Consider the following 144,179-nt stretch of genomic DNA (forward strand, 5'->3'; position numbering starts at 1 on the left):
TCTGGATGAACTTCGGATCATTCGGGAGGCACAGTCTGTGATAGACAAGAGTTACAGGGAAGTAGTTACTCCTAAGCGTGAAGAAAGCTGGGTAACTGTTAGAAAGGGGAAAAAGCAGTCAGTGCAGGGATCCCCTGTGGTCGTTCCCCTGAAAAACAAGTATATTGTTCTGGATTCTGTTGAGGGGGGTGACTTACCAAGAGCATGCAGTAGGGTGCAAGTCTCTGGCACAGAGTCTGTCCCACTTGAACAGAAGGGAAGGGGGATAGGAAGACAGTGTTAGTCATTGGAGACTCAACAGTTACAGGGACTGATAGAAGGTTTGTCGGGAACGAAAAAGACTCACGGTTGGTGTGTTGCCTCCCAGGTGCCAGGGTCCATGATGTCTCGGATCATGTCTTTGGGGTCCTGAAGGGAGAGGGTGACCAGCTCCAAGTCGTGGTCCATATAGGCACCAATGACATAGGTAGAAAGAGGGATAGGGATGTCAGGCAGGATTTCAGGGAGCTAGGGTGGAAGCTGAGAGCTAGAACAAACAGAGTGGTCATCTCTGGTTTGTTACCCGTGCCACGTGATAGCGAGACAAAGAACAGGGAGAGATATCAGCTGAACACATGGCTGCAGGGATGGTGCAGGAGGGAGGGCGTCAGGTACATGGGCAATTGGGGCTCATTCTGGGGAAGGTGGGACCTCTACAAACAGGACAGTCTCCACTTGAACCAGAGGGGTACTAATATCCTGGGTGGGAAATTTGCTAGTGCTATTCGGGTGGATTTAAAGTAGCTCGGAAGGGGGATGGGAAACTGAGGTGTAGTCCTAATACAGAGGAGGATGAGCATAGGGAGGACATGAATAGGACCTCACCTTCACAGGAGTGTGCTGGCAGACAGCAAGCTGGGTTGAAGTGTGTCTACTTTAACGCCAGGAGTATCCAGAATAAGGTAGGTGAGCTTGCAGCTTGGATAGGTACCTGGGGCTTTGATGTTGTGGCCATTTCAGAGACATGGATCGAGCAGGGTCAGGAATGGATGTTGCAGGTTCCAGGGTTTAGATCTTTCATTAAGGTCAGGGAAGGTGGTCAAAGAGGGGGAGGTGTGGCTTTGTTAGTCAAGGACAGTGTAACGGTGGCTGAAAGAACTTTTGATGAGGACTCGTCTACTGAGGTGGTATGGGCTGAGGTCAGAAACAGGAGAGGAGAGGTAACATTGCTGGGAGTTTTTTATAGGGCCCCACAAAGTTCCAGGGATGTGGAGGAGAGGATTGGCAAAACTATTCTGAGCAGGAGCGAAAGGAACAGGGTGGTCATTATGGGAGACTTTAACTTCCCTAACATTGAATGGAAATGCTATAACTCTAGTATGTCGGATGCATCAGTTTTTGTCCACTGTGTGCAGGAGGGTTTCCTGACTCAGAATGTCGAAGGGCCGACAAGAGGGGAGGCCACACTGGATCTGGTACTTGGTAATGAACCAGGCCAGGTGTTTGATTTAGTGGTAGGTGAGCACTTTGGAGAGAGTGACCATGATTCGGTTATGTTTAACTTAGCGATGGAAAGGGACAGGAACATGCCACAGGGCAAGATTTATAGATGGGGTAGGGGCAATTATAATGCGATTAGGCAAGACTTAGGAGGCATAGAATGGTGTAGCAAAATGCAGGGGATGGTTTAAGGAACAGATATTGCGTGTCCTTGATAGGTATGTCCCTGTCAGGCAGGGAGGAAGGGATAAGGTAAGGGAACCGCGGTTTACTAAAGAAATCGTATCTCTTGTTAAGCGGAAGAGGGAGGCTTATGTGACGATGAGACGAGATGGTTCAGGTGAGGCAATGGAGAGTTATAGATTAGCTAGGAAGGATTTAAAGAGAGAGTTAAGAAGGGCAAGGAGGGGACATGAACAGACATTAGCAGGTAGAATAAAGGAGAACCCTAAAGCTTTCAATAGGTCTGTGAGGAATAAGATGATGACTAGGGTAGGAATAGGGCCAGTCAAAGACAGAAGTGGGAAGTTGTGTGTGGACCCTGTGGAGATTGGAGAGGTGCTAAATGATTATTTCTCATCTGTTTTCACTGAGGAACAGCAGAATATTGTAGAGGAGATGATTGAGTTACGGGCTACTAGAATTGAAAGGATTAAGGTTAGTAAGGAGGAGGTGTTATCAATTCTAGAAGGTGTGAAAGTAGATAAATCCCCTGGGCCAGATGGGACCAAGCATGTGGATGAGGGAAGGGCAGTTGACGTGGTGTACATGGACTTCAGCAAAGCCTTTGATAAGGTTCCACATGATAGGCTATTGGAGAAAATACAGAGGGATGGGATTGAGGGAGATTAAGCAGTTTGGATTAGAAACTGGCTTTCCGTAAGAAGGCAACGAATGGTGGTTGATGGAAAATATTCAGCCTGGAGTCTGGTTACTAGTGGTGTGCCTCAAGGATCTCTTTTGGGACCACTGCTGTTTGTCATTCTTATAAATGACTTGGACGCAGGCATAGGTGGATGGGTTAGTAAGTTTGCAGGCAACACTAAAGTTGATGGAGTGGTGGACAGTGTGGAAGAATGCTGCATGTTGCAGGGAGACTTGGATAAACTGCAGAATTGGGCCAAAAGGTGGCAAATGGAGTTTAATACGGATAAATGTGAGGTGATTCCCTTTGGGAGGAATAATAGGAAGGCAGAATACCGGGTCAATGGAAAGATTCTTGGTAGTGTAGATGTGCAATGGGATCTTGGTGTCCATGTACATAGATCCCTGAAAGTTGCCACCCAGGTTGATAGTGCTGTTAAGAAGGCTTACGGTGTGTTAGGTTTTATTGCTAGAGGGATTGAGTTCTGGAGCCGTGATGTTATGCTGCAACTGTACAAAATGCCAGTGCGGCCTCACTTGGAATATTGTGTGCAGTTCTGGTCGCCCCATTACAGGAAGGATGTGGAAGCATTGGAAAAGGTACAGAGGAGATTTACCAGGATGTTGCCTGGTCTGGAGCGCAGGCCCTATGAAGCAAGGCTAAGGGACTTGGGTCTGTTCTCATTGGAGAGAAGGAGGCTAAGAGTGGATTTAATAGAGATGTACAAGATGATCAGATGATAAGATATGGTGGACAGTGAGAGGCTTTTTCCGAGGATGATGACTTCAGCGTGTACAAGGGGCCATAGCTACAAATTGAGGGGTGATAGATTTAAGACAGATGTCAGAGGCAGGTTCTTTACTCAGAGGGTGGTACGGGTGTGGAATGCCCTGCCTGCCAACGTAGTTAACTCAGCCACATTAGGGGGCATTTCAAACAGTCCTTGGATAAGCATATGATGATGATGATGATGAGATGGTGTAGGGGGAGGGGCTTAGATTAGTTCACAGTTTGGCGCAACATCGAGGGCTGAAGGGCCTGTTCTGCACTGTATTGTTCTAGGTTCTATTGACATTGAGCCCAGAAGGCTGTCGAGCTCCCAAGTGGAAAATGAGGCACTGTTCTTCCAGGTTGCCGTGAGCTTCACTGGAACTCTGCAGCAAACTTTAGATAGAGATATTGGCCAGGGAACACTGCATACTGAGGAGACAGCTGTTATATTTTTTTCTGAAGGTGCAGGGCAAGGTGTCGTGAGGCTATTGGGGGTGGGGTTTTGGGAGTGAAGGAAGAGTAGACCAGGGTCTCCTGAAGGGAACAGTACCTGCAGAAGGCTGACAAGGGAGGGGAATGTGTGCCTGGTGGTGGCAGCCCGCTCGAAGTGGCAGAAATGATGGCTAATGACCCTCTAGATGTGGATGGGATGGCACGTGAGGACAAAGAGAGCCCCATCACTGTTGTGTGTGTAAAGTGGAAAGGGGTGGGGTGTGTGTGACAGAGAGAGAGAGAGAGAGAGAGAGAGAGAGCACGAGAGCGCGCGCGCGAGAGAGAGATGAACTGGGGGAGATAGGTCAGACCTGGCTGAGGGCCCAGGCAACAGCAGTGCTGGAAATCCTCTGTTGAGCAAGGAAGGGGACATTTCAGAGGGTCCCTTGTCAAAGTTGGCATCATTGGAACAGATGAGATGGAAACGGAGGAACTGAGAGAATACAGAGCTGGAGGAACACAGCAGGCCAGGCAGCATAGGAGAAGGAAAGTTGGCATTTTAGGTTTGGACCCTTCTTCAGAAATGGGGAGTGGAGGAAGGGAGCTCATAAATAAATAGTGAAATGGTGGGGCTGGGGAAGGTAGGTGGGATGGTGATAGGTGAGTGCGGGTTAGGACTGGTGGGGATTGGTCACTGGGATGGATTAGGTGGACAGCAGGGAGAGAAGATGGACAGGTTGCGAGGTCAAGGTGGCAGGGATGAGAGGGTGGATTGAACAGATTTTAAAACTGGTAAAATCCATGCTTAGGCCACTGGGCTATAGGATCCTGAAGTGGAATATGAGGTGCTGCTACTCCAGTTTCCGGGTGGTGTCATTGTGACACTCGAGGTGGCCCAGGATGGACGTGTCACTCAGGGAGTGGGAAGGGGAATTGAAATGGTTTGCAAACGGAAGGTGTTGTCATTTGTCACGAACTGAGCGCAGGTGCTACACAAAATGGTCTCAAGACTTCGCTTGGTCTCACCAATGTAAGGTAGCCATATCTGGAGCATTAGATACAGTAGACCATGTTGAAAGATGTGCAGGTGAATCCCTGTCTAAGGTGGAAGGTTTGTTCGGTGCTTTGAATGGAGGTGAAAGGGGAGGTGCAGGGGCAGGTGGAGCACTTCCTGCGGTTGCAGGGAAAGGTGCTGCGGGTGGTGAGGCTTGTGGGGAGTGTGGAGTGGACGAGAGAATCAGAGAGAGCACAGACCCTATGGAAAGCAGATAGGGGTGGGGAGGGAAATATATTTTTGGTTGTGGGGTTGGATTGTAAGCGGTGGAGAATGATATGTTGGATACGGAGGTTGGTGGGGTGATGTGAGGACAAAGGGGGATTCTGTCTTTATTTTTGTTGGGGGAGGGGATTTGAGGGCAGAGATGCGGGAAACTGAAAATGCCTTCAACCGGATCTCTTCAATGACCGGAGGGGGCAAGTTGGGGTCATTGAAATAAGACGACATCTGGGATGTGTGGGAGTGGAATACCCAATCTTAGGAGCAAATTTTGTGGAGGAATTGGGAACAGGGGATCACATTCTTGCAGGAAGGTGGGAGAGAGGCGGTTTAGTCTAGGCTGCTGTGGGAGTCTGTGGGCTTGAAATAGATGTTGGTTTCAAGGCAGTCACCAGAGATGGTCCAGGTGAATGGAGGTTGGGGTGAAAGGTGTTAGTAAAGTTGGTAAAGAGGTGGTTTTATAGAGTACCTGCACTCTGTTCGCAACAAATGATAACACGTTCTGGTTGGGAACTATTTCAACTCCCCCCTCCAACTCCCTGGGTGACATGCCCATCCTCGGCCTCCTCCAGTGTCTCAATGACACCACCCGGAAACTGGAGGAGCAGCACCTCATACTTTGCCTCAAGTGCCTACAGCCCAATGGCCTGAACATGGGATTCACCAGTTTTAAAGTCTCCACTCCAGCTTCATCCAACGACCAACCCTCCTCTCATCCCGGCCTTCTTGACCTGACACAACCTGTCCATCTTCTCTCCCACCTATCCGTTCCTCCCACCTCACTGACGAATCCCCACCACTGCCTACCTGCACTCACCTATCACCATCCCACCTACTTTGCCCAGCCCCAACCCTCCCCTCTCCATTTCTGAGCTCCCTTCCCCCCTCCCCATTTCTGAAGGGACCTGACCCGTAATGTCAACTTTCCTAATCCGCTGATGCTGCCGGGCCTGCTGTGCTCCTCCAGCTCCACACTGTTATCTCTGACTCCATCATTGGCAGTTCTTACTATTTTGGAGAGAATGGAATAATGTCTTTGTAGGAAAGAGTTGTAAGGATGCACAGATTTATTCCAAATTAAACTAGTAAACAAATAAATAATTCAGTAAAATGTAGATTCAAAGGCAAGTATCGATATTTTTATAAAGTCATTTATTTAATAAATAACTCAAGTGTACAGAAATAGTGAAAACATTGTTAAAGTAAAAAGGCACTTTAAAAGAAGAATGTGATCTGAGTGAAGTAAGTCACAACGTAGGGAGAATTAATATAAACAGCCATATTTAGTATGAATCTGAGTTACCATTTGCTTGCACCTTATTAGTACTAATAGTCAACAGAACACGAGAATCTGAGTTTTTGCAAATACTGAGGACAACCTGTTTTGAAATGGAAGTGACGGTCATGTATGCTGATGAAAAAAGGAAACTATTGGTAGTTGTAAAGTACTTACATTAGGTAAGTCTGCACAATTACACATCAACAAAGGCTTGCATCTAATTTCAAAAATCTAACAATTTCATCTGTCATGATTCAGCAAAGCCATTTACAATTTTAAATAATAATGTCCATATTTGGCCAAATATATTTCTGCCACATGTCTAACATAATATAATGTTTCAAAACTAAACAGCATGGACTGCTACTGAAGGGCCCTTATTGAAAGGGTGCTCAACACATTGAAGAGAATGTGAGTGACTTGAGTCACAATAGACAATTGCACAGTTTGTATTGATTACTGAAAAAAGAGAGACGTATTTTGGCACGATAAATGAGGGTGATTCTTTTGTGGTTTTCAAATGTTTTGCCTAGTTTAAAATACTGTTGAGACAATTTACAAAGGAATTCTGGAAAGCCAAATTCCTGGGGCGAAATAAAACATTAAAAATCTAAAATAAAGCTGTTTTATTGATACAAACATATTCCATTCTAAAACCTGCCTTCCCATCCTCTTCAAATTAAAACTTCAAAAAAAAAGCAATCTTTCTTTACACATACTGTACACATTTCAAAATCTGCATAGAAAAACTTACGTCGGTTAGTAAATCACTGCAATGAGATCTAAAGCTATTTTTGTGGCTACAAAAGTAAATCCCAAACCCCATTATCCATAGCCTCAATAAAACAAGAAGGAACCCTCAGAAAAAAATGCACAAAGTCCATCATTTTCCCTCATATTTTGGGTTGACAATAGTCGTCACAGCACTCTTGTAGATTGGATTTTCACCCTGATGAGGAAGAAAAGTATGAAATTAATTGGATTTTGAAATGGAACAAAATTTAAAGAAAAGTGCTCCACTTTATTTACAAGTTTGACCTCATATCTTTAATATTCATAGGCTTTGATGAAAGCCATATTATATTATTAATTTCCCAATGAACCCTGAATGACATTTTCACCATCTTGCAGTTAATCACAGAGGCTTCTTCATCAATTACACATATAAACACACTGCACAATTATTTGGAATCAGTGAGGACTGCAGATGCTGGAAGCCAGAGTCAACAGATGTGACACTGGTAAAGTACAAGATAGACAGCATCCCAGGAAAAGGAAAGTCAATGTTTCGGACAGGCTCAATCCTGATGAGGGGTTTCGGCCTGGAATGTTGACATTTTCCTGCTCCTTGGATGCTGAAAGACCTGCTGCACTTTCCATGAAGGGGTCTAGGCCCGAAACGTCAGCTTTTGTGCTCCCAAGATGCTGCTTAGCCTGTGTTCATCCAGCTTCACACTTTGTTATTTGTTATTCAGCTTCACATCTACTGACTTATGCACAATTATCTTATTGGTACAAAATCTCTTCTAGTTTTGCAAATCCAAGACATGGAAATTTAAGTTAATGGAATGAAAATAGTTCAGGCAACCCTGACGTGATTCTTTTTCTCACAATTCGCTGTATTGTGCCTTGGAGCCTTTAAGTACATTTTAGCTACCTAAGAATCCATCAAATCTGAATGGGAGCAAGTCATCCTGGATCCCTAAAATAGATTAAGAGGGGAGACAGCTCCTTCTACATCTCCCCTTGTTTCACCTGGGATCTGGTGAGACCATCAGTAGTGAACTAGTTCCCTGCACTCATACTACTTCTAAAGATTCATTGTGAAGGGAACACAGTTGATTTTACCTTTAAAAAGTTGAAACAGTTAACCGAAATAGCAAGTCACCCCAAATCTAAAAGAATACCAATATAAAAGTAACTTATGATTGGTCTTTTAACAGCTTATACCACAGATGTGTAAGAGATTTGATTAGGAAAGACTGAAGTACAAATTTAAGGGATGCTGAGGGGCATGGTGGTATTGTCATTACACTAACAATCCAGAGTTGCAGATTAATATTCTGGGGAAATACGGTTGAATCTCACCATGGCAGACGGTGAAGTTTGAATTCAATAGAACCTGGAATTACAAGTTAGTCAAATGGCAACCATGTAACCACAGTCATAAAAGCTCAGCTGTTAATTAAAGTCCTTTCAGGAAGGAATTCTGCCATCCTTACCTGCCTTGCTGACCTGTGACACCAGACACACAACATTGGTGACTTGCAACTTCCTTCTGAAACAGCTCAGCAAGCCATTCAGATCAAGGGCATTTGGAGATGGACAACAAATTATGACTAGCCGGTGACACCTATATCCCATTAAGAATTAAAAAAAAGAAAACCAGCCATGTGGAAAGAACAAAGTTTTCTTCAAGAATCCACAGGGCATTATAACTCCTTCTTGTGCAGTGCTGAGAATTTACGTTGAAGGTCACAAATTTCACAGCATTGCAGGAAAGGGAATAGGCCTTTGTATCTGAAGCTTTCAAGTCCAGTGAATTACTGTCTGCACAAAGGCCATTTCCTAGATTTAACTGGTTTAGCTAAAGGACTGGAATTTAGTCATTTTGTTCTAGATCATCCTAAAAAATAAATTGCTCTTCATAATTTTGACTTGCATTATCTTTGCTTTTTCATGGAATGTGGGTACAATCAGCAAGGCCAAGACGTGTTTGTCCATCTTGCTGTTCCTGTCCAACAGGTACCTATAGCAGTTTGATACAAGTGAAATTTCTTACATAGAGGATAGGAGCAGGAAGAACCCATTCGGCCCTTTGAGCCTACTCCACCATGCATCACAATATCATGGCTGTTTGTCCAACTCTTAGCCTAATCCTGCTTTCTCCCCATAACCTTTGATCCTATTCGCCCCAAGTGCTATATCCAGTTGCCCCTTGAATACATTCAATTTTTTAGCATCAACTACTTCCCGTCATAATGAATTCTACAGGCTCACCACTCTTTGGATGAAGAAATGTCTCATCTCTGTCCGTAATGGTCTAGGCCAAATCCTCAGACTGTGACCCCTGGTTCTGGACACCCACCATCGGGAACATCTTCCCTATATCTCCCCTGTCTAGTCCTGTTAGAATTTTATAAGTCTCTGCGAGATCCCTTCTCACTTGTCTGAACACTCCCAAAAACAATCCCAAGCTAATCAACGTCTCCTCTTACGTCAGGCCCACCATCCCCAGAATCAGCCTGGGAAACCTTCATTGCACTCCCTCAGGAACAAAGGCATCCTTCCTCAGAAGAGAATACCAAAGCTGTACACAATATACTAGGCGTGGCCTCATCAAGGCCGTGTAACTGCAACACATCCCTGCTCCTGTACTCAAAACCTCTCGCAAAGAAGGCCAACACTGCCTGCTGCACCTGCATGCTAACCTTCAGCTGCTGGTGCACAAGGACACCCAGATCCTGCTACACACTCCTCTCCTGACTTGCTAGGACATTTCAGATGGCATCACCTGTAATGGGAAGGATGGCAGATTTCCTTCCCTAAATGACATTAATGAACTTGATAGATTCTTATGACAATCTATGGTGGCACCATGGCACTTTACAGAGGCTAAATTTCAACTTCGATTTTCAAAATTAACTGAATTTAAATTCTGACAGGTAGGATTTGAATCTGTCAAAGGATTAACCTTGTTCTCTAGATTAGTCATCCAATGACACTGCTGCTTCGCATGTATGTGAAGGAACATTTAAGACTTAGATGAGGAAAAATTATTTCCTCAAAGGGTCTGAGAATGTTTACAATTTCTTACACAAAAGCTTGAGGATTCTTCATTGTTGAATACGTTGAAGGCTTGGATAGACAGCTTTATTGGCTCAGTCAATTGAGGGAAAGGAGGAGAACAGGCAGAAAAAGTGGAGATGAAGCCCAGGTCAGCCATAATCATACTAACTGGCAAAACAGGCTCAGTGGGTCAAATGGTTTACTCCTGCTTCGATTTCTTGTGGTCTTGCAGAGTTATAGATAAAGAGTAACTCTTGGAAAGTAACAACATGCTGAGCAGCTTTTTCCTCAAATGTGACGGTATATTGCCTCAATCATAGTTCTATTCTGTGGAGGTGGGTTTAAAATTCAATGCTTTTATCCCAGGTATCGTGCAGTAAATTGCTCCTGGGCATTCTCTGTGAAAACTATTCTTATCTACACTGATGCCCAAACACTAAAAATCTGAATATCAATTAGCTTTGAAGCAAGCTAAGATAGCTTGGTGACAAGAAATCATCATTCCAATTATTTATTTCCTTTAAATATTTCAAATTTCCTACAATCTTAGATCTAGTCCTGTGTAATGAAACAAGTAAAATTAATGATCTCGTCGTTAGGGATCCTCGCGAAAAGAGTGATCATAGCATGATTGAATTTCAGATACAAATGGAGGATGAAATAGTATCACCTAAAACCAGGATTGATGCTTAAACAAGGGAGATTAAAATGAAATGAGGAAGGAGTTGGCTAAGGTAGACTGGGAACACAAGTTGTACGGTGGAACTGTTGAGGAACAGTGGAAGACTTCTAAAGAGACTTTTCATGGTATTCAAGAAAAAGTATATTCTGGTCAAAAACAAAATTGCCAAGAGTAGTGGGTAACAAAGATGGAGAACTTTAAAAAGCAACAAAGAACCACGAGACAAGCAATAAAGTAAGGAAAGATAGATTATGAATGCAAACTAGCACAGAATATAAGAATGGACAGGAAAAGTTTATATAAACGTATAAAATGGAAAACGGTGACTAAAGTGGACGTAGGTCCCTTGGAGGATGGGAAGGGGGAAAATTAACATTGGGTAATGCTGGAATGGCTGAGGCCTTGAATGACTATTTTGCATCAGTCTTCACACTGGAAGATGTGTCTAACTTGCCAAAGAATAATAAGGATACCATGAGAGGGGAGGACCTCAACTCAATTATTATCACTAAAAGGTGTAGTGCTAAGCAGACAAGAGGGTCTAAAAGGTAGATAAGCACCCTGGTCCAGATGGAATGCATCCCAGGGTACTAAAAATGGTAGAAGTTATAGTGGCGGCATTAGTGGTAATTTACCAAAATTTGCTGGACTCTGGGCTGGTCCCAGTGCGTTCGAAGGCAGAAAATGTCACACCACTGTTTAAAAAGGATGTTTGCAAAAGGCAGGTGGCTACAGGCCAGTTAGCTTAATGTCTGTAGTCAGCAAAATGCTTGAGGCTATCATTAAGGAAGAAATAACGAGACATCTGGATGGAAACGGTTCCATCAAGCGGATGCAGCATGAACAGAAAATACTGTTTGACAAACTCACTGGAGCTCTTTGAGGATATAACAGTGGATAGAGGGAAACAGGCAGATGTTTGTGTACTTGGATTTCCAGATGGCGTTCAATAAGGTACCGCATAAAATAAACTCACCCATAAGATAAGAATGCATGGAGTTGTGGGGAATGTATGAGCATGGATAGAGGACTGATTAACCAATAGAAGGCAGAGAGATGGGACAATGAGTGTTTCTCTGGTTGGAGGTCAGTGGTGAACTGTAATATATCTAACTTTGCCGATGACACTAAATTGAGTGCAAAGGCAAACGGTGCAGAGGATGTGGAGAGTCTGCAGAGAAATTTAGCTAGGTTAAGTGATTGGGCAAGAGTCTTGCAGATGGAATACCATGTTGTTAAATGTGAGGTCAACCTCTTTGAAAATATTATTATTATTTATTATTTAAATGGTGAAAGATTGCAGCATGCTGTTGTGCAGAGACGCTTAGGAGCGCTTGTACATGAATCGCTAAAAATTGGTTTCAGATGCAACAGGTGATCAGGAAGGCAAACAGAACATTGGCCTTCACTGCCAGAGGGATTGAATTTAAGGACAAGGAGGTTGTGCTGTATTGTACAAAGTGCTGGTCAGGCGCACTTCCAGTCTCCGTACTCAAGGAAGGATATATTGGCTTTGGAGGCGGTGCAAGGGAAGGTCATCAGGCTGATTCCGAAGAAAAGGGTGTTACCCTATGAGGAGAGGTTGAGCTGCCTGGGGCTGTATTCACTAGAATTTAGAAGAAAGAGGGGATCTTATAGAAACATATAAAATTATGAAAGGGATGGATGAGATAGAGGCAGGCAAGTTGCTTCCACTGGCGGGAGAGACTAGGACAAGGGGATTATAGCCTCAAGATTGGGGGGGGGGGGGGGGGGGGGGAAAGAGTAGATTTAGGACACAGATTAGCACGAACTGCTTTTCCCAGAGTGGTGTATCTATGGAGTTGTCTACAAGAAAGCAATAGAGGCAGCTTCATTAAATATATTTAAGACATGTTTGGATAGATTTTTGCATGGTAGGGGGATTAAGGGTTATGGGATAATGCAGCTGGGAGGAGCTGAGACCATGGATTGACCAGCAATGATTTTATTGACTGATTTACTGATTATAGTTTTGACTGCTTTTTTTGAAATATGAGTAAAAGAATATAGTGGTACTCTGGGGATATCAGACACAGCAATTCTACTTACACAGGTGATGTCTGCAGCACCACTAATTTAACTGGAATGAATATTCTGTTTCAGAATTGCTCAACTTTGAAATTAAAATTCTTTTGTTGGTGAAACACCATCCCCACACCCCTACCACCTCTCACCAATGACAGCATACAGGTTTTACTGTGGCTTCCAGCAGCAAGATTTGCTACACTAATTAAAAAATCATAGCAATTTAGCTATTATGTCCCAGTCATAAGCACTGAATATTGTTCACATGAGGCAAGTTAGATTCCACATAGATTTCTACAGATACAAGTTAGCATAATTTGTAGTAATTCCATTTTTAAAGGTAACATTTAAAACCACATACACAAACATCAACTGAAACTAAATTATATGCACACTTTGATTACTGCATACAATGGAATTCAATTTAAGTCACAACACAACACTAAGTTAGCTTCTATGTAAATTCTTATGCTTTTAAAGCACACTCAAGCCAGGAATAAAAAGCAGGACTGCCATATGTCAGTCTCAAAGCATCAAGAGATACAATGGTTAGTATTAAGCATTTTCTACCTAGTTTGCATCTTTAAACACAATTAATGTACAGAATTATTTCAAAGTATTTCATACAGCTATGATAAAAGAAGTGACTGCCAAGACAGAGGCGATATTGAAGGGGGAAGGGCTAAAGCACAGGCAGAGAGATAGGTTTTAAGAGGGAGTCAAAGGGAAAGGGGCAGTAGGCAGGTGTATGGACGGAAGGCTAAAGCCTTAGCCCAAGTTGATTGATGCATATCTGCTTGTTGTAGAGTGAAGGACTAAGAGAGTCAGAATAATAGTGCTCAAGTTTGGAAAGGGATGGGCCATAAGAGGATTTGAACAGGAGCAAGTAAATTTTGAATTTGAGACCTTAAGACTGTAATCCAATATATATTAGAGAGCACACGAGTAATGGATTAGGAAAGAATTGTTCAGGATTGGAGATGATCAGTAACTACACTTCACAAGTATTTAACTGCGTCAAGGCACTTTGTGATGCTCAGAAGGTCATGAAAGGTACCAAGTAAATGAAATCATTCTTTAATAGCTTTGAATCAATTAGAACTTTTAGAGGATGCAAGGCCATTCAGGACAGCAAAGGAACAGTTAAATGTAGAAACATACATGAAGATTTCAGAGGAAGCTAGAGTAAGGTTGAAGGCTGAAGTCGACAATGTGTGCAATGGGGTGGGGAGACCAGTCCAACTGAGCTTGACAGAGGAAAATTGCTGGAGGGGGATTAAATAATTAACCAAATCTGAATACTGCATAAGTTAAGGAAGATGAAACGGCAGTTATTAGAGATAGTAGGAACTGCAGATGCTGGAGAATCTGAGATAACAGGGTGTAGAGCTGGATGAACACAGCAGGCCAAGCAGCATTAGAGGAGCAGGATGGCTGACGTTTCAGGCTCTACGCCTTGTTAAATTAGTTATTAGATCTTTTCCACCTCCCCCTGCTCCATGGCCTATATCAGCAAAAAAAAACACAACTGAAATGGAAGGCAGCATCATCACCTTCAAATTGCAAAACATCATGGTTTCAATAAATTGGACCTAGTAACAATAAATTAATAACATCAGAATTACCTAACACCATTGTGTCAGCACCATCACTATGGGCACGTCGGCAATCCACGGTCTATCATTTTCTCAAGTCAACTAGGTATCAGTAACGAGAGGACTTTCTACCACCCACTGAATTAGCAAAATTTAAAGATAAGTAGGAGCACAGGCAAACGGAAGCTTTTTTTTTCTCTCAAGCTGTCTGTCTTTGAATACTATGTCAACACCAAGGTCCATACTATTGTAAAATCTGGTGAATAAGTTGCCTTTAAACAGAAGAATTAGGGAGGAGACCATGGATATTTATAGGCGAGAAGGCCTGACCTGAATCATAACTTTCCAGCTCCTCTGATGCTGCCTGACCTGCTGTGTTGTCTCCAGATGTTTATGGGGGTGAATTTAGACAATGGTACATCAAAGGAGATCTGAACAAATCATAAATAGGGGCATGTGCTAGTTGGGCTGAAAGACCAGTTTCTGTACTGCATTTGTACATATGGAAGTCAAAACATTTGAATGCATTTTGAATGAATTAAAAGATATCCGACTCATTTTTCAGATTTGTGAAGTCCAAGTCTCTTGTCTCTGTGACAGCCTGCTCCTCAGTTCACCAATGCTTAATTCAGCTGGCTACTTGGAAAGAAATAACCTAATGAGGGTACTCTGTTCAATTTGTAGTGCCATCCCTCCTCATTCTTGATCAGAGACATATCCAGAATGACCTACACTCTGAACTCTTCAGTATGGTCTTGAAGAAGCAATTAGGTAACGTTCAATTAATTATATTTTAATTTTAATGTTATACAGTCTAGACTATTCTAGAATCACACCCAACCCAGGTCTTCCATGTGCTTATTTGCTAAGAGAATCCTCTATTATTGAAGATGTCCTATGAGATTGGCCATTCCTACAGTTAACTTGGTTTCTGGGATAGGATGCCTTTCAAGCAAACTACAAAATAATCAGAAGGGTTAACATCACAGCATGGCTCAGGTACAGGCAGCTGGGATCAAGGGCTTCCCTGGGAGGTACACAAGGGGTACAGGAGTTTACTGAAGAAGGAAACCAGGACGGTGAAGAGGGGGCACGAGATAGATTTGGCTGAGAAGATTATGGTGAATCCAAAGAGATTCTTTAAGTATATTAAAGGAAAAAGAATAACTAGAGAGAGAATAGGACCGCTCAAGGACCAAAGTGCACACGTATGTGTGGAACTGCAGGAGAGGGCAGAGGTCCTCAATGAATATTTCTCTCATATTTATCATGGATAAATACAAGACAACTTGGGAAAGTTAGTGGTGATATCTTGGGGACAGTCCATATCACAGTACAGGAGGTATTGGAGGTATTAGAATGTATGAAGGTGGATAAACCTCCTGGTCCTGACCAGATATATCCAAAAGCTCTGCAGAGAAGAAATTGTGGGGTTCCTAGCTGATATATTTGCATCATCATTTGCCACAGGTGAAGTCCTGGAAGACTGGAAGGTAGTGAATGTTGTGCCCTTATTCAAAGATGGTTGAAAAGAAAAACCTGGGCAGTAGTATTGACCAGTAAGCCAAACATCTGTGGTAGTTAAGTTACTTAGGAAGATTCTGAGGGATAGGACATACATGCATTTGGAAAGAGAAGGTTTGATTAGGAGTAGTCAACACAGTTTCGTGCAGGGGAGATCATGCCTCACAAATCTATCAGAGTTCTTTGATGAAGTGACCACCAAGGCTGATGAGGACAGGGTGGTAGACCTAGTCTCTATGGATTGTGGCAAGGCCTTTGATAAGGTCCCACATGGTAAGTTGCTCTTGAAGGTCAGATTACATGGAATCCCGGGAGAGCTGGCAAATTGAATACACAATTGGCTGGATAGTACAAAGCAGAGAGTAACAATGGAAACAAAAACAAAGTTGCTGGAATAGCTCAGCAGGACCCCTAAGTGGTGTACCTTAGGGGGTCGGTGCTGGGCCCATTCCTGGTTGCAATCTATGTCAATGATTTGGATGAGAATGTATAAGGCATAGAACATAGAACATAGAACATTACAGCACAGTACAGGCCCTTCGGCCCTTGAGGTTGTGCCGACCCCATGATCAGTAAGTTTGCAAATGACACTAAAATAGGTAGTAGCATGGACAGTATGAAAGTTTATCAGAAATTGCAGCAGGAACTTGATCAGCTGGGGAACTGGGTGGAGAAATAGCAAATGGAGTGTGGCATAGGTAAGTGTGAGGTGTTGCATTTTGGAAAGTCAAATCAAGGTAGGAATTTCACGATGAATGGTTGGGCCTTGGAACAGAGGGATCTTGGGGTTCAGGTGCATAGTTCTCCAAAAGTGAAGTCACAGGCAGACAGGACAGTGAAGGCGGCTTTTGGTGCATTGGTCTTCAGTCAGGCTATTAAATATAGAAATTGGGAAGTTATGTTGCAGTTGTACAGGACGTTGGTGAGGCTGCACTTGGATTATTGTGTTCAGTTTTGGTCACCTTGCTACAGGAAGGATGTTATTAAACTGGAAAGAGTGCAGAAGAGATTTACAAGGATGTTGCCAGGACTCAAAAGACTGAGTTACAGGGAGAGGTTGGACAAGCTAGGACATTTTTTTTCCCCCCCCTTTAGAGCATAGGAGACCGAGGGGGATCTTATAGAAGGGCATAACCTTATGAGAGATGTGGATAGGGTGAATGCACTCTGTCTTTTTCCCCAGGGTTGGGGAACCAAGGACGAGAGAGTATCAGCTGAATGTAAGATGTGAAATAATACATGGGAACGTGAGGAGCAACTTTTTTTTAAAAAAAACAGAGGGTGGTACGCATATGGAATAAGCTGCCAGTGGAAGTGGTTGAGGCAGGTTCATTAACAGCATTTAAAAAGGCATTTGGACATATACATGGATAGGAAAGGTTTAGAAGGATATGGTCCAAGTAGAGGGACATGGGTTAGCCTAAATGGACATTTTGATTGGCATGGACCAGTTTGGGCTGAAGGGTCTGGCTGTGCGCTATGAATTTTTGTTTAAATTCCATTCAAGTGTTCACAGTTAGTAAAGGACACACTCCATTGCTCTTTGGCACAAAGATTTTTCATGAAATCTCAGCAAAATATAAATGCAGTAAGCAGGTTTTTTTCCGTTCTGATATTGAGCAACATTTGGCTGAAATTTCCTTGAATTATGTCTCTTTCCTGATTAATGTATTTGATTCTGGGTCCATGCATGGTACAATTTGATTTTTGTCAAATGCCTCCAATTGCACAGCACAGACTCAAAATATTAAATCCAGTAAGTTGCATTTTTTTTCTTAAAAAGATTTAAAGTTGTTTGCATGGGATGTCTTCAGTTACAATGACTTGTTAAAAATGATACAAGCAGAAAAGCAAAGAGGAGAAAAAAAAACATGCAGGAAGATAATACAAACAGATTTAGAAAGAAGCAACTTTACGCCCATAATTTGGATTCTTGAATATGTTTATAGGGCTCCTGTAAATAGGATTTTCTTGCTACAGAGAGAAGAAATATAAACATGAAGAATTAACAAAAAAAAAACAATTAGTACAAATCTGAACACATCTCTGAGCTAGTGACCATAACTGAAATTTTAATCTGATGAGACAGAGGTATAAACGTTAGATACTGATTTCAGCATTACCTTTATACTACTGGAGCTTGTTAGGTTGCGTTACATACAAACACTTACTTGATGTATCTAATGGTCAACTCTTGGCAACAATTGTGAATTATGCGGTTTAAAAGGAGATTTAAAATATTTAAGAACTTAATTCCGCAGATCTCAGTAAACATCCTTTTACAGAAGTGGAGTTACAATAGCCACTTTAATTTATGCAATTTCCTCTTGTTCTTACATTTATTTTACAAATATCTGCTAAAATATTTGATCATGTAGAGCAAAATAAGCTTAAAGTTGTCAATCGTACCAATAATATTAAAACATCAGGACTATGTTGGGAACATAAAGGGCAAATTCAGTCTTTGTGCTTCCAAGCAGGTTGTGATCCTGCAGCCTCTTGCTGATTTCAACAATTTGCACAATAGGAAGGGAACAAAAGGCAGGTTCACTTAAAAACCACTGCTTGAAAAAGCAGATTCATACGAATTATTTGACTGCTGTTCAGTTGGATAATCTATTCCATTACTGCATTTATTGGGATGTCCAATAATTTCAAATTATTCACAAAGACAAATTTGACAGCAAAATTTTTTAGTTCCAATTTTGTTGTGTTTAGCAGAGACAATTATTTGTGTGAAAGAGTTTCCAGTCTAATGGTGTTAAGTAGATGATCTCATATGCATACTTTACTGCACAGAATAGTGTAACATTCAGGATATATTTTTATTTGAGAAACAATGCTTCGAGAAATCACAAAGGTACTTGGGTTTTTCTTCAATGATGGTGGAGTTTTGGTGCAGATTAAACTACATAAATATATCCAGCAAGTGTTGCTGATGGGTTAGAATTTTAAATGCAGTCCACAAAGGTCTTTCTTCTCTTCATGGGGAAGATTCGAGATGAAGACTAAGGTAGACTAGTGCAAATAGGGTAAATTTCCTGGAATGATGATGATACTGTTTGGATTTAAAAACAGAAGCAGATGGATGGGGGTCAGTTCTGTTTCTTTTAGGAAAAAAGGACAAAGTTATTCTGGAACAGTGACCTAACTATATCAATTCTGAAGAAGCATGTGATTGCAGTTGACTGCCTGGGAAACCCATGTAGTGCTGACGGATAAAATATTTATACTGTTGGAGGAGTACAGACAGGCAGAGTAAACACATTAATGCAATTCATTTAGATTGACTTCAAAATGTAATAATCAAAGTTTTTGTTCAGAAGAACCCAGCATTCAGCTCAGAAAGCAGAATGGTTTCTTTCGCGTGACTCAAGTCAGTTCAGGGATTTTTAGTCTGTGAAGTTTCCTTGCCAGGAGGGTCTGGATAGAAATCAAGATATTAGAACTGTGAAAGTTTAGGCCACCAGAATTATAGGAAGTTCAAGCCAACATGCTCAAAAGGAATTGTAAAACTGTCTTAACAGTTCAAGGAAAATAGCAGAGGTAAGTGTAATATTTCATTGGGTCCGAGCCTGTTTAAATGGCAGGACTGAGTATAGCTTTGATAATTTTATTTGCGTACTAAGTCACATTCTGTTAAAAGAATATCAGCAGCCTCAAACGTTTCAATGACTAAGCACTGTGGTAAGCAACGACAAAATTAAACATGATCTATCAAACCAGGTTTCATTCTGGGATCGAACTTATCCAGTATTATTATCTGGGATCAATACAGCTTCTTTATGAAGAAACTCAGCCTTACAACTAGTTATGATGACCTACATTAAACAGATTTATGATAATTAAACCCAGTAAAATCTGTCTAAAAGCATACAAAACGCTGGAAAAGCTCAGCGGGTCTGGCGTTAACTCTGCTTCCCTTGTCAGATAGTGGCTGGAGTTTGATTGAACTCTTCCTCAGAACTGAAGATGAATTTTGAAGTCATATTTGACTAGAAATGTTAACTGTTTCACTCTCCAAAAATTACGCTAGAATGCTGAGATTTTCTCTTTATTTCAGATTTCCAGCATTGGCAGTATTGGGAGGCGATGGCCTAATGGTATTACCACTGGACTACTAACCCAGAGGCCCAGATAATGTTCTGGGGACCCGGTTCGAATTCTGCTGATGGGGGAATGTGAATTCAATAAATATCCATTGCTGATTGTTGGGAAAATCCCATCTGGTTCTCTAACGTCCTTTAGGGAAGGAAACTGCCATCCTTACCTGGTTTGGCCTACATGTAACTCCACACCAACAGCAATGTAGTTGATTCTTAACTGCCCTCTGGGCAATTGGGGATGGACAATAAATGTTGCCTGGATGGAGATGCACTCATCCCATAAACGAATGAAGAAAAAAAATTATTTTTATTCGAGAAGCTGTCTAACCTCAGATTTAGTATCCTGCTGAGCACAGAAACCAATTATATAAACTAATGACAAAGCATCAGAGGCTTTGAGTGATTACAGATGGAGGAAGGGACACTATTTGAAGGCCAGGTATGCAAACACAGACAATAATTATGAAAATAAAACAAAATATGCTGCAAGTCAGAACCACAAACAAAAATTGCTGGAAAGCCTCAGCAGATCTGGCAGTGCCTGTGAAGAGAAAGTCAACGTTTTAGGTCCAGTGATGTTTCTTCAATTTTGCTTTCACAGAATATTCAGGCCTTGACACTGACTACGATTGGGTCTCAAAGGCAAGCAGCTACTGCAGATGATCCACAGCCAAATGTATCACTTTTATTTGAAATCACAAGCTATTGGAGCCTCACTCCTCCTTCAGGTTTTTGTCAGTGCAGCTCCAAAGACTTGTTTTCAAATAAATCTGTTGGCCTATAAACTGTTGTCATGTGATTTCTGACCTTGTCCATCCCAGTCTGACACCAGCACTGGCACCGACACCTCTACATCACTTTACTATCATTCAAGGTGTGTGTTGCATTGCCACACTATAGTCTGGGAGCAATGCATACATGCACTGTACATGAGAAGCAGGCGTGCATCATACTGCTGTGCCTGCTTTGCCCCACCTGGGAGGGTGGGCCTATCACTCGAATCAAAGATTCTTCTACCTTGCTCCGAATAATTCCAAAAGGTTAATGAATCAAAGGGCAGTGCTCCTGGTTAGAAGGCAAAACCATATCAATGATCTAGGGTGGAAGACTATATGACCATGACTCACTAAATCCCAGCAGACTTCCTTCCATGCTCAGGGAAGGGTTGGGATAGGAAAGAGGCAATTGCTAGTTCCTATGCTGGCTGGATTTTTTGGATTTAGATAAATGGAAAAAGAAATGCACATTTGATGTTGCAAACAACGCTATCTGAATCTTTTCATTCTCTTATTTTGGCACTCAAGATAGTTAACGGTTTCAGTAGGTCAGAACAAAACTAACCAAAGTGAAAGAAGTCCACATATCAGATGTTTCCTGTATAGATTGGTGGGTTCAGCAACATTCATTTTGTGTGACTGTTTATTCATGCAGTATTCATTTTAGATAAGCATTTAACACTTCATAGCCTCATTTTAACAGCACAGTAAAATTACTTCGACACTTCTCAATCAGATTTGCTTTCACATGACATACTACATTACCAGTCTGATATTATTCACATTCTTAGCAACAGGATCTAAAAATCCAGAGACCAAAATTATACATTGTAAAAGTATTCATGTCCCCAGAAAGAATCTTTGCTTTTTTTAAAATTAAGCCCGTGACCAAATAGAGAATTTGTTCCAAATATGAATATACTTACTGTATCCCATTTGGCATTCATTTTCTCTTTTTCAAATTTTGCAAACTCCCTTCTGTCATGAATGATCATCAGTAACTTCCATATCAGCAACAGGGCAAGACCTATCAAGACAATACCAGCAACCACACCAGCTACAATTGGAATTATATCAGGTGCTTGTGGACACTCTAGAAGAAAACATAAAAATGTAGTAAGAACTTTTATTAGAACACTGAACTATTTTGCATAGCCAAATAGAAGCCACTGGCCATTTGCCTGAATCAGAGTAGAGCATGGAACCTTTCATAATACATGGAGATCAGTGCACAGTGAATAAAACCCAGCCAGTTATTGTCTGTTTTAACCCTAATTGCGACTTTGTCCAATTCCTGACATACTCCATATCCTGGGACGACACAGTCAAGCTGATAACATGGTTAATAACATTGGTAATGAGGAGATCTTAAAAGCACACTAAACTGGCTCAATACTTTTTTGGATTATTTGAATATTTGGAGTGTTGATGGAAAAAAAATCCCTGAATTTGCTAATGATTCTAGATTAGGGAGAATAGTGAATTGAAGATGATTCTAAGTGACTTCAGAGGGACACTGACAAGTTGGTCAAACGGCAGGCACAAAGATGAATTTCAATGCACAGAAAAGAGTGGTAATAGGTTTTGTAGAAAAATCATGGCAAGGCAATACAGGCCCAATAGCGTAGCTTTGAGTGTAATACAGGAGCAGTGGGACCTTGGGGTTCATAAGCATGATTCTCTGATGACAGCCAGGCAAGTTGAAACAGTTAAAGTGGCTTACAGGGTCCTTGTATTTATAACTGGAGGCACTGAGTATAAAAGCAAGGAAGTGATGCTACATAACTACAAATGACTGGGAACCTTATTTAAAGGAAAAACGTTAATGCCCCGGAGAAAGTGGAAAGGAGATTTATGAGAATGATACCATTGTCCTTCGAGCAGAGAAGCATAAGTTGTGACCCTATTGAGATGCTCAAAATTATGAACAAATTTGACAGCTTAAAGAAGAATATTCTGTTTCCACTGGTTGGTATGTCAGTGGCTAGGGGGTCGCAGTTTTAATTTTGTCAGCAAGAATTCTAGGAATGAGATGAGGAGGAACTTTGCTCAGAATTGTTAGGATTTGGAATGTGCTGCCTGGGAGAGTGACTGGTTCCATAGTAGTTTCAGATGAGAATTGAATATATATTTGACAGTGATGAATTTAGAATGCTATGGAGATAGGACTGGAGATTGGGACAGCTCGGCAGCTCTTTCAGGAGCCGGTTCCAACAAGTTAGTTGAAATGACCTCCTTCTGTACTATAAGATTCTATAATTCTACACACAAAATATCTTAAAAAGAGCCTCTAAGACAATACCCAACCTGTATTACAGTTCGTTTAATATTCCACATTGAAGCAAATCTTTTTACTAAAGTGAAAATTAATCAATAAAATGTACAAAATTTAGTTATCAACATGTGCATTTTATTCCAAATTTATACCTACATTCCCTTCATATTTCCCTCCAATATTATCCTTCAAGACACCATTACCTATTCATTAGAAGTCACAGCAATTGTGATTGAGAGAAAACACAGTTACATTTATTTGTTCATTGGCTGTGGGCATTGCTAGCTGCATCAGCATTTATTGCCCACTCCTAATTGCCTGGAGAACTTGGTGATGAACTTAATCTGTTGTAAACCTACAGGGACACTCAGTGATACTGAGCCAGCAACAAGTCAAACAATTCAATATACTTTCAAGTAAGGATGGTGTATGGCCTGGAAGGGAACTGACTGGTAGCAGTGCATGTGCTACCCTTGTCCTTCTAGGTGGTAGAGGTCACTGGTTTGGAAGATGCTTTGGAAGAAGCAGCCTCGGTAAATTACTGTAGTGCACCTTATGACAGTATATCGTACATCAGTGCCAAAGAGTGGGAATGCCAATGGTGTGACAATCAAGTGGGCTGATTTGTCCTGGATGATGCTGGACTCCTTGAATGTTGTTTGAACTGAATTCAGCCAGGGAAGTGGAAAGTATTCTACCAAGCCTCTGACCAGTGCCTTGTAGATGCAGACATGCTTTGGGGAGACACGTGATGAGTTACTCCCTGCGGAATTTCTAGCTTTTAACCAGCTTTTGTACTCTCTCTGTATTTATAATGTTGAACCAGTTAATGGTAATCATCCATTTTGCATCCCTGGCTGAACACTGGTGCAAAATAATATCAGCCTTTTTTTTTTTTTACACTGATATGTGGGTCACCAGCTCCTGTTAGGTGGTTATTTGTCCAGTACTATACGCATCTGAATGTGGCAGGTCTGATTTTAGATCAGAATTTAGATCTGATCTGCTCATTGTGGGATCATTTAGCCATGTCTATTTCATGATGCTCCTCTTGTTTGGCATGCTGACGTGTTCTGGCTTCATCAGGTTGATGCCTCATTTTAAAGGTACGACTGGCGCTGTTGGTGACATGCCCTCCTGCACTTACATCGAACTAGGGACAATATCCGGGTTTGAGGTCAATGGTAGAATGAGGGATAGGCTGGACGATTAGGTTACAGATTGTGGTTGAACATAATTGTGCTGTTATTGGTGTCTAACAATATCCCATGGATGCCGTTTTGACTTGCTAGATCAGTTTTAAGTCTGTCCCATTTAGCACAGTAACACCAACCTATATTGTGTTCTGATGCAAGTAATCCAACTAAAATGACTTCTGCACTTACAGATGTTAACTTATTTGTATTTCTAACTATATTTTTAGTTACGATGATTCATATAACACAAATTATTCTCCCTTCTCATCTGTTGTGATTAGTCTTACAAAGGGATTCAGACTTTCTTTTCTAATTCTGATAATCCAGAACACTTGCTTTGTTTCCACAAGTTGCCTGACTTGCAATGCATTCCCTGCTTTTATTTAAAATTGGTAGCTCTACACTTGAATCTAAGACTGAACAGTTCAGTATGCATTTAGAGCTGCTTAGAACACACAACTCTCACCTGGGGTTTCTGTAACATGAACTTCTGGAACATTCTGGTCATTAACAGAATAGGAAAAGTAGAACCAACAGTCATCTTCATCCTTCTCCTTACAATGAAGGATCGGTGAATCTTGGCTTGGTTGTGGCAAATCAGCCTGGTTTTTCACCGGTATCACATCAAACTCACATTGATCACATATATCTTTCTTGGGTCCTTTATTAAAAGCCTTACACTGAACACAATCCCTATAAAACACACAGCATTGAAAACATTAGTGTAGAAACCTTCCAACCATTGCACTTTAAGGATTAACTTATACACTGGATAACTTGGATCAGGTCATTTATGAAAGATTCACAAGATGATTGCCCTTCTTACTTTCCATAGTGATGTACGATTTGAATGTTAAAATATTTTCAAAACTACTAAGTAGCTTTCATTCCAAGCTCACTTCAGTATGAAAAAGACATATGAAAATAGCAATGAGATAAAATATGGATGAAAACTATTTTGCTTAGCTTGAGTTGTAAAGAAGGAATTTTTTGAGCTATGTTCTGGAGAGGTTAAACATTTGAAAATCTTAATTTTGGATCCAACAAAAAAAGTAGCTATTTTCCAGACTGGAATGTAATACCAAAATATTATATTATTATACCACCATATGTGTGATGGAATGCTCCTCACCTGCCTAAGTGAGTACCATTCCAACAATCCTCAAGATGCTTGACATCATCCAGAACAAAGCAGACTCTCTTGATTGCACCCCATCTGCAATCACATGCTCCAAGACCACCAATATTCCATGACAGCAGTGAATATCACCATCACTGCAAAAAATCACCAAACCCTTTACCTTTCACAAAATCACATTGTACAGAGTCAATGGTTTTCTAAATATCCTGCTACTCGCTTAAATTCTAACATCTATGATTTTGAGAAGGCTAAGTTAACTAGCCTATAGATTTTTTTTTGCTTTGCCCTCATTCTTTCTTGAACAGCAATGTTACGTATGCAGTGTCTAGTCTATTTGGACCCTTCGAGAAACTAGGGAGTTGTGGAATGTCATAACCAGTGCTTCATTGTGTCAGGAGCCTTTCCTTTGGAGACCCTCGGCTATGGGCTTTCAGATCCAAGGACTTGTTAGGTTTTAGCTGCATTAGATTTTCCAAATTTTTTTGTGATCTTCCTCCCTCCCTTTTGCACCATGCTTTTCTACTGGTCTTGGAATGCCTTTTGTCATCCCTTGGGAAGTCAGATGCAAAATGCTTGTTCAAAGTTTCTGCCATTTTCTGGTTTCCTGTTATGAATACTCAAACATATTCATCTCTTCCTTTTTGCGCCCTCAAAGCTATTATTATCTTTCTAAATTTTTTTTAACTAGCTTTCTCTAGATTGTCTTTTACCATTTAAAATTTAAATACTTAATCCTTTAAAGGGGCTTAAACACCATTTTCAAAACAAAAAATTAATTGCATTATATATCTTGCGATTACACTTACTTGTGTTCTGTACATACTCCAGGACAGGTTGGACACATTTCACACGCAGCTCCTTGGAATTTAGAATCAGTGCATTTGCAGCGACCACACTCACATGTGCCTCTCCCATTACACATCTGTCCATTCTTTGAAATGCACGTTGAATTATCCAGGGAGCAATCACAAGCATTGCCAGAATAGTTGGGGTTGCATTCACACACCCGGCACTTACAGACACCATTTCCTACAGATGACGACAATTTAGAAAGATTTACGTTCATCTCTAAACTTTTGCTTTGGACAACTCCTCTTCACTTTGTCCTTTTGAAATGTATGTTGAAACAGGACAATATTTCTTTCCACTGGTTAAGACAATCTAACATTTTGCAGACGTCTGCTAGTTCGTGAAAGAATGGAGTGTAAGAGCAAATGTTGTGAATTCTTCACATGAAAGTTATGGACATAAACCTGAATCCATTTTTTGTTTTTGCAATGCAACAAACTATTTAGTGTTGTAGAAAGAATTGCACAAGAGATTGTGCATGGAAATACAGCTGATTCCCAAGAGTGAATTCCAGTGAAAGTCAGGACTTGAGTCTTCATTGAGGACTTCAATCAGTAGCATTTGAAATGGGTTTCTTCAGCACTGTAGATGTTTCCAAAACTATGGATTAAATCTAGTTTTCAAGTACTTAAATTTAAAAACTAAACTGAATAGGTTTTGGTTTTATTTGGTTACGGGACGTAGGAGTTGCTGGCTAGACCAGCATTTACTGCCCATCCCTAAATGAAAAAGCAGCAGTGAGTTGCATTCTTGAATTGCTGCAGTGGGTTGACCATAGCACTGTTAGGATGGGAGTTCCAGGGTTTACAAAACATTAAGTTGTGCAGAGCTGTGTACGCTGTCAGTGCAGGGAGCGCACACACTGGGCAGGCAGTTAGTGTCTGTGGCCCTCTGCCAACTATGCTGCAATACCATTATGACATGATTTTATAATGGCTAATTTTTATTACTTAGATCAAAGGGACTTTAGATGCAGTGAGTAAAGTAGCTGGGGCAATGGCAGCAAAGGGCAGGGCATGCACATCAGTGACGAAGTTCCAGTTCAGTATGGGTGCAGATTGACAGCACTGGCAGCACAGATATCCTGTTCCACTATGTTGACTGGTAGTTTTAAAAATCTATTAAGTTTTTAATTTAATACAGACTGCAGAGATTATTTCTTGAGTCAAAAGAAAACTATTTGAAGTAATTAGAAGCTCAAGGGTGGTTATACTAGGTTATAAAGGCCTAAGATTAAGGAAGACCATAAGGCTGACAATTTCGTTCCAATATGGAGTTGGTTAAAGCACTGGTTCAGCACAGCAAGTGTCAAATTGAGAGATCAGGCAACAGCAAAGCACAATAGAATTGACTCATGCTCAATGAATTGGAAGTTAAAAATATTTCTGAATGAATGAGATAGTAATGATCAATTTTAGTTTCAAGTTAAAGATTGAATTCAAACAGGACACTTCAAAGCTTTGCAACTGCATTTCCCAAGTATCAATCCATTACTGAAGCATACTGTCAAGTTAAAGGCTAGTATAAGCTGCAAGAAACATGAAAAATAGTTACAAGCATATGAAAATATCAGTTTATTCTGCTGTATACTTGCCTCCACAAATCAATCCATTGGATCGGTCACAATTAAAGTTATCACATTCACAATATTTGCCGGAGATGATTTCATTAGGATTTTCTCTCTTTTTGCAGACACATTCCCCACAGATACAATCTCCATTGTCACTACAGATTAGAGATGCATTATCTTTTCTGCAGGAAGCGTCCATATCCTCACTATTTACTTCATCAGTGCTGCATTCACAAAATCGACCAATCCGTCCTTTGTTACATCTGAAAATGAACCAAATCAGTCACTATGAAACACAGTAGTCATTGATTTTCATTTTAAAAGGCAAGTAATGTTGCTGCCAGTATTTTTTCCCTTAACTGTTTTCTCCTCCACCGATGCTGCCAGACCTGCTGAGCTTTTCCAGCAACTTTGTTTTTGTCTCTGTTTGCATTGTGTTCTATCTAGAGGCGCTGGTAACAAATAGCGAGCTTTCCAAATTTAGACTAAAGTCTGAACTTCTGTTAAACTTTTCACAACACTTATACTAGTCGATCATTTAGCATGACTGCATAGGAAGGCAGAGTGTTGGATAATGCAACTCTAGCTCATCTGAATAATTTTCAGCTACTTCACTCATGAAGCAGCAGAGCTGGAATTAGGATATTTACACAAAGCCAGTAAGTTTTCTGGCCCTGCGAAGGCCAATAGCTGCTAGTAGGACGCAGGGGCAAAGGAGGCACAGATTGATGGGCCAAAGCACTTTTTCTGTTCCGTATGATTATGATTCTACGAAACAACTGTTTCAATAATTTTTCAATTAGGGCTGTGTGTGCAGGTCACCAAGAGTAAGGAGTGCTGATTTGCTAATTTTCTCAGGTCTTTATGTCCAGTCTTCTACAGTTTTACCACGTGCCAACATATAGCAAAGCTTTAACTACGGGGCACAGCATTAACTTTCTCTAACTGAATAGAACAGTCATCTTTAGCCGAGTAACAGTAATAGGCAATGAAGAATGACCATACCAGATGCCAATCAGAAATAACTACTTGCAGTTGGAACTCAAAATATAACACTGCATCAAAATAATTTCTACATTTCTGTACAGTCCAAATGATTGCCTTTTCACTGAAAGGTAGATTTTTTCTGGGTGGAATGGAATTAATAGCTTGAACTCTTGCTCTCTCTGACTTAAGATTTCAGATGTGATTCTTTACCTTTCTGAAGAGGAAACTCATCCAAAGTATTAATTAATTTCTTTCCCTCCAAATATTCATTAGCATTGCCATTTTTTGTCACTTCAAACTAATTGTGCTCAATTCTGCAGCAAGAATGCTCACTTTCAACAAAACTACTTAGAAGAAAAATCTGGCATGAACATTTTTCGCAATTATTTCCTTACTTTGTTAACAGCAAATGCTGCTGAAAAATCAAAACATCTTGATGACATCATTACAGTACTTAAATAACAAAAGTGACGATAGAAACATTAAAGGAGGCCATTTTACTGATTTTTTTAAAAATAAAGTACTATTATTCTAACAAATGATTAATTCCTGAACAAACTGATCACCTACCTGCATGCTCCACATTCAAATGTTCCATTACCCTGGTGGCAATCTGGGCTATTAGGAATTCCCTTCTCATGGCAATCACATTCACAAACAAATTCGAGATCAATTTCTACCTTCTCATTAAATCCCAGAGGTTTAATTTGAATAGTTGCTTTTTCACCATTATTTGGGCATTTCTTTGCTGTGATACTTATGTTGAAGCTCACCTAAAAAAAAAGGAATTAGATGTATATGTATATAAAGAAAATTCATTTTCATTCTTAGATACATGTACTTCAGGTATGATTGGGCACCAACTCTGGAAACAATGAGTTCTTGACTTCTTGCATGCTGCCATGGTGACATGAGGTGACATGACTTTTAGGGCAGCCAGGTGGTCAATAGCAAGAGCTGGAAGGGAGGGTGGAATGAACGTTCATGGCAGTACGATTCATGCATTTTCTAGTTTGGTCTTGCACAGTTTGAAGAACTGAGAAAGTTAAAAGTATATGGTCCAAAGACAAAATTAATAGTTTGCACTGAATCAAAACTAAACTGTACTTCTTTATTCATTTGAAAGTTCGTTCAGTATTTCCATCATGCAATTCTGCTGCACACGTGTTATATTAAAAACATATCCAATTACACACCAAACTAATCTGATCTGCTGAATGAATTAGAAGAAATGAAACTACATCACTACAAATACTGGCCTGAAATTTTAAAAGATTTTATATTTTTCCAATCAGTGTTTTTCATGAATTTTGTGAATTTCTATATTCTGTAAAGTGAAACTTTTTGTTCCACACTGTAGGGATTCTATAATTCAATGATAAACAATTATAGCAGTCGATATATTAAGTTGTAGCAGTTAGATGCAAAGAAGAATCAGATACCAAACAAAGCTCTCTTGGATAAACACTACTTCAGGAACACACAATCAGCTGGTTAGAAACTGATCAAATTCACTGAAAACAGATTATCGAGAACCAACAGGGAATACTTTACAACCAGACAAGAAGGGTTATATCACAATTTTCTAGACTGGATTTGCAACTAAACATACTTAATGGAAGACCTGACAACCAACAAATTCAGTGTGGGGGGGGGGGGGGGGGGGAGAAGAGAGGGGTGTTAAAAAAAACTGAACTTGGGTAGGTTGTACTCAAAGTTGGAAGGCCGCTATGTAATGCAGCAGTGGGTGGCCTAGGAATAATGAGGCAGAGACAAAACAAAAACTGAATGCTAGCTAAAAAGAAAATTCCATGGTCTTCTTTAGGAGTATTAATTGTAAAAGAACTGTATCTGATGAGCCATGAGACCAATTAGGAACCAAAATGGGGATCTGTTGGTGGAGACAAGGAATGGCTCAGGAATGAAACAAGTAGGGTGATTGCATCAGTGTTTGTTAAGAGAAAATTCTGAGGGTATGATAAACAAGGTTGCCACGATGCCTAATTAGGTTTTTTGAAAAAAACATGGAAGCCCTCTGAAGCCCAACAGTACCTAAGAGTAAATTGGTCATTCAGTCTGCATGGGACACATTCTAGACTACAGGTGGTGGAAGTTGTGAAAAAGTGCTGGCAACAACCTCCAAACTTTCCTTAGATACAGAGTAGTATCAAAAAACTAAGGATTGCAAATAGGAGACCCAAATTCAAAAATAGTGGGAGAAGGATGATCCTGGTAATTATAAGACAATTAACTGTGGTGGGGAAATTTGAAGCAACAACGATGAGCTGAAAATTAACTGCAAATGGCACAAAGAAGGAACTGAAACATATTTTAGGTCAAATTAGGTTTGGTTAACTGGATTACATTTTTTTTGACAGGGTAACAAATGGGGAATGAGGCAAGTGCAGTTGACATTGCATTAATGAGATTTCAAAAGGTGTCTGATAAAGTGCCTTTTCAGTTGTTTTCAGTGACGGGAGTCTGGGAGACTGCCCGAGTGTGCAGCCTGGCAAGGTAAGCTTTCACCCAATAAATTTGGGTGTTAACTAATACCTCAGACACTACATGCGTAGTGTCTCCCATACTTCCACCTCCTCTAACCTAATAATAATGACTAAGTAGGTAAGCTATTTGCATTTTCTCCCCTCATCTCTTATCTTTCAGGGTGGTCACCTAGACACCAAATCCTCTGGGAGCAGGTCGGAAGGCAAAGCCAGAGTCTGTTTGAGTATATGACGGAGTAAACTTACTGGTGCAGAAAACACTGCAAAACTAAAACAAACAAAATAATTTTTAATAACTAACTAAGTGGAGATGGCAGGCCAGGTGATGTGCTGTAGCTGTATGATGTGGCAGCTAGCTGATCCCATTGACAGCGGCAGTGACCACATCTGCAGCAAGTGTTGGCTGCTTGAGGAGCTCCAGCTCAAAGACCTGGATGCTGTGTTCCAAGAGCCAGTCACACCTGGTAGATTAACTAATGTTAATTCAATTGGCGGGTTGGGACAGCAATGTGTGACTGCCAGTGAGGCAGGTAGAGGGACCCTGCAGACAGGAACACAGGAGCTGTAGCCCTTGGCATTGTCCCACAGGTATGAGGCACTTGCTTCCTGCGTGGCTGAGGAACAGGGCTCCAGGAAGGATGAGTCAACTGACTATGGCACCATGGTCCAAGAGGCCATTCAAGAAGGAGGAGCAAAAAGACAGAATGTAGCTGTAGCGGATTCCATCATCAGGGGGATAGACAGTGTCCATTGCAAGATAGGGAATCCTGCATGGTGTGTTGCCTGCCTGGTGCCAAGGTGCGAGACATCTCTGACCAGCTTGAAAGGATACTAGAGAGGGAGGGGGAGGATCCAGTTGTTGAGGTCCATGTAGGAACCAACAACATAGGCAGGACTAGGAATAAAGACCTGTTTCGGGATTATGAAAAGCTGGGAACAAAATTTAAAAAAAAAAAACAGGTCTTCAAGGGTCATAATCTCTGGATTGCTGCCTGAGCCATGTACAAATTGGCATAGGGAGGCAAGGATCAGGGAAGTAAACACGTGGTTAAAAGAGTGGTGTGGGAAAGAGGGTTTCCTTTTCATGGGGCACTGGCGTTAGCTCTGGGACAGGGAGGGATCTATACCACTGGGATGAACGCCACCTGAGCAGGGCCGGGTACAGTGTTCTGGTGACAAGGTTAAATTGGGTGGTTAATAGGACTTTAAACTAGGAAACGGGGCGGGGTGGGGGGGCTAGTGAGCGTAGACGGAGAATAACAATTAATGTAAGACAAAGCAGCAGGTTAGCAGGTGGCGAGGAAGCTTCAATTCCACTGAAAATTAGGAAAAAAGTTAAGGGAAGGAGAACTCAAGAGCTGTTAGTAATGGAGGTGATAGAGCCCAAAAAGGTGGTGCAAAAACTGGCATAAGGGCACTTTATCTGAATGCTCGGAATATTCAAAACAAGCTGGATGAGTTGGCCACGCAAATCATGGCAAATGGGTACGATTTAGTGGCCATTAGAGAGACATGGTTACAGGATGGTCATGACTGGGAGTTAAATATCTAGGGGTATCAAACTGTTTGGAAGGACAGATAGGAAGGTAAGGGAGATGGTGTTGCTCTGATTTTTAAGGACGATATCAGGGCAGTAGTGAGAGAAGATATAGGTTCTACTCTATACAATGTTGAATCCATTTGAGTGGAAGTTAGGAATAGCAGGGAGAAGTCACTGATAGGTGTGGTCTGTAGGCCACCAAATAATGATACTGTGACGGGGTAGACAATAAACATGGAAATAGCTAATGCATCTAAAAATGATACAGCAATTATCACAGCAATTATCTACATATCGACTGGTCAAACCAGTTTGGTCATGGCAGCCTTGAGGAGGGGTTCATTGGATGCATCCGTGATAATTTCCTTGAACAATGTGTAATCGAACCTACGAGGGAGCAAGCTATCCTCGATCTAGTCCTGTGCAATGAAACAGGAATAATTAATGATCCCATAGTTAGGGATCCTCTCGGAAGGAGCAATCAGAGTATGGTCGAATTTAAAATACAGATGGAGGGTGAGAATGTTAAATCCAGTACCTATTGAGGTTGGTTGGCTCGCCAAGCTGGTTTGTTGATCTGGAGATGTTTTGTTACCATGCTTGGTAACATCCTCAGTGCAGCTTCTGATGAAGCGTTGGTGGCGTTCTCCCGCCTGGTTTTTAAACTCTGGGGTCCACTGCGATGGATTGCCTCACTTCCGGGTTTCCTCCATACTAGAATGTATATGGGGCCAAGTTCAATGTGTTTATTAATAGCATGCTTTGTGGAGTGCCATGCTTCCAGGAATTCTCATGGCAGGGAGTGGGTCTTTAGCTCAGGTGAGCACTTGTTGTGTTGATGTGGGCTTGTGTGCCACTCTGATGCCCATTGGTCGTAGAATCCTTGTGGTGAATTCTGAAGTGCTCCTGATGTAGGGTAGTGTGCTGACTGTGTTGGGGTGTGTAGAATCTTTCTGATGCTGTTCCTGTAGGCATCTCCTGACCCAGTTCTTTGGATATCTGTTATCCTTGAACACTTGGAAGAGGTATTCCTCCTCCTCTTGGCGTAGTTCCACATTGCTGCAGTGTGTTGTTGCCTTTTAAACTGTGTTTGCACGCAGTTTCGTGCGCGTGTGCTGGGATGGTTACTATTGAAGTTCAATGCCTGGTCTGCGTGTGGGGCTTTTTGGTATACTTTCGTTTGCAGTTCACCTTGTATCTTGCGCTCTACCATGACGTCCAGGAATGGGAGTTGTTTGTTCTTCTCCTCCTCTCTGGTGAATTTTATTGCTGTGAGGATGTTGGTTATGAGCTTGTGTCTCTTTTCTAATTTGGTCTGTTTATTGATGACAAAGATGTCGCTGACGTAGCGTATCCATAGTTTAGGTTGGAGTTTCAGAAGGGCAGTCCTTTCCAGTCTTCGCATCACTGCTTCTGCTAAGAGTCTGGAGATAGGCGATCCCATGGGTATCCCAGTGATTTGCTCGTATGTTTGGCTGTTGAAGGTGAAGTGGGTGGTCAGGCATAGGTCTAGTAGTTTAAACATGTTGTCCTTGGAGATGGTTTCACTGGGGTTGTGTTCTTGTTCAAGTAGTATTGTTATTGTTTCCCTCATGAGTGCTATGTCCATTGATGTGAACAAGGCGGTGGCATCAAACGATACCATGGTCTCTTCGTCCTCCATCTTCATGTCTTCGATGGAGTTGAGGAATTCTTGGGCTGAGTGGATGGAGTAGGGTGATTTGTTGACTGGGTGCTCGAGTCTTCTTTGTAGTTCTCTGGCTAATCTGTGCTATGGAGTGCCTGGTCGGAAGATTATGGGTCTGGGGAGACTTCCAGCTTGTGCACTTTAGACTTCCGGTTTCATTCTCAAGAAGCCTAGGCCCGAAACGTCAGCTTTTGTGCTCCTGAGATGCTGCTTGGCCTGCTGTGTTCATCCAGCTTCACACTTTGTTTTGTTGATCTGTTCTGTTTCAGTCTTTATAGCGTGTACAGGATTTTGTTGCCGAGTTGTGGTGTTGGGTCAGTTTGTACTGGTCAGCGAGCAGTGCTTGTGCTTGGAGATGTAGTCATTATCTCTGTCATGTGCCCTTTGTCTGCAGTATAGTGAGGTTCTTGTCTTTCTGTAACCTGTCCAGGGCTTGTCTTTCATGTGTGTTGAGAGTATTGAGTTCCCTCTTTCTGGTTAGTGTCGGGACTACTGTCTGTCTTGTAGTTTGTTGTGTTTTTTCATTGATATTGTTGGTCTTGAGAGTTTGCCTTCCGTTTTGATGATGTCCCTGTAGTTGTAGTTCTGTCCCCCGGTGAGAACAGTTTTTTCCGCGTCTGTCAGTTTCCTGTCAGAGAGGTTCCTTACCCATGTGTCAGTTCTGTTGTGGTCGTTTTTGTGGGCAAGTGTGGTTAGCTTGTCTTGCAGGGTCTGTCTTTTCTTGGCTCTTGTGGTCTGTCGGCTGATGTTCATGGCTCATTCCATGTCGGTTGTCCAGTCTCAATTGGTAGCTTCCTGGAATAAAGTTTTTTGGCACGTAATTTCTCTATTGTATTTGTGGAGCCGGTTGCGTGCATCATTTATTATTCCCTTACCATCTTGCGGCCATTTTGTTTTGCTGTTTTCCGGGCTTATGGCTCGTTGAGGGTGATTTGTACTTCTCACTGTGTGGTAATATCTGGTTACTGAGGCATCCACCTAGGAAGTAGAGTTGTTCGCAGGTTGCGCTCTCTCGTTTGGCATAGTTCTACGACTTCTACAACTGCTGGGCATCAGAATGGCACACAAGCCCACATCAATCCTACGACTAGTGCTCACCCGAACTAAAGAACCACTCCCCGCCATGAACAGGACCAATGTCATCTACAAGATCCCCTGCAGTGACTACGAGAAACACTACATCAGACAAACAGGAAGAAAACTAACAACAAGAGCACATGAACACCAACTGGCTACAAAAAGAAACAACCAATACTCACTCATCTCAATCCACATGGACAAAGAGAACCCTGACTTTGATTGGGACAACACCAAGATCCTGGGACAGGCTAGGCAGAGACAAGCACAAGAATTCCTGGAAGCATGGCAATCCACAAAGCATGCTATTAATAAACACATTGAACTCGACTCTGTATACATTCCACTATAGAGGAAATGTGGAAGTGAGGCAATCCATTGCAACTGACCCCAGAGTTTAAAAACCAGGTGGGAAAACATAACAACGCTTCATCAGATGCTGCACTGAGAAGGTTACCAAGCACGGTAACAAAACTTCTGTGGAACAACAAACCAGCGCGGCGAGTCAACCAACCTAAACACCTACAACCTGAGCTACAGATCTACTCCAAAATCTTAGAGATCCAGTATCTATGTCCTGTGCTTAGACAATGGAGACTACGATGGGATGAGGGAGGAGTTAGCTAAGGTGAAATGGGAGCAAAACCTTATGGTGGGTCAATTGAGGAACAATGGAGGACTTTCAAAAGGATTTTTCACAGTGCTCAGCAGAAGTATATTACAGTGACAACTAGAACTGTAGGAAAAGAGACAGCCAGCCATAGACATTTAAGGAAATAAAGGAAAGTACCAGATTGAAATAAAAAACACATATGCAAAAAAGCAAAGAGTAGTGGGAGACTAGTAGACTGGGAAATCTTTAAAGGCCAACAGAAAGCCACAAAAAAAGTTAAAGAAAAGCATGATAGATTATGAGAGTAAACTAGCTCAAAATATAAAAACAGGCAACAAAAGTTTCTATAATAATGTAAATCGTAAAAGAGTGGCGAAGGTAAACACTGGCCCTTTAGAGGATGAGAAGGCCAATTTAATAATGGCGAATGAGGAAATAGCCAAGACTTTAAATAGTTATTTTGTGTCGGTCTTCACAGCGAAAGACACAAATAACATGCCAAAAACTAATGGCAAGAAGGTTATAGCAGGTGAGGACCTAGAAACTATCATTATCACTAAGGAGGCAGTGCTGGGCAAGCTAATGGGGCTAAAGGTAGACAAGCCTCCTGGCCCTGATGAAATGCATCCCAGGGTACTAAAACAGGTGATGGGGGCAATAGCAAATGCACCAGCAATTATTTACCAAAATTCACTGGACTCTGGGTGGTTCCCGCAGATTGGAAAACAGCCAATGTGACGCCACTGTTTAAAAAAGGAAGTAGATAAAAAGCAGGTAACTTTAGGCCAGTTAGCTTAACTTCAGTAGTGGGGAAAATACTTGAATCTATCATTAAGGAAGAAATAGCACAACATCTGGATATAAATTGTTCCATTCGGAACACCCAGCATGGGTTCAGTAGGTCACGTTGAACTAATCTGGTGGAATTCTTTGAGGGTATTACTTGCATGTTGGACAATTGGGAACCTGTGGATGTGGTGCATCTGGATTTCCAGAAGGCATTTGATAAGGTGCCACACCAAAGGCTGCTACACAAGATAAAGTTGCACGGTGTTACAGGTAATGTACTGGCATGGACAGAGGATTGGCTGGCCAGTAGAAAATAAAGAGTAGGGGTAAATGGTGTTTTTCTGGTTAGTGGTCAGTGGCTAGTGGCTAGTGGCTAGTGATATGACTGCAATTACTTACAATTTACAGAGATGATTTGGAGTTGGGGACTAAGTGTGGTATATCAAAATTTTCAAATGACACAAAGGTGAGTGTTACAGCAAAGTGTGCACAAGACGTTGAAAATCTGCAGAGAGATATAGATAGTCTAAGTGAGTGGGCACAGGTCTGTCAGATGGAGTACAATGTTGATAAACGTGAGGTCATCCATTTCAGTAGGAATAACGCAAAATGGATGATGTTTTAAATGGTTAAAAATTGCAGCATGCTGCTGTGCAGAGCGACTTGGGTGTCCTTGTGCAGGAATCGCTAAAAGTAGGACTGCAGGTGCAGCAGGTAATTAAAAAGGCAAATGGAATTTTGTCTGCCATTACTACAGGGTTGGAGGTTAAATACAGGGAGGCCATGCTGCAGCTGTATAGGGCCCTGGTGAGGCCCCACCTGGAGTACTGTGTGCAGTTTTGGTCTCCTTACTTGAGAAGAGATATGCTAGCAATGGAGGGAGTGCAGAGGAGATTCATTCAGTTGATTCCAGAGTTGAGGGGGTTGGATTAATGAGGAGAGATTGAGTAGGCTGGGATTATATTCATTGAAATTCAGAAGAATGAGGGGAGATCTTATCTATTCCCTTCAAAAATCTTGTATGTTTCTATAAGGTGGAGGCAGGGAAGCTGTTTCCGCTACCAGGTGAAACTAGGACTAGAGGGCATTACCTCAAAATAAAAGGGAAGCAGATGTAGCACTGAGGTCAGGAGGAACTTTTTCACCCAAAGGGTTGTGAATCTGTAGAATTCCCTGCCCACTTAAGAGGTTGAAGCTACCTCACTGAATATTTTTAAGGCAAGGCTAGATAAATTTTTGAACAGTAAAGGAATTAAGGGTTATGGTGAGTGGGTGGGTAAGTGGAGCTCAGTCTCAAAAAGATCAGCCATGATCTTGTTAAATGGCGGGGCAGATGGCCTACTCCTATTCCTAGTTCTTATCACATATCATGCTTCAATGTTTGGGACAGGTCTTTTGAGATGAAAAGGGCCAGTAGCAGGAAGACATAAAACAGTCATTGTGAATCGCTATCTCACAGGACTTGGAGAGGGGTACACAACAGAGTTACCCAAGGCTCAGTGCCAGGATTCTTCAGTTTGTGATGATCATTAATGGTGTCTGGCATTGGCACAAAGAAACCCTTTATAATTTAATCACACTGTAACAGCAGTTCAGTAAAAACCTATAGATGCACAGCAAACTGCTCCAAAACAGCATAAAGGGAACAGGAACTTAGGGAAAAAAAACCTAAGTCCTGCCATTCAATACAATCATGACCAATCAGACACATCAATGCCTTTCAGTCATCTCGTCCACATAATTCCACATCCCATTATAATCAGAATTCTGTCAAGCTCTAACTTAAACATACTCAAAAAGCTAAAACTTCCACAGTCCTCTGTGGTAGAGAATTCCAAAGGCTCACAATCCACTGAGAAAAAAAAATTTCTCATCTGGGATCTAAGTTTCACCCTATTGTGAAATTGTGCCCTCTGATTCCAGACCCCCAATCAGGGGAAACACCTTACCTGTCTATCCCTTTGAGTATTTTGTAAGTTTAAGTGAGATCATCTGTCATCCTTTGAAACTATGACGAATACAGCAGGATCCTGTCTTCAAAAGGGCAGTCCTGCTGTGCCACGAACACGTTTGGAATGCCCAATGAAATATTAAACTACACAGATGCTAAGGAAAAGGACAAATGCAATTCCTCTCCTAGATTCAAATTGGAGGACAGAGGAAAGAAAAACACTAACTTGGGATAAAGTCAAATTTCCACAATACATGTCCGGATACTCTCAAAGATGTTTTCTGAGTAGTACGTCTTTACAGATATTAACTTTTTATAGTTCAGAGGAGGCGATGGCTGTTAATCAGAGACCCAGATAATATTCTGGGGTCCGGGTTCAAATCCCACCACGGCAGACGGTGAAATTTGAATTCAATAAATATCTGGAATTAAGAATCTAATGATGACCACAAATCCATTATCAATTGCCAGAAAGGCCTATCTGGTTCACTAATTGTCCTTTAGGGAAGGAAACTGCCATCCTTACCAGGTCTGTCCTACAGCAATGTGGTTGGCTCTTAACTGTCCTTTGTGCAATTCGGGATGGGTGATAAAAGCTGCCTAGCCAGCAATGGCGTCATTCCATGATGACATTAAAAAAAGTTACTAAAACAGACCTAACAGAACCTAGGTATATTTTGGGTGCCTATATTTAGACTTCGCGTACGAGGAAGACCCAAGTTTTATGATCAGAGTGTGTTCTGGATTGCAAGTTGGAGGGGTTGAGAGAACAGGAAAGCTTCTAAGTTTGAAGTCAACTTCAGTTTCAACCACAATATGCAAAATATGCAAAAAAAACTGATAGTTACCTTCCTTGTCCCAACAAGTGCATATTTCATCAGAATATCCATTGACCAAATACTACAGAAAATATTAAAGAGAAAGAATTGACTGGGTCTTACCTCATCACCAATTTGAATGCCTAAACACTTCCTGCCTTCTTCCCCTGTATTAACAGTATTATTTTTACAAAAGGCTGTATAATGTATTGACACTCCATCTGGCAATTTGCTGTTCTCCAGGATAACCTCTGATGACAAAGCCTATTAAAAAAGTACATTTTGCTTTGACATCAATGTATTTGTAAACATTGGAGTGGTAAAGTGAAACAAATTGTGATGCAAGGGTCAATTTAATAGTTAGCACTTACATGATAAGCATCAAGGATCAGCTTGATTACATTACTGGAGTTTGATGATAGAACCCCCACTTCAGATTTTGGAATGAGATCATGGAGTGCCTATTAAGAACAGAGCAACAATATTGTGAAATGGTAATACTGTCAAATTACAAAGTGTTTTTACTTAAAATAAAGCATTAATCCGTGGTCATTTCTGTCTTTCCCATGTGTTCAGATAAAAGGGAAACAGACCATGAAGCAGGAGTAGGCCATTTGGACCTTTGAGCCTGCTCTGCCCTTCAACATGACCATGGCTCGTCATTTAACCCGATACCCTTGTCCTGCTTTCTCCCCAAACATTTTGATCCCTTTCGTCCAATGTTTTGGCCTCAATAGTTGCCTGTGGCAGAGAATTCCAAAGGCCCACCACTCACTGGGTGAAAATATTTCTCCTCATCTGTTCGAAAAGGCTTAATCCTTATCCTTAGGCTGTGACCCATCATTCTGGACTCCCCAGACATCAAGAACATTCTTCCCGCATCCATCCTCCAGTCTTTTCAGAATTTTATACATAATGAGATCCGCCCTCATTCTGCTAAATTCTAGAGAACACAGTCCTAACCAAATCCAATTTCTCCCTGTAAACAAGTGCGGTCATAGAACTTACATAGAACATTTCAGCACAGTACAGGCCCTTCGGCCTTCGCTGTTGTGCCGACCTGTCATACCAATCTGAAGCCTATCTAACCTACACTATTTCATGTACGTCCATATGCTTATCCAATGACGACTTAAATGTACCTAAAGTTGGTGAACCTACTACTGTTGCAGGCAAAGCGTTCCATTCCCTTACTACTCTGAGTAAAGAAACTACCTCTGACATCTGTCCTATATCTTTCACCCCTCAATTTAAAGCTATGCCCCCTCGTGCTCGCCATCACCATCCTAAGAAAAAGGCTCTCCCTATCCACACTATCTAACCCACTGATTATTTTATATGTCTCAATCCCAGGAATCAGAGGAGAACCCTCTTTCAAATCCATTCCCCTAGCCAGAACATCCTTCCTCAGATAAAGGAGGCCAAAGTGCTCGGGGGCTGTGGTCGCCACAATTCCCTGTACAGGTGCAGTGACATTCCTGCTTCTACAGTCGAATTCTCTCACTATGAAGGCCAACATTCTATTTGTGTTTTTCATCACCTGCTGAAGCTGCAATGCTTTCTTTCACAAATTGGTGCACAAGAACACCCGCTTTCCTAATCTACCATTATTCAGATATTAACCTGCCTGCTTGGTTCTGTTACCAGAATGGACCACCTCACATTTATTCACATAATACTGTGTCTGGCATGTATTTGCTCATTTACTTATCAAAATCATACTGAAGCTTCTCTGCATCTTACTCACAGCATATCCATCCATACAGCTTTATGTCATCTGTACATTTGGGAGACATGACATGTAGGTGCCTCATCCAAATCATTAACATATTAACATATTGTGAATAACTGGGGTCAAAGCCGAGACCCCTGCAGTAACCCACTAATCATTGCCTGCCACCAGAAAAAGACCTGCTTATTCCTATCCTATGTTTCTCATCTCCAACCAGTTTTCAATCCATTTCAGTACATAATCCCCAATCCACTTGCTTTAAATTTGCCTACTAATCTGCCTTCTTCTTGGAAACCCTTGTTAATGTCGTGACACTTTCTACTGTCACCTTTAATCATAGCAGTTGAATACCTGGGCAGTAATAAAGAAGTTACACACTTTCAGTGAAGATGAACGTTGGGAAAAGATAGATACATTGGCCTGTGAGGAGGTACAGGCCAGACGAACTTAAACTGAATGAGTTCAACTGAATAAATTGGATTTCTTTGATCCTGAGTTTACAAGACTGGAGGTTTTTTAGAAATTCGTTCATGGGATATGGGCATCACTGGCAAGGTTACAGTTTGCCTGCTATCCCTTAATGCCTGAATTGAGGGGCTTGGGCAGAAGACAGCGAAGATTCAATCACATTCCTGTAGGTCTGGAATCAGAGGTAGGCCAGACCAGGTAAGGATGGCCAATTTCTTCCTTAAAAGGAAGAGGTACTTTGCAATCTCATCCTTAACAACAGAGATTGTAATATCAAGGTCAGACAGACTGGCTAATAGTTGCCTATCTTTTGCCTCCTTCCCTTTTTAAACAGGGAACTTTCATTTGCTGTTTTTCAGTTCTCTAGGACCCTCCCCACCTCGTCATCCCTGAAAAAAAATCACCATCAACACCTCCACAGTCTCCTCAGCTTTCTCCTTCAGAGCTCTGGGGTGTAATCCATCTGGTCTGGGTGATATCTGGGCCTTCAGATCTTTCAGCTTCCCCAGCACCTTCTCCTTTGTGATGGCCTCTACACCCACCACTGATCCTTGAAGTTCTGGTATGCTGCTAATGTCTTACATGGCAAGAACTGATGCAAAGTACCTGTTTAGCTCATCTGCCATTTCTTTGTGCTCCATTACTACTTCACCAGCCTCATTTTCCAGTGGTCTAATGTTCGCTTTTGCCTCTCTATTCGCTTTCAGATAGCTTAAAAAAAGCCTCTTGCAATTTTTTACTGTATTGCTAGTTTACTCATGTTTCATTTTCTCCCTCCATATTACTCTTTTAGTTACGCTCTGCTGGCCTTTAGAGGTTTTTCAACCCTTTGGCTTCCCATTAATCTTCACCACATTGTATACTTTCTCTTTAGCTTTTCTGCTGTGCCTGACTTCCCTTGGCAGCCGTGGTTAGCTTTCCCTCCACTTAGTGTATTCTTCCTTGAATTGCCACCTTCTGAATTACCCTCCAAGAACTCCTGTTGCTGTTGCTCCTCCATCTTCCTATTAAGGTTCCCTTCCAATCAACTCTAGGTAGCCTCCTTCCTCACATCTTTGCAGTAACCTCTACAACCTGACCTGGTCTGACTTGCATGTCACTCTAGATCTACAGAGAAGTTGTTGGAGATCTCTCAAATACCCTTAAAACACTCAATTCAATGCAATTGGAGATGACGAATTAAAGCTGACTTTGCCCATGATGCCCGTATCTCATGAAATAGCATAAAACCTTAGGCTAACGGAGTTTAATTACAGAAGCAGAATTAAATTGAATGACAGAATGTGTTTGAAGGGCAGATTGGTCTTCTGCTGTTGCCTTATTTTTATAAATTTAACTTAAGTGAAATTTCATCAAGAGCCGAAGGGCCTGTACTGCGCTGTCATGTTCTATGTTCACTTTTTAGAAGCACTTACCTTGTACACACCCTTGAATTCCTCTGTGACAGCAAAAATAGGCTGAATATTGTTGTCACCAAGTTTTTGCACCAAATGAGCAATGGATGGATAATCCTGTTGACAAAATTTCAGAATTACTGCTAAATTTAACTTCACAGAACATTTTACAGTAACTTGTAAAATATAAGGACAGGCTGCACTACTACTTATCAGCAAAATAACAGTCCCAGGATTTATATTGCCCAGGTTGAATGATAAACTTACAAAATGGTCACTCATGGTGTAGAGACCCTGTGTATCAAGATGGCAATTCCCATCATTTGGTAAAACAATGCCACCTAGTTTACCATCTCCAGCGAAGTGAAACCCTGCATCTGTAGAGAACACGAGCAATCGAGTGACATTGCGCCAGCCAATTTTTTCCTGTGAAAGACAGAATAATTAGGGGGCGTTCCAAATTGCTTCCCAATTGTGGTTAACTTTTGTCATGTTTTTACAATTGATTTACTTGGAAAAAAAACTAAACTAGGTTGTATCAAATGGCCCAATGAAAATAACAACTGCATGCAGAAGAAAAAGATGAATGTTTTTAAGGCTAGATAAATTTTTGAACAGTAGAAGAAATTAAGGGTTATGGTGAGCGGGTGGGTAAGTGGAGCTGAGTCTCAAATAGATCAGCCATGGTGATGATGGGTCAGGCTCGAGGGGCCAGATGGCCTACTCCTGCTCCTAGTTCTTACGTTTTACTGTGAAACACTGAAAAATCTCTAGTTTTTTTTAGTATAGTGAAGAGAATCAGGAGAAGATGTGCTGAAATATATAAAAGATTAAAATTAAACATAGATGATAGGTTAATCCTAGCTACTATTAAAGACAGCACTACTAGAAGATAGAAAATGCAGGGAGTCAGAATAAGTTCAGAACGGTGGAGTATAAACTTCAGAACAACAAGCAAAGGAACACAAAACATTAGGATTATTCAAAATAATATTTGGAAACAATTACTTTTGCTTACCCCACAGACAGCCACCTGCATTATAGCATCAAAACCTCCTTCTGGAGAGTCCAGGTTCCCAGAAATAGTCTGGTTGCTTACAAGTTCATTGAACTTTGATCCATCATTGGTCAATGATAGGACATTTTTGTAGCTAAATGGACTTGTACACACTTCACCACTTGAGCAAGGATTTTTCCTTTTGGCTGGGGTTGTGCTGATGTAAGGCATCACAGTTTTATCCACAAACGAACCAAATCCTAAATAAGAACAGGTTTTTCAGAAGATGAAGTACTGTCTGTTAAATATACAGCAACAGAAAAGGCAGTGAAAATAAAAGATTAGTTTTACCAATTCGGAAATCAGAAGTTATCTTTTGCATTTCAGTCTGCAATTCTGTTCCTAACTTCTTTACATTTTCTAAGTCATCCTTCATGGAAAAGGAGAGGTCCATAAGATAGTAGAGATCAATGGGATAGTCCTCTGCTCTCTTAAAGTACAGTGGAAAGGTTTGTGGCTCTCCTGGGAAAGAAATTCAAAAAAGGTTAAAATTGGGCATTTGAAATGCAAATTCATAAGCTAGATATTGTTTAGGAAGATTTCTTTCTATGGGTGCTGAAAGCAACAAGCTTTGATCCATGTGAATTGCAAACAACTAAATAACACAAATATGGCCTTCTTTGTTCTACGAAAATGGCTGACCAGTATAAATTTTGTTGCACACGATAATAGATCCATGATATTGACAACACTGCATTGACACTTCAAGTAACCTTAATCAACACAATACCAGATAGCTCTGAACCACATGTCAGAGACAAATCACCAAGACAAAATGATAACCTGAAAGCAGTCAAAGTTTAATCACAACATCCATTAGGGAAACAGAGCGAGTAGTGCAGTAAAGTGGGTGGTATACGAAGGAGGTTCAGATTGTGAACAGTGATGGAAAACTCATTAAGTTACACATAAAGTGGCTACTCACAAGTGTAACAATAATGGTGGCTTCAGCCTGGACATGAAACCAACATTTTATTACTCAGTTCCTCAAATAATGTATTAAGTACAACAAAAAAATTGCTTCATGTGGCACAGTCAGTCCTAATCTAAAAACTAAAGTTATATGCTCAGCTGAGTGATGTATTGAAGTGGTAATAAGGAAGTACCATCTTTTGAGGAGTGAAAATTAAATCAAGGCCTCACTGTTGAAGAAAATTGGGTGCATTTTTCACATCTCCTTCCTAAACTATTATCAGAGACCATTTACTTTTTTGCTACGTATGGGAGCTTACAATACACAAATAGACAAGTGCATTTAATTATAAAATAACATTAATCAACTAGCATACTTTGACATGAAGACCGTATAAAACAATAATAAATGAAATTTTCATTTCAAAGGTGGCAGATAAACTTTAACACTGATATGCTAAAAACGAGGAACATTTAATTAACAGAAGATAATGAATGTTGTATAATAACTTCCCTATCTTACTCCAAATAAATGATTAGCAAAGGAAAGAAAATTCTGAATTTTGAGAAATCAAAGGGTCCTCTAGCATCTGGATTCAAATTGGTTGAACATCTGAATACCCAAATATAGAGATTAGCAGATTTGGCTTGGCCTTGCAGAATATTTCCAAAACCATATTTTCTATCAACAGTGGAAAGATTAATCCAATAATCTGAGGGTACATTATAAACTAATACTCATATTAAAGGAGATTTATCACAGTAGTTGTGAACAGTAGCTTTTCAGCTCAGAGGACGATTTATAGTCACTGCTGGAACTCCACAGCTTTTTTTTGATATAGTTTAGTAACCAAATTTGGATATATAGGGACATTTAGAGAACTTGTGGACAGAATTTGAAAACAGGATAGCATTAACTTGCAAATGGATAAACTGTGATAAAAGCCAAACAACTAGATGAGCTTTAATGCAGAAAAGTGTGAGGAGATTCATTTTGACAGAAACAGCAAAGAGAGGTAATAGAAAACAAAACAGTACAATTCTAAAAGCAGCGCAGCAGTAGATGAACCTTGGAGGTATGTTCCCACTATTATAGAAGGCAGTAGAAAGCAGTTCATAAAGCCTAGGATACTATTTGCCTAATAAATAGGGACACGGAGTATCAAAGTAGTAGTTATGATAAAACACTAGCGAGTTTTGAGAAGATTTGTAGCTCAGGTTGAGGTTCTGGATGTGAGTTTGCTCGCTGAGCTGGAAGGTTAGTTTTCAGACGTTTCGTCACCATTCTAGGTAACATCATCAGTGAGCCTCTGACATAGCACAGAGGAACTGTGAACACAGAAGAAAATCACCTATACAGTGTATTCAAAAAGAATTGGTACCCAATGAACACAGTCCGCCGATTTCTCAGCAACAAACCCAAACAAACAGACAAAACGGGCCCAGAAACCATAACCACTCTCTCCTACATTAAAGACATTTCCGAAATGACTGCCAGACTACTCGGACCCCTTGGCATCAGGGTAGCCCACAAACCCACCAACACACTAAAACAGCAGCTAATGAACTTAAAAGACCCTATACAGACAACAAGCAAAACAAACGTCATCTACAAAATACCTTGCAAGAACTGTGACAAATGCTACATTGGACAAACAGGCGGAAAGCTAGCCACCAGGATACATGAACATCAACTAGCCACAAAACGACATGACCCACTATCACTAGTATCCTTACATACAGATGAGGAAGGACACCACTTTGATTGGGACAACACATTCATCCTAGGACAAGCCACACAGAGACACGCACGAGAATTCCTTGAAGCATGGCATTCCAACCAGAACGCCATCAACAAACACATTGATTTGGAGCCCATCTACCATCCTCTGAGAAAAAGAGCAGGAAATGACATCACCAACCCAAGAAAACCTAAACACAAATAGAAAGCGGGACATAACACCAACACTTCGTCGGAGGCTCACTGACGATGTTACCTAGAATGGTGACGAAACATCTGAAAACTAACCTTCCAGCTCAGTGAGCAAACTCACATCCAGATAAAACACTGGCTCAAACTCAACTCTGGTGGCATCTACTTTGGCCACCAACTTTAAGATGGATGCAAACTTACAGAATACTGATAGGCCTGGGTAGAGTGGGTGGGGAGAAGATGAGAGAGAGGGTGCAGAAAAAATTCAAAAAGGTTCCAGGGATGACGGACTTCAATTATTTGGAGAAGATGTAGCTCTTCTGAGATTGATAGGAGTGATCTAAATCATGAGGGATCTGGACAAAAAATTTAGGGAGAAACAGTTCTTGCAGGCAGTAAGATCAAGAACCAGAGATCACAGATTCAAAGTGATTGTCAACATAACCAACGACATGAGAAAAACATCCTTAATGCATTGAGTGATTAGGGCTTGGAATACATTCCTTGTGGTGGAGGCAGATTATTTCAGTTCCTTGCAAAGATTATCAGATTATATGAAATTAAACCATTTATTGGGGTTTAGAGTAAAAGACTATAAAACCATAAGATATGAGAAGAATTTGGATATTCAGCGCATCAAATCAACTCTCCCATTCGGCCACGGCTGTTATGCTTCACAAACCCACTTTCCTGCCTTTTCCCATAATCTCGATTCCTTACTGATCAAGAAATTAACTATCTTTGCCTTAAACATATTCAATAACTTGGCCTCCACAGCCTTCTGTGGTAATGAGTCCCATAGGTAAACCACACTCTGGCTGAAGAAATTCATCAACTTATTTCTGAAAAGTTGTTGCTTCATGCTGAGGCTGTGCCCTCGGGTCCTAGTCTCGCCTACTAGTGGAAACATCCTCTCCACACTCACTCTACCCAGGCCTATCAAGTATTCTGTAAGTTTCAATCAGATCCACCCTCATCCTTCTAAACTCCATTTACAGTAGGCCTAGAATCCTCAAGTGCTCTCGTATGACAAGTCCCTTACCTCTGGTATTACTCTTGTAAGCCTCCTCTGGACCCCCTCCAATGCCAACACATCCTTAGAACAGGGTCCAAAACTGCTCAAGATATTCCAAATGCAGTTAGGCCAGAACTAAATACAGCCTCAACAATACATCTTTACTCTTGTATTCCAGCTTTTTTGAAATGAATGCTAACATTACATTTGCCTTCCTAGCTGCCAAATGAACCAGCACATTAACTTTAAGAGAATCTTGAACTAGGACTCCCAACTTGCATTGTGATTCAGATTTCTGAAGCCTTTCCCCATTCAGAAAATAGCCAATGTATTACCAACAAGCATAACCTCACACTTTTGACCATTAGGCAAAGATGCAGATGGAACACACTGCTAGCTACAGTCTGATGTTTTTTATTCATACATGGGATATGAGCATCGTTAGCTGCACCAACATTAAATTGCCCCTATCCAGCTGTCCTTGTGAATGTGGTAGGGCGTTACCTTCCAGAATCAGTGCGGTCTATTTGATCAGTAAGCATCACACAAGCCGTTGGGTGAGAACACATCTCAAAGAGAAACTGTGCCTGTACCCATGCCTGTGTGCGTGTTTTTTGGGAATTTAGAGCACTAGGGGAATTCAATGCAAAGGGGAATGATGTAAACTTACAAGCCAAGGCAGGCAAGACCATGGACCAAGTGTCGTAAAATGAGTTTATAATATTTAAGTGGTTGTTTTTGACCAGCACTGAGTCAGTGGGCCAAATGACCTTTTTTTATGCTGCAGATCTCTACAACTCTATGATATAGGTAGACCCACAGAGTCATTAGGGAAAGAGTTTCAGAATGTTGATCAATGGTACTTAAGGAATGGTGATATATTCCCGGGTCAGGATGGAGTGTGGCTTGGGATGGAACTTGCAGGTGGTGGCGTTCCTAAGTAGCTGCTGCCCTTGTCCTTCTAAATGGTAGAGGTCATAGGTATGGATGGGACTGTCTAAGCAGCCTTGGTGAATTTCTGCAGTGTATCTTACAGACGGTACACTCTGCTGCTAAGAAGCATTGGCTTTGGAGGAGTCAATGTCTGTGCATGTGGTGCCAATCAAGTAAACTGTTTTGTACTGGATGGTGTCAATGACAGTGATAGCTCTTGAGATCAAGGCCACATGTGACTGAGTGTAACATCAAACAGCCCTAACAAAAAGGAAATCAATGGGAATCAGGGCCAAACACTCGTGGCTGAAGTCAAACTTGTAACATAGGAAGATGGCTGTAGCTGTTAGAGGTCAGTCATCTCAGCTCCAGGATATTGTTGTGGGAGCTCAAGGTTGTGCCCTAGAAACAACTCTCAAGTTGCTTCATCAATGGCCGTCACTTCCTCAAAGACGGAAGTTCACCAATGATTGTAAAATGTTCAGTGTCATTTACAACTTGGACAGTCAAGCAGTCTATGTTCAAATGCAAGATTTGGACAATATCTAGGCTTGAGCTAACAAATGGAAAGTAACACTTATGCCACACAAATGCCAGGCAATGACCATCACCAATAAAAGACAATCAACCAGCATTTCTTCACATTCAATGGCGTTAACCATCACAGAATCCCCAGTAACATTAGGGGGTACCTGTTGACCAGAAACTCAAAAATAGTCTAGCCATACGAACACAGTAGCTGAAAGTGCAGGTCAGAGGCTGGGAATACTTCAGCAAGTAATGCATCGCTACCATCCACAAGGCACAAGTCAGGAGTGTGATGGAATACTTCCCACTTGCATGGATGGCTGCAGCTCCAATAACATTCAAGCAGCTCAATTCCTTCCAGGTCAAAGCAGCTCACATGATTGGCATTATACACACAAGCATCCATTGCCTGCACCACTGACACTTAGTAGCAGCAGTGCATACTGACTACAACAGCCACCGCAGAAATTCGTCAAAGATCCTTGGACTGCACTTTCCAAACTCAAAGCCACTTCTATCTTGAAGATCAAGGGCAGTAAGTACATTGAAACACTGTCACCTGCAATTTCTCCTTCAAGGAACAGGCCACCCTGGACTTCAAATACAGTCAGGAATTATGCCTTCATCCCACAAGTGCATTAAAAGGGCTTCTTGAGGTTTAGTGGAGCTGCATTGCTCCAGGTGAGGGCGAGTCTTCTATTGCACCCCTGATTTGTGTCATGTTGTTGGTGGACAGGCTTTGCAGTCAGGTGAATTACCCGCTATGGGATTCCTAGCTTCTGATCTGCTCTTTTGGCCACAGTATTTACATGACTAGTCCAGTTCAGTTTCTAATCGATGGTAACCCCCAGAATGTCAAGAGTGGCGTAATGCAGTTGGATGGCAAAGAGTGATGGTTAGGTTTCTCTTGTTGCAGGTGGTCGTTGCCTAGCACTTGCCAAAAAGTAGAACTGGTTCACCTCATTGACTAGTCATTCATCAGAAGATACAAAAGTTTGAAAACATGTACTAACAAATTAAAGAACAGTTTCTCCCCCCTGCTTTTATCAGCCTTTTGAACAGACATTTTATATATTAGAGTTGATCTTTCTCTGCACGTTCTCTGTAGTGTTACGACCTGTTCTATTACCCTGATGAACTCATAAGGTATGATTTGTCAAATAGTACACTAAACAATACTTTTCACTGTACCTCTGCACACATGGCAATAATAAATCAAATCATAAAACTGGCCTGCACTCCCTATCAAACATGTCAGGCTATTTTGCACACAAAGTCCTGATCAAAATGTGGACAGTTTTCAGATAGTGTAACTTTTAGCAATTGGGATGTCTTTCAGTTAGCTGCATATTTATTCCACAAACATGCTATCAAGAAGAGAACGCAGCTTACATGTCCAGAATCCCACAACTGGGTGCACACACAATGCAGGGCTACCGACTATGCGTGACGATGATGGAATTTCTTAGGATATAAAATTGATTCTGAACATCCAATGAAATGGATCACCAATCCATTTTGGTCTGCATAATTTTTATTAGTCATATATTTGAAAGGTTCAGTGACTATAATATGCAGCAGTACATAAGCTAAACTCAGCTCATAGCAAGAAACAAAACCCAAACTATGGAAATACCTGATCGTAATTTCAGAGTTAGCTTCTGTGGTCTGATCTGTGTAATGTCTTTCAGCTCTACCTTTTCGCCACTTGTACGTCCAGTAAGTTCTTTATTTGCATCTACATGTTGTGAACCTTTGGGATTTTCAATATCTTCAACTTCACATCCTCTCTTTTTTAATGATTCTATGTCATCGCACCGTGCAGAGTTTGGTTCGCCCTGCTGCAAGAATCCCTACAAATAAAAAGGTCACTTTTAGTTTTCTGACCTCATTAAGCAGTAATTATTTCTTTACATTTGATGTCTTTTCATAATTTCAACATAGTGTGAGGTAAGGAGCTGGGAGATGTATATTTGAGCCACCGAAAGCAGATAATCCTTCATTTGGAACAGGCAGACTTTCAAGACTGTCCATTTTAAATATGAGCGATGACATACTTGTAATTCTTTTCTACTGGAACGCTAACCAATTTAGCATCTCATCATTCCTACCACACCCCCCCCCACAACTACTTAGTCTCTCAACATTTAGAAAATCTGCTCCAAATATAATAATATCTCTGAACAGGTTGATTTTAAAAAGTTATGGAGTCCAATCATTGTTGTAATTTCTTGGCAGTCAGATGTCTCAAAACAAAAAGATACAGACTTGTCCCCTTCCAGTGCGCGCTCTCGTTTTAAATTCCTTGTCTCATTGCTTTATTCTTCATCAGTTCATGGAACAACTTCATACATTACTCTCCATTTTCCATCAACTCCTGATCACTTTTCAGATCTTTCATTCGCTCTTTCTTGGATTTCTTTTGTAATTTCAAGATGCACTTTTCCCTTTTGTCCTCCAACACATGGTTGCAGTTTTAATTCCCAGCTCTATGCAACACCCAACTGTTGTTCTAACCCAGTTCCAATCCTGTTACTTTTATTAAAAATTCCTTTCTATACTTTTCTTTGAAAGAAATCAACAATACACATTCTTCCACAATCACTGGCAACTAGATAAGAATAAGGAAATATTCAAAGATAATTTCTTAATTTTTTTCATATCGAAGTATATATCAATTTTATGTATCAAAGAATGAGAAGTATGTAAAGTATTTGAGCTTTTGTTTTAAAAATTTTTTTATAGGTTAAATGCTTTCGTAAAATGTTAAAACTAAGAATGCCAGAATGTGCAGCTCTTAATCATTAATGTTGTCAAAAGGTTTTAGGCTGAATTCACTTTTGCCTGTGAACTTTTAACTTACAAACCATTAACACATTTATAGTCTATACGTATTGCATTACAGGAAAGTTACCTAAACTTGACAAGGATTACTTTTATCAATAGCAACATCTGTCTATTTCCTATTTCCATAATTGAAAACTTACATTTTTCGTGCACCATCCACAATTTCTACCAGCTTGTATACAGTCTCCACATGATTTGGCATTGGCTTTCAAACACTCACTGGGATCTGCATTTAAAAAGGCAAATTAAATTGCTGCAAACGCGTCTAGTCATTTATAATGATAGGTACTTGTTGTAGTCAGAAACATCTTGAATACCATGTTGGAAAAAGTCAACTATACCAACACATAGGCCGTAAGGAGAGATTAAAATCCTGGACCAGTTATTCAAAACAGAAAATAAGTGTAAAAATATTAATGGGATAGACAAAGAAGCCCCAGAATGTTTTTATTCGCCACAATTTCACCATTTAGCAGTTCTGTCAATAAGCAAAATGTATGTCACGGAGAGGAAATATCAGTTCAGTATCAAGTATATTTTATCATAAGATATAGGAACAGGGGTGGGCCAACTGGCCCATCAAGCCTGCTCTGCCATTCAACAAGAGCGTGGCTGATCTTTTTGTGTATTCAATTCCACTTACGCTCCTGCTAACCATAACCTATAATTCCTTTACTGCTCGAAAATCTATCTTTGCTTTAAAAACATTCAATGAGATAGCCTCAACTGCTTTACTGGGCAGGGAATCCCACCCTTTAGGTGAAGAATTTCCTCCTCAGCTCGGTACTAAATCTGCATTCCCCTATTTTGAAGCTAAGCCCCCTAGTTCTAGTTTCACCCGCCAGCAGAAACAACCTCCCTGCTTCTCTTATCGATTCTCTTCATAATTTTATGTGCTTCCATAATATCCCCCTTCAATTTGTTTCCAAAATATGCTAATGTTAATTGCATAAAATAATGCAAAGCTTAATTTCATTTAGTGTTTTAATGCGTGGCAAGGAACAGAATACAGTTACAGATTTATGCACTAGGACAGACAACTCTGTTGAAGGCAAAATGAAAATTTAGGCAACAGTGTCTGCACAGCACTACAGAGGTGCAAGTGCCCTGTTGCTATGATAAAGATAAAGAGTTTTAACATTCAGTTGAGAATCAAATAAAATTTCAAGACTGAATAATTTGCTTCAGTGAGATGCAACAGCCAACAATGGTGAAGGAAAGTGTTAAGTACAGAGTTTGAGGTGATGTTGAAGACAACAGTTTTAAACCTAAATGCTTAATCAATAACATTGTAGCTTATCAGGTATCAAAGTCGTTCAATGGCACAGACTCAACAGCACGGTTGGGAGAAGGTCAAGATACAACGGGGCATAGTCAGCATATATGTGAAAGGCAACCCATGATGTTGCAAAAAGGCAGCATTCTGATGAGGCACTGGCCACATATAGCTCTTTTGGCTGACTTGTAGTGTTGATGAACTGTAGAATAAAAAACATCTGAACTTTATTAACCCTGTTAAGATGAGGGAGTTAAATTGATAATCTTTTGGAATCACTTGTGTCATCAGAAACAATGATATTTAAAAAGGAATATTCAAGTTTGAATATCTGTTAAGTGCATAGTGATATACAGCCTTAGCCAACGTTACCTGATTGGGCAAGTCCGCCCCACATGCAACAGCAAATCAGTCCAATGTAAATGATATATTTCAAAGTCATCTGAAAGGAATAGTAGAAAAGCAATGAAAAATACAGAATCACAAAACTACCTATCCAATATCAGAACAAAGAACAGTACAGCACAGCAGATGAACAGGCCCTTCAGCTTACCATGTCTGCCCACCACTTGCTGTTACCATTCATGGCATAGATTATAAGAACAGGGAGGTCATGTTCGAGCTGCACAGAACTTTTGTTAATCTACAGCTGAAGAACTGGGTTCAGTTCTTGTCACCACATGTGGAGGATGTAATTACACTGGGTGAGGTTGGGGGTGCACTGGTGAGTCTCCAAGATGTTGCCTGCATGGAAGCAATTCAGCCATGGATAGAGGCTGGGTAAGCTCAGGTTATTTGCTTTGAGGCAGAGAAGGTTGAGGGAAAACATGCTCAAGGTGTATAAAATTATGAAGGACATGGGCAGGTAAATAGAAAGCAGCTGTTCCACTTAGTTGAAGAATCAATGACAACAGGGTGCAATTTCAAGTGAAAGGCAGGAGGTTTAGAAAAGGATTTGAGGAAAACTGTTTCCTCCCAGAGGGCAGTGAGCATCTGGAGGCACAACATAACATTGTAGCTTATCAGGTGTCAAAGAAGGATGAGCACTTGAAATATCCTAACATTCAGGGTCATGACACTCGTGCAGGGAAAGTGGGACTGGTGTAGGTATGGCAGTACAGACTCAGTGGGCCAAACGGACTCTTCTGTACTGTATGATTTTATGAAACAGGGCTGGTTTAAGAAGTACACTCCTACTTGGGCATTAAAACAAAAATAATTATGTGTTACGGATAAGATACAAATTTATAATAGCTTTTCAACCCATAGGCCATTGTACATGGGTTACATACAGAACTGCAAACTGCACATAAAGCTCTTTGTTCTGTTTCAGCGAATGTACTCAGATCATTTTATTGTGTCATGTATTTTTCTTAAAAAGTCTGCATCAGTTGGTCTTTGGTCTCAGTGGCTTATCTCCAAATAATTTATCATGCCTGCAGCTACCGAAATTGGCTTGATACTCTGAAACCTGCCTTCTTCTCAGAGGTGTGTTCCAAAGGGTCTTTTTGGATTGGACAAAAACCAGAAGTTGCTGGAAAAGCTCAGCAGGCCTGGCAGTATCTTAAGAAAAAGGCAGAGTTAACATTTTGGGTTTGGTGACCCTTTCCTCAGTCCCAATTCTGAAGAACGGTTACCGGACCCGAAACTTTAACTCTGCCTTTTTCTTCACAGATGCTGCCAGGCCTGCTGAGCTTTTCCAGCAACTTCTGGTTTTTGTTCTTGATTTACAGCTTCCACAGTTATTTCAGTTTTTTGGATTGGACATTGCTTTAATTGATGTTTGTATGAATGACTTTCAACTTTTCATTAAGACCTCACTTACTTCCTAGGATTCCCTGTCAATAATGCAAAACAGTCAATCATTTTCATGTAAAATACAGCTTGAACTTTCAACATTGAAGAATTAATTGATTACACTTCCACATATGTTTATTTAGCATTGTTTAGATTTTCATATGAAACAAGAATATAAGTGTTTAAATCTGATTCCTTTTTAAATACGGAGCGATACGATTCTACACAGTACAAATAGAAGTCTTTGGCCCATCGAGTCTGCACCAACTCTGCCAACAGCATCCCAGCCAAACCCACCACCCCTGCATTTACCATGGCTAATTCACCAAGCCTACACATCCCTGGACAAGTGGAGCAATTTAGAATGGCCAATATACTTTACCAATACATCTTTGGACCGTTCCAGGAATCCAGAGCATCCAGAGGAAACTCAGGCAGACTTGGAGTGAATGTGCAAATTCCATACAGACAGTTGCATGTAGCTGGAATCAAACCTGGTTCCTTCGTGCCGCAAGGCTGCAGTGCTAGTCAATGAGTCACCGTGCAACATATATCATTTTAAAACTTGCAACTACTGTCATTCAACTACTACATCTAGGTGGTTCCTGTTTGCCTAATGAGGACCCATCTGATTAGAACTAGCTACTAAAATCACTGACAGCAATGACTTTTAATATTTTTGCTTCCATGGCCTCTGACCTCTAAACTGTCATTATAAAAATTATACAGACCCGCCCAATAAGTCCTTTTCCCCTTTTAAAAAAAGTTATACTTAAACACAGATTTATTATTTTTGTTTTGCTTAATGTGACCAGGCAAGCTCCATTGTAAAAGCTCCAGTGCAGTAATCAAGGAGTGCTACATTGAAAGGAGGCTGGAACTGGTAGGTAGGAACAGATGACCAGTCTATGTCTTATACTAACAGGGTTGCGATGGTCTTAATAAAACCCTTCCTTAATATGCAACATTGGAGTATCTGACGTTATATAAATTAAGAAATACTCTTCTTTACAGACACAGTTTCAGTTGATTGGTGGCACTGGTTTCTTAGGGGCTGATTGTCCTTTATATATTCTTCTGCTTTATGCTCCAACTTGTAGGCAAATTAATTTGCTAATGGATCAAAGACAGAACCTATTTTCAATCTGGGGGCAGCCTATACTGCTTTCAATTAATAACTGTAAATTTGATGCAATTTTATTCTTTTCCACTACAGAAATAAACAATACCATCTCTGATGAGAAGCAAGTCCTGTATCCCAGTAATGCTGGTACCCAGAGTGAGAGGTGTAAAGAGGAAGCACACTTTTGTTGACTCTACAGCTACTGAAAGCTAATTTTCAATTAATTTGCTTCTGTTTCATATCAAATAAATTGAGGGAATCTGCTTTTTGTTGCTGTTGGTGATAACTTCAAAATTAGGTCAGTCCCAGTGTACACTACTCTCTGTAACAGTTTGTACTAGTTGTTTTTGCAGAATTCTGTGGAAACATCTCACAGACCAACAAACCATCTGACCACTGGTTGAGAAATCCTGATTTAGAGTGACAATGAGAGTGGCACCAGGTATTATCAGACAATTATGCAATTTTAGCAAGTTACAATGAAGATAACAGAACACCCATTCTAACAGCAAAGTGGTCAATTTTACCTCAATTACTAAATTCAAGATATTGAATTAAAGGGTCAATGTAATAAGTCAGATTGAATATAAGAACAATTTGTAACCAAACTGCAGTAGAAGTTACCGTTAAAGACATTTCAATAATTGAGGCAGCTTTGCTGAAAGCAGGTGTGCAGAGAACTTCTGAAGTAGTTCAAAACAGGGTAACCAATGCAATATCTCAAAACTAAATAACTGGGCAAAACTGTACACTAAAGATAAGCAGGTACTATAACGCAACAAAAATAAAAATCACATTCACATAGTGCCTAAATTGCCCTAAGGGATGAGATGATGGAGATAAAGTTATATTACCAGAAAGTTCCACTAAGTACTTTTAAGAAGGATCTTGAAGGGGAGTGGATGACAGAATGGCAAGAAAGGAAACTTGTGTAGTTGTATAACACCTTCCAGAATATCGTGTCATTAAATAATATTGAAGAAGTGTAGGTACTTGTTTTGCAGAGAACCAGAGCAGTCAATGTGCGCATAGTTAAGTCCCACAAACAACGCAATAAAAAACTGTTAATCCACTCTAATGAAAATGATGTAAGTTATTGGTTAGGAAAAAAGCGAGAGCTGCTCAAATGCCTCAGTTTAGTACCTCAACCAAAAGATGACAGCTCTGAAGCCTAGCACACAGACACTCATACTGCATTGAAATATCAACTTAGATTGTGCACTCGTCTCAGAGTTGTAACTTCTACGGCTACCTCTGACTCAGAAGCAGAATGTCATCACCAAAGCAAGGCTGACATTAGGGATGTTAGGTATGGAAACCAGAAAATGACAAACAGCAAACCGCTCAACTTTAATAATAGGAAAAGAGTGTACACAAGATGCTATAATCAATCAATATGGAGAGACTGGGGAAATACAACATAGACATTAGACACAGACAAAGTGAGATTATGGAGATATTTAATACAAGAAAAATAAATTTTAAATTGGCTATATTTGGGGCAATATGCAAGTGGAAGAAAACCTTGGCTGTTCACATTTATTAAATTTTGCACAATTACTCAACGTTCAGGATGCAATTTATCCTTTTATTTTCAAGTATTTTTGTTGAAAAGAACTTATAATGATAAATCAGATGAACTGAGGTTTTGTTTTATTCTTTTTAAAACTCAATTTATTCAGGGACCAAGGCGACGCTGGAAACATTACACTCATTTACCGGTGTAGGGCAAATAAAGTGGAATGGATCTAACTGCTGCTGCCCTTGTAGTGATTGTGCTTATTATAGTTTTGACAGGGAACTCCAGAACATGGCTCCAGTGACAATAATGACAAGGCAATATATGCTGGAGGCAGGACATTATAATTTGAAGATGTTAGCATTACTATGAATTTTCTGCTCTCAACTTTGTAGCGAAATTCACAGATGAGGGACGCTATTTAAATACATTTGGTGAGTTGTTACAGTTCAATGGCAGACTGCCAATCAAGCCAACTAAATATTTATGATCAGTTACACTTCTTTTAATGACAACATAATTCTGTAAGTGATTTTCTTTTAACTTTTTAAGCAGCACACAACTGCCGAATTTTCTTCTCAAAAACTTTTTCAACACTCTTCCAAACTTCACTTCAAATTAACTAGAAAAATAAACTGTACGGCTATCAGTTTTAAAAAAGCACACATTACTCATTACACACTGAACTCTATCCTCAATCCTCAAGCTCTTCAATAAAAACGTACTTTCATGAAGATCATTTCTTCATTTTATTCTAGAAAAGACTGTTGAGGTTGGTTGGCTCACCGAGCTGGTTTGTTGTTTTGCAGACGCTTTGTTACTGTGCTGGTAACATCCTCAGTGCAGCCTCCGATGAAGCGTCGGTGTTTTCCCGGCTGGTTTCTAAACTCTGGATTGCCTCGCTTCCGGGTTTCCTCCATAGTGGAATGTATATAAGGTAGAGTTCAATGTGTTTATTAACAGCATGTTTCGTGGAGTGCCATGCTTCCAGGAATTCTTGTGCTCGTCTCTGCCTAGTCTGTTCCAGGAACTTGGTGTTGTTCCAGTCGAAATCGTGGTTCTCCTTGTCTACGTGGATTGAGATGAGCACATATTGGTCAATTTTGTAGCCAGTTGTTCATGTACTCTTTTGTTAGTTTCCTTCCTGTTTGCCCAACGTAGGTGTTTCCGCAGTCCCTGCAAAAGATTTTGTAGATGACATTGGTCCTGTCCATGGCAGGGCGTGGGTCTTTAGCTCCTACACGAACAACATGAGGAAGGTTCTACATGCCCTGACACACTCATCACACTATCCTACATCAGGAATATGTCGGAACTCACCAAAAGACTCCCATGACCGCAGGGCATTGGAGTGGCACACAAGCCCACTTCAACCTTACCCGAACTAAAGACCCACGCCCTGCCAAGGACAGGACCAAATGTCATGGCCCAAATCCCCTGCAGAGACTGTGAGAAACAGTACAATCGGACAAACAGGAAGGAAACTAACAACAAGAGCACATGAACACCAACTGGCTACAAAAAGACACGACCAATACGGTCACATCTCAATCCACGTGGACAAGGAGAATCACCACTTCGACTGGGGCAACACCATGATCCTGGGACAGGCTGGGCAGAGACAAGTACGAAAATTCCTGGAAGCAGGACACTCCACAAAGCGTGCTATTAATAAATACATTGAACTCAACCCCATATAACATTCCATTAGGAAGGAAAACATGAAGTGAAGCAAACCATCTCAACGGACCCCAGAGTTTAAAAACCAGGCGGGAAAACACACCGACACTCCATCGGAGGCTGCACCGAGGATGTTACCCAGCATGGTAACGAAACGTCTGCGAAACAACAGACCAGCTTGGCGAGCCAGCCAACCAACCTCAACACCCACAACCTGAGCTACAGATTACTCCAAAAATCTAGTAAAGGCTATACAAGTTACTTCTATGTGCAGTTAGAGGTAGGCCGATAGGGCAGCCATAGTATGCCTAGGTTGCAGTACATTTAAACTTAAGTGTGCATTGCTTTCAAAATTGTGTAAATGGTACACAAGTGATACTTCCTAACAAACAAGTTCATTTTCTCCTCATCTTAGCTGTAGTGCGTCCAAACCCAATTTTTCTGACAAGGTTCCGGCCCAAAAACAGGCACTGATGAAAGACTGACAAGGCCTTCCATATATTTGTCAAGTCTACTGAAACATTACACCAACATGCACACTTGATCCATATCAAGTTGAGCAAAGTAAAAGCTTTAAAACAGTCAATTCAGCTTTGATGCATTCCGCATGCTTTTGAATCTAGCAGTTTTTATAAAATGGATTAGCTAATCATTAACTGCTGACCTTGATGCAGACTACAAGTTAGTACAGGAAGGCTGACATTTCGGGTCTAGACCCTTCTTCAGAAATCGGGGAGGAGAAGAGGGTTCCGAAATAAATAGGAAGAGAGGGGGGGGGAAGGCAGATAGAAGATGGATAGAGGAGAAGATAGGTGGGGAGGAGACAAACAGGTCAAAGAGGTGGGGATGGAGCCAGTAAAGGTGAGTGTAGGTGTGGAGATAAAGAGGAGATAGGTCAGTCCAGGGAGGACGGACAGGTCGGGGGGGGGGGGGAAGAGTGGGGGGGTGAGGTTAGGAGGTGGGAGGAGGGGATAGGCCAGAAGGACAGGTTAGGGACGCAGGGACAAGCTGGACTGGTTTTGAAGCTTGTGAAGTCCACACTGATGCCATTTGGGCTATAAGACTCCCAAGCAGAATAGGATTTGCTGTTCGGTGCAACCTTCGAGTAGCATTGCTGTGGCACTGCAGGAGGCCCAGGATGGACATGTTGTCTGCAGAATGGGAGGGCAAGTTGAAATGGTTCGCGACTGAGAAGTGCAGTTGTTCAGTGCAAACCGAGTGTAGGTGTTCTGCAAAGGCTGAGATGTGTGTCAAAGTGAAAAGTAAAATTTCCAATACTTCCAAATTTAATTAAAGAAAGGCCTTTACTTTAAAGTAAAAATAATTCTCAAAATCTGGGCATAGCTGGCAAGGTTGCAGTGGATTGCTCTTCCCATTTTCCCCAAGGGCTGTTTTCCAAAACCACAGGCAATGAATGCTGGCCAAGCCAGCAACGCCTGCATTTGCTGAATGAAGAAAAAAAATCTGCATTTTGTTAACAGTAGTTTGCTAAATCACAGAGGCAGGGCCAAGACCACTATCAGACACTAGACTCATACAGACCATTGTAGAGGAGATATCAGGTTTTGCTGCTTTAAAGAGGAATTGAAATTTTCTGAATATTCAATAAGTTTATGGTTACCCTTAATGATAACAACCTAATGTTTATTTTTAAACCTGAATTCAAACTTTCAAATCTTCATGGCAGGTTCTGAACTTGCATTATCTGTTTGACAAGTCAATCCTATTTAGTCCAATAACATCCACTACAGTGCTGCACGGCTGTTACTGCTGGTACTTTTGTGCTATATTAAAAATTCTACAACAGGAGAAATTTATAAAACGGAAACAATTACACAACCCAACTTTTGTGAAGTGGCACAAATCTCTGGGTTGAATCAAATATTACTGCCAGTTCACTGAAGAAATTTTCTAAACCACACTCGAGTGGAATGAGCAATTAAAGATTTCCAAGTGCTTCTTTCCAAAATACAATTTATTGAAAACTGTTCTGTTCAGATATTGCCCGACAATAATACTGCACAAGGTCAGACTCAACATTGCTGTTCCCACTTAACCAGCTTCCTTCCCCAAACTGTCATCACAGTTCAAATCTGTTTACATGAAAATCAAAGGGATGTTAACAATCATGTCCAACAAACTTGAGGGCATACATTTACAAAGGGTTTACAGACCCAAGTTCTTGGATTTCCAACATTAATAAATTCATGGGCACCAAACCATTTGGATGCACAACAGGACAGTCTTCATGCATATTGTTAAGATCAACCCCAACAAGGCTTCCTAATTTACTGCAGTTGGAGACAGGATGCATTACACGGTCAAGATCCCAGCTGAGGAGAGACGAAGTCAGTCTACCTTCTTTATTTACTGATCGCCTTGGTTAGTTGCAACAAGGCTAATATATAAAGATCCTACCCTCAGTGGCACACTTTTTCATGACAAAATGAATTTAAAATTAGCCTATTTTACCAGGCTTTCTTCAGTTAGTAAAAGAACATGTTTATTACTTAATAAATTGTGAAGAAATAATAAGATATAGATCAGAAATAAGCAGAGAGGCTAAAATAGGTGAAAAGATACGTCAGTCTCTCGAATGTTGGAGAATAATATAGAGGAACATTGCAGCATTAAGTTGGATAGTACCAGTAGCACTTGCACTGATATGCAAGAGGTTGACAAAGATTTTTGGTTTTACAGATCTGCAGGAAGGCCTTTATCCTGTTTTGACTGTGGTTTCACTTGTGTCTGGCTACAGCAAAGAGAGGAAGTTCCCTCACTCTTCAATTGTACATGCAGTGCAAGGATGCCTTGGTATCTTCTCAGCTGTGACACTTAACACTCACAGACCAGGGTTGAAAGTGGCTGTTAACCAAAAACCCCTTAAGCTGCATGGCTGCTTATGCACACCACAAATCTGCTGATTGGTGTGCAGACAGACTGACTTCTGGTTGAGAAGTTGCGGCTACTAAGTTGTGACCTCAGAAGTCCACACTGTTGTAGAAAGGATTAGAAGAGACATGGCTTTTTACCTGTATTCTTGTGAAGTCTTCAAAGGGGATTAATAGTAAGATGTCTTGCATAAAAATGTTTTCTCAAATCATGTTGCTTATACTAAGACCACTCACAGGAAATTATATTTCAGTTTGCAGTGTGTGTCTCTTTTTGAAGCCCTTCTGACTGAAGCTTCCTGACACTTTACAAGGTGCAACATTACAAAGATCTCTCTTCAGATAAGTGCCAAAGATAGCGACTGAAGTTAAGAACCCCCACATTACAATTACAAGTTTAATATGTTCCTAAAACTTGAGTTCTGATCTGTCATTGTGACAATATCATGTAATTACTTACATTGGTAGACGTTCGGCGACAGAAATAAGGTACTACAATTACTAGACATCCATAATATGGACTATTGCGTGCTCTTACCATATATACTTATGTGGCAAAAAAAATACATATGGATACACAAACTGAATGAGATCTAGACTTGGTTTATTTGCAGAGGACTGAGGCTGTCCAAACAGACTACCAGAGTTAATGGTTCAGAAACCATTCAGCATACTAGAATATGTTCTTTTGATAGCTCAAGGGGAGACAATAAATGGACTTGGGAGAAAAATTGATTGCTTGAATGAGTACCACCACTACTGTGAAGGGCAGACAATGAATTGGTGGGCCAAATGATCTGCACTGTAATCTATGTGTAATTCCTTAAATGAGCTACTCTAAGTGTTTATGCAATAGCCCGTTTTCTTTGGAAAGACAACCGATTTCTCTGCTTTTGAGATGGCTTGAAGAGGACTCACCAGAAATTCAAAATCAAGACAAGCCTCCATGACACTCCATAATTTAGTATACTCCAAGATAAATTTGCATTGCTGGATATCCATAATATGGACTATCTGCGATTTGAATCATGGTGATTGGTGCTGTACATTGTGCAAACATCCCCACTCCTAACTTTATGACGAAAGGAAGGCCACTGATAAGCAGCTGAAGATGGTTGGGCCTAGCCACTATCCTGAATGACAGTTGTCCCGGAGCGGAGATAACTGACCAACTACAATCATAACCATCTTCCTATGTGCCACGTATGACACTAACTAATGAGAGATCCTCCCCACACCATTCCAACTGCCTACAGTTTTGCTAGTATTGCTTGATGCCACAGTCAAATGCAGCTTTGACGTCAAGGGCAGTTACTCTCGTACCTCTGGGTATTCAGCTGCTTTCTCTATGTTTGAACTAAGGCTGTGATGAGGTCAGGGGTTGAGTAGCACTGGCAGAACCCAAATTGGATGATTACCAGATGCTGCTCGATTGCATTGTGATGATGCCTTCCGTCACTTTGCTTATGATCAAGAGTAGATTGACAAGGCAGTAACTAGCTGGGTTGGATGTATTCTGCTGAGTGTACAGGAAGTATCTGGGCAATTTTCCAGGTTGTTGGGTAGATGCCAGCGTCACAGCAGCACTGGAACAGCTAGACTAGGGGTGCAACAACTTCTGGAGCATAATTCTTCACTACAATTGATGGAGAGCTGTCAGGGCCCACAGACTTTGCAGTATCTGGTACCTTGAACATTTTCTTGATAAAATGTGGAGGTGAATTGAATTGATTGAAAACTGGCATCTGTAATGCTGGGGACATAGAACTTAGAAAGTTACAGCACAGTACAGGCCCTTCGGCCCTCGATGTTTTGCTGACCTGTGAAACCAATCTGAAGCCCATCTAACCTACACTATTCCATTATCATCCATATGTTTATCCAATGACCATTTAAATGCCTTTAAACTTGGTGAGTCTACTACTGTTGCAGGCTGGGCATTCCACGCCCTTACTACTCTGAGTAAAGAAACTACCTCTGACATCTGTCCTATATCTATCAATCACCCCTCAATTTAAAGCTATGTCCCCTCCTGCTAGACATCACCAGAGGAAAAAGGCTCTCACTGTCCACCCTATCTAATCCCCTGATCATCTTGTATGTCTCTATTATGTTGCCTCTTAACCTTCTTCTCTCTAAGACCTTCCCCCTCCATACCAGGCAACATCCTGGTAAATCTCCTCTGTACCCTTTCCAATGCTTCCACATCTTTCCTATAATGCGGCGACCAGAACTGTACACAATACTCCAAGTGTGGCCGCACCAGAGTTTTGTACAGCTGCAACATGACCTCATAACTCTGAAACTCAATGCCTCTACCAATAAAACCTAACACACCATACGCCTTCTTAACAACCCTATCAACCTGGGTGGCAACAACTACTCAGCAATAGTGGCTGAAAATGGTTGGGGATGGTTGTCTTTTGCACTGACGTGCTGGGCCTGGGTCTAGGCCCGAAACGTCAGCTTTTGCGCTCCTAAGATGCTGCTTGGCCTGTGTTCATCCAGCTCTACGCTTTGTTATCTCGGATTCTCCAGCATCTGCAATTCCCATTATCTCTAATACGCTATTAAAAGGCTTGCGTGGATTGTTTGGTTTTCCAGTGCCTACTTTGAATAAAGTTTCTTCTGTCAAGAAACACAATGACAATTCTTTATATATTTACTAATGTGGTTTTATAATTCATTGTAAATGTTTAAAGTGGGGAATCCACAAACGTGAGCATTTCTGCATGCTTATTTACTAATGTGGTTTTATAATTCATTGTAAATGTTTAAAGTGGGGAATCCACAAACGTGAGCATTTCTGCATGCTTATTATTGAAATCGTTTAAATCTATGCACAGAAATGTTTGACAAGCCTGCAAAAGTCCCTTTAGTAATAAGCAACTCCATTCTGGAATAGATAAGATTGTACAATTTGCAGGATTCAGCTCAACTTGTGAAATCTTTTCATAAAATCTGAAATCAAAGAAGATTACTGATTGTGCCAAGAGGCCATAGCAATAGGTAACAAAATGGTGGACTGGATCAGCGGTTTGTTATAGTACTAAATTTAGAAGGAATATTTACTAGACGTGTAATGTTCAAAAGAATGGCTGTGCTTAACTAGTATCTGAAGATCAATCTGATTATAAAACCAAAATCAGTGATGATTTATTGAATATAGTCTTACTCAGAAGTGCTATGTCTTAACTGTGGATTTAGACAGCATTTACTTAATGCAAGTGTGGTAATCAGGTGCATGTGAAATGAAATAATATAAATGAAATAAGACCAAAAATTTGTTACTGTTAATGCTGTTGACGTGGGAACAGTAAATCATGGAAATTGCCAATATAACTCAGTCACATAATCAGGCATACAAATGAAATTCAACAGAAACTTAAGCCTTCGACAGCCACAAAAGATTTCGCAGGCATATAATGAAAGGAATTCAATTAATAGAAAAATAATTCAAACAAGGATGGTCTCCAACGTCAGCATATCTTTCCTTAGATAAGGGGGATAGTGCTTCAGATACCCAGCTACTTGATACTAGAAACTTATTCATGGCAGATTCTTTTCCGATTAATATTTACTCCCTAGACATCTTTAAAACAGATTATCTGGTCATTTGGTTCCTTGCAGTTGGAGGGATCTTGCCTTGTTTCCTATGATTCTATTGTTACCACAAGTATCAAAAAGTAATCAGTTGTAAAAACATGCAGAGATTTCGAAAAGGTTCTATATGCATCCAAATCTTTCCATGCAGAGTACAACAATAAATTTTAACTTCTGTTTCAATATAGCCAACTGGAGAGCAATATGTTGGACAAATGCAGAAACCTGTAGTCCCTTTAAAACTGAAATGTTCTAGTATTTCCAATGCAGCATGAAAGCAAGTCACAGCATTTATTACTTTCCCCACACAATTTTCAACAAAATGACGAAAGGAAAGTGACAATAAATACCACTGAAGTCACTACACTCTATAAGCTGGTTTTTAATAAATATTGGTACCCTTATGTATGCTTCATTATAGTTGTTTTAGGAGAATAAGAGTTTTGTTCCCAAAAAGAATGTAAACTAACTTTCAGATGAAGATAGAGCAAGGGGTCAAAGGATTTTTAAAAAAAAATTGTAGGTAGTTGTTCACCGCTCATTGGCACCGTGGGGATTGTTTTTGGGCATGGCTTTGCACATCAAGTGTTCAAGGCCAGACTTTATAGGGGACAATCTTGTGCAGGAAAATGGGTCAAGAGAACCAAAGGAAGAGCTCTACAACGTTTTAACTACATTAGACGTTGCATTCACAATTTTAATGAGATCAACACACTCCGTGCTAACTGCTTTTTAATCCTCTGGTATCAGTAAACTGAGGTCACCACGAAGGTCCCAGCTTCTCAACCATGACCCTCATTCAAGGCACGGTGATCCTCACGTTAACCCACCAACTCTCTTTAGAGAGAGAGAGACACAGACAGCAGCCCTGTGGCCCTTTGGGACCACGACAACTTTATCTTTCATCAATCAGTCAACCATCCTCAATTGTCACAAATTGTATAGCATTTCTGTCTGACAAAAAATGTAAATATTGAAACCGCTACTTCTTAAACTTATACAGTAGAATCCCCAGTGTGGAAACAGGGCATTCCGCCACACAAGTCCACACCAACCCTCCAAAGAGCATTCCACCCAGTCCCATCTCCCTACTCTATCCCTGCATTTCCCATGCCTAATGCACAAGAATTTTCTGGACAGGGCCTTCAGCAAGGTCATTACACTGAGGATACCAAAAGAGAGAAGGGGGATGTTGATGATTAAGGAAGACATGAATGAGGTACAAGAGACCCCAGGGGAAGTACCTATCATAAACAGGTTGACTATCTGTGCTCCTGAGATGCTGCTGGGCCTGCTGTGTTCATCCAGCCTCACATTTTATTATCTTGACTATCTTGGAAACTGGCGAGACAGACGACACTGCCAGTCCGAGAGGTGGACAAGTCTGCGAGTCAAAAATTGGCATACAGACAGAGCCGAGGAGTCAGACATCACGAAGAGCTGTGGTAATAGGGGACTCCCATAGTGAGAGGGGCTGAAAGGAGTTTCTGCGGCATCAGGCGGGATTTGAGGATGGTGTGTTGCCTTCCTGGTGCCAGGATCCAGGACGTCACTGATAGAGTGCAGGGAATCCTCAAAGGCGAAGGTGAAGAGCCAGAGGTGGTGGTGCATGTCGGCACTAATGACGTCGGGAAGAAAAGGAGGGGCATTCTACAGCGGGACTTCAAAGAACTCAGAAGAAGGCTGAAAAGCGGACTTCCAGGGTGGTTATCTCCGGTTTGCTTCCCGTTCCTTGGGCTGGAGAGGGCAGGAACAGGGCGATAATGGACTTGAACGTGTGGCTGAGGAACTGGTGCCGGAAGCAAGGATTTAAAATTCTTGGATCACTGGGGTATGTTTTGGGGTAAGGATAAATTGTACAAGAGGGACGGGCTGCATCTTAATAGGTGGGGGACCAGCATTCTGGCAGGCAGGTTTGCCACTGCAACACAGGTGTGTTTAAACTAAGTAATGGGGGGCGGGGGGGGACAAACTGGAAATTTAAGAATGAAGTTAAAGGGAAAGTGAGAATAAGACAAGTTAAAGAAAGACAACAGAATCAATGGAGCAGAAAACTCAAGAAGGGATCGTACGGTATGGCCAAGTGAAATAGGGATTTATAGGAAGGGTGAGGGGAGTAACAAATTAAAAATATTATAAATGAAGGCACGAAGCATAAGAAATAAGGTGGAGGAGCTTGAGGCTCAGTTGAAAATTGGCAAGTACGATGTTGTGGGGATAACTGAGACGTGGCTTCAAGTGGACAGGGCCTGGGAAATGAATATTTAAGGCTATACGTGCTATTGAAAGGACAGACTGATGGGCAGAGGGGGTCGGGTGGCCCTGTTGGTGAGGAATGATATTCAGGCCCTTGCGAGGGGAGACACAGAATCAGGAGATATAGAGTCAGTATGGATACAGCTAAGAAATTCTAAAGGTAGAAAGACCCTAATGGGAGTTATCTACAGGCTCCCAAACAATAGTCAGGATGTAGGGTGCAAGCTGAATCAAGAGTTGAAATTGGCCTGTTGCAAAGGTATCACTACAGTTGTTATGGGAGATTTCAACATGCGGGTAGACTGGGAGAATCAGGATGGTACTGGACCCCAAGAAAGGGAGTTTGTGGAGTGCCTCCGAGATGGATTCTTAGAGCAGCTTGTACTGGAGCCTACCAGGGAGGAGGCAATTCTGGATCTGGTGTTGTGCAATGAACTGGATTTGATCAGGGACCTCAAAGCAAAAGAGCCATTAGGAGGTAGTGATCATACTATGATAAGTTTTAAGCTGCAGTTTGAGGGAGAAGGGAGAATCGGAAGTGTCAGTATTACAGTTGAACAAAGGGCACTATGGGGCTATGAGGGAGGAGCTGGCCAAAGATCAATGGTACAATACCCTAGCAGGGATGGCAGAGGAAGGGCAATGGCAGGTATTTCTGGATATAATGCAGAAGGTGCAGGATCAGTTCATACCAAAGAGGAAGAAAGATCCTAAGGGGAGGGAGGGGTGGCTGTGGCTGACAAGGGAAGTTAAGGACTGCATAAAGATAAAAGAGAAGTATAACATAGCAAAGACGAGCGAGCGGGAAGCCGGAGGACTGGGAAGCTTTTAAAGAGCAACAGAAGATAACTAAAAAGGCAATACACAGAGGAAAAAATGAGATACGAAGGAAAACTGGCCAAAAATATAAAAGAGGATAGTAAAATCTTTTTTTATGTGAAAAGAAAAAAAAATGGTTAAGACTAAAATTGGGCCCTTGAAGTCAGAAACGAATGAATTTGTTCTGGGGAACAAGGAAATGGCAGAAGAGGTGAATAGGTACTTTGGATCTGTCTTCACCAGGGAAGACACAAGCAATCTCCCAGATGTAATAGTGGCTGAAGGACCTAGGGTAATGGACGAACTGAAGGGAATTTATATTAGGTAGGAAATGGTGTTGGATAGACTGTTAGGTCTGAAGGCTGACAAGTCCCCGGGACCTGATGATCTGCATCCCAGGGTACTTAAGGAGGTGGCTCTAGAAATCATGGACGCATTGGAAAATGATTACCTAATGGTGTCCCACTTTTCAAGGAGAGAGAGAGCACGAGAGAGCGAGGGAAAAAGCAGGAAATTATAGGCCGGTTAGCCTGACATCAGTGGTGGGAAAGATGCCGAACTCAATTACAAAAGATGAAATTATGACTCATTTGGATAGCAGTAACAGGATAGATTAGAGTCAGCATGGATCTACAAAGGGGAAATCGTGCTTGACTAATCTTCTGGAATTTTTTGAGGATGTATCTATGAAGATGGGCTAGGGAGAACCAGTGGATGTAGTGTACCTGGACTTTCAGAAAGCCTTTGATAAAGCCCCGCGTAGGAGATTGGTGAACAAAATTAGGGCACATAGTATTGGAGGCAGAATACTGACTTGGATTGAAAACTGGCTGGCTGACAGAAAGCAAAGAGTAGTGATAAACGGGTCCCTTTCAGAATGGCAGGCAGTGACCAGTGGGGTACCACACGGTTTGGTGCTGGGACTGCAGCTGTTTACAATATACATTAATTATATAGATGAAGGCATTAGAAGCAATATTAGCAAATTTGCTGGTGACACAAAGCTGGGTGGCAGTGTGAAATGCGAGGAGGACGTTATGAGAATACAGGGTGACTTGGACAGGCTAGGTGAGTGGACGGATGCATGGCAGATGCAGTTTACTGTGGATAAATGTGTAGTTATCCACTTTGGTGGCAAGAACTAGAAGGCAGATTACTATCTCAATGGAGTCAAGTTAGGTAAAGGGGAAGTACAACGAGATCTAGGTGTTCTTGTAACTCAGTCAATGAAAGCAAGCATGCAGGTACAGCAGGCAGTGAAGAAAGCTAATAGCATGCTGGCCTTCATAACAAGAGGAATGAGTATAGGGGCAAAGAGGTCCTTCTGCAGCTGAACAGGGCCCTGGTGAGACCGCACCTGGGGTATTGTGTGCAGTTCTGGTCTCCAAATTTGAGGAAGGACATTCTTGGTATTGAGGGAGTGCAGCGTAGGTTCACAAGGTCAATTCCCAGAATGGCAGGACTATCATATGTTGAAAGATTGGAGTGACTGGGCTTGTATACTCTTGAGTTTAGAAGGATGAGAGGGGATCTAATTGAGACATATAAAGATTATTAAGGGATTGGACACTCTGGGGCAGGAAGCATGTTTCCCCTGATGGGTGAGTCCTGAACTAGAGGACACAGTTTAAAAATAAGGGGTAGGCCATTTAGAACAGAGATGAGGAAAAACTTCTTCATCCAGAGAGTGGTGGATATATGGAATGCTCTGCCACAGAAGGAAGTGGAGGCCAACTCTCTGGATACTTTCAAGCAAGAGATAGATAGAGCTCTTAAAGATAGTGGAATCAAGGGTTATGGGGATAAGGCAGGAATAGGATACTGATTGTGGATGATCAGCCATGATCATAATGAATGGTGGTGCTGGCTCGAAGGGCTGAATGGCCTACTCCAGCACCTATTGTGTATTGTATTGTATTGTATTGCACCTAACCTTCACATCTCTGAACACAATGGGTAATTTTACATGGCCAATACATCTAACCTGCACATCTTCGGGCTGTGGAAGGAAACCAGAGTACCCAGCAGAAGCCCACATAGACACTGGGAGAACATGCAAACTCCAGACAGTAGCCTGAGGGTGGAATCAAACCTGGGTCCCTGGTGCTGAGAGACAGTAGTGCTAAGCACTGGGCCACCGTACCACCCTTAAATGAAATATTTCAAAATTTCTTATGAATGATCAACAGCATACATTATGCAACAGTAGTCATAAACACCCAAAATCTAAATGAATTCTATTAGCTTGGCCAAGAATTGATAGGAAGCGATCTTCAACACAAAACTAATTGGTTATGCTTTTTAGTTTTCAGCTTTGGACAGAAAAATCTATTGAGTTCAACTTCTTGTGAGTTTACAAAAGCATTGTTACAGTTTATCTATTTTCTGGCCAACAATAACTTGAAAATTTTCAATAACTTCAATTCAATTATTTTATTGCAATCACTCCTGCAAATTTTTCATCCAGTACAGGTTCCTGGTTAAAACTACTGAACTCTTTCAATTAGTGTTCAAAGCTATTACAAAATCATAATTAAATAGAAATTTAAAAAAAAAATCTACTTCTGCATGTATTTTTCTTCTGCCAATCCATGCTCCACTTATAAAATAAACTTGCAATAGAATTTTTATAAAACATTTCTATATCAACACACACACAGGGTTGCCTGCCTGCCTGAATTAAGGCATGGAGGAATTACAATTTTCTTCAATTGTACATTGGTCAGACTAGTTTTAGCAAACACCAAAGCCACATCCTTGTCTACAGGCAATCCCACCCAAGCTGAATTAAATGGTGAACTCAACATCCTGTCATTATATTTGCTCAGTTTTCTTTTTCACCTGTACTTGACTTATTCTGACAGTTTACCATGCTAATTAACTAAAAACTGTTCAACGCTGGATAGATTTCCTTTAACCATCTCCTGTATCGTTCAGGGATTTCTTGCCTTCACAGCTCAGTTAGCCTATGAGGAGCACTTATCTCAAAACTTCAAGAATAACCCCTCACCCTGCTGATGCACACAAAACAAGAAATTGTAGCGTATTTTTGTTTCTCCAGTGATCAGATTGTGTAAATGGCATCCTACTTGGACTTATGCTTTGCACTGAAATGTGTTCTCCTGTTGAATTGTAGGAATGCTAAATATCTTCCAAATTACAAATTACAATGATGCTCATTATAAACACCTATTAAGAACTAAGCAAGAACTGCCATACTGGAGTCAGAGACGACAGTGTGGAAGTAGAGGAACACAGCAGGCCAGGCAGCACCAGAGGAGCTAGAAGTTGGCTTTTGAGATCAGGACCCTTCTTCAGAAAATTTCTGAAGAAGGGTCCTGACCCGAAACATCAACTTTCCTGCTCCTCTGGTGCTACCTAGCCTGCTGTGTTCCTCCAGCTCCACAGTGTCATCTACATAAGCACTTAGGGTTGTTTTCCTCATTGCAAGTGCAACCCACAAGGATATTTAAAAGAAAACAAAAATCATTCATCAGATGAGAGCACCACAGACAGGGCCAACATTAGAGTGAATCCTTAGCTGCTCTTGAGGTGGCAATGAGCTGCCTTCTTGAAGCAGTGTGGTCTATGTGGTGTAGGTACACCCATACTGCTGTTAGAGGGGGAGTTCTAAGATTTCAACCCAGAGACACCAAAGGAACAGAAATGTATTTCCAGGTCTGGATGGTGAATGGTTTGCATGGATGGTGCATGTCGAAAAAATATAGAAAATGCTGTTTAAACTCAGCAGGCCTGGCCCCTCTTTTTTTCTGACGTGTCTTTTCGGTCTAAAGATGTTAATTTTGATTCTCTCCCCAAATCAGTCAGACCTACTATGTTTCTCCAGCATTTTCCTGTGTTCATTTCAGATTTCCAACATCTGCAATGCTTGGCTATTAACTTGCACATTCCCATGTATCTGCAACACGAGAGTTTGGATGGAGCCTTGGTGAATTTCTGCAGTGCATCTTGCAAATAGTACACACAAAGTATCAGTGGTGTGGCGAGTGAATTTTGGAGATGTGGTATCAATCAACCATGGTGCTTTGTTTGGGATATTGTCAAGCTTTACACAGTGTTGTTAGAGCTGCACTCATCCAGGGAAAGGGAAGAATTCCATCACATTCTTGACTCATGCACTAAAAGTGGTAAGCATGCTTTTGGGAGTCAAGAGGTGAAATACCTGCTACAGGATTCTTAACCTCTGACCTGTTCTTGTCACCACAATATTTATATAGCCTGTTGTTCATAACACATGTCCAACCAATTAGTCACTGACTATATAAACATTCATCCAGACAAAACAGAAGCATCTTTGATTATTGAATTTAGCAATCTAAGCCTCCTTCCTTTTAGATGACGAAATTAATGTTTCGTAACCGGTTTCTCATTATGCATGAATTGGTCACTGATTTGGTAGACAAATTATTTGCTGACATTCTTACACAACCTGAGGTTTAGCAGGTTCATTTTAAATTAACTTGTTTGTGGAGGTCTCTAAGAAGTTTTGACTCAAGAAGTCAACAATTCACAAGTTACTGTTTTAATAGACACTCCCATTCCTCCCTACAGTACAGGATAGGTTGGTTTTACTTCTGAACGCCAATTTGGTTTCCTCACAGAAACATCAGATCGGGAAGTGGAGACCAGATTCCCACTGGAGTAAAATTTTCCAAACAAACAGTCAGGGATGGTGCAATTAGCCTTTTCTGGAATGACATGAAGAATTTTGAAAAAATTCATTTAGTTATTTTGTGGGACATGGGAACACTGGCTGGCCAGCATTTATTGCCAGTTGCCATTGAGAAGGTGGTGACGAGCTGCCTTCTTGAACTGCTATAGTCCATGCACTATAGGTTGACCCACAATGCCATGAGGAAGGGAATTCCAGGATTTTGACCCAGCAACAGTGAAGGAACAGTAATGTATTTCCAAGTCAGGATAATCAGTGGCTTGGAGGGGAGCCTGAAGAAGTTGTGGTATTCCCATATATCTGCTGTCTTTGTCCTTCCAGATGGAATTGGTCGTGGGTGTGGAAGGTGCTGTCTGAGGATCTTTGGTAAATTTCTGCAGTGCATCTCGTAGATAGTGCATATTGCTGCTACTGAACATCAGTAGTGGAGAGAGTGGATGTATTGCCAATCAAGCGGGCTGCTTTGTCCTGGGTGATGTAAAGCATTAAAACACTGGAATTATAGCTATCCATTTTAAAAATGACAGCATTACAGACCCTCAGCCAATGTAAACATTTAAGTATCAGATGAGTAGTAAAACCATTTTCTCACTAGATTTACATTTTCTTCCAGCTAAAAAGACAATACAAAAAATTTAAATAAGCAGTCAAATAAATTTTGGGTGGATTTGATTAACCTTCTTTCCTGAAAGATTAAACTAATCTAGCAAAAATTAACCAAAGTTAGGTAATGCTCCATTACATTTTGCATCCCAAGATTACATACATATCAAGTACATCCATCAAGGTTTACCACTTTAGTGCACAAACCATATCCTGTTTAGATCAAAAGAGAAACAGACAAGAAATAATTGAACTGAACAACTGTAAATAACATGAGAAGCGCTTGTAAGTGATCTGGTACAATTCATTTTCGATATTTTCCAGCGACATTACAATTCTAACACTTAAGGGGGTGGGGGGGGGGGGGGTCATCTGATTTAGTTAATCCTGTCTGCCGTTAACATCTCCCCACTCCTTGACTGCTTATGGGCAATGCAAAGTTTGGCTGTATGGGGAAATGATATTGCCAAAGACATACTCTGCAACATTGGCTCAAATGTCTGCAATTAGTCAGCCTTGTACCTTTATTAATACGTATCTACTTTGGCACAAGCAAAATATACTCAGGCAAAAGATTACTAAAAGGTTAGCAATGTATATGCAACTACCCTTCTTGAGAAAAAAAGGCAAGCACACAATCTCTGGGTTACCAAAAACAAATATAAACTTAAATACTGTCACCACTAAAAGCTAAATTTAGAAATAAAATTCAAAGATTAGTCAAAAATTGGTCTGTAACTATAGCCGCTTTGTTCACAAGCTGTTAGCAATGTCATTTTTTTCTTCATCTGGTACTGCCAGCTGACTTCCTTTTACCTGGAGATAATAAAGTAGCAGCAATGAAGAGTTCTCCCTTGAAGAACCCTCCACTTAGGGTGATGCAATCTTTCAGTGAGTTTTCAACTTTCAAAGAGAGATGATTTCAGTCGAAGAGGGAGAGGGCAAAGGCTATTGCTCCTGGCAAACCCCCATGTCAGTGACCAAATTTAATAGCTTTATTGCTTACACAAATTGGATCATGGGACCTCTCAAAGTTTTTAAAATTCTAATTCCAGTTTCTGTTGCCGTACCCAGTGTTTCTGGCTTTCCAAATTGCTTTTTAAAAAAAAGTTTAAGATGTAAAAATGTCCAGTCAGTCAACTATATGATATTTCAGATGACATCCTCAAAACAACATTAACTCAGAGCTACACTATTTTTCAAGGTGCACATTTGAATTGAAAACAAATTACCGGCTTTTAACCTGCTACTGAGCACTAATAAGACAAAATAGCTGAACTAAATGACTTACTTCACATTTATAGACCCTAACTTTAGGGGCAAACAAAATTCACAAAATTTGTGTCAGCAATGAGGAATTTTGGTTAAGTGGATAATGGAAAATATCTAACTGTTGATTCAAAGAACAAATTTGAGATAAAAGGAAGTGAGGTGTTTTAACTAAGAAACTAAACGAGACTAGGCATAAGTACTGTTGCTACAAGAGCAGGCAGGTCAAAGGTAAGAAATCTTCCAGGAATAATTCACCTCCTAATTCCCCAAAACCTGCCCACTACCTACAAAGCACAAGACAGAGGGTAATGGAATCCCACTTGCCTGGATGAGTACAACTCTTAACATTCAAGATCTTGACACTAACCAGGCAAAGCAGCCAGGTTGATTGGCATCACATCCTCAAACATTCAGTCCTTCTACTATGGATGTCAAGATACTTCTGATCAATGGTAACCCCCAGGATGTTAATAGTGAGGTGTTGTAGGAGGAGGGGTGGTGTTCAGTGTTGGTAATGCCATGAATGTCAGTGGTTAAATGATCTCTTACCGGAAATGGTCGTTGCCTAGCTCTTGTGCGGCATGAATGCTATTTGCCACTTTTCAGCCAAAGCATAGATATTGCCCAAGTCTTAAGCATTTGGATATGGATGGCTGAATGTTCTGTGACCATCTGAACTTCTGACCTGATGGTGGAGGAGATAGTCGATGCAGCAGTTGATGATTGCGGGATCATCCATACTTTTGGAGTAAAGCAGTCTGGGTTCAGGTGGTCTAGAGGCATGATATAACATCTGAATGGACTGATTAAAAATACATACCCTGCAGAGATTACTTGGAACTGATCTCCAAAAAGCACAACTATCTTCCTTGTTGTGCCAGTACATAGGAACAAGTTACTGCAAATGTTGGAATATGCACTGAAAACGACAAATGCTGGAGATTACAGTGTGTCAGCCAGCGTTCATGGAGAGGGGGCAACCTAATGTTTCAAGTCTGGATGACTCTTCAAAGCTGCAGTGAAGTGTGGCGGGGATACCGTTTATGCTGTAGTTTGGGGAGGGGCTGGGGTGGGGTGGTAGGTTTAGGATGCTGGTGGAGTAAAGAAGTTGGTAGTTCAGATTAAGTGATGTAAACGTGAGAATGGCAGAACAACGATGTGTCTCCTGACAGACTTCAGAAGACAGTAGCTGGGATGTTCTGCCATTTTCACATTGTGATCACCTAATCGGAAATATCATTTTTTTTCCTGGAGCATGGTCCTGCGGGAATATTGCTGGAATGTTGACATAGTCCAAAGCCGTTGCAATATCCAGTGCCTCCAACTGCTTCTTGATATCATGTGGTGTGAATTAGATTGGCTGAAGACCAACAGCTGTGATGCTGGGGACCTCTGGAGGAGGGTGGATCATTCACTCAGCACTCCCAGCTGAAGACCACTGGGAACGCTTCAGCCTTTTGCTTTGCATTAATGCACTGGACCTTTCCATCACTGAGGATGGGGATATTTGAGAGGGAGTCATACTTGAACAGTCCTAGGATCAGTGTCTAAATTGCAAACGTTCAATAACCAAGGAAATAGGAGTGAAACAAAAGAAAATAAATCAAAGAATAAAACAATAGAGCTGGAGATTACTATCAAACATTGTTGAATAGTGTTGAGGCTAGAAGGTTGCAGAATGTTCAGTTGAAAGATGGTGTTTTTCACACACAAAGACAATGGTTCAAGAAGGCAGCTCATGTCCACCATATCCAAGCTAATTGGGGATGGGCTATAAAACACCATCCTAGCCAGCAACACCTACTTCTGTGAATGAATTCAAACAACACTGTGATTTAGAACTGAGTGGTAATGATGGAGAATAAAAGTGAATGAATAGATTGGGCAGACAACAGCCTTAAACAGAATTGTGGAACAAAGCAAAGCAAAGGGTAGACAGATCAGAAGCTCTACAATGAAGGTTGTATTGTCTGAATAGACATGGTGGAGGAGGAGGAACTGAGGTAGCAGAGGTGTTCTTACAAGAAGCATGGTGTGTGAAAATGTTAGAGTAGCTGCAGGAGTCAGTGCACTTATATGGAATATTAGGAATTTTCTTCATTTCTGGGACAGGTTTAAAATTCAAGGAAAGGAAAAAATGGGGGGAAAAAAAACTATGTTAAGGCACAAGAAAAATGGGCATGAGAAGGAAAAGTGATTTAATTTTTTTTCTGTTCCGGGGCACAAGGAGGACACAGTGCGATTTCAGTCATACGGTGTAAGGGTAAAGAAATAGGCCACATGGACGTGAAAATTTCAATCTGCTCTGTAAAAGAGCATTATCTAGTGAAAATAAAAATCACATTTCTGATGTTTGCCTGACACTAATTCACATTTTTAAAATTCAGTTTAGTCTTATAGTTTTAGTGGGAAAGTTAATAATCTAGAATCAAAGAATCATGACAATGCAGAACGAGGCCAATTGGCACACTGAGTCTGCACTGACCCTCCAAATAGCATACCACCCTTCCCTATTCCATAACCTGGGTCCCTTGACCCTGCAAGCCACTGTGCCATAATCTGCTATTATGTGGTATGATTGTTGCATTTTGAAATTGTCTAGAGATGTGAAAATGTTAATTGCCCCATCTATTTAATTGTCTAATCTATTCAATATTAAAAATCTTTTAAAAATATATAATCATTCCTCCATATCCATGAGAGTTCTGTTCCTGAAAACCCCCGTTCATGAAGAATTCATGCGTGCAGAGCTTAAACACTATTTTCACTTAAGTTAGGTTTCCAGACACCAAGATTACGACTTTTGCCCATTACTTTTGGGTTAAAATAATAAATGATAATACCAGTATGTTAACACATTTACAGTGTACAGTAGACTCATTGATACCAAACTCACTGCCCACAGCACTAGCCCACATACCACTTCGCAATTTATTTAACACTAAACTTTTTACTACGCTTCATCACCACCTTCTTGCGCTTAAGCATGCTAGTGCAACCAATTTGCTTGGGAGCTATCAAAATAACGCAAAAGGCAGAAGGGTGAGTAGGAGGGCAAGATGTGCACAACAAACATCGACGAGACAATGCAAGAGAAGGGAAAGCGAGTGAGATGCTCAGAGAATTCAAGCATGGGTTAGGGGAGGGGCGTGCAAGCAAGTGCCCACACTAGTGTGTCTAAGCGCAAGCAGATGGTGATGAAGCTCAGTAAAAAAAGTTAAAAGTGTTAGATAAATTGCAAAGTGGTATGTTGGTTAGTGCTGTGGGCCATGAATTCGGCAATGAGTCGCCCGAACTGTCCAAATATTCTATTTCTGTTTTTAACAACGTCAGTATCATTTATTATTTTAATTCAAAAATAAGAAGATGAAAAATCATAGTCTTTATATCGGGCAACCTATCTCTATTTTTACCATAAGTATTTAAGCTCTGCATTCACTAATTCATCATAAGTGGGGGTTTTCAGGAATGGAACCCTCATAGTTAGGGAGGAATGATTGTACTTAAAACAAGTTAATATTCAACATATTAGACAATTAAATAGATTCGACAATTGATATTTTTCACTTTTCTTCTAGTCCATTTCAAAATGCATCAACCATACGATACAACAGCAAATTACAGCACAGTGGCTCAGTGGTTAGCACTGCTTCTTCACAGCACCAGGGACCTGGGTTATGGGGATAGGGAAAGGTGGTATGCTACTTGGAGGGTCAGCGCAGATTGGACGGGCCAAATGGCGTCTTTCTGCATTGTCAGAATCCTATGATTCTCGGACTTATTCACTTCTGAGCATCTCCCACGGGATGCTATGGCTGTTTACTGCTTAAAATTATCGTTGGGTTCCCGCGAAAGCGGTCGCAGGTATGAAATTTTCGCCCGCAGATGTTGATTAACTGGTTACTTATTTTTTGGCACAGATAGATGAATTTGCAAAAATACTGATTTTGCGGATAAAGAGGAATGACTGTACTTTCCTTCTATGATCTGTAAACTGGCATATTTGTAGTTTTCACAGCTTTTAAAAAAATTTTCAGAAAGCAATTGCAGCATAAAGTCATGAAAAATAAAAAAGTGTTCCTCGAGCGAAACTGCGAAGCATAGGCTTATTTCCTTGGAGATTCATGCTGTCAACCCTGCAAAATATTAGCATGGAAACAGTTTAATAACTATTTCTCTCTCTACAAATGCTGCCAGATTTGGTGACTATTTCTAGCTTTTTCTGTTTCTATGCTAAGAGTCCCAGTATTTTCAGCATTTTGGCTTTGTGCAACACTGATGTCTGATTCCACTGCCATACCAATCTCATCCATTTCCGCCATTAATAAAAAACAAAATTTACCTAATTTTTCACTTGACACTAAATAACTACATGTTGAAAAAAGATGATAAAGATACCTTCCTGCCTTTTTATGAAGCAAGGTATCTATGGAACATTGTACCACAGATTATATTACAACCATTGATCTGGCTCGAAAAACAACAGTTCTTCTCAAGATAATAAAATGTGAGGCTGGATGAACACAGCAGGCCAAGCAGCATCTCAGGAGCACAAAAGCTGACGTTTCGGGCCTAGACCCTTCATCAGAGAGTCCCATTGCAGTTCTTCTCAAAAATACTTGTCCTTCACATACCACCAGAAGAACAAACTTTGTATTCCAAATAAAACTAAATTTTTCAGAGAGTTTTGTGGTTGCCTGAAACAGTACTTTTTATATGATGAAAAATGTCAGATGTCAACACCAGATCATAGCTTAACAAGGTTATTTGAAATTACAGGCTTTTGAAGCACTGCTCCATTATCAGGTGAAGCATATGGTGAAATGCAGAGAGCTTCCAAATCTCTAATTTGACCAAAGATTATGTTAGCAAACAATATTTTTAAACTACTTGCTTCCAGTGCACTTGACCTAGCAGACTAACTCAATGTTTCCCCTGCCGGTCAAGTTAAAAAAAAATTGATAATTGAACAAAAATTCTCTGCAGCAAAAATAGTTCCTTTGACATCACTGCTAAGGATTTTCAGTATGCAGATTACGTTAAACTGATTGCCTTTTAGTTTCTTACTTTGTCTTCTCCTTTCTTGAAAAAGGGGAGTCATAGAGCTGTACAGCATGGAAACAGACCCTTCCGTCCAACTTGCCTGGCTCTGCCTATTTAGCCTCTCCCTACAGCACAAACTCTCCAGCGCTGGCAATGTCCTTGCAAATCTTTTCTGAACCCTTTCAAGTTTCACAACATCCTCCCAACAGCAAGGAGACTAGAATTGCACGCAGTACGGCTAGTTCTGCTATGACTCGTGTTTCATTAACGCGAATTGGCTGTAATGCAATTGATTAATAGCAGCGGCTGTATAACGCGAAGTTGCTGTACAGATATAGCAGTTTTCTACAGCGATTTCCCTATAATGTGATTTTCTACAGTGCTAGATCACACAAGAACGTAACTAATGCGTTACACTACACTAACCGTATTTATGTTCACATCCAAATCATTTCTGTAAAATGACAAAAAAAAAGTGGACCCAGCACTGATCCTTGCGGCACACTAGTCACAGGCCTCCAGTCTGAAAAGCAACCCTCTACCAACACTGTCTTCAACTTTTGAGCCAGGTCTGTGTCCAAATGGCTAGTTCTCGCTGTATTCCATGTGACTTAACATTGCTAACCAGTCTGCCATGAGGAAACTTGTCAAACGCTTTATTGAAGTCCATATAGATCAGATCTACTGCTCTGGCTTCAATCTCTTTGTTGCTTCTTCAAAAAGACTCTTAAGTAAATGAGTTAGGATTTCGCACACAAAGACATGTTGACTATACCTAATCTGTCCTTGCCTTTCCAAATACATGTAAATCCTGTCCCTCAGCATTCCCTCCAACAACTTGCCCACCACTGATGTCAGTCTCCCCGGTCTATAGTTCCCTGGCTTTTCCTTACCACCTTTCCTAAATAGTGGCACCATGTTAGTCAATCTCCAGTCTTCTGGCACCTCACCTATGGCTATCAATGATACAAATATCTCCGCAAGGGGCAAGTAATCATTTCCTTAGCTGCACAGATTTCTAGGCTACACCTGATCAGGTCCCAGGAATTTATCCACCTTCATGCATTTTAAGACATCCAGCACCACACCGCCTCTGTAATATGTACATTTTTCAAGATATTGCTATTTATTTCCCCGCGTTCTAGGTCTTCGATATCCTTCTCCACAGCAAAAACTGATTCAAAATACTTGTTTAGTATACACCCCAACTCCAGCGGTTCCATGTTAGGTGGCCGCACTGATCTTTGAGGTGTCCCCCTCTCTCCCTAGTTATTCTTTTGCCCTTAAATGAATTTGTAGAATCATTTCTTTAAGACCTTAGGATGAGGTTCACCAGGATCTGGGGACTAGTTAGCACTTAGCTCAAATAATTTTCACTGTACCTTTTCCAGGTGATTGTAACATGTTCCCCGCCTTAGATTTGCAACTATTTGTTAGATATTATTTATGCCATCCAGAATGCAAATTATCTGCTCCAATTTATCCATATCCTTATTTTTCAAGGCTATGAAATAATCAATCAATCCAATTTTAATTATCAGTATCAGATCTAGAATATCTTGTGCTTGGTTGGCTCTGGAACATAATACTAGAAGAAAATGTCCCAAAATCTTTTGATAAACTCATCTTCCAGATTTCTTTCATCAACCTGAGCCATCCAAAACATGTAGATTATACCCATGATTATCACTGCACGTTTCTCAAAAGCCCCCACTACTATATCCTCTACATCTGGTGCTACAGTGAAGTTACTGTTGGGGAACCTATAAACTACTCCCATAGGTGACTTCTTACTTCTATATCGGTTGCACATCTTATCTTTTCAAGCTAAGGTCATCTCTCCTTACTGTACAAACAGCATCCTTATTAGAGTAACCACACCTCTTTGTCCTAGGTTCCTGTCTTTCTGAAGTACCAAATAATCGATTCCCAGGTTTGGTCACCCTGTAACTATGCCTCTGTAATGGTGAAATGTATTTATCTGTGTGTTAAGAATTCACCCATTTTCTTATGAATATTGCACCTTTTTAGATAAAGAGCCTTAGCTGGTGATGCATTCATTCATAGTACTGTGGAATAAAACAAAGCATTTGACAGAAAGGACGACCACATCCACATTGATCATTAACAAATCAGATGTGGAAAACTACACTTTGGTAAAACTGAATCAGTGATAATGGGAACTGCAGATGCTGGAGAATCCAAGATAATAAAATGTGAGGCTGGATGAACACAGCAGGCCCAGCAGCATCTCAGGAGCACAAAAGCTGACGTTTCGGGCCTCGACCCTTCAGAGAGGGGGATGGGGTGAGGGTTCTGGAATAAATAGGGAGAGAGGGGGAGGCGGACTGAAGATGGAAAGAAAAGAAGATAGGTGGAGTATAGGTGGGGAGGTAGGGAGGGGATAGGTCAGTCCAGGGAAGACAGACAGGTCAAGGAGGTGGGATGAGGTTAGTAGGTGCGGCTTGGGGTGGGAGGAAGGGATGGGTGAGAGGAAGAACAGGTTAGGGAGGCAGAGACAGGTTGGACTGGTTTTGGGATGCAGTGGGTGGAGGGGAAGAGCTGGGCTGGTTGTGTGGTGCAGTGGGGGGAGGGGACAAACTGGGTTGGTTTAGGGATGCGGCTTGGGAACCCTGCAGCCTAATGGTATCAATGTGGACTTCACCAGCTTCAAAATCTCCCCTTCCCCCACCGCATCCCTAAACCAGCCCAGTTCGTCCCCTCCCCCCACTGCATCCCAAAACCAGTCCAACCTGTCTCTGCCTCCCTAACCTGTTCTTCCTCTCACCCATCCCTTCCTCCCACCCCCAGCCGCACCTCCATCTCCTATCTACTAACCTCATCCCACCTCCTTGACCTGTCCGTCTTTCCTGGACTGACCTATTCCCTCCCTACCTCCCCACCTATACTCTCTCTACCTATCTTCTTTTCTCTCCATCTTCGGTCCGCCTCCCCCTCTCTCCCTATTTATTCCAGAACCCTCACCCCATCCCCCTCTCTGATGAAGGGTCTACGCCCGAAACATCAGCTTTTGTGCTCCTGAGATGCTGCTGGGCCTGCTGTGTTCATCCAGCCTCACATTTGGTAAAACTGATATTATTTTCTAGTCAGTAGAAGAAAATTTTAAAAAATGATGGACAACTCATTCATTAAGCAGGAATTACAAATAACAATGATTACGATGGTGAGAACTGAAAAGAAAACGGTTGAAATAATTTATCTGGACAAGAGAAAATAGCTAAGAGAGACTAGATAAAAAATACACAATTACAAGCTAAGGCAAAATAACTATTTTGATTTAAAGCATTTAAGACTGAGATAGATTAATGCTTGATTAGTAATGGGAGAAAGCAGGAGAATTGAGTTGAGAAGCACATCAGCTGTGATCAAATGGCAGAACAAACTTGACGGCTGAATGGCAATTCTACACATATATCTTAATGGTCTAATATAAGCACTTTTGTAAATACTTAACAATAAAGTCTGAGTGGAACCAGGATATCATATTTCAAAAACAAATCTTCAAGTCACCTTAAACTTAACTGGGAAAATGTTTTTGATAATTTGATTAAACCTCAACACTTTACAACACATCCGAAGCACAACCATAACTCAATTTATGCATACCACTTGGTCACATTTATGTAGAAACTGGGAGGTAGCAGGTAGCCAGTGGGACTTTCCAAACTACTCCATCATTCAACGTGATCATGGCGGATCCTCTATCTCAATACCAAATTCCTGATTTCTCCCCATTTTCCGTAATGCCTTTAAAATCTAAAAATGTCTCTTTTTTTCTTGAACACATTCGGTGAGTTGACCTCTACAGCCTTCCATGATGCAGAATTCCACAAGATGCATCACAGCTTGATGCGGCAACTGCTCTGCGCAAGACCATAAGAAATTAGAGATTTGTGAACACAGCCTAGTCCATTACAAAAAGTAGTCTTCCTTCCAATGACTCTGTCTCTACTTTAGGCTGCCTCTGGAAAGCAACCCAACATAGCCAAAGACCCCTTCCACCCCGGTAATACTCTTTCACTTGGAAGATACAGAAATTTGAAAATACATATCAACTGGTTTAAGAACAGGGCAGGAAAGTGGCTCAGTCGTTAGCACTGCTTCCTCACAGTACCGGCGACCCCGGTTCAATTCCACCCTTAAATGACTGTGAAGTTTGCACATTCTCCCTGTGTCTGCTTGGTTTCTTCCAAGTGCTCTACTTTCTACCCGCAGACCAAGGATGTGCAGGTTAGATGGAATGGCCATGCTAAATTGCCCATAGCATCCATGGATGGGTAGGCTAGGTGGGTTAGCCATGGGAAATTCAGGTTACAGGGGATGGGGTGATCTGGGTAGGCTGCTCTTCAGAGGGTCAGTGTAGACTCAATGGGCTGAATGGCTTGTTTACACACTGTAGGGATTCCATGATTTTCCATTGTTATCAGACTTATGCGCTGACTTCATGTATTGGAGTTAATCCTTCTCTGCACTTTCTCTGTAGCTATAACACTATACTCCACATTTTGTTCTCTTACCCTGATGTTGATATGTAAGGTATGATTTGTCTAGTTAGCAATCAAAACAACACTTTTCACTATATATCAGTATGTGACAATAAATCAAATCAAATGTTTGAATGTAGGAGCTTTCTTCACCTCAGTGCTAAATGGCCTTCACCATATCCTAGAAGTGTGTCCCCTTGTTCTACACTCCTCAACCAGGGAAAATAAACATTCTTCCTGCATCTATCCTGTTCAGCCCTGATAGAATCTTATGCATTACCATCAGATCCCCGCTCATCCTTCTGAAAGCAGGCCAAATCAAACTAATCTCTCTTTATAGTACATTCCTGCCATCCCCGATATTAGCCTAGTGAACCTTCACTGCCTTCTGTCCATGGCAAGTATATCCTCTCTTGGGAAGGGAGATCAAAACCACACACCATACATTGGGTATGGTCTTGCCAAAGCCCAGTATAACTATAGTAAGATATCCCTACTTCATTGCAACAGGATTTGAGTTCAGAAGTTCAATATACTATTTTCCTTCCCAACTGATTGCTACATCTTTCTGTCTACCTTCACTGACTGTTGTACAAGGACAACCAGATCCCTTTGTATATCCACATTTCCCAATTCGTTGCCATTTAAATAATACTCTTCACCGTTTTTCATACCAATGTCAACAACATCACATTCCATCATTTGTACAGCTTTGCCATGTGCTTGTCCACTTTTCTCAATGGTCATGTTACATTGCTGAGCTATTTCACATTTTACAATGACAAAGCTAATTGCAAAACAAGATCAACAGCATGACTTCGAACTTCTGGTCATCAATGATGCCTGATGTTGGGGAAAGATAATATGCAGCAGAAATGCAAAACGATAACTACTGAAGCTACAGAGATAATGGGAACTGCAGATGCTGGAGAATTCCAAGACAACAAAATGTGAGGCTGGATGAACACAGCAGGCCAAGCAGCATCTCAGGAGCACAAAAGCTGACGTTTCGGGCTGATGAAGGATCACTACTGAAGCTACAGTTTGGTTGTTGCAACTGAGTTGTAAAAGCAACATGAGGACTGGTTTAAAAGCAATTTATTGAAGCTTTAATTCTGCTCAAATGCGTAATTTTATAGTTTTATTTTCCTCCTGGAGCATTCAACTCACCCATAATGAGCTTACTTACAAAACATCTTTATCATAGATTTTGGCCCGCAAGATGAAGGAAAAGAAAGCAACTACACATTAACAACATGAACACAGAACACTACAGTGCAGTACAGGCCCTTCGGCTCTCGGTGTTGCGCTGACCAGTGAAACCAAACTGAAGCCCATCTCACCTACACTATTCCATTACCATCCATATGTTTATCCAATGACCATTTAAATGTCCTTAGGCTGGGCGAGTCCACTACTGTTGCTGACAGGACATTCCACGCCCTTACTACTCTGAGTAAAGAACCTACCTCTGACATCTGTCCTATATCTATCACCCCACAATTTAAAGCTATGCTCCCTCGTGCTAGCCATCTTCATCCGAGGAAAAAGGCTCTCACTGTCCACTCTATCTAATCCTCTGATCTCCTGTACGTCTCTATGAGGTCACCTCTTAACCTTCTTCTCTCTAACGAAAACAGCCTCAAGTCCCTCAGCCTTTCCTCATAAGACCTTCCCTCCATACCAGACAACATCCTAGTAAATCTCCTCTGCACCCTTTCCAATGCTTCCACATTCTTCCTCTAATGCGGCGACCGGAACTGTACGCAATACTCCAAGTGCAGCCACACCAGTTTAGTACAGCTGCAACATGACCTCATGGCTCCCAAACTCAATCCTTCTACCAATAATCCTAACACACTGTATGCCTTCTTAACAACCCTATCAACCTGGGTGGCAACTTTCAGGAATCCATGGGCATGGACACAGATGTCTCTGCTCATCCACACTACCAAGAATCTTACCATTAGCACAGTACTCTGTCTTCCTGTTACTCCTTCCAAAGTGAATCACCTCACACTTCTGCATTAAACTCCATTTGCCACCTCTCAGCCCATCTCTGCAGCTTGTCAATGTCCCTCAGTAGCCTGTAACATCCTTCCGCACTATCCACAACTCCACCGACTTTACTGTCATCTGCAAATTTACTAACCCATCCTTCTATGCCCTCATCCGGGTCATTTATAAAAAATGACAAACAGCAGTGGCCCCGAAACAGATCCTTGCAGTACGCCACTGGTAACTGAACTCCAGGATGAACATTTCCCATCAACCACCACCCTCTGTCTTCTTCCAAGTAGCCAATTTCTGATCCAAGCTGCTAAATCAGCCTCAATCCCATGACTCCGTATTTTATGCAATAGCCTACCATGGGGAACCTTATCAAACACTTTACTGAAATCCATATACACCACAACCACCTTACCCTCATCCACCTGTTTGGTCACCTTCTCAAAGAACTCTAAGGTTTGTGAGGCAAGACCTACCCTTCACAAAACCGTGTTGACTATCCCTAATCAAATTATTCCTTTCTAGATGATTATAAATCCCATCTCTTATAATCCTTTCCAATACTTCACCCACAACCGAAGTAAGGCTCACTGGTCTATAACTACCAGGGTTGTCCCTTCCCCCCGCTTCTTGAACAAGGGGACATCATTTGCTATCCTCCAGTCTTCTGACGACAAAGATCAGAGCCAAAGGCTCTGCAATCTCCTCCCTGGTGTCTCAGAGAATCCTAGGATAAATCCCAGCCAGCCCAGGGAACTTACTTATTTCTACACCTCCCAGAATTGCTAACACCTCCACCTTGTGAACCTCAATCCCATCTAGTCTAATAGCCTGTATTTCAGTATTCTCCTCGACAACATTGTCTTTTTCCTGTGTAAATGCTGACGAAAAATATTAATTTAGCGCCTCTCCTATCTCTTCAGACTCCACACACAACTTCCCATTACTGTCCTTGACTGGCCCTAATCTTACTCTAGTCATTCTTTTGTTCCTCATGTCTCCCCCCAGCCACCACCGCCGCCTGGCTCCTCTTAGCTTTCTCTTTAGGTTCTTCCTGGCTAACTTGTAATTCTCTAGCGCCCTAACTGAGCCTTCACGCCTCATCTTTACATAAACCTCCATCTTCCTCTTGACAAGAGATTCAATTTCTTTAGTAAACCACGGTTCCCTCGCTTGACCACTTCGTCCCTGCCTGAAAAGGTACATACTTATCAAGGACATGCATTAGGTGTTCCTTGAACAAGCTCCACATTTCAATTGTGCCCAAACCCTGCAGTTTTCTTCTCCATCCTGTGCATCCTAAATCTTGCCTAATCACCTCAACTGCCTTTCCCCCAGCTATAATTCTGTATATACCTATCCCTTTCCATCGCTCAAATAAACGTAACCGAACTGTGGTCACTATCACCAAACTGCAAACCTACCTCCAACTCTAACTCCTGGCCTGGTTCATTACCCAGTACCAAATCCAAAGTGTCCTCACACAGTGGACAAAAACTGACCCATCTAAAGTACTCAAACTATAGTATTTCCAGTCAATATTTGGAAAGTTAAAGCCCTCATAACAACTACCCTGTTACCTTCGCTCCTATCCAGAATCATCTTTGCAATCCTTTCCTCTACATCTCTGGAACTTCTCAGAGGCCAATAGAAAACTCCCAACAGGGTGGCCTCTCCTTTCCCGTTTCTAACCTCAGCCCATACCATGTCAATAGACGAGTCCTCATCAGACGTCCTTTCTGCCACCATAATAATGTCCTTGACTAACAGTGCCACACCTCACCTCTTTTACCACGTTCCCTGCTCTTACTGTAACATCTAAACCCTGGAACCTGCAACAACCATTCCTGTTCCTGCTCTATCCGTGTCTGCGAAATGGCCACAACATCAAAGTCCCAGGTACCAATCCATCCTGCAAGGTCACCCACCTTATTCTGGATGCTCCTGGCATTCAAGTAGTCACACTTCAAACCACCTTCCTGCCTGCCGGTACACTCCAGTGACCTTGAAACCTTACATATAACCTCACTACTCTCAACCTCCTGTACACTGGAGCTAAAATTCAGGTTCCCATTCCGCCGCCGAATTAGTTTAAACTCTCCCAAAGAGCAATAACAAATTCCCCCCACCAGGGTATTGGTACCCCTCTGGTTCAGGTGTAGACCATTCCGTTTGTAGGGGTTTCACCTACCCCAGAATGAACCCCGTTTATCCAGGTTTCTGAATCCCTCCCTCCTGCACCATCCCTGCAACAAACCCTACTTTCTGTTAATCACTGCCATTAATTCCCAATCTAATGTTATCATAGAAACACAAAAACTACAGCAGTTGAAGAAAAAGCCCTCCACTACAACTGTGGCGATCAAAAGTGAACAATCAATGTGATCTTACACATATTACTCCCATTTCACGATTTAAATAGGAGGAAAATGAACAAAAGGTCTGTTTGAAGATGGTGGCTTCTGAAATTTTTGAAGGGATGAGGAATTTAAGCAGTGAAGGTATTTAGGTAAAGAACTAGAGAGACCAGTGATATCAGCAGATGGTTTTGCCCAAGTGCAGCAGATGAGAGATGAACATACAGACTAACATTAGGAGACCGAAGACATGGGTTGAGATGGAAACTAATTTGGTAGGACACAAAGTTGACAGATTATCAAGGACAGGAAAGCAAAACTTAGAACAGGAAGGATGTGGTGGCAGACTTTTTAAGCAGTTGTAATTTTTTCAGTGTGGAGTTTGGAAGACTATTAGATAGTGACACAGAACTCTAAAGCCTTGACCAACTATAGTTGAGTCAGTTGATCATTAGTTACATTTTTGAGAATACCTCAGGTTTTGACAGATCAATGTAATAAAGGTCAGCAGCATAATCAAAAGGTGCCATCTTTTTGTTGTACAATTCACCAAAGCTCAAAATGTCTGTTCAGGAACCTTTCACATCTACCTAAGGGATCGTCAAAAAGCATTAAGGGAATTGAACCAGCCAGCACTTGTTTCTCAATCAATACAAGCAAGAGGCCAACTCATTTACCTCATTGATGAGTGTGTCCTTTTAAAAATCTTTCTCATCTTAAAAATATGGCCCCTAGTTTTGAAATCCCCCACCTTAGGGGAAAAAAAACCTTTGTTATTCTCCTAATCTATGTCCCTCAAGATTTTATAAACCCCTTTTAAAGGTCACTCCTCAACCTAGACTCCAGTGAAAGGAGTCCCAGCCTATCTTTGTAACTCTAAGCTTCCATTCCTGGCAACATCCTGGTAAATCTTTTCAGAACCCTCTCCAATTTAAAAATATCCTTCTTATCGCAGGGTGACCAGAATTGCACACAGTCCTTTAGAAGAGGCCTCACCAGTGACATGACATTTCATCTCCTATACTCAAAAGGAGTGAGCAATGAAGACAAAGGCGCTAAATGCCTTCTACATGTCTAAATGTCTACATGTGATGCATTATGTACCTGAACTCCTAGGTGTATCGGTTCTATATCAACACCTGGACCCCTACCACTAATTATTATATAAGTTCTGCCCTTGTATGTTTTAACAAAATGCAGTACCTCACCTACATCCAAATTAAACTCCATTTATCACTCCTCAGCCCACTGAACCAATTGATCAAGGTCTCTTTGTAATCTTAACATTCTTCACGGTCCACCATAGCACCAATTTTAGTGTCATACACAAACTTACTAACCATATTTCCTAAAATCTCATCCAAATCATTACTAAATGACAAATAAAAGTAGAAATACCGAACCCTGCAGAACACCGGTGGTCACAGGCCTCCAGTCCAAAAATACCCCTCAAAACCACCTTTTGTCTCTGACTGTCAAACCAATTTTGTATCCAGTTGGCAAGCGCTGCCGAAATCCGTGATCTAATTTTCTGATGCAGACTATGTGAAAGGCATGGGCTAAAGTGACTAAATACAACTGCACTTACAGAGGCAGACAATAATGCAAGTGGGGAAGTGCAAGATTCATCAAATCAACAGTTAAGGATAAACATTTGCCAGGACACAAGCAAAATATGTTCATCTCCAAATGACGTTACGGAATTCTATCTCCCCCGCCATCACCCAAGGGATCAGGTGGTTTCTTGTCTCATTGGAATGACTAAACACCAAACATTAGGCAGGCCCCCCAATAAACCTAAGCAACAACATACTGGTCCACCTATCAGCAGGTTACCCAATAACCCAGTCAAACAATAATGCTTGACAGAAATAAATATAAAAGGAACCTTTGCGATATAGACATGACATTAGCTTTGTCCAACAAACTGGTGTTTGCTCTTTTTACATTGATTAAACCTAAGCTTTTTGTTGGTGATTATAAAATATGTTGTAAAAAGTCACCTGGTAATATTACAGCATAAGGTTTTTCACGACATAAATCGAAAAACTGACTGATGTCCTAGATTATGAACGGCTGTAGCAAGACACCCAAAACAGATAATTTTCTGTTGTAAATACATAAAAAAGTGTGGGATTTTAATTCTATATACTCTTAACATACACCAAATTGGGCCTGCCACTTATCAGCCCAAGCCAGGAAAATTATACAACCAGATCATGCTGCACGTGGACACAGGCTACTTCAGCATCTGAGTCACAACTGATAATCGAACACAGTGGCATCATCAGCAAACAGCCCTGTATCTGACCTAATGATGGAAGGAACGAAGTAGCCGAGGACGGTTGGGCACAGGACACAACACTAACAAATTCTGGCAGTTATACCTAGACAGAAGTGAATGACAAACAACTTTACTTCACAAATTAGTACCTAGTACATAGTGGCATGCTTTAGGTTTGATTCCCATGGACTCAAAATTTGTTTGTGTTCACTGATCCCACACACAGTACATGCTTAACATTAAGGGCAGTCAGTCTTACCCCACCTCTGGAGTTCAGCTCTCTTGTCTATGTAATCAGATGGGGATATTTGAAGAATTTACTTCTATTAATTATTTAACTGTCAACAACCATTCACATTTGGATGTGGCAGAACTGCAGAGATTAGATTTGATCCACTCATTGTGGAGTTGCTAGCATTTACCCAATGACAGATGTTAGACCAAGGGGCCTACAGTTCCTGCTTTCTGTCTTGTTCCTTTGTTGAATGTGGCAACATACTAGCAAGCCACTGAAACCCTTCGCCAATCCACTGAGTTCTGGAATATTTCAACCATGTGTCCACTTAAAACCTCTGACACAAGTCACAAATCATCGGGTCCTAGGAACACGTCCGCCTTCAGTCCTTTGAGTTTGCCAAATACCTCAAAATTTTGTGAAAGAAACTTAACAAGATCTTTCTCTCCATTAGTACCTTGCTTATCTATTGCCTTTGGGATTTTTACTGTGTCCTCCTTTGTGAACAGCAATGTAAAATATTAGTTTAAACTATGTGTCATTTCCCCATTCTGTTATCAATTCCACAGATGCATCCTTTAGGAGTCCCACGCCTACCTTTAAAACTGGATTGGTTGTTCCTTTCTGTTGGTTCCCGCACGACCTGCAGCAAATCCATTCTAGCAGCTCTCTCCTTTTGAACTCAACCAGTTCATTCAGTAGTGGCACTACTAAAAAACTGTTGGTGATGGATATTGAAGTTTCTGGCCCAGAGTATGTCCTTTTCATTGGTGTTCAACATGAAGTGCAGAGCAATCAGCTGAGGGGTCAATAGATGGCAATCAGCAGGTGATTTCCTCGTTTCTGTTGGACCTGATGCAATGAGACTTTGTTGGGTTCATGGCCGATGTTGACTCCCAAGAAAAAACTAGCCCCATTGTATACCATCATCTGTGAGGGGCCTGTCCTGCCAGTGGGACAGGACATATCCAGTGGTCGTGCACTGGTATCCGAGACCTTGGATACCAGGTCCAAGATATCCTGGTATCAGACTCAATTCCACGAGTATGACCAAGAGTATTGCTCAACTAGTCCATGGGTTAACTCTCAATTTTGGCACAAACCTGCACGTTAGTAAGAAAGGCTTTGCATGGTTGACAGGGCTGTTCTTGCCATGGTCTTTTCTGGTATTTAGGTGGATGCCGGCTGATCCACGCATTTTTATTTCTCTTATATTGACTTGTGATGCAAAGACTGTTTCACTTATGGCACGTGGCCCTAACTGACTACTCATATACAAGTTGAGATGGTGAGCTGTAGTAAGTTCATCAATAAAAAGGGAAACACAACACCTAAACAAAATTAAAAATACTGCAGATGCTGGAAATTTGGAACAAATACAAAGAATGCAGGAGAAACTCAGCAGATCTGGCAATATTGGCTGAGAAACAAAGTTAATGGTGAGTCCAGTACGACTCCTCTTCAGAATGGAGTATTGACTCCATGATACTAAAGGAAAAAAATAGTTAGTCATTCACTCATTGATCTCCTGTTGGGATTAGTCAGGAGTTGAGAGTCAGGCTTGAGCATTACATCGAAAATACACAGAGCTGGAGAAACTAAGTTGTACCACACCTGCTGAGTTTCTCCAGAATTCTATTTGTCACAAAATCAGTACTACTGTTCTTACCATCATTTCAGCCAAGATCAATTAATTGAAGAGATGATGCAGTAATTCTAGTACTTTTTTCATAGCTTCAATCTAGCAACCATCATTCGTCAATGTACAGTACAGTACATAAGGTAGCTAAAAGCAATAGCATCTGTAGAATCAGGCAATGTTTTACAAAACTTGTGATATATTTTATTGGGTTAAATTCTAAGAAACCTAAACTAAGTTTATGGATGGAAAGTCAATAGTAAAACTGAATCCTTAAGTTTTCTGATCCACTTTGGAAAGTAGATTCACACTTCTCTAAACACAAATAAATCTTTAAAACTGGAATAAAATTAGTCTTCCTCATTAATACAGAAACAAAACTTTGCTAAATCTTATTTCCTTATTTGTACATATGCGAATATGAAATATAAATAGGTCGCAGTCCATCAATTGCACAGCACAAAGCCTAAAAACGCCTATTGTTTTATCATTTTTAAGCATCTCCACACATTAGGTTCTTTAAGATAGTGAAACACAATGTCCCTAAAACTGTCCAAAGTTCGACTTTTTTTCAACTACTTAATGCGGAGATGATTAATAAAAGGCAGTCAAACGGCAGTCATTTTGCTATGACTTTCAGACAAAAGACGAGGCAAAACAATATACACGCCCTAAGGGCACTTACAAAAAAAGATAGGTATGCAGCATTGTTCAGAACAAACTCTGGTTGTTTAGGTGCCACTAAGAACATTCAATGTTTATGTATCTGAAAGTACAGATCGAGATTACAAATCAAAGCTAAAATAAAACCACCTCTACATGGCACTGAGCTTTTTTTTGCGCGTGTGGGGAGGAGACAGTGTGTGAAGGCTCAATCTGGCCGACAAGAAATGCCCAAATTCTGAATACCAAAAATGTCCACGAAACAGTTGCCTCCCGAGTTCCAGTAGTAAACTGGACTCGACAGCACTCGGAGATTTATCACCCCGGCCCTCCGTGTCTGAGCATGTGTGTGAAAAAGAGATATATATTTAAAATAGCTGCCTGTATCCCCACCCAAAAATAGGACATGTATTACATTCCTGCCCTTTTTGCGGCTGGAGATAGGAAAAGAAAAAAAAGAGAATCTTCTGAGGATACCTCTACCTCCCTCGCCCAAACTCAGGGGCTGGGGGCACACACAAGACGGTGAAGAGCAGCCAGACTCCCACCGGCTTTTCTATTTAAGCTTATCTCCGGGCCGTCCCGCTTACCTTTAACACAAAAGTCTCTCAGACTAAGGATATTTACAGCCGTTAAGATTTATTCTGGCCCCGGCGGCAGTTGTGCTTTGCAGACGTTCCCTCCTTTTAACGCTTCAAATAGCACTTGATCTTCGGGTTTTCTTTTTCTTTAAGCCTCCACCTCAAGCCCAGGCTCCGTTTCTTTTCTCCGGGACGTCGCTCCGTCCAGCGGTGGCGGCGGCTCCCTTGTCTCTCTTCACTCTTTTTTTCCCCCTCTCTCCCTCCCTCCCCCCCGCGACACTGGCTCCTCCTCCGAGCTCAGCCGAACAGGACCGCCGAATGATTCCTAAGGTCAGATGCGCGGTGCCGAATCCTTCCAAGCTCAGGCGAGCGGTGTTGCCGAATGGCTCCGAATTCAGCCGAGGGACGCTGCCGCCCCGCCCCGGAAACCCATTCCAGACTGTAGACGTCATTGCGTGGGCGTGGCGGTGAATGAAGGGTGATGTCATTGCGCGGTGGTGTTCTGCAGTGGAAGGGTGACCCAAGACCGCTTCACTGATCTGCACTTTGGATGGCATCTGGGACTGGCAAAGCTACAACTTTTTCCCCCTCAACTATTCAGCTCAGGTCCATCAGAGAACACCCCGTTCAACACTACAAGGAAGAAAATAAAATCTCTGAAAGACTACAAAAATAACGTTTTGCTTGTTTCATTTAACTTGGAGACTTTTAAAATTCACCCACAGGGCGCGGGCAGAGCTGGCAAGGCCAACCTTAGTTTTCTGTTTCTTGAGAAGGTGAACTACCTTCTTAAAATCTCGAAGGCCGTGTGGTGAGTGTGTTTCTATAAATGCTGTTTTTGATAGGAAGTTCAAGGATTTTGACCGAGAGATCATGCAGAAATCAGTGCATATCAGCAAGCTATCTGATATGAAGGGGAACTTGAACGTGACAGTGTCCCCAACTGCTGCCCATGTTCTAAATGGTGGAGATTATTGATTTAGGAAACGTTGATAAGAGCTTTTACAGCAGGGAAGGAGACCCTTACAACAAAACATGGTGTTTCCAGAACTTACTTAAGTAGTTCCTATCTGTCTAGTTCCTGCCTCTACCACAAATTAAGTGTGACTTGTACAAGTTGTGAGAGTGAGCAAATACATGACAGCTGAAGTATAATGTGAATACATAAGGTTATCCATTTTGGGAACAAAAACAAAAAAGTTGAATTATAACTTGAATAATGGTAGTTTGGAAAATGGGGTGGTGCAACAAGGCCTGGATGTCTTTGCACATCAGTCAATGAAAAGTGACCATTGGAGGTCCAGCAGTCAGCAATGGTGGCAAATGGTATGTTGGCCTCCACAGCAAGAGGATTGGAGTATAGGAGCAGGGGATGTCTTGCTGCATCGTGTAGGGTTGCGATGAAACCAGATCTGGTGTATTGTGGTCAGTTTTGATTTCCTTATCTGAAGAAGTATTTTCTGGCTATTATGGAGGGAGTGCAATAAAGGTTTACCAGATAGATTGCTGGGATGGCAGGGCTGACAAATAAAAACTGGATCACCTAGGGCTATATTCACTGGCATTTATAAGAATTAAGGGGAGCGGGTGTCTCACAGGAGCCTATGAATTCCTACATGACTGGACAGAATATATGCATGAAGGATGTTTCCGATGCCTGGGTAGTTGCAAACTATAGATTGCTATTCAAGGGTATGGGATAGGTCATTTAGAGTTGAGCAGAAATATTTTCATCCAGAGTTCTCTGCCCCAGAAAGTGGTTGAATGTTTAAGGAGTTAAGTTATAGTTCTTAGTACTAAAGGGATCAAAGGGTATGGGGAGAATGCAGGAACCACGTACTGAGTTGGATAATCAGCCATGATCATGTTGAATGGTGGAGCAGTGTCGAAGGGCCAAAATGACCTACTTCAGCTATTTTCAATGTTTTTACATTTCAGGCAGTGAGTTTCAAATGCCCACATTCTTTCAAAGAAAATATTTTCCTTCAAATCCCCTTTAAACCTCCTGCTCCTTACCTTAAACCTGTACTGCCCAGTTATTGACCCCTACGTTAAGGAGAAATGCTTTTCCGTATCTACCCTGTCTCTGCCCCTCAGAACGTTGTGCACCTCAGAGTCCTCCTAATAGCCTTTTCTGCTCTAGAGAAAATGCTGTCAGTCTATATAGTCTCTCTTTACAGATAATCACTTCAGCCCAGACTAGTGAACCTCTTTTACACTCTCTATAGTGCAATCACATCCTTCCTATATTTTGACAGCCATAACTGCCCACAGTACTCCAGCTGTGGTCTAACTAACATATGTAGCTCCATTGTAACCTCCTTGCTTGAGTATGCAACGCCTTGATGAATGAAAGCATGTATCTCATATCCCTTTGTAAACATCCTATTCACCCGCCTTCGAAAATCTATGGACATGCACAGCAAGGTCCCTCTGATCCTCTATACTTCCTAGGATCCTACCGTTCAACATGTATTCCCTTGCCTTTCCCCCCCCCCCCCGCCTCCCACTTTGCAGGATTAAATTCCATTTGTTACTGTTCAGCCCTAAAATTGTTGAAGAAGTGTAACCATGAATATTAGGGATGGGAAAAAGGCTAACTGGCAGTCAAGAATCATTCAATAAGCCAATAAATTGTTTGCTCTGCCTTCCCACATCAATTAAAAAGTGAACATCATGTGGATGAGAATAGTAGACAACTGAAGCCACAAATATGGATTAGGTCAATTGGAAGCATGAGATCATGTTGTAATGTGTCAAACCAGTGTTGACAACTCTGTTTATATCATTAGTGCTCACTAATTGAAATAAACCTGAGCTACGGAAGGATGGAAGCCTTTCAATTCTCTTTTGTACTTGTCATATATATTTGGCAGTTAACCTGTCAGAAATCTTCAGTCTGTAAAATGATGGACATAGAGCAAAGGAAATCCTTTGGATTTGGGAATAGCTTCGTACAATACTCAGATTTCTTTCTTAAAGCAGCAAATGAGTGTCAGGTTTGTCCTCACATACTGCACGACAAAAAAGTGTTGTCACATATCCTTGTGGGTTGTTATTTTTAATGTTAGCACCTCTTGCCAAGGTGTTTACACTATTCTCTGCCATCAGATAGTATCTGCCAGAATCAGTGTTTAGCCAGAATTATGTAACACTGGCAAGTACCTTTGAAGTGGAACATTGGGTGTCTCATCAGTCTCCAGTTCTCTCAGAACACAAAAATGTGGCTATCTTCCTTCTTGTGAATTGCCCAAGCCAATGAAAATGCCTCAGCTTGATAAATACAAGCATACTAGTGCATCCAGAAGTAAAGCGTGCTTTTCATGAGAATTGTAGATGGAAGCTTCTTATATGCCAGCCACAAGTAACATATAAAAAGGAACAGATGGCACTAACAGGTAAAATGACAAAGTAAAAACAATAACAGTAAAAAAATTGAAGATCATCTGTGTCGAGCAAAGCTTAACTGATAGGAGCCATTTGGCTCCGGAACATTAAAATGCAGATTAATTCCCCCCCCCCCCCCGCCACAAACTGGTAATATGATTTGAGTAAGCCAGGCTATACTACTGGACAATGCCAATAACAGGTGATCAGCTAGTTTTATTAATGGATTCTGTAGAACTAAACTTGCAACACTGGAATTCCCTTCACTCACAGTTAGATTACCAAAAGCACGTTGATTAGAACACTCCTTGCATTCAATATGTAACTCATGCACTGTTCTCAGGAATCTCAAAAGGTGAAACACTCCAATACCTCTTACTTTCTCAAAGATTTTCTTTATGGAGACAACACTGCTTATTAAGAGTTTGTTTAATATGTGAAATAGCCAGTATTTGAGTGAAAAATACCACAAATAAACTCGGTCCTTCCTTAGTGTTTTTTCCACTGGCATGTCTAAGCACAATTGCATCATCAATTTATATTTGAAACAATAATCCAAATTCCTCAATTATCCAACCAACTGCCTTCAGAGTGCGGTATTCTCCAGGATCTTAAGTGTCATGAACAGTTAAAATCAGACTTTAAATGAAAAGTAAAGTGCTCAGAATCATAATGATTTATTGCTTTTTGCAAGTTTCCACAGGTAACTTCCTTTAACATTTACATCATTCACTCCACTCCCTACATCTCTATTAAGCTGATCTTAGGTGGCAGTAGTTTGAATGCTAAAATATTCCTCATGCTTCATACTTGATTCCACCAGGTTAGGAAGGGGGCAGTGATCCAGCAAGACCACTCTTGATTGCTTACATTGTGATCACAATTGGAAGTGCCACAAGTAAAGGCAATAGTTTGGAATGAAGTGAAAGAACTTCAATAGGATGAGATTGGAGCTGGCCCATGAAAATAGGCTTTGATAAACATATTGTCTTTGCTAATATTCACTTAAGAATCAAAGGAAAAGAGAACTTTAATGTACTCAATGTGTTTTACATCCTAACAATGTTGCAGAAATGAAGGCCCATTGGTTTATAATCTTTGTCAACTTGTGGGGGAATACTACAGTCAAAATTGAGCATGGCAATGTCTCAGGAATTGAATTTTAAAAAATGACAATATAATCTAGTTAAGTCACGTTGCCCGAGGGATAAATCCTGACCGGGACACTGGGGAGAACACCTGTTAATCATCAAGTACTACCATCAGTTTTTATATTCATATGGGAAGGTAGATGCTGTTTCATTTTCACAGTTAATCCTATGACCCTAGATGCAACTTGTCTGCACTAAGGTCTGTATTTGGATCATGTACTCAAGTTTCTGGATGATGATTGAACCCTTTGGGCTCAGCCTCAAAAGCATGACTTTCAGCGCTGTTCCAGCAGATACATTGAGGTTCACATATGAAGAATGGATATTTGAACCAGGTACGGATGATATTGAAATATAGAAGCACAAAAGACGAGACCAAGAATAGGCCATTCAACTCCTTGAGACTGCTCCACCATACATTATGGCAAATGCTGATCATCAAGTTCAATAACCTAATCCTGTCCTCCTCTCATGTCTCTTGATTCCTTTAGCCACAAAGCCGTATTTACTTCCTTCTTGAAAACACTGTTTTGACCTCAACCACATTCTGTGGTAGTGAATTCCACAGGCTTACCACCGTCTGAGTGAAGAAATTTACCCTCATCTCAATCCTAATAGGTTTGCCCTTTATTCCGGAACAATGATCCCCGATTGTGAACTCCCCCACTACCAGGAACCTTCTTCCTGCAACTAACTTGTACGGTCCTGTTAGAATTTTATAAAGAAGTTTCTGAAAGATTCCCTTTCAATTTTCTCAACTCCAGTAAGTAGATTCCTAACCGATTCAGTTATTCTGAACAGTTCTGCCATCCCAGGAATCATGGTAAACCTTTGCTGCATTCCCTCTACAGCAAAAGCATCCTTACTTAGATAAGGCCAAAACTGCTAGTAATACTCTAGGTGTGGTTAAGAGGTATGGTGGCCAGTGGTCTTGAAATATGACCATCTCAAAAATCAATGCTTTCCAGAAAGGAATTGTTATTTTTAAACGCTGAAATTAAATGCTTGAACAGCTTTGGTCCATATTCAAGATATCGCTAAAGTTGAGAATAAGAGAATGTCAGATAAATAAACTATACTGAACATAAATTGTGGCTCACAGAAGACAATGCTAAATAAATAAGGTCATGAATTCACTCATCTAGATTTACCAGAAAATAATCTAAAAAATTGGAGGAAGGGTGGGCTGCTTTCACAATTGGTTATGCAGCATTTCCTGTCATCATGTGCTTTCTTGCTGCATGTTGATTCAGATGAAGTTGCCTTAGAATTTGGTTCTTGGTGAAGAGCAACAAAATATGTCCTATCTCTGAACTGAAGTAATATCAATTGATGCTTTTGGAAACTCTAAGCATTAAGTAATAATGTTTTTAAATCAACCTGTAGTAACACTAAATATCCAATTATATTAGAACACTGACTGTTAACAATATTACACTAATCTCCACAACAAATGTGTTATCTCTAATTTATACACAGAATGGAATTAATAATAACACATTCATATATAGCACATTTAATATAAAATCAAAGAATAGCTATAGCATCAAATCAAGGCCATTGGATCCATCACTAAGTCAGCTCTCTGCAAAAGTTTAACTAGTTCTTAGCTAGTTCCAATATCCCGCTGTTTCGATTCATTTTTTTGATTATGACTAAATCTGTCTCCACCACACTGTGAGGAAGTGCACTCCAGATTTTGACTGCATTGTGTCCAGAAAGGACTTTTCTCAGCTTCCAATGGTTTTTATTACCACTAGCCTAACAGAAGCCTCTTCTGGTGCTTAATCCTTCAGCCACTGGAACAGTTTCACTCAATCTAATCTGTCAAGATTATGATTTTGAAAACTGGTCAAAATTTCCTCCGGGATTTCTCTTGAGAGCAACCAGTAACAGTATAATGGGCAGAGAGGGCCAGCAGTTTCAATACTGTTGTGTGCTCACGATAACTTTTGACATCAGTATGTTTCCAGTCCATTGGGAAGGAGGCTTTTCAGGATCGAATTATGAATCCCTATAGTGCGGAAAGAAGTCAGCCAGCCAGCCCATTATACACTAAGAAAACCATGCCACTGAGATCCAGCCCCCTACCCTGTCTCCCTACTCAACATTTCCCATGGCTGATCCCCTTAGCCTACACATCCCTGGACACCACGGGGCAATTTATCATAGCCAGTCCACCTAAACTGAACATCTTTGGACCATGGGAGGAAACCAGAGCTTCTGGCAAAAACCCATGCAGACACAGGTAAAATGTGCAAGCTACACACAGACACTCATCCAAGGCTGGAATCAAATCTGTGTCCCTGACACTGAGGCAACGGTGCTAACTACTAAGCCACCATGCTGCCCAATCCTGTCCCAAATAAATTGGCTTGGTGGATCTATTGTCAGTGGGAAACATTTAGGAGATGATGGTCATTATAAAAGAGTTAACACATGTGGTATGCTGTATATGCTGTTCCCGTTGTGGCCTCCTGTACATTGGGGAAACCAAGCAGAGGCTTGGGGACCACTTTGCGGAACAACTAATCTCAGTTCACAACAAACAGACACACCTCCCAGTCGTGAACCATTTCAACTCCCCCTCCAATTCCTTGAATGGCATGTCCATCCTAGGCCTCCTACGTTGCCACAATGATGCCACCCGAAAGATGCAGGAACAGCATCTCATATTTTGCTTGGGAACCCTGCAGCCCAAGGGTATCAATGTGAACTTCACAAGCTTCAAAATCTCCCCTCCCCGACACTATCCCAAAACTGGTCCAGCTCATCCCTGCCTCCCTAATCATTCTTCCCACCTCAAGCCCCAGCTCCCCCCCCATTCCCCCACCATCTCCTACACCTTGTCCCGCCTCTGACTCATCCATCCTCCCAGGTCCGGCCTACCCCCTCCCTAACTCCCCACCTACATTCACTTTTACTGGCTCCAACCTCGCCTCTTTGACCTGCCTGTGTCTTCTCCACCTATCTTTTCCTTTATCCATCTTCTCTCTGCCTCCCCTTGTCTCCCTATATTTCAGAATTCCCTTTCTCTCCCCCATTTCTGAAGGGTCTCAACCTAAAACATCAGTTTTCCTGCTCCTCTGATGCTGCTTGGCCTGCTGTGTTCATCCAGTTCGACACCGTGTTATCTCAGATTCTCCAGCATCGGCAGTTCCTACTATCTCGGTAACAATTATATAATAAGCTTCAGCCTGACTATGGGAAAAGTCAAGGAATAGTACAGGATACAAAAAAAAAAACTTAATTGGGATGGAGGCCAATGTCAGTGGAATGAGAAAGGAGCTGGCTCATTGAAACCGGAATGAAAAATTAGTCAGCAAATCTATAATCGAACAATGGGCCACCTTCAAGAAGAAATAATTTGACAACTGAATAATTCCAGAGACTGGTATTCCATCACCAAGTTACCCTTCATTTACCGTGTATATTACTTGATACTGGTCCAGATTCCTCAGAGCCAACTCTCAGAACATCTGACGTTCCTGTTTATATTTGTCAGCCAGGGCTCCCTGATTGGATCAGATTAACAGCCCCAATCAGGGAGCTCATATTCTACGAGGTCTACATGACTAAACTTGTTACAAATCACTTCAACTGCAATCAAGGAACATCCTCATTACTGGGGTAGGTAGGCAAAAATAAAAATCCAGAGATCCCTGTATGATGAAAAAGACAAAGAATAGAATGAAGTAGAAAAAGAGTGTGTATGATGAATGTCAGATAGATCTTACAATTTAGAAGTGGGCTGAATGTGAAAGGTTGAGAGAGGAAGGAGAGACAGCTAACAAAAAAAACAGAATTCAACAGTTCTCTATAGATATGGAGATATTAAAAAAAGAACAGCGCTGAATAGTAACCAACAAAAGGGATTTACACTTTGAGGTAGGTGCAAAGATGAGACTACTAAGTGAATACTTTGTATTGGTCTTTTGCAAGGATGAAGATGCTGCTAAAGCCATCATGAAAGAGAAAGCAGTTGATCTACTGGGTGTGCTAAAAATTGATAGTGATGACTGTACTTAGAGTTGATAGGTTGAATTTTCAATTTGGGGTCAGGAGTGTGTACCCTGAATCATTTCCAGATTCTGAATCAAATCAAGATGAATCAAAAACAGAAATTGCTAAAAATAAAATGCTCAACATGTCTGGTAGCATCTGTGAAGAGAAAGCAGAATTAACGTTTCGGCTCCAGTGACCCTTCCGCAGAACTCAGAAATCAGGATGAATAGTGTGATTTTTAATATAAGGGACCCTTTTGGTTGCTGGGCAAGTTTGGAGCCCAATTAGTGACGTTCGGTGAAGCCTGGAATGGAAACTGAATAAATGAGAGCTCTTTGAAAAAGGTAAATGACAGTCATGACTGGACATGCCACAAACTGATGAGATGGAGCAACAGGGTGGCGACCATCCATGGGAAGTAATAACTTTCTTCAATTAGCCCCCTTGAGGCTTTAAACAAGCTGTGACAGACAGGCAAGATGTCTTGTTCCCAGCATCTGGAAGAAGAAACACCGCTTCAGGCACAAACAGGGCGTAGATAGATGTGGTGACAGAGGTCAAAAGCTGTGAAGGGATGAGAAGGATGTGTGTTCCTTGCTGAAAAAAAAACTCAATGATCTGATAATGTCTTGAAAAGAGAGAGACAAGTGACACCAAAATGACAAGTTCCTAACTCTGTATTACACTTGCCACTCCCCTAACCAAGCTGTTCCAGTACAGTCGCAACACTGGCATCTACCTGACAATGTGGAAAATTGCCCAAGTATGTTCTGTGCATAAAGAGCAGAACAAATCCAACCCGACCAATTACCGCCCTGTCAGTCTACTCTCGATCATCAGTAAAGTGATAGAAAGTGTCGTCAACAGTGCTATTAAACAGCACCTGCTCAGTAACACCCAGTTTGGGTCCCGCCAGGGCCACTCAGCTCCTGACCTCATTACAGCCTTGGATCAAACATGGGCAAAGGAGCTGAATTCTTGAGGAGAAGGGGGAGTGACAGTCCTTGACATCAAAGCTGCATTTGACAGAGTGTGGCATCAAGGAGCCCAAGCATTACTGGAATCCATGGGTATCAGGGGGATAACTCTCTGGTGGTTGGAGTCATACCTGACATGTAGGAAGTTGGTCATGGTTTTTGAAGTGGGGGAGATAGAAATATATTGTAATACAAGCTGATATTTTAAAAGGATGTTGATGAACATGGGATTTTCCAACAATTGGCAATGGACTCATGGTCAATGTTAGATTCTTAGTTCCAGATTTTTTTTTGAATTTAAATTCCACGATCTGCTGTGGCAGGATTTGAACCCTGGTCTCCAGAACATTCTCCGGGTCTCTAGATTAACTGTCCTGCAATAACACCACTAGGCTATCACCTCCCCCATAGGGACAGGAAATAAATGCTGGTCAGCCAGCGATGCCCACAACCCACTAACGAACAGAAAAAAAAAATAACTTGCATGCACACTGAGCATTTCAGCCTGCTCGGCTTGTTCTCTCTTATGTTATCTTCTAGTAGACAGCTGAGGCCTGGGCCACATGCACATAGATGCATTTGAGATGAAAGCATCACTGAGAAAAGAATCATATTAGACGAGGTGATGGAAACCAGACTACTTAAACCAGAGATAGCAGGATGACATTTTCTGAAGTGTCTAGGCTTGAAATTTCAGCCTTCCTTCTCCTCTGATGCTGCTTGACCTGCTGTGTTCATCCAGCTCTGCACCTTGTTGATTCATAAACCATTCTTTTTTCATCCTGTATGAGAAAATAGTGTGCACCCTGATGGAAAAGTCTAAGGAGGGTGTACCAAACCTTCAGTCAGACACCAGTGAAGTACGCATGGTAATATGACAGATCAGTGTTCAGTTTGTTATGCATTAGTGTAAATCCAAAATATTTAAAAATATCATTGACTGGACACATATCTACATCTTAGATTTCTTGGAAAGAACATTTGCAAAAGCAAAAGATGCTGCAATTGTAAAGGACACAAATTGCTTGCCTGAAGTCAGTGAGTCCAAAGTACTTTCAGAGGGAGACAGCATGGCCTAGTTTATACATTTAATTAAGCTATTGGATTTGAACACAGACTATCATCAAGATTTCTTGCCTGAAGTGTTGTCCTTTTCTCCCCACCCCTTCCTCAAACCGGTCTCAAAATTTCCATCTTATAAACCCATGGAAGAGCTCACCACCACAAGTCAACGGTTCTTCAAGTCTTCATTGTAACAAAGAGTTCTTAAGAGGACAATCCAGAATCTACCACTAGCATCTTCAGATAAAATATAATTCAGCATCCATACCTGATCCAGAAAGAAATCTGTATGCCAACAGCTTGTGAGCAAAGTGGCTTTGACTTACTATACAAGCACAATATTTAGATGATACATGAATAATTCTTTCTTTAAACTGTTCTTTGATCAAAGAGTGCTCCAAACAAGTACTGTGCAAGAGTTTTACATCTTTTTCTGAGACTTCAAAATTGCATGTCTTTTTACACAGCTCAAACCTCTTAATATTGTTTGCATCTTTTCTTAGTGAAGTTTTGTTTGTACCAAACTATTTGATGTGACTTTAGGAACATAGCTGATTTGTTTTTGACAATGAGCATGTCTGATACATTTGGTAAATTAACTTCCCTTTTAAATTCCAGTTTCATTTTAACCAGTGATGGTATTAGGATCAGTGTATACAGTTGTCTCAGACACATTACAGGCAACATAAATGTTGAAATGTTGCAAAACCAACATCAAACTCAAGGTCTCCCTCTCAGATGTGAAGGATTTCTTTTGATGAATCTTCAACTCTTTGGAAAAATACCCAATAGGTCTTTTTATTTTCTTGTCAACTTTTTGCATGAGCCCTGACACCCAAATCACTTGCATCAATAGCAACCTTGAGTGGCTTTGCACAATTAAGTGTGGCTTACACTGGGGCAATGATTAACATAGCTTTCAGGCTGTCAAATACCTTCTGACACTTCTGTCCTGATATTTTCTGCACTTTTCAACAAATCAGTCAATGGAACAACCACACTTAAAATTTGGTATGATGGACACAGAACTTAGTCATTGGAGACAGAGTATAGTGGTGGAAGGATGTTTTTGGAATGGAGGGTTGTGACTAGTGGTGTTCCACAGGGATTAGTGCTGACATCACTGCAGTCTACATGAATGATTTGGAAGAAAACACGGCTGGTCTACATTCGTAAGTTTGTGCACAATACAAAGATTGGTGGAGTTGCAGATAGTGAGGAAGATTTTCAGAGGATATAGATCAGTTGGAGGCATGTGCAAAAAAAATGGCAGATGGTGTTTAATCTGGACAAATTTGAGGTGATGCATTTTAGCGAGTCAAGTGCAGGTGGAAATTATAAAGTGAATGGCAGAACACTTAGGAGAATCGATATGCAGAGGGGTCTGGTCGTGCAGATCCACAGATCACTTAAGGTGGCATCAAAAGTAGATAAGGTAATAAAAAAGGCCTGTTTCATGCTTGCCTTTGTTGGAAGGGGTATGGAGTATAAGGATAGACAAGTTATACTGAAACTTTATAGAACTTTAGTTAGGCCACATTGGAATATTGAGTACCGTTTTGATCACCACATTAGCAGAAGGATGTGGATGCTTTGGAAAGGGTACGGAAAAGTTTACCTGGATGTTGCCTGGCATGGGAGATTTTAACTATGAAAAAAGGTTGGATAGACTGGGTTTGTTTCTACTGGAATTCTGCAGGTTGAAGGGCAACCTGATAGAAGGTTTTAGGAATGTGGATAGCCTGGATAGAATGGAAATTATGAGGCTTTTTCCCAGTGTGGAGGGGTCAATTACTAGGGGGCACAGGTTCAAGGTGTGGCATGGGGGAGGGGAGTTTAAAAGAGGTTGTGCGAGGCAAGTTTTTCCACACAGAGTGGAGAGTGCCTGGAAGCTGCTGCCAGAGGAGATGGAAGCAGACACAATAGCGGCACGTGAGAAGAACTTGGATGAATACATGTGTAGGAAGGGAATAGAGAAGTGAAAACAGTTTTTGTGTGGTAGGGCAAATGTGTCAACACAGAGTTGGAGGACCAAAGGGCCTGTTCTTGTGCCTGTATTTTTCTTGCTTCTTTGTTCTTTGAATTTCTAACAAGCCATTCAATCTCAGAAATCCTGATGCTTCTCTCTTCGTCAATGAAATGTGAAACCCCTCAATAACCTTTGTTTTCAAATCCCATTGGGGCCATCTGTCCATGCCCAATGATATGGCCTAGGAACATGATTTTGGCTTTTGCAAACTCACTATTAGCCAGGTTAATCACCAAGCTTGCCTTCTGAAGTCAACTGAACAGATCTGATAGATGCTCCAAATATTTCTTCTTTGTGTGATTAACAAGCACCAGATTATCTACATACACCACAGTTGGGTAATCCTGAAATAGCATTATTGGTTAGTCTTTGAACTGCAGCTGGTGCATTTTTCAGACCAAATGACAAGTTTAAACCAGTAAAGTCCTTTCAGTGATCCAAAAGCCAATATTTCTTTTGCTGCCTCAGATAAAAGCACTTGCCAGTATCCTCTGAGTAAGGCCAGCTTAGAAATATAGTTTTCCAGCCATGGAATAGGATATGAATCAGATTTCATAACTGCACTGACCTTGTGGTAACCAACACACAAACATGGGTTCTATTGGGCTTTGGCATCATCACAATGGGCAAGCTCCATTCACTGCAACTCACTGATTATACTGGCTTTAAACAAGCTTTCAATCTCTTTTGTTTGTTTCAGGTAGGGGTCCTATACAATCAATTAAGACTCTTGTAAAAAGGTTCCTCAAATGTTGGAACAGGTATTAACAGTGCTGATTTTACCATTTCCTGAGGTTTTCCTATTTCCTTTCATATGTAACATGTCTGGCAAAATTAAATGACAACTCTATGCAGCCCAGACCAATAAAAATGTTTTGGTATTTTGGCTTGACTTTTCCTTACTCCCGAATGACCTGCTATTGGTACCTAATGTGCTACCCTCAACGCCTCATAACTGACTGGTAAAACAACTTTACTGGGGCACACCACCCAAAACAGCTTTCCTCCACCTCCCAAACCTACCCAGGACCTTCCCCACAGTGTGCCTGCCGCCATTGGCCATGGGCCACTGTTGGAGCAACCACGGATGATGTCACTTCCTCTGCTGCCAGATATACCACTTCCGGGACAGCGAATGTCACCACCTCCATTTCCGAGTCCAACACCATAGGCACTGAGAACACACCTACCGTCACCGCTGCTGCTGCCTCCTACCCTGCTCCGCCCACCACCGACCCCCAAGCAGTTCTACTCACAGCCGAGGCCGACGCAACTCCATCCACCGCTGCAACTCCCCCCCCCCCCAACAGACAACGCAACGCCACCCACAGCTGACGCTGACGTCAGTCCGCCCACCACCTCCACAGCCAGCAGCCCAAGAGGAGACAGCCATACTGGGCCCTGCCGAGTCTTGACCATCTCCCCCCAACCTCCCCCTTGCTGAGGATGATCGGTCAGCCCTCAGTAAGAGGCTTACCTTTGTCCCCCTCCACCCACACATCAGCGAATACCAGTCACGTTTGGACATAGAGCAGTTTGTCCGCTGCCTCCACCTCCACACTTACTTCTCTAACTGTGAGCCTAACCCTCCCTCCACTGACCTCTTCTCTCACCCCCAAGGCACCCCCTTCTCCTGGACACCACCCCAAGGCCACCTACCCTCCCTCGACCTCTTCGTCTCCAACTGCCATTGAGACATCAATTGCCTCAACGTCTCTACCCCTCTCACCCACTCCAACCTCTCCCGCACAGAACGGGCAGCCCTGCGCTCCAACCCCAACCTCACCATAGAACCCACGGACAAGGGAGGCACAGTTGTTGTATGGCACACTGACCTCGACTTCGTTGAGGCCAGACGCCAACTCTCTGACACCACCTCCTATTGCCCCCTTGATCATGACCCCTCCCCCAACCACCAAACTATCCACAACCTCATCACCTCAGGTGACCTCCCAGCCTCCAACCGCACCACCCACTTCAATCGCGGTCCCAAAAATCCACAAACCCATCTGCCCTGGTCAACCCATTGCCTCACCTGCTCCTGCCCCACTGAACGTATCTCCACCTACCTGGACTCCATATTCTCCCCCTTGGTCCAGAAACTCTCTACTACATCTGTGACACCACCCACACCCTCCACAACTTCCAATTCCCCGGTCCCCAACACTTCATCTTTACCATGGACGTCCAGTCCCTGTACACCTGCATTCCCCATACAGATGGCCTAAAGGCCCTCCGCTTCTTCCTGCCCGCAGGCTTGACCAGACCCCCCCCTCCACTGACACCCACATCCACTTAGCGAAACTCGTTGTCACCCTCAACTACTTCTCTTTCAATTCCTCCCACTTCCTGCAGGGGGTGGCCATGGGTACCCGCATGGGCCCAATCTATGCCTGCCTCTTTGTAGGTTTTGTGGAACAATCCCACTTCTGTACCTACACTGCCCCTAAGCCCCATCTCTTCCTCTGTTACAATGATGACTATCAGCGCCACCTTGTGCTCCTATGAGGAGCTCAAACAGTTCATCCACTTCACCAACACATTCCACCTCAACCTTAAGTTCACCTGGACCATATCTAACACATCCCTCACCTTCCTGGACCTGTCTGTCTCCAACTCTGGCAACCACCGAGAAACTGATACCATTTCAAGCCCACTGACTCCCACAGCTACCTAGAATACACCTCCTCCCACCCACCTTCCTGCAAAAATGCCATCCCCTATTCCCAATTCCTTCGCCTCCGCCGCATCTGCTTCCAGGATGAGGCATTCCACTCCCGTGCATCTCAGATGTCCTCATTTTTCAAGGACCACAACTTCCCACCCCTCCCACAGTGGTCGAGAACACCCTGGGTTGTGTCTCCCACAACTCATCCCTCACAACACCTTCCTGCAATAAAAAAAGCACAAAGCAGAATCCCCCTCATCCTCATAACACCCCACCAACCTCCGGATCCAATGCATCATCCTCTAACACTTCCACCATCTGCAATCCAACCCCACCACCAAATACATTTTTCCCTCCCCATCCTTATCTGCCTTCCAGAGGGACCACTCTCTCTCTGTGACTCCCTTGTGCACTCCACAGTCCCCACCACACCCGGCACTTTTCCCTGCAACTGCAGGAAGTGCTACACCTGCCCCTGCACCTCCTCCCCATCCCCATTCCAGGCCCCAAGAAGACTTTCCACGTCATGTAGATGTTCACCTGCACATCTGCTAATGTGGTATACTGCATCAGCTGTTCCTGTTGTGGCATCCTCTACAGTGGGGAAACCAAGCAGAGGTTTGGGGACCACTTTGCAGAACTCCTACGCTCGGTTCGCAATAGACAGCTGCACCTCCCAGTCGCGAACCATTTCCGTAGGTTGCAGGAATAGCAACTCATATCCTGCTTGGGAACCCTGCAGCCAAATGGTATCAATGTGGATTTCACAAGCGTCAAAATCTCCCCTACCCCCAATGCATCCCAAAACCAGCCCAGCCCGTCCCCGCCTCCCTAACTTGTTCTTCCTCTCACCTATCCCCACCTCTCACCACAAGCTGCATCCCCATTTCCTACCTACTAACCTCATCCCACCCCCTTGACCTGTCTGTCCTTCCTGGACTGACCTATCCCTGCCTACACTCACCTTTACTGGCTCCATCCCCGCCCCTTTAACTTGTCTGTCTCCTCTCCACCTTCGATCTGCCTCTCCCTATTTATTTCAGAACCCTCTCCCCCATTTCTGAAGAAGGGTCTAGGCCCGAAACATCAGCTGTCCTGCTTGGCCTGCTGTGTTCATCTAGCTCTACGCCTTGTTATCTTGCATTCTCCAGCACTGCAGTTCCTACTATCTTTGAAATACTTCGGCCCATTTTTCATCTGCCTGCATACATAATGGTCTCCATTTCTTTATCAAGATTTCATTTTTAAGATAGTAACATTCTGGAATGCATTCCGATTCTTGTGCATACTTGTTGATGCAGCTTCTTTATTTTTCATCATTTCGTTGTAATTCAGCTAACCTCTCTGCATAAAAAATATCCAAGTTGTTTCCACCTCTGTGTGTTGTTCTCAGCCTTCTAACCAAACTTAGTTTCTGAAAATTGAACTTCAACTTCCATGTCTTCATTCTTTATTTCTCATCTTGCTTCAACCTGTGAATTTGTGACCTTGTTATCACACAGTCAGACAAAATCTCAGGATATACTTCCTGTAACATCTCAAGTTGCCCAATTTTCAATGGCTTTTCAACTACAATAGGCATCACTCCCACCTGTCATCCAGCTATCTCATTCCTGATGTTAATCTTTATCTCCAGCACAAAGATTTTCTCTATTACTCCCATGACAACTTTTCACTGGGACTGGCCAAATGGAACGCTATGCATTGGAACACTACCATCTTTTCTGGCAATACTCTTCCCAAAGTACACCTCATCTCTCACCAAAGATTGACTTGCTCCTGTATCCCTTAAAATTTTGAATTACTTACCTACTCCTCCTGGTACACGAGTAAACTTTACCCGCACAGGTAAATTCTTTAACAAGATCTGGTGCTTTCTCATTAAACAACCCCTTACCAGGCTGTCCTATCTTTTGCAGCTTTGTTTTCACTTTTACAGTGCTCTCCTTTACAACTTCAATGAAAGTCACTGCCTTGTCCTGTTTCCCAATATCCATCTTCCCAGTGCTTTTCTTAAGCTACCAACACTGACTTCACGTGTTCTATTTTGCTAAAGTGAAAACACCTGAGGGTTTTCTTTTTACCCCGAGCTAAACTTTCTGTTCTGTCTTGAATGAGATCTCTTTTTCCTTTACTACTTAAGGATTTCGTTTCTCCCCCTGAATGTTTTCCCCTCAGATTGAGATTCAATTTGGAAGCCAAACTTTGATGTATGAACTAACTCAATCACCCGCTATTTCTGGTGTTAATTTTGCAGTTTTAACTCTGCTCTTCCACAAGTTCTCATTATTTCAGGAAGTGAATTTTTGAACACTTCTGAAATAACAGAACATGAAAGTGTCATATCTCTGATCTATTTTCAATGCCCTGAGCCACGTATCAAAACTTTGTTTGTTTGATGTTTCAAACTCTACATACACGTTTGAGCAGGTTCCCTCATTGGATTCCTAGAATGTTGTCTGTGTGTTTCTGGTACTAGTTCACGTGCACTTAAGATTTTTAAAAATCTCCTTACACTCTCCAGATATCTCCTCTGAGTGATGCAAATACCTCATTAGCTCCACCTACCAATTCTGTTTCAAATCAACAATATCCACATGGTCACCAGCCATTTCATTTGTTTAGCCACTTTCTCAAAAGAAAGAAAGAAAGAAAAAAGTCTTCTATGTACTTCTCATCAGATTTTGACAATGCTTGTACATATTGAAACAGATCCCCACCAGCTCCTTGGCTAGGGTGACTTTCCTCTTCTATTACCAATTTTTGAAGTGTAAAAGCTCTCGCTCTCTCTCTCTCTCTCTCTCCTGCTAAGGCCAGCCTGTCATTTCCTTTTGGTTCTTCCAGGACTGCTCATGACCTTCTATTTCCCCTCTGTTTTTAAGTGGTAATTCAAACTGTTTCATTTCCTTTTTTTCCCCTTGTCATTGCCTTGAATTCAAGCTGCTACATTTTCAGTTGAATTTTAGCAGTTTCAATTATTCTGACTGCATTCCTGAAAATTGTAAATGCTGAGTTATTGCTGCGATTATCTCCCCTTGTCCCTCAGATACAGGAAGCTCCAACTTCAGCTTGTTTGCCAGTTCTGAAAGTTTTGTCTTGCTCATTTTTTCTGTCAAACACCTGAAGCGACTTCTTCCACCCCCAGGAAAATCTTACTGACTGAAAGAGCCATTATCATTCAACGCACACCCCATTGAAACCACCCAAATGCAACACCTGGAGAAAAAAACTCCAGCACTCACCACTCACTCTCTTGGAGTCCAATAATCTTAAAACCAACCTGGAATTAGAGATCTAGATCCTGACAAGAGTTCTCAATTTGTTATTGACCAGACCGAACCCCTTTCAAATATACCTTGGAGATAGTGTAGAACTTAACTTTATCTTATTTAAAGGCAAGTGTAAGGTGTGTGTTCCAGGTATAATTTGATTGGTCATACTATTTGGCTTTAAGCCAAACACTTTTCTTACTTCAGTTAAAATACTAACAAAGGAAGTAAGAATCGGTATTAATTTTAACTCTATTAGAAAAATTAACGGAATAATCGATTATTTATCTTCTCAACAGCATTATTTCAATCTAGTAACATCCCATAAACATCCCTTTGGCAAAGGCAAAGCCAAGGCCAGTAGAACAGATTGTCACGAATGCAATTCTGGCAACAGAGAAAGAACCCAAACTTTTAGCTGTAGCAGAAAGAGAGAGACAGGTTCCACAACCAACTTCAAAACTCCAACAACTACTGAAAGCTAAACTAAATCCCTGATTCTGTGGGAGCCTGAGTCTACCCATTTGTTTGTTCTGTTGTTCCAATTTTAAAAAGTAAAGCCAAGGCTTCACGTTCTGTTTACTTTATTGGCTTGGACGTTTCAGCTTAGCACCTATAGTTCAAAACGTCTTAAAAAGAGGTTAAAATACTCCTCCTAAAGATATAGTATTAACACTATGTGCAAGCATTTCCTGTTCAGAATTCTAGCTATGTTGCATGTTGATCTCATCAAGGTACATGAGTGTACAACTGATTACCCTCTGGTCCTGAAGGAATCCAACAATGTTGACAGAAGCCAACAGTCTCGCTGCTGGTGCTGGCTTATCTGTCTCTAAATGGATGCGGTCTCCCTTAAGTGAAGATGACAATTTCAGAAGCAGATTGTTCTTCAGGCAAGGGCACGCACAGGCAATGTTAAAAATATAGCTGGTTTTAGTGTTGATGAGATAAGTGCTCAGAAGTTCAGCTTGAAGTCGAATATAACACCAAAACCATGAACAGTTTAGTTTAGCCTCAGATATTTGCTAGGTAGGGGAATAGAGTCAGTTGTTAGGGAGTAGAGTTTTTGGCAAATACTGAAGATAATGGCTGTTGTCTTCCCAATACTTAATGAGAAGAAACGTTTGCTCATCAAGTTATTCTTCTGGACCAGACTCCCCCACCACCCCCTCAATATTTTCAGACAGTAGCCTAGACCCCTAACCGTTTCTTATTTTAAAGGCAGATGTACAGTGTTGTGGTCCAGATATAATTCAGCTGATCAAGCTACTTAATGTCAAGCAAAAAACACAATTTATTCAAACACTATAGTAAAAATACAAACAAAAAAGAAAGAACTCCAAATAACTTAACTATATTCAAAGACATAACAGATATAGCACCTATTACTAATTTACTGTTCCAAATTAGTAACTTCCCATAAACACAACCCTTGGCAAAAAGGCAAATTTAGAAAAAAATGGTCTCACATGCAATCCACCAGCAGAGAGAGAGAGAAAGAGAGAAAATAAAATCAAGTGAAAGTTCAGACAGTAACAGTCAGGAGACATTTACTGTAGCTCTCAACGTGTTGAGATTCCAACAACACTTAGAGCTTTAAAAAAACCCTCACTTGAAGTCCTGGTCTGTAAGAGCTGGCTACAAACATCCAGGCTGCTTCTATTGCTCCAACTTTAAGAAAAAGCCAATGCCTCACAAGCTGTTTATGTTACCACCAACTGCTCACCACCTCTTGTTCAATCTCTGTGTCTTAAAAGAAACCAGGACAAAATACACCTCTCAAAGCCACAGCATCATCACCTACTGAATAACAGACAAGCTAGCTAATAATTTAGTGACAACAGAAGGGCTGAGAGAGGTCATGGTGAGATAGAACAGTGTTTTTTGCTCATTCATAGGATGTCAGCATTACTGGCTCAGCCAGCATTTATTGCCCATCTCTTATTGCTAAAAGGGCAGTCAACAGTCAACCACCTTGCTGAGAGTCTGGAGTCACATGCAGGCTAGACCAGTCAAGAAGCCCTAAAGATTAAAAGATCAGGTTTTTACAACATTTGCCAGTAGTTGCACGGTCACTATTAGGCAAGCTTTTTAAATTATAGATTTTATTGATTTCAAATTCCACCAACAGATATGGTGCGACTTGTATCTGCATCAGAATGTTAGCCTGTGGTGTGGGATTACTAGTCTATTGACATTACCACTACCTCCCACATCCTCCAATTTGGTTCAGAATCCCTAGTTGCAACCCATAGAAAAGATTGCTGCTATAACCTAATTGGGGAGACTGTGCTGATGATCAAGAGCCCCCCAACCTTTCTGTCAGTTAGCCAATCCTCTGTCCATGCTAATACACTACATCTAACACATTAGCCACTTACCATGTTACACTGCCTTTGACTCCTGACATCATTCCAAGAAGAGTGACATGCTGACCAATATTTATCCTTCAGCTCACATCATTTAAAATAATTCTCATAGTTTATTTCAACACTGTTTGATGGACAATTAAGTGAGTTGTTATAGGGTGCATGGAAGAATATGAACATGAGGGCACAACCTGATTAACCATGGATGTATTGATGAGTGGATCAGCGCCAAATGTCTCCAGTTGGCACCTGGTTGATACCTACTCCTAATTTAAGGGAAGTTAGCTGTGTGTAAATTGGCTGCTGTTCCTCCCCAGTCCAATGGCCATTACACTTCAAAGGAGTATTTCAGTATTTTATGAAGTGCTTTGGATATGTGATTGGTAATTTAGAAAAGTACCTCAATGACAAGGGCAATTGATGTTAGTAGTAAATTACAATATTATTTTGTCCTCTACGTCAGCAATTTGATGTAAATCCAGATGGTTAATATAGAGGTTGCAATCTACATTTGCTGTGCAGAAGCAAGCTTTCTATGTACTATTTCAATTGGTTTCAGAGAGCTATAAGTATGCCATAATTGCTCAACTGATCACAATTGTATGCAGTTGAACAGAAGCCAAATAAATGGTAGAGTGAAATCAGAAAAAGCTGCTCATTGTTAAAAAAAAACTTTAATTTCAGAGTGGCACTTGAAGATGATTACCTCCTTTGTGGTGGAACCAGTCTTGTGCTTGTGAAGGAGTCAAATGTTGTCTACTTGTCAAAGTACCTTCAAGTGTGTTTATAGGATTTTTAGAGTCATTTAAATTGATGTTAGTTAGTGCAGTAGATTGTTCATTAAGTGGGATTTACCAATCATCACCACTTAACTTACTGTACAAGTGGAATTGAATATGTAAATATATTACCGAGAACAGCCAAGACTTTAGAATAGCAGTAGTGGAATTGAGTGCTTTATTTTGAAGAAAGGATTGCCATAGCAATAGACAATTTTCTAGTTGAAAGCTGATATGCGTTGGTTGGAAGTGTTTAAGAATGGCTCTAAGTCCTTCAACTAATTTGTAGCCTCATCTTGTCTCACTGAAAGCCAAAATAAAGAACCAGTCGGAAATATCTGCAGATTCCAATATGTGAGGAATGGAGTGTTTCTTGAATGCTCCTGTTGTTGAGAGGTCTGAATTGAATATTAATTCGTACAGGCCTTTGCTGTGAGCTGAACTTGAATGTCAATGTGAAGCATAATGGCAATCAATGAAATGAAGCAGTACCAGTTAACCCCTCTGAATACTGAATGTCATTTTGAATATTCTGTTTGTAAATTGCTAAAAGCAACTTTTCATTCTAATGTCTAATTTCAACTTTACTTTTGGAGGTGTGTTATAAAGTATTTAGATTATTTATCCAATGGATTAAACAAAAAAAATCCTGATATCAACTAGTTTCTTTTTATCCTGCTTATGACATAGAAATCCACTTGTTGAGCTTCCAGGGCAGGTATGAGGAGTGGCATTGGGGGAGCATTTTAGTTGCAGCGAACAAATTCAGTTAGATTTATTGTGATTATGAAAGAAGGACAAAGATAGGCAGGGATTAAAGTTCTACGTTGGAGCAAAGCTAATTTTATTAAGCTGAGGAGTAATTTTGTATAAATGGACTGGAAACAGTTACTTGACGATAAATAAGTTTTGGCATTTAAAGGTGATATTCAAAAGTTTCAAAGTAAATATATTCCCACAAAATGTAGGGTAGGCTGGCTAAATTTAGAGCCCTCTGGATATCAAGGAGCATATAGAATAAGATAAAGCAAAAAATGAAAGCTTAGTCCAAGGCTCAGAATTCAATACGACAAAAAGATGATGTAGGAAAGGAAGTGGAAGTGTAAAATCAAAAGGGAAGTTCTGAAAGCAAAGAGAGGGAATGAGAGAATATCGGCAAGCAACTGGAGTTGAAGGCAAAGCTGTTTTCTCAATTTTATTCAGAGCAACATGATAACTAAGGAAAGAGTAGGGTCCTTGAAGGACCCAACTGGTAAGCTGTGTGCAGAGCCAGTAGACGGTGGTTTGATTCTTAACAAATATTCTGCAGCAGTCTTCATTAATAGAGTCAAACAATGTAGATATTGTAGTTAAGCAGTAGGCGTGTAAAGTAGATAAATCACCGCAGCTGGATGAAATATAACCTAGTTTGCCTAAAGAAGCCGGGGAGTAAACTGCAGAAGGTGAGCCATCATTTTTAATCCTCACTGGATACAGGTGTGATGCTAGAGGAATGCTCATGATATAACAGTATTTAAATAGGTAGCAAAAATTGACCACGTAATTACAGTCTGTTCAGTCTAACCTTTTTACAGGGTAAATGATCAGAATAAAGTCTGAAAGACAAGATAGCCTGTTCCCACTTTCTCCCGTACCCCTTGACCCCTTTAGTCCTAAGAGCTATATCTCACTCCTTCTTGAAAATTATCAATGTTTCGGCCTCTGCCATTTCTTTGGTAAAGGATTCAGGCTTGTGCAGACAGGTTACATTCAAACCACACAAATGCCAGACAATGACCACCTCCATTGACATGAGAAAATCTAGCCATCACCAATTGACATGTCATAACAGTACTTGCCCTGGATCTCCCACTATCAACATTCTGAGGTTTAGCATTAACCAGAAACTGAAATGGATCAACGCATAAACACAGGTAAAAAAGGTCAGAGGTTAGGGATACTTCAGCCAGTAACTCATCTCCAAAGCCTATCCACCATCAACAAGGCATAATTCATGAGTGTGATGGAATATTTGTTTGGATGGGTGCAGTTCCAACAACAGTAAATTAGTTCAACACTGTCTAGGATAAAGCAACTCACTTGAATGACACCACATCCACCACCTTCTAAGTACGCTTTTTTCACCACTGATAGTTAGTGATAGCAGTACAAACTGTCACTAAGTAAGATGCACTGCAGTAACTCATCAAGCAATTATGAATAGGCAACAACTGCTAGCCTAGCAAGCATTGCCCTCTTCCCATGAATGAATAAAAGGAAGTAGCTGAGGCATAGAATATAAGACCAAGGAAGTTAAGCTGGAATTGTATAACTCACTCATTGGGCTGCAGTTTGAGTACTGTGCGCAGTTCTGTTCATCTTATCAGAACCCCTCCCTTCAATGTTATTTATCTTGTGATCTTGCAACAGTCAATACTTTTTTCACAAAGTGTCATAACATTTGGAAAATCCTTTGTTGATTTGAGTATCACAAACATCCCTTTCATATTCATTCTTTTTTGAAGTGAGTACGCACATTCTGTTTTCCCATTTTTTCTCTAGCTCCAGATCGTATACTTGTCGTAGTTGAGAAGCTGAATGGGTGACCTCTGACAAATCCATTCTGAACAATTGATCAGTAAAATGTGATTAATCTCCTCCTCCCAACAAAATAAAACTGGCAAGTTAGCAAAGTTGAAGATTGCACCCATATTTGTGGTTGTGTTACACAGCACATTGGTATTCTGATATATTTTGCCATGTTGCCTGTCATTTTAAACTTCCTACTATCTACTTGCTCGGAGTACAAATGGGCTTTAATGATTTAATAGTTGAATTTCACTTGCATTTGCCATAAGCTCTTTGAATTCGGAACACTGTTGAATTGTTTAGCTGGTAGTCGATTTATGCTTTTAACACCATCACTTCTGTATTTACTAGGGACCTCTTGGTCTAAAAAGGCCCAGAAGTTAAGTAGAGGGTTAATTTTTGTTTCCAGACTTCAATAACTTGGCAGCTGAACAGCAGGTACATGATAACACCACCACCTGTAAGATCCTGTCCAGGTGACACGCATCCAGACTTGGAATCAAATTGCTGTTCCATTTTTGACACGAGGCCAAAGTCCTTTAACTGTCTTCTCAACAGTATGGTGGGTGTATTTGCTGACATTCATCATCACATTCTCCAGGGCCGTAAGGTTTGGTTAACCTATGCTGTTCTTGCTGGGGCATCCATATTCCACAAATGAATGATAAAAACAGCTCTTTGGTCTTTTTAAACCTTCCTCCATCTGACAAGGTCAGAAAAGTCAGAAGGGTTAAGCTGGGCTTCTTTCTTCTTCTGTGCACAAGATTTTAAAAATAAGTTTGATGTACACAAACTGCAATGACTAAACAGTGATGGTAAAATCCATGGCATTGCTGACAGTGAGTCACAGAGATTTGCTGAAAATTCTGGGCACTGACTCATCATCACTGAGCCTGATTCTGAACCATCTTGAGGCACAGCTGTACATTTGAGGGACATTGTGAGGGTGGTCTAAGCCTGACCACCTCTGGAATGTCCTAAGAAGAAGGCTCTGGCTGGATGCCAACTGGCATTCCCCATTGTCCTTGTGAGGAAGGGGCACCTGGACTAAGATCAAAGTCCCTTATCCCATCGTCTTGCTGTTGGTGCTAAGGGCAAATGGCGAGAGTGATGGAGTGTGGGTCTGTGCACTTAGCCAGCAGACTCCGAGACTATTGGATCTGGCTCCCCATGGCAACCACCAACTAGTCCATGGCAGCAGCCAGACCCTTACATGTCTGAGGCTGTTGGGACCCCAGGCGTTGCCACATTCCTGCGGCTGTTGCACTATGATGGCCCATTGCCCACTACCAATCTGCCTGCTGTCCCTGTCTTTACATGTGCAGATGTATGAAGTCCCAGTTGTATGAAGTACCATGGGATTATCTTCCATCTGGGGCTAAGCAGGTCCCTGGTTTCTGACAATCCTCCGAGTGACAGCGGCCTGGGTCAGCTGCAGAGACATGGCAGTGAAGTTGTCACCAGCAGCTGCTTCTAACTCTATTTTCAATAAAAATACCCATGGAGCTGGTGAGGGTCACAGAAGGCAGCTCTGCCAGTGCTTCCTTTAAGACATCATGTTCTGTTCCCCAGAGATGGTGAGGGGATGTATACGGAGGTTGACTCTCTTGACCATAGCCAATGTAGATATGCTGCTGGTACCTGTAAGACACAAAAGTGAGAAAATATTGTGACTGAGGGATAAAAGTTGTGGCAGATAAAAAAGGCGTCAACTATGTGAGAGTTGCAGTGCAATGAACAATGATTCTCACTTGTGGATATGGATAGTTCTGCATCTCCACAGCACCTGCTCTGCTCCACACTGGTGTGGACCAAGATTGTCTCCTCATAGTGGGTGAGGAACCAAATATTGGGCACCCACCACCTGTCCTGGTCTTTTTGGCCTTATTGTTTCAACTGTTTATATTGTTTTTATTGGTTATATTGTCTTTATTTGTTATATTCATCCATATGTTTTTTTCTTGGAATGACAGAAAGGAAGGGAGCGAGTGAGATGACATTTGTTGGCACATCTGTTAGTGGTTGGCACCCCTGGCAGAATGGTGATGACCTTTCCTGAGTGAGTGAGCAGGCAGAGCAGAGGCACAGCTGTACATTTGAGGGACATTGTGAGGGTGGTCTAAGCCTGACCACCTCTGGAACGTTGTAAGAAGAAGGCTCTGGCTGGATGCCAATTGGCATTCCCCACTGTCCTTGTGAGGAAGGGGCACCTGGACTAAGATCAAAGTCCCTTATCCCATTGTCTTGCTGTTGGTGCTAAGGGCAAATGGCGAGAGTAACTAATAGGGTCTGGTTGAGGATGGAGAGGGGTGTGAGCAGATGAAAGTGAGAGTGGGAGAGCATGAGCTCAGGGTGTGTGTGCAGTAGTTGAGATAGTGTGACTATGAGGTGGCAGAGAGAGGATGGTGACACTTTCTCTGGCAGACCAGAGAGGATCATTGACCTTCTTCGTGCATAGCTGTGCATTCCTCTGCTGCACTGACCTGTGTAGCAACCTCAAAAAGGCTGGCAAGGCCAACCAGTATGGTCTCTTCTGGCAAACCACATGCACCTTGTGTTGGCGAAGAGAGGCAACAATTTTGCCTTGTCCTCTTCCAGAATGCCAATACCTGTCTAGAAGCACAATGGTATTTTAATCTTGGCACCATGCCAGGAATATCTCTCTTCTAGGATTTCTGGCCAGTGGTGACTTCGGGCAATGGTAACTCGGAGAATCAGGGTTTAAGCAGGACAAGAGGGACACCATAGGATCTGGGTCGTAAATTAATGAAGTGACTCTGGGACGATGGTGCAAGAAAACTGAGAGGCCTCACAAAGAGAAACCAAACAGGAAACTCAATGATATAGATACTTAGCCTAAATATGGTAAGATTCAGCCCAAAGAGTTTATATATCTTTCTCAAAATAAGAAAAAAAATTATAATTAAAATGTAGAACAAATGGAGAGGAAAAGGACTTGTCCTGATTAGCACAATCAATACCAGTCAACACGAGCTCAGTATCCTAGATATATTTTTCGGCAAGGCTCTGCTCAGAAACACTCCTTAATTTAGAAATGCTCTTGATAAGCAATCTTTGTTTGCATTCTACTACTCACAAAATAAACCACAGAAGCTGTGAGTCTCAGATGTTATATTCAGTAATGCAAGGTTAGCACTGGGGACATTAGAAAGATAAGACAAACATTTGTCTGTAGTTTTATAATGCCAGTGACCGTTGCCCTTTTATCTAAAGAAGAAGGAAAATCAGCAATCCTTGTAGATAAATAAAAGCCGCACAAAAATAGACAAGCATTAGACAGCATGCTTCAGAACAGAGAAAAATGCATTAGTTATGATTTACCTATTTAAATGCAGAGAGAGCCCAGATATGTAGATTTGTAAGATTCCTAAACCTATTTATTTTGAAGTTTATAGATTATATAAATATATTTTAATGAGGTATGAGTTGTATTCAGTGCTACTACTTATATGAATGTGGAAAGATTCTACTCTAAGGTTTTGGAGTAGATCAGTAGCTTGAGTTGTGAGTGTTGAGGTTGGTTGGCTCGCCGAGCTGGTTTGTTGTTCCGCAGGCATTTTGTTACCTTGCTGGGTAACATCCTCAGTGCAGCCTCTGATGAAGTGTCGGTGTGTTTTCCTGCCTGGTTTTTAAACTCGGGTCCGTTGCGATGGATTGCCTCACTTCCAGGTTTCCTCCACAGTAGAATGTTATGGGGTCAAGTTCAATGTGTTTATTAATAACATGCTTCGTGGAGTGCCATGCTTCCAGGAATTCTTGTGCTTGTCTCTGCCTAGCCTGTCCCAGGATCTTGGTGTAGTCCCAATCGAAGTCGTGGTTCTCTTTGTTCATGTGGATTGAGATGAGTGAGTATTCCTCATGGTGAGTGAATGATTGAGATGAGTGAACCAACCTCAAGGATTCCACTCTCTGAATGAGCTTGCCAATGCTAATTTGTTCAAAGGAATTTTTAGAAAGTCTTATCTCAAGATGGCCTTTGACTGCCTGTGGCATTGGTCTTGTCCTACCAGCTTCCATGGAGTTGCCTTACGTCCTTGTAAATTCTTGTGAAAAGAAGTTCTTTGAGATCTAGATTTGAATACAAGAGGCATGGTTAGTAAGTTTGCAGATGACATCAAAATTCATGGTGCAGTGGTGAGTGAAGAATGTTACCTCAGAGCACAATGGGACCTTGATCAGATGGGCCAATGGGCTGAGGTGTGGCAGATGGAGTTTAATTTAGATAAATATGAGGTGCTGCATTTTGGTAAGGTGAATCAAGGCAGGATTTATACACATAATGGTAAGGTTCTGGGAATGTTGTGAAACAACAAGACCTTGGGGTGCAAGTTCATAGGCCATTGAAAGTGGAGTCGCAGATGGGCAGGGTAGTGAAGAAAGCATCTGATAAGCTTGCCTTTGTTAGATAAAGCATTCAGTATAGGAGTTGGGAGGTCGTGTCATGGCTGTACAGGACATTATTTAGACCACTTTTAGAATACTGCATTCAGTTTTCGTCTCCTTGCTATAGGAAAGATGTGAAATTTGAAAGGGTTCAGAAAAGATTTACATGGATGTTGCTGGTGTTGGAGGGTTTGAGCTTTAGGGAGAGGCTAAATGATCTGGAGTTTTTTTCCCTGGCTCATCGGAGGCTGAGGGATGACCTTATAGAAGTTTATAAAATCATGAAGAGCATGGAGAGGTTGAATAGCCTAGATCCTTTCCCCCAGGGCAGAGGGCTCCAAAACCAGAAAGCATAGATTAAAGTTGAGAGGGGAACGATTTGAAAGGGGTCTAAGGGGCAACATTTTCAGGCAGAACGTGGTGCATGTATGGAATGTGGAATGAACTACCAGAGGAATTGGTGGAGGCTGGTACAATTACAAATTGTAGAAGGCATCTGGATGGGTATATGAATAGGAAGGTTTTGAGGGATATCGGTCAAACGCTGGTAAATGGGACCAGATCAGTTTAGGATACCTGGTTGACATGGATAAATTGGACCGAAGATTTGTTCGGTGTTTTTGTTATTTCTATGATTCTATCTCCAGCTGCATTAACCAAAGTGAGGTGCTGGCTGGCCCCTTTCCTCTTCCTTCTTTTTGACCATCTATTGCCCAGTTCATATACGTTTTGCATGACGCACTGTGCACTCCCTGAAATTCATTTCTCTGTACCTATTGCAGATGAGCTGACATGTACATGGAAAGACTCATCACATTAGAAAGAAAGGCTTATTTTGCCCTTAATGCATTTAAAGATATGAATGAAGGGACACTCCCAGGGAAAGGCTGACAGAGCACAATACATCCTGCAGTTTCATGATACTGAGAATATAGTCAGACATAACACAGTGTGGAGCTGGAGGAGCACTTGGGCCAGGCAGTATCAGAGGAGCAGGAAAGTTGATGTTTCAGGTCAGGACCCTTCTTCAGAAATTGAGTTTATTCAAATGGCTCCTCAAGCTTCACCATTCAATTCAATCATGCCTGCTTTTTGACCTTATTAAGCTATCCTGCCCTCTCCACATAACCTCATACTTCACAAAAGGTAAAGCTTGACCTATTTATGTTCAATGATGGAATATCCATTTCCCGAGGGACAGAGAATTCCAAAAAATTCACTGTCGTTTACGTGAATAAATTTACCTGCTTTCAGGCCAAACTGATTTGCTCCTTATCCTAAGACTGTGCTCCAGGTTCCTTGGCCAGAGGAAACAACTTTGTATTGTCTATCCTTCATGCTCCTTTAGAAGCTCAATGGGTGGTAAAATAACATACTGTGAAGAGGAGAAGGTAATCCTAGGTACTGTATATCCTCAATACACAGCATTAATGCCTCCAGGTATGTAATAGGTCTCATGCTTGTTGTGTATGATCACCATTTTTCAAACTCATGGGAGCAGTACAGACTTTACATCCAAAGCTCAAGTCTAAAGCAGCTGCTGACAAGAAACCTAAAGCAAAGAAAACTGAACTGAAGAAGAACCAACTCTGCAATGGGTAAGTGTTAACGTCTGAAGATACCTCATGATAAGATGTTGTGTTGTTAAATGACACATGGTCACCCTCTCAGGTGTGACTCCAATGAGAATTGTCAACCTTAAATAGAACCATTAGGCTTCGCTTGAAGTTTGAAATAGGATGGGCTCTGAAGTAGATTATCTAGAAGGCCATAGTGTGATACAACCAAACAGAGTGAGAATAAGTACAGGAAAGTTAAATATAGTTGGATAAAGAGATAACTACAGCAATGACACATTGTGATGTATCTTGCAGGACGATGTATCAAGCAATGTTAAATTGCTGCCACAGGTTGCACACAAAGACACGTGCACCAGAGGTCACATGACTATGACAAGCCACTTGGTACAACAAGCACAGTCACATATCTCCGAACATTTTCCTGATCAGCTGCCTGCTCTAGTTGAATCTAGTCTAGGATGGGGCTATCACTTCATCTTGATGTTTTTCCCCCTCATGTCTGTTACTAATTCTGACTCCAGTAGTTTTTTTTTCACTTTTGGAAGAGTCATTTGAGTGCTGCTTGACATTAGTAATTGGATTGGATCACTCTCTGTGCCCTCAGTTTCATGTGTTTCCCCATGCAAGTACAGTTTTGTACAAGTCTGTACTGGACTTTCCCACTTTCTTTATAATCTCCTTTGCTACTTGCAGTGCCTCCCGTGCCTTTCATTTGACAGAAGATAGTATGGAGAGGAAGTGTGGTGTTGAATTTCTCAATCTTTATAAAGTGGTTGAATTATTCAGTTGTGAATTCTTCACATAGTCTGAAATGCCATCCTGACTAAGGCATGTTTTCAGGCATTCTACAATCTCACTGGTAATCATTGATGTCAGCGGATCTGGTCGTACTCTGAGAAAAATAGTTGAGAATGATGAGATACTCAGTTCGTACAAACATGAGACGTTGTTTGTCCCGTCCAGCTTGCATTGAGCTTAGTTGGAGCACTGCAGCCGGTCCAGGATGGAAATATTAGCTTGAGTACAAGATATTTTATTGAGATGGAAAGTAATTGGAAGATTGAGGTCATTCCTACAGGAAGAGCAGAAATGTTCCAAAAAACAGTCGTCCAGTCTACATTTATCCTCATCAAAGTAAATAAGACTGCATTGTGAGCAATGAATACAGTAAACTAGATTGGGAGAAGTACAAGCTGCTTCACCTTGATAGCGAGGAGAGAGGACTTGAAAAGGCAAGTATTACATTTTCTCTGATCACCTCTTTGATAAGCTTTGCACTTTCAGGAAGGAGATATCACATCCGGAGTGAGAAAGAGACCGAGTGAGTACGTTGTTTGGGGAATTTGGAGCCAGCATGGTAATTAGGTGCAGAGGGGAAGAAGTGCTTTTTGCTTACCTTTTTATGGATTCATAGTTTTTAATGTCTTTTTTCAACGGGGTACATTGAAGCCCAGGATCAGGGGCTAGCATAAAAGGTGACATCACAGGTAAACTAGAAGTTCATTGGTTGGTGATAGCTATTGATTTGACTATCAATTATAAGTTACCTTCAGACTGAAGGTAAATAGTGGAAATATTCACAAGTTACAAATTGAAAAAGATAGTAGAAGTTGTTTTAAAAATCAAATTAAGAAGAACTAAGGAAATAAAATAGAGATGCAGGGCTAGGCGATGTGTTGCATCATGTGGAGCTGATGGACCCCATTGTGGTTCATAGCGACCACATTTGCAGCAAGCATTGGTTGCTTGAGGAACTCTGGCTCAGAATTGATGAACTGGAGTCTGAACTTTGAACACTGTGACACATCAGGGATGGAGAGAATTATCTGGACGCTGTGTTTCAGGTGGCAGTCACACCCCTTAGATTAACTGCCTCAAATTTGGCCGGTGGTCATGGACCAAAGGATGTGACTATGAATGAGGCAGGTAGAGGGATCCAAGAGGTGGTACTGAAGGACACCCTGCTCCTGAGCTTGTCCAACAGGTTTGAGATACTTGCTCCCTGTGTGGATGAGAGTGTGGGATATGGAGAGGATGAGCAAACTGACCATAGCACCATGGTATAGAGATATATTCAAGATGAGGGAGAAAAGAGAAATGTAGTTATAATCAGGGACAGTCTAATCAGGGGAATAGGCACAGTTCTCTGCGGCCGGAATCGATAGTGCCGAAAGCTGTGTTGCCTGCCTGCTCCCCATGTTCAGGATATCTAGTCAGCATGGAGAAGTTGGCTTTGTTTCTGTGCTGTACATCTCAACGACTCTGTGGTTCTATCTCATATGGGCTGCTGAGGAACGTGGAATGGGAGGGAAATGATCCAGTTGTTGTGGTCTATGTAAGTACCAACAAAATAGGTAGAAAGAAGAAAGAGGCTCTGTTGAGGGACTATGAACTGAATCAAAAAACAGAATAAAACAGGTAATAATTGCTGGATTATACCTCAGCCATGAGCTCATTGGCACAGTGTCAACATGATTAAAGAGGGAGGCATGTGGCACCAGTACTAGGGAAGGAGGGAGGTGTTCTGATGGGATAACAAAGTGTAGAAGTGTATGAACACTGCAGGCCAAGCAGCATCTTAGGAGCAGAAAAGCTGACGTTTCGGGCTTAGACCCTTCTGTTCTGATGGGATTGGTTCTACCTGAATCATGCTAGGACCAGAGTCCTGGTGAATTGCATAATTAGGGCTGTGGATAGGGCTTTAAATGGAGAGGGAGTCATTTGCTTGGAAAATGATGGAAACAGTTAAAAGAGAGAAGGGTTCAGCAGAGGTTATTAACTTTCCAGAACAGGTAATATAACAGAGAGAATGGACTGTGTCAGGAATCTAACTTCAGACTCAGCAGATAAGGGGACAACATGAGAAAGGGGGCAGTCAATGCAGGTCTGAGAGTTTTAAACACAGGCAGTATGTGAAACAAGGTAAATGAGCTTGTAACACTGTTTGAAATTGGTAGGTGCAATGTTGAGGATGTAATGGAGTGGTGTCTGTAAGGCGATCAAGGTCAGGAGCTAAATATCCAAGGATAGACATACTACTGAAAGGACGGGCAGGAGGACAGAGGGACAGTGTTGCTTTGTTAGTAAGAAATGAAATTAAATCAAAAGCAAGAATAGTAGTATAGAGTCAAAAGGCATTGAATTGGTGTGAGTAGAGTTGAGGAGCTGCAAAGGAAAAAGACCCTGATGGGAGCTATGTACAGGTCTCTGAGTAATAATTAGGATATGTGGAAGAAAATAAATCAAGAGATAGAACAAACATGTAAAGAAGGCACCATGGAATAGTCATGGGGTACTTCAATAGACAAATGAACTGGAAAATCATGTTGGTAGCAGATCTCAAGAAAAGGAATTCATGGAATGTCAATGAGATTATTTTTGGAGCAGTTTGTACAATGAGATTTTTTTGGAGCAGCTTGTAGTAGATCCCATTAGGGAACAGGCAATTCTGGATTTTGTGATGCATAGTGAGGCACACTTGATGAGGGAGTTGAAGGTGAAGGAACTCCCCCCCAAGGGACAGTGCCCATTATATGAGGAAGGAGCCTGCCAGATCTGATTAGAAGGTAAGCATTACAGGGAAGATGGTGGAGCAGCAATGGCAGGAGAACATTGGGGGTAATTCAGGTGGCACAGCAGAAATTCATCCTAAGGAAGAAGAAGCATACGAAAAAGAGGACAAGACAACCATAGCTGATAAGGGAGGCCAGGGACAGCTTAGAAACAAAAGAAGAAGCATACAATGTGGTGAAGACTAGTAGGAAGCCAGAGGATTGGAAGCCAGAAGCCAGAAGCCTTTAAAACCAGCAGAGGATAAACAAAAAAGTAAAAAAAAGGGCAGAAAATGAAATATGAAGGTAAGCTAGCTAGTAACATAAAATAAGATGGCAAGTTTTTTTTTAGATATCTAAAAGGTAAGCAAGAGGCAAGAGTGAACATTGGATGGCTGAAAAATGAGGCTGGGAAATAATAATGGGGAACAAAGAAATGGCAATGGAACTTGGAGGTGCAGGATAAAGTAGGCTGAGTCAGCACAGCTTTGTCAAGGAGAGGTCATGCTTGATAAATCTGTTAGGATTCTTGGACAAAGTAACAGGCAAGTTACACAAGGGAGAGCCAGTGGATGTGATCTGTTTGGATAGTACACTCTTTCAATGTCTCACCTCAGATGAATTTGGTGGTGTCCCTGCATAGTCTGGGATCTAGACTGTTTATGTGTGCTTTGGGTCTCCAGCTCAGGGCACCTCCTTGGCCTAAGCTGATGGACATATTTGGGTCCCTGGAAAAGGGGAGGTGGATTGGCAAGGCAGATGTTGAATTGTCCTAAGATGAAAACCCATGGTTGTCCGTCTGCCAGCCTACATCCCGGTCAGTGCCCAATCATACCTCCCTTACCCTTGAGGTGTTGACAGACATGGGAAGAGATTACAGTCCCTCAGCATGTTATTGCCCAACCAGGAATGAATGCATTCATGGCTTGAGTGATTGAGTGACGGTCCCTATGAATGTTAAGCAAATGCTTACTGCCTGCTGGATTGGGCTCTCAATGATATCTGCCACCTGATCCATGGAGGCAGCCATGTGCTTGGCTGCCAGATCTACAACATCAGACAGAACTTGGGCAGACTTCTCTGACCTTTGCTCCAGTCTATCTCTATCAGATAGTTGCCTGCTTCCCTACGCATCTCCATTAGCTCATTCATGGACAAATTCAGAGGGTGATCATCTACACTGAACCCACTGTTCTCTAACAGACCCCCTAAATCTTTAAATTTCTTCGCTGTTCCTTCCTGCACTTGCTGTGGGCCTCTGTTGGTGCTGTACTAACCAGGAAGTGACCCTGAGCATATGCTGGTTGGATTATCCACTGAGGTGAAAGTCTCTGTGCTGGGGGAGAGGTGGGGAGAAGGCTATGATGATACATGTTCCGAGGCTCATGACTGTTCCTTCTCAGAGGTGGTGTTCCAAGAGTGGGGAGCTTGGAGACTGGCGACATAGATGGGAAAACATAAAAATTGATTAGGGTTTTTCTGTTACGTTCTTGATTCCTATGTGCAACTGGAAGTAGCTGCTTGGTGGCTGTAGATATGCAGTCTCTGATTCAGCACAGGCACATTCCCTTTCCGCTTCTGTAGCTAAACTCATATCTATGTTAAGAGATACAGGAGCTACTCAGCGTCTCTTTTGCTTAAAAAAAGTACATAGCTTCCCCTTCAAAGAGCACATTGAAAGCCCAAGTTTTAATCAATGACATAAGTGAAGAGTCCATATGTGCATTTAGAATGTGACTCAATAGCTGGAACTGTGGTCTTAGGAGTTGTTTAGAAATTATGCATGGATGGAGTTGACTTACTCCAAAGCAATGGTTTGGTTGGAGCAAAAGTAACATCTTTGCCTCCAATTGCGGAAAGTTCAAGTGAGGTAGAAGAGACAGAACAATTCCCGGATCAGGTTCCAGGTAATGGGAATTAAGGATGGGAATAATTGAACTGAAGTGTTCAGTATGACACTTATATTTGACAATCAGAAATCAAGCCTAGAATTAATCAAATTAAGACAATAAGTCAAGGCTAACAGTGTTTTACAGTGCTATCATGTTAAAAATAAAGAATTCTGGTGAGGAATTGGGGATGTCCTCACAGACCTAGTGATAAGGAATGGATATTTGTTCATCAGACAGTGGTGCCTCTCAGATATTGTGCGGAGATATTGCTGTGTTGTGGAAAATGTACTAGTAATTTCTTACAACTCAAAGGAAAAGTGCAGTGTGTGCTGTTCAGTTACACAAGGTTGCATCACTTCTGGAGAAACTGGGTGTGATACTTTTGTGAGACATACTGATACCAGATGTTTTTGCATTAAAAAAAATGCCGAGCAGGAGCTTCTGGAGTTACATTGCAGTTTGTCATAGAACTGAGGGAAAAGGGCAGTTACACCAAGACCTATGGAAAGCCTGCAAGTCAAGACAGGTCTTTCTCAATCTCTCTTTGAGTGGAAGTAAACCAGAACTAAACGACTCTCACGACTAAAAGAACTTCTAACTCAAGCCAAGACCTTAGTCGAACTGACTAACTGCTGAACTGAGGATTGCTGGGGTTGATGACAATATGAAATCATTGCGAAAAGAAGTGTGAGAAAGGCTATTTGCTATTTGTGTAGAACTCTTTGTTTTGTGAATCAATGCATATATTTCGATTTAGGGGTAATATGTTTTAAGTTTGCATAATAATCATAATCATGTCACTTGTTAAAGGATAAGTTTGTTCATAATAAATGTTATGGTTGCTTGATTATTGATGAAACTTAGTAATGGTTCCCTTTATATTAGATAGCAAATTAACCAGCTTAATGATTCGATTGGTTATTTATACATTTGTGACAACTTGTGAAAATGGTATACTTGATTTCCAGCACACTCTTCCCATCAATATCATGACACAAGCTCTCCACAAGCTCCTGCTCAGGACTTTCCAGAGGTGGCTTGTCCCTCCATCTTTCCCAGTGCTCATGATCCCAAAACTTGCAGCAGTATAAGCCAAGCTGGGTGAATGTGTACCTGGGCAAGAGCTCTCAGCATGACTGGGTACTCAAGGACAAAAGACACCAAGGGACAGCTGCCCAAGCCTTTCAAATCAACAGGGCTAACCACAGAACAAATTACTTCCACTCAGTTATGGATATCAGGGGATGCACCTAGATGTATTGGGAGGGAGAGGGAGAAGAAAACACACAAAGGGCGTTGCGAATGACTAATTACTTTTGTCAAAAAATTTTCACTTGCACTGTTACAATACAAGATCCATGGCAGTATTATTTTCACTATAAAGATCGTTGAGGGCAGAGCAGTAAACGTTCTTTACTTGAACTTCAGTAAAGCCTTTGACAAGGTTAAGCATGGCAGCTACTTTGAAAAGTTAGGTCAAATGGGATTCAGGGTGACTTTGCTGCTTGGCCTGCTGTGTTCATCCGGCTCTACACCTTGTTGTCTCAGATTCTCCAGCATCTGCAGTTCCTACTACCTCTGGTGGTGGAGGCTGGATGAACACAGTGGGCCAAGCAGCATCGGAGGCGTAGGAAAGCTTGATGATTCAGGTCGGGACCCTTCTTCAGAAATGCGGTTGGGGAAGGGGATTCTGAAATAAATAGGGAGACAGGGGGCCGCGGATAGAAGATGGGTAAAGGAGAAGATAGGGTGAGAGGAGACAGACAGGTTAAAGAGGTCGGGTTAGACCCAGTGTAGGTGAATGTAGGTGTGGAGTTAGTGGGGGATAGGTCAGTCCAGGGAGGACGGACAGGTCAGGGGGGCGGGATGAGGTTAGTGGGTAGGGGATGGGGGTGGGGCTTGAAGTGGGAGGAGTTTCAGTGCTGTATGACTCTATATGATCTGGCTAACTCACCCACTTGAGAGGTGTGGAGCCTCTTCATATATCATAAAGGGGCAAGTACAAATGTTAAAGTTGCAATGTCCAGGCACTCTTCACCAGCCACTGAATTTTTGACAGTAAATAGTCTCAGATGCTGGAATCCTTGAGCATTAACTTTGTGGACATACATACACACACACACACACACACACACACACACACACACACACACACACACACACACACACACACACACACACACACACGAGAGAGACTATGGAATTAGTGATGATTTCACACATCCACACATCTCTACAGGGAAAGGGCCGTTCTTACATACAAGGTTTTCAAGGGAGTACATTGATTTTTCATGCTGGGAGTAGCTCAATGGGAAGCTCACATTTAAACTTGTAGCAGCCTGCAAAACAAAGCTGCCCAAATTGCTCCCACTTGCAGGTTAAATGTCATCACGGATCATGATCAAGCAGATCAAGGCAACTTAACAGTCTATGTATATTCTGAAGCATTGAAGGGTTATAGATGAACAAAGGGTCAGCAGGAACTTCCTCAGGATACATAACAACTTGATGAGCACCTGCACTACACATCACGCTAAGTAAACTAAGGAGAAAGCAACAAAGCTCACCAAAAAATGTGGTAAAAAAATTTGCTTTAAGGTAGATCTGAAGAAGGGTATAGAAGTTAAGAAGCAGGAGTGTTCAGTAGGGGAGTTGCATAGCATGAGCACAATAAGGCTGTGCAGGATAGGACACTCTAATCTTACCTGAACATGACCTTGCCATAGTTCTTACAAAAATGTGAAATAGCAGCAGAATAGTACTCAGCCCATCAAGTTCTACTCTGCCATTCAATAAGATTATGGCTGGTTTTTTTGTATTACAAATTCCACATTCCTATTTGGCCCTGATAACCTTTGATTTCCTTTCTATCAGAAATCTATCTCCACCTTAAAAATATTCAATAGCTCTGCCCCTACCATCTTCTGAGGCAGTGAGTTTCAAAGTCACATAATCATCCAAGAGAAAATAAAACTCCTAAAGGGTGAACCCTAAATTTAATATAATGCCTCTTGGTTCCAGACTTACACTCGAAAGGAAACATCAATTTTGTGATGTTAACTTGTCAAGACCATTTAGGATCTTACAAACTCCAATCAAGTCATACCTCATATTTCTAAATGCTAATGAAAACACGCCCAGGCTGTCCAATTTTTCCTAATAAAGCTACTCGCTCACTCCAGGTATCAATCCAGTAGAAACTTCATTCATGCCTTTCATGCTTCTGGATTTGATTATTCTGAAGCTCTTCTGGTGGGTCTCCAGTTGTACCAGTTGCAAGCTTGAGATGGTTCAAAAGTTTGCTGTTTTGTCATCGCCATCAGTCATGTAGCTCTCTCGGTCTTTGTGCCTATCTCCTAAGCACGCTAGCTTTTAATCACCTGCTCCATTTGCTCCATGCCTTTAGCTGTCTACATCCTAATTCTGGAGTTTCCTTCTGAGATCCCACCCTCCGTCTTCCACCCTCTCTTCATTTAAAATGCTCCTTAAAACCCAACGCTTTGTAGAACCTTTGATCAATCTCATCATGTGGGTCAGTAACAATTGTGTTTCATAATGTTCCTTCAAAGCATATTTTTAAAATGATAGTTAATGTAATGTTGATCAGCATTAATTGCCTTGGAGAAAGAGGAGGTAACCTGGCTTCTTGAACTATTGCCATTCTTGGGACACTTTGATATTTTAATTGCTTTGTATAAGTTCAATTATTGTTGCTGTTATTTGCACAGGCAGCAGAGTTGGCAATCAGTAGCCTAGGATCTACATTGAAGAGCTGACAAATGGTTTGAACGGCTAGAATATCAAACGTCCCCACTGATGTCTCATTGAAAGCCCTAGCAGAGACCTGGGCTTTCAACAGGAAAAGGATTGATTAAAACTGTATGGAGCTTGTGCATTCTGCTTCTGTCTGCATAGGTTTCCTCTGGGTAGTGTGGTTTCCTTCCACAGTCTAAAGATGTGCAGGTTATATGGATTGACCATGCTAAATTGCTCATAGTGTGCAGGGATATGCAGGCTAGGTGGATTAGTCATGAGAAATGCAGGGTTACAGGAACAGGCTGGGTCAGGGTGGGGGTGGAGGGATGGGTCTGGTGGGGTGCTTTTCGGAGGATCAAGATGGACTCGATGTCTACACTGTGGGGATTCTAGGGATGATGATTCCATGAAAGGGGTGGTGCTGAGGGAAAGCCCTTCAGGGAAATGAGATGGTGATTAACTTCACCATCCCATTTTTCTGCTGTTAAAATGCAAACTTACCACATCTGGGGTAGCATCACAGAGGAGCCCTCCACCGTCCTGCTCTAACTGCTCCATGTACAGCTGTTGGCCTGACACAGAACGTAGGCCAAAATAAAACCTTACAACATTGGATTGTCCAGTTATTTAACTGCCATTTTACCCATGGACTAGATTCCTGTCCTTTCCATTGTTGCACCCTTGCATCTATCACTTCTCAGTGTGAGCACCAACTCACAAAAAACTTGTTTTATCTTTAAATGTTGCTGTAAACACACAAACATAAGACAGCCTGTTCTACAATCTGTTTGGCTGCATTCATTTTGCCCGCTATTTGTTTCACTCCTCTGACGTCCATCAGTTCATTCTTCATAGACAACAAGGTGTAGAGCTGAATGAACACAGCAGGCCAAGCAGCATCTCCTCTGATAATGAGAACTGCAGATGCTGGAGAGTCCAAGATAACAAAATGTGGAGCTGGATGAACACAGCAGGCCAAGCAGCATCTCAGGAGCACAAAAGCTGACGTTTTGGGCCTAGACCCTTCATCCGAAGCATCTCCTCTGATGCTGCTTGGCCTGCTGTGTTCATCCAGCTCTACACCTTGTTATCTCAGATTCTCCAGCATCTGCAGTTCCTACTATCTCTGAAACAGTTCATTCTTCATGTTGTTTTTTCATCTTGGCTCCCATTCTCAACTACTTTGCATCTAATGGAGTTTCTGATGTGCCCAGTGAGACCAATAAACTGATTTTCCTCCAGATGACTGGTCTCTGAGGCATCATATCAATAGGGGGCATTTCTTCTGAATAGCAAAGGGCATCAATAAAAGGAATCGCTGAAAGTAATAGAAATTTTGTAAAAGGAAATGATTCAGGCATGATGCAACTGATATGATTCACACATATCTGTCGTGCTCACAGCTAACGTAGTTTTAAATTCAAAGTCATATTTATATCTCACATCTTTCGTTATTTATGATGTGTGTTTTCTTGCAGTGCTGCATATATTTGAATGGAGCCAAGAATTAAAACCGAGGTGGCCGAAAGCTGTTATTATGATTGAATCGTTATGGTACCATTTAACATACCCGGCAGCTTGCTTTCATGGGATGAGCAGCAATTGTACAATGTTATTGTTTTATTTATTTGTGGGATGTGGGGGTTGTTGGCAGGATGTGAGCCAACATTTATTGCAGTACATTGACCTAGAGGTCAGCCCTGAACTGCTGCAGTTCAAGATTGAACTTGAATCAGTGCAAGTGATTGGAATTACCTGGAGTATTATACAAAGTTTTGGTCTGTTTTTCTCAGAACAGATGCTATTGCCAGAGCAGGAATACAAGAAAAAATCATCAGATTTGTTCCCAGGAAGGCAAGACTATCCTATGCAGCGAGATTGTGCAAACTGGCTCTGTATTCTCTAGAGTTTCAAGGAATGAGAAGTGATCTCATTGAGACTCACAAAATACTTTACTGCAATCCATTTGGTATAGGTAGATCCACAATACTGTTTGGGTCTCTCTAGCTGGTAGAGTACGCAAGTTTGGAAAGTGCTTTCCAAGGAGACTTGGTGAATTTCTGCAGTGCATCAGATAGATAGCACATACATTCAACTGTGGCTTAGAAACAGCAGAGACTCAGCAGTGTGCATCGTCTTCACCAGTAAATATTACAAGGACTCTGGGAAAGCTTGTGATAGGCATGGCATACAAAATGTGAGAGGTTTGGCACACACAGGACATCCAGGACAGTTACAGCAGTGTGACATGCCAGAGAGTAGTGGTCCTTGAACAACATGAGACTGATTTGGAGCAGTGAGTCTCACTGCACACCATACAAAAAGGAGAGAGATTTCTGGAACAGTCATGTCAGAGAGTGGTCACTTCATATCAGGATAGGCAGGCAAAGAGAAGTGCAGAGATGGCAGGTGAGTGGATGACTATTCACCAGGTGGAAAAGGAAAGGAGACAGCAGGTCCAGGAAATTCAGGACTACTTAGAGCTACAGAACATTACAGTGCAGAACAGGGCCTTCGGCCTTTGATGTTGCGCTGGCCTGTGAACTAATCTAAGCCCATCCCCCTACACTACCCCATCATTATCCATATGCTTATCCAAGGACTGTTTAAATGCCCCTAATGTGGCTGAGTTAACTACATTTCAGTTCCACGCCCTTACCACTCTCTGAGTAAAGAACCTGCCTCTGACATCTGTCTTAAATCTATCACCCCTCAATTTGCAGCTATGCCCCCTTGTCCAAGCTGACGTCATCATCCTCTGAAAGAGACTCTCACTGTCCACCTTATCTAATCCTCTGATCATCTTGTATGTCTCTATTAAATTCCCTCTTAGCCTTCTTCTCCCAATGAGAACAGACCCAAGTCCCTCAGCCTTTCTTCATAAGGCCTTCGTTCCACACCAGGCAACACCCTGGTAAATCTCCTCTACACCTTTTCCAATACTTCCACATCCTTCCTGTAATGGGGCGACCAGAACTACATGCAATATTCCAAGTGAGGCCGCACTAGTGTCTTGTACAGTTGCAGCATGACATCACGGCTCTGGAACTCAGTCCCTCTACCAATAAAACCTAACACATCGTAAGCCTTCTTAACAGCACTATCAACCTGGGTGGCAACTTTCAGGGATCTATGTACATGGACTCCAAGATCCTTCTACACATCCACACTACCAAGAATCTTTCCATTGACTCAGTATTTGCCTTTCTATTATTCTTCCCAAAGTGAATCACCTCACATTTATCCGTATTGAACTCCATTTGCCACCTTTCGGCCCAATTCTGCAGTTAATCCAAGTTTCCCTGCAACCTGCAACATTCTTCCACACTGTCCACCACTCTACCGACTTTAGGGTCATCTGCAAACTTACTAACCCATCCACCTATGCCTGCGTCCAAGTCATTTATAAAAATGACAAACAACAGTGGTCCCAGAACAGACCCTTGAGGCACCACTAGTAACTGGACTCCAGGCTGAACATGTTCCATCAACCACCACTTGTTGCCTTCTTACAGAAAGCCAGTTTCTAATCCAAACTGCTTAATCTCCCTCAATCCCGGACCTCCGTATTTTCTCCAATAGCCTACCATGTGGAACCTTATCAAAGGCTTTACTGAAGCCCATGTACACCACGTCAACTGCTCTACCCTCATCCACATGCTTGGTCACCTTCTCAAAAAACTCAATGAGGTTTGTGAGACACGACCTGCCCTTGATAAATCCATGTTAACTATCTCCAATCAAATTGTTGACTACCTATCTAATAGGTATGAAATTTTAGGTGCCTATTTCATCAGCAACATGACTGAGTTGTTGGTGGATGACTTGAAGAGCAGTACCAGGATGTCCGAGGCTACTCTGAGAAAAAAGAGAGACACTGGTAGGCAGATTAGAAAGTTAGTAGTGGTGGGTGACTCAATATTCTGAGCAATGGACAGTCCAGTTTGCAACTGAGATCGTGAATTTTGTGTGGCCTGTTGTCTCACAGGTGCAAGCATTTGGGACCTAACAGAATGGCTGGATAAACTTCTGGAAAGGGATGGAGAACACAGAGTGGTTATGGTTCCTACAGGAACCAACAAGATAGGGAGCAACAGCTTGGAGATTTTGCAGGATCAGTTTTGAGAATGTGTAGGTCGAAATGCAGGACCTCCAGGTCATTCTCAGAAATGCTACTTGTGCCACGAGTTTCACTATTTCAGTAAAGGTAAGGAGATAAACATGTGGCTTTAGGGATGGTGTATAATGGAGGGGTTCAGATTTTTGGGACATTGTGATCACTTCTGGGAAAGGAAAAAGATGTTCAGAGGAGATGGGCTTCACCTGAGCAGAAAACAGAACAAATCTTCTGGCTGAAAGAATAAATAATGTAGTGGATGTAGATTTAGACATGTAAGGGAGCAGGTTGGGTTGACTAATATACTAGTTTTGGAAATACCAGGCAGGGCAAAAGAGAGAAGAGGAAAATGGGGAAAAAGAAATGAGGGAAGGCTTGAGTGTTGACAGTGAGAAAAAGAAATGGTTGACTTCCATTGGGCAAGACAGAGATAAGGGCAGGGTTAATTTATATTTATGCAAATACATAGAGTATCGTGTAAAACAAATTGGGAAATTGGAAACAGAAATTACTCCGGGGGAAATGACTCAGCAGCATTGACAGAAATGTGGGTAAAAACTTGAAGAGATGTCACAGTCGTGGTCAAAAATAATGTCATAGGTATTGAATGATGCATTAAATTCTGTATGGTTGGAGGTGAGAAACAGGAAAGGAGTGGCGATCTTGTTAAGTACTTATCGTACCCTCCAAATAGTGGGGGGGATGTGGAAGAGACCATTGGTAGACAGAATATGGAAATCTACAGGTCAAGCAGGGTGGTGATAGTTGGTGATTTCAATTACCCCAGGGCAGACTGGGAAAAAGATCGAGTGTGAGGAATGGAAAGGGAGAGGCTCCTACAATGTTTGCAGGACAACTTTCTAGAACAGTACATTTTCCGTCTTATAACGGAGGGAGCTATGCTGGATCTGGTCTTAGGAAATAAACAGGCCAAATGGAGAATGTCAGAATGGGGAAGCATTCGTGAAATTGGAAGTTGGAAAACGAATGAGGAAAGGATGGCAGGCTGTGTTAAAACAAATAGTATCACTACCATTTGGTGTCCTATAAATAACACCAATCAATATCTTCTGACCTTGTTATTGTTTTGATCTGGAGTTTCACATATTGTTTTTCTGATGTGAGGTCCTAACTTAATAATACACTGATCCCATCCCTTATAATCCTTAAAACTCCACCTCCTTTTTCTCCTTGCCTGGGCTTCTTAAATGAGGAATATCCTTGAATAACAAAATAGTTCTCAGAAACTGTAAATGAAAGTCAACCGATTTAAACACAAATTAATTACACAACTTTCGCTTTAAAGTTGAGAAATACTGGTCAAACCCATTAATCAGTTGCTTTCTCTGAACTTGTGATGCTGTGTTGCCCTTGATCGCACTGCAGATAAGCCTCTCGATCTGGGTCTTATTTCCTCTCCTTCTCCACTCTTGCTCTAGAGATATTATTTTTTGCAGTAAACCTTAACTAATGCACCTGTATCCCCTCTGCCCCAAATTTCCACCGATTCAAATGCCCAATCTTCTCACTCATTCTCTGTTGTACTCCAGTGAAGGCTGTCTCATTTGGATCATATGGCTTTCCCTGACCACAGAATCACATGATTGTTATGGTCCAGAAGAAGGCCACTCAGCCCACTATGTTTGCCCCAGCTCTCTGAATAAGCATCATGACAATGCCATCCTCCATCTCCCTGTAGCTCTGCAAATTATTTCTGTTTAAATGATCATCTAATGGCCTTTTCAACACGTTGATTGAACTTGCCTCCACGCACTCAGGCAGTGCATTTCAGACTCAAATCTCTTGCTGTGTGAAAACCTTTATTTCATGTCATATCTACTTCAATTGAAAATTACTATAAATTTGTGCCTGCTCATTCTTGATTCTTTTATGAACAGGAACATTCGCTTAACTACTCTGGCCAGGCCGCTGACAATTTTGAAAACTGCTATCAAATCTCCTCTTAATCTACATTCCCCCAAAGGAAAAAGTCCCAAATTATCCAAACTGCCTTCAAAACTAAAACTTGTTATCCCTGGAACATTCGCAAAAACTTTTCTGCACTCTCTCCCCAGTGCATTCACATCCTTCCTGAACTGCGCCACCCAGAACCATACACAATACACCAGCTAAGGTCTAATTTTGCGTCTCATATAGCATTAGCATTACCTCCTTGCTCTTATACTCTATGCCTCAATTAATAAAGCCTTGGAACGTTGCATGCCTTATTAATTGCTTTTTCCATCGGCCTTGCCACCTTTAATAGCTTATGCACATATAAAAGCAGATCTTTCTGCTCCAGCACACTCCTGTTGTACTTTTATGTTATACTGTATCTCCACGTTCTTTCTACCAAAATTTATCTGTTCACATTCCTCCACGTTGAACTTCATCTGCCACTGATTTGCCCAATTCAAGTTATCAATGTCCATTTGAAATTCTACGCTGTCCTCCTTGTAGTTTACAATGCTTCCAGGTGTTTTAAACTACGAAATCGCCCCTGCGTCCCAAGATCTAGATTATTAATATTTCTCAGGAAAAGCCCAATACCCAATACTGACCCCTGGGGAACTGCACAATAGACCTTCATTCAGCCTGAACAATGTTCATTGGCCTTTACTTTGTTTTCTATCACTCAGCTAATTTATTTCACCTGTGATGCTATTGACCCTTTTGTTCCATGAGCGATAATATTTCTGAAAAGTTTTTTGTGAGGCAGTGTATCAAATTCCAGAAATTCATGTACACCACATCAACAGCATCACCATTCTGTTAATTCCTCAAATAACTCTGAAAACCTATTTAACATGACGTTCCTTTCAATAAAAATCTCCGAGCTGGCTCTTCCTAGTTACCCCAACTTTTTCCATGTAGCTACGAAGTCTATCCCAATTACTGATCCTAGATGTTTTCCCACAACTAAAGTTAAACTGACTGGTCAGGAATTGCTGGCCTTATCCTTATAAACTGCTTTTTGAACAGGAGCATAAGTTTGCAATTCTCCAGTCCTCTGGCACCTCCTAAGTTTAGGGAAGATTGAAAGACAATTGCAATTCCTGCGATATCCTTGGATGAATCTCATCTGATCTTGACACCTTATCAAGTTTAAACATCTCCTTATCAATTGTGAACCCTTCTAGTGACTTGGATTTCCCTTTCTGTCACCATGGCCTAGGTAACATATGCTTTCTGGGTAAAGACTGACGCAAACTGTTCATTTACTACTTCAGACATGCCTGCTGCCTGCACATGTAAATCCCCTTATTGGCACCTAATTGCCCCTTTTCATCCCTTTACAGCCCTTATATTATTTATGTCTCTTTATAACACTTCAGGATTCTCCCTTATGTTATTTGCTTCCCTCCATGCAAAATGTCATTGGGTCAGCAATCTTATAACATCTTGCCATTCAACAACAATAAGAAAATAAAAAGGTTCATTTCCCCGAATTTTTCATTGCCTACTCCAGTTTTAGCTAGTCGCACGGGATGTACTTTGGTAGTGGTGGAAGTTAATAAATATTGAACAGATCATATTTCCATTTTATTTCATGGAATGCCAGAATTTTACTTGTCCTTACAGTGTGGAGCTGGAGGTGGAGGAACATAGAAGGTCAGGCAGCATCAGAAGAACAAGAAAGTCAGTGTTTCAGGTTTACACCCGGATCGGTCCCGATGAAGGGTCTAGGCCTGAACCATTGACTCTCCTGTGCCTCTGATGCTGCCTGACCTGCTGTGTTCATCCAATGCCACACTGTATTGACTCTGACTCCAACATCTGCAGTTCTTGCTATCTCTTTCTAAATATCCTGTTGGTTATAAAGTCCTAGGAGGGATAAATGTGCACACTGGCTTTTAAAAATATTCTTCCATTTTTTGATGAAGCAATAATTAGTTGTCATGGGGTGACCTGTTGGGAATGGCCTGGTTTTAAGTAATGTAAGAATGACAGCAAAACTGTCAATGCTTCCAATCATTTCTTCCCTGAAATGGACAGTACCTTGCTGCTAGTGATTTGACAGATTTGCAATAAGTGCATTATTTATGCCCCTCCAGTGATAGAGATCACTGAGGTGGTGAAAACCTAAATTGTCTCAATGGCAAAGCCCTTGAAAAGGGTACAGAGCGTTGAATGAGATGTGACCAGATTTTGAGTGGAATACAAAGTCAATTATTTTCTGAATATTGCTGAAAAGAGAGACAGGTTGTAGAAGATTATTTGTCTTGCACTCTTCATGGCAAAAATGCCAAATTTCAAACAATGACGTAAATGTATCCAATAGGAGAAAAGGGAGCTGATTGGTTGGCATGTTGACTTTGATTAGCCAAGGTTGTGTCATGGAGAAGACAATGAGGAATTATAGGCTCCCCAAGAACACAGGAATTCAAAAATGGGTGCAAGTCTTGAAGACATTCCTAATGTTTGCAGAGAATAGGTTGTTATGTAGGAATGCATGCCCCTTCAAGCCAAGGAGGTTGTGTGTAGTGGTGATACCACTGGACTAGTAATCTAGAGCTTGTGTTCTGGAACATTTCTTCAAGTTCTATTATGGCAGATTTTGAAATTTGAAATTAATAAACAGAAAATGTGGAATAAATAGATAGTCTATTGGTAACCATGTAACTGCTGTGATTTTGGCAAACACTTATCTGGGTTTGCTATTGTCCTTTAGGTAGGAAAATCTGCCATGCTTATCTGATCTGACATACATGTGACTCCAAGCCCACAGCACTATGGCCTAGGTAGCTACTCAGTTCAAGACAAACTAGGGATGAGCCACAAACGCCAAACTTGCAAATGACACTACAAAAGAATAAAAGACATGAATCATATGTACAAACTCGAGTGATTATTATAAATTGCTTATTAGCAGTGTGTACTCAAGACTATTTAGCAAGAGCTGCCAAATCATGGAATTGTGTCAAATGGCAAATAACTTGTTTTGGCTTTTCAATAGAACCATCTGGGCACTGCCTATTTCAAACAACTAAAGGGATTTTTTTTTTATTCAGGCAGCCAACCATTGGGGGTATACAGCCTATGTGCCTGACATTGCACCAGTACTTTCACACACAAACATTCTCAATTGTGTAGTAGGCTTTATGAACTCAAAGCATATTCTTTTTGTGGGAAAATGTCACTTGCTTGATGCTGATGATGAAGTATAGCATATCAAAACAATGTCGATCAGAACATTTTTCATTGTGTCCAACTCAAACACACAAACAGGCCATAGGCTGCCACTACTTTTAACACAAAAACTGCCTGTTCTATCTTAAATAAGCCTAGAAAGGCAAATAATCTGAAGAATTTGAAAAACAGGTTAAGCA

General features: G+C 41.4%; 1 protein-coding gene across 2 annotated transcripts; it reads right to left on the bottom strand.

Moving 5' to 3' along the window:
- Positions 1–5,956: 5,956 nt before the first annotated feature.
- On the bottom strand, positions 5,957–95,548 carry LOC125462310 (integrin beta-1-like). 2 transcript variants are annotated; one of them, XM_048552201.2, is made up of 17 exons: positions 95,295–95,548; positions 54,085–54,154; positions 52,577–52,662; positions 51,226–51,442; positions 44,560–44,730; positions 44,230–44,468; positions 43,479–43,637; positions 43,233–43,328; positions 39,989–40,078; positions 39,741–39,881; positions 29,209–29,411; positions 27,676–27,914; positions 26,039–26,261; positions 24,558–24,784; positions 21,547–21,713; positions 17,631–17,712; positions 5,957–7,051 (listed from the first exon to the last, which is right to left on the bottom strand). In XM_048552201.2, exons 2-16 carry the CDS (start codon positions 54,152–54,154, stop codon positions 17,635–17,637), a joined length of 2,406 nt encoding a protein of 801 aa, XP_048408158.1. In that variant the 5' UTR covers positions 95,295–95,548; the 3' UTR covers positions 5,957–7,051; positions 17,631–17,634. The 2 variants fall into 2 exon arrangements, with proteins under 2 accessions (XP_048408158.1, XP_048408168.1); XM_048552211.2 differs by lacking the exon at positions 17,631–17,712 and having other exon boundaries at positions 95,295–95,547.
- Positions 95,549–144,179: the final 48,631 nt, after the last annotated feature.

Source organism: Stegostoma tigrinum, chromosome 2 (assembly GCF_030684315.1).
Source record: "Stegostoma tigrinum isolate sSteTig4 chromosome 2, sSteTig4.hap1, whole genome shotgun sequence".
In the NCBI taxonomy this organism is placed as follows: Eukaryota; Metazoa; Chordata; class Chondrichthyes; order Orectolobiformes; family Stegostomatidae; genus Stegostoma; species Stegostoma tigrinum.

Excerpts from the sequence above, each read along its gene's own strand:
- LOC125462310 (XM_048552201.2), bottom strand. The coding sequence starts at position 54,154 with ATGACTTTGAAATATATCATTTACATTGGACTGATTTGCTGTTGCATG. Across the intron at positions 44,469-44,559 it reads AACTTCTGATTTCCGAATTG|GATTTGGTTCGTTTGTGGAT; the intron begins GTAAAACTAATC and ends GTTCTTATTTAG. Across the intron at positions 39,882-39,988 it reads TGATCCTTGATGCTTATCAT|GCTTTGTCATCAGAGGTTAT; the intron begins GTAAGTGCTAAC and ends CTTTTTTAATAG.